At 31.5% G+C, this 101180-nt stretch overlaps 6 protein-coding genes across 10 annotated transcripts; 2 read left to right on the top strand and 4 right to left on the bottom strand.

The window, feature by feature from the left end:
• Positions 1-1161: 1161 nt before the first annotated feature.
• LOC136982724 (transmembrane protein 53-like) lies at positions 1162-5868 on the bottom strand. The gene is made up of 3 exons (XM_067279292.1): positions 5594-5868; positions 1821-2034; positions 1162-1751 (listed from the first exon to the last, which is right to left on the bottom strand). The coding sequence occupies exons 1-3, from the start codon at positions 5791-5793 to the stop codon at positions 1311-1313; spliced, it is 855 nt and encodes a 284-aa protein (XP_067135393.1). The 5' UTR covers positions 5794-5868; the 3' UTR covers positions 1162-1310.
• Positions 5869-8168: 2300 nt separating this feature from the next.
• Positions 8169-17369, bottom strand: LOC136982714 (A disintegrin and metalloproteinase with thrombospondin motifs 16-like). Its single transcript, XM_067279285.1, has 13 exons — positions 17282-17369; positions 16996-17047; positions 13328-13578; positions 12767-12926; positions 12517-12701; positions 12357-12440; positions 12110-12213; positions 10993-11069; positions 10035-10137; positions 9128-9256; positions 8893-9046; positions 8654-8746; positions 8169-8249 (listed from the first exon to the last, which is right to left on the bottom strand). The coding sequence occupies exons 1-13, from the start codon at positions 17318-17320 to the stop codon at positions 8169-8171; spliced, it is 1512 nt and encodes a 503-aa protein (XP_067135386.1). The 5' UTR covers positions 17321-17369.
• A 16084-nt stretch (positions 17370-33453) lies between these two features.
• Positions 33454-35295, bottom strand: LOC136982713 (uncharacterized). The gene has a single exon (XM_067279284.1). It carries the CDS (start codon positions 35293-35295, stop codon positions 33454-33456), a length of 1842 nt encoding a protein of 613 aa, XP_067135385.1.
• Positions 35296-35397: 102 nt separating this feature from the next.
• LOC136982712 (uncharacterized) lies at positions 35398-37248 on the top strand. Its single transcript, XM_067279283.1, has one exon. It carries the CDS (start codon positions 35398-35400, stop codon positions 37246-37248), a length of 1851 nt encoding a protein of 616 aa, XP_067135384.1.
• Positions 37249-40178: 2930 nt separating this feature from the next.
• LOC136982690 (putative phospholipase B-like 2) lies at positions 40179-71163 on the top strand. 5 transcript variants are annotated; one of them, XM_067279262.1, is made up of 13 exons: positions 40179-40227; positions 40590-40641; positions 42263-42528; positions 42627-42786; positions 42878-43038; positions 43110-43193; positions 44978-45090; positions 47051-47088; positions 48952-49054; positions 49134-49262; positions 49328-49481; positions 49564-49653; positions 51050-51254. In XM_067279262.1, exons 1-13 carry the CDS (start codon positions 40189-40191, stop codon positions 51107-51109), a joined length of 1449 nt encoding a protein of 482 aa, XP_067135363.1. In that variant the 5' UTR covers positions 40179-40188; the 3' UTR covers positions 51110-51254. The 5 variants fall into 5 exon arrangements, with proteins under 5 accessions (XP_067135363.1, XP_067135362.1, XP_067135364.1 ...); XM_067279261.1 differs by having other exon boundaries at positions 42872-43038; XM_067279263.1 differs by lacking the exon at positions 43110-43193 and having other exon boundaries at positions 42872-43038; positions 51050-51274.
• Positions 71164-76308: 5145 nt separating this feature from the next.
• Positions 76309-78373, bottom strand: LOC136982710 (transmembrane protein 53-like). The gene is made up of 5 exons (XM_067279282.1): positions 78093-78373; positions 77824-77851; positions 77650-77792; positions 77443-77577; positions 76309-76759 (listed from the first exon to the last, which is right to left on the bottom strand). The coding sequence occupies exons 1-5, from the start codon at positions 78290-78292 to the stop codon at positions 76447-76449; spliced, it is 819 nt and encodes a 272-aa protein (XP_067135383.1). The 5' UTR covers positions 78293-78373; the 3' UTR covers positions 76309-76446.
• Positions 78374-101180: the final 22807 nt, after the last annotated feature.

Raw genomic sequence — 101180 nt, 5'->3', positions numbered from 1 at the left:
CCCCAATTGATTCCGATTTTCGGTTCACTACTGTATATTCATAGATGAGTGCGAATCAATGAGCTTAACCGTCATCCTAGTGAAGCCGCCATGCAAGAATTAAATCTTAGCTCTTTCAGCTTCTTTACCAGATGGTGTTCAGTGTACAACATAGCTGCAACAAGCCGTTGCACTTGTACCTTTATTAGTTTTCTTTCAGAAAAAAATGTAATCAGTTTTTTTTCTTATTGATCGTATTAGCTCCACACTTACGTCTGTAAATCGAAGAACCAAGCTTTTATTTGGGAGGAGTCCTCACTTAGTAATAGTTTATTAAAATAAATTGTTTTCTTAATAAACATTTTTGTCTGTTATTTTTCTAAATAAATTAATTATTGCAATTTGTTATGTTTACCATGAAAGTAATATTATGGTATTGCATGCAGATGATGCTTTAATTAAATATTTTATGTTCTGACATTACTTACACATATTACTCATAAGAAAAAAAATTATGTAATAAATAGTAAAACGTCTACTACATATATGTTTTAGTAACACTTTTGGAAAGACATTATGCAGTTTTAGCTGGACAATTGTATATGTATTAGAAAACTCAAACGTTATTCTGTAGACTGGTAGGGCATTTTATGAATGATACCAAAATAAATTTATTATGGTGACGTGGGTATTAATGCTCTAATACAAAAAATAAAATTACTTACGTTTAGGTATTTGTTCATGTTCTGAGTTTTAGCTCAGTTTCAGTTCTCAGGTTCAAAAATCTCACTTTCATTAGCAATCATCATCCGCCTGTAATAGCAGACTTATTATACTAGTAATGGAATTATCGCCTGATTAAGAATCATCATTTATTCGCGTATAAAATTGAGTCAATAAAAGATGATTTTATAATCAGGCGACAATTCCATAATAAGTCTGTTATTACAGGCGGATGGTGATGACATTTAATAAAATTGAGAATGTCAGTTTATGCGTATTTTAATTTATCGAAACTTTGGTGTATAATTACTACGCAAATAACCCAAATAATGACTTAGTAAATACAGTATTTTGTTTAAGAGTAGCTTTGTACTTTTAACAATACAGCAAATTAACAATATATTCGTAACATAAATAATGATGAAAAATATAATTGTGTTTCGTATTAAAATGAAAATATGGAAATGTAAGAGCTCAAAATAAAATTTTTATTATCATTTATATTAGAGACGAAGATTATACAAGATTTTAAATTCAACCATAATTTTGCTTTCTATTGTTTTTCTTGATTATAAAACGTTAATTTTGAACTGCTGATAAGTTGAAAATCATTCCAGATTTCTGGCAACAAAATCCAACACTATCCTCTCGTATTGATCTGGATAATATCTGTAGTGACATACGTGAGGAGTCTGATCCCATCTGTAAAAATCGACAATGACGTCTCTGTCCTTGCGATGCTCTATAAAGTTTTGTATGCTCTTAAAATCGCACACATCGTCATCTCTGGAAAACAGGAATAGCTGAGGACAGATATTTGGTTCGTGTATTAAACTGTGCCATACGCTTTGCCTTCGTAAAGTTTCCTCATTGTCTATGAAATAACTTAGAATCCAGTTGTAAAGATATATTACATATAAACGTAAAAAGATGGCAATCGCATGAATATATCTCGTATAGGTTTCGGTTGGAATCATTGTCGATAACATACGGCACACGTAAGACAATTTAACTTCTGCCGGACCACTATCAAAAATACATCCTCTGATCTAAAACATTTAAACATTTTGAGTATAAATTAAAATAATTAATAATCTGTTATTAATTTGAATACTCACGTTGTATATCTCGTTTCTTTTTAATAAAACTTCTCTAATGAGATCGTACATTAAAGCTCCTCCATTACTGAAGCAATGAAAAAACAACGGCTTTTCAATCAGTTCCATTTCTTCCAGCAAATTCACGAGTTTCTTGGCGTTAGTTGTTAATATTTTCCGAGAATTTGTAGAAATTAACATATCAGATGGTGCGATATACATTAAAGTGGTGCAGCTATATTAAATAAAAAGAATTATTAGATAATTTCTATTTTCAAGTAAAACTTGATTGAAAAACCAAACTAAGCATCTTAATTGTCGGAACGAAGTGACGACTAAAACTTGACTTCATGCATTCCTTGTGAACATTATAACTCTAGAATGAGTTGTCCGATCTTTATGAAATTTTCTAGGACGACTCATCATCACTCAAGGATAAACTGATTAAAATTTCAACTCTCAAAAATGATCCATTTTTATAGAACTGGAGATAGGGTTCAAAACGAAGATCGCGTTTTTCTTCAGTATGGATCATTTTTGAGAGTTGAAATTTTACTCAGTTTATCCTTGAGTGATGATGAGTCGTCCTAGAAAATTTCATCAAGATCGGACAACTTATCCTAGAGTTATAATGTTGACAAGGAATGCATGAAGTCAAGTGTTAGTCGCTTCCTGCACGCTCGTGTAGAAGCGTCATCTAGTGGTCGGAAAATATGACAAGCATTAAAACGGTAATTTTGAAAGGCAAATGTTATCGCTAACTAGATATACAACAAATATAAAGAATCTTTATAGAATAATAAGTTTAAAAAGTTTTCTTTTTAAAGCGTGGAGCAGCAGCGATCAATATTGATGGCTTTATGATCCATTCTCTCCTTCGTCTTCCTATCTTTAGTACGAAATTTCGATCTCTAAATGGAGAAGCTGCACAGAGATTCCAGATTGAGATGAAGTCGCTCAAATTCATCATCATCGATGAAATGTCAATGATTGGTGCAAGAATGCTTTACATGATCGAGAGAAGATTGAAGGAAATAAACCCGAGAAAGATGAGCCGTTTGGTGGATTCTTTATCTATTTGTTTGGTGATTTTCGTCAGCTTCCTCCTGTTAAAGATACTCCTCTTTACTCAAGTGTTTTTTACAATGTAATGTCCCAACAAGGTAGGGTCCTTGTTGGGACATTACATTACATTCGCATTTGATTCTTTTGAGAAGTTCATTGAATTTAGTAATTCTCATAGACAAAATAGTGCAGATAGTTCCTTCACAGATGTCTTACATCTAGCTTCGGGTGATTTATTTGATACAGATCTGAACATTCTGACAAGAAATCGAGCCTATTTATCCAGAGATGAACTTGATCAGTTCCAAACGGCAGTAGAGCTATATCCAACAAACGAGCAAGTTAAACAAAGCAACGAAGACTACTTGCAGTCAACTCGATGCCCTCTTCCTTATATAGCATCTGAAAACTCTCCAGATATTGCTCCGCCTTCGTCCAAAGATAATTCAGCTCTTGGTCTCTCCAAGTATTTGAATCTCTCATTTAATGTCAGAATCATGCTGAGAGTCAACTTATGGGAGCAAGGAGGTCTCGTCAAAGGTTCTCTAGGAACTATACGCTACATTATATATGCTCTTAATGTTCGCCCTCCAGCTCTTCCGCTGTTTATTTTAGTGGAATTCGATAGCTATCAGGGACCTTTCATCTACGGTAATCTGTTTCCAATAATCCCCATAACACGCTCTTCGAACGATGGCAGTATATTGCCATCTCGTAGACAGTTTCCCCTTACCTTAGCATACTCGATGACTATACATAAATCACAGGGATTAACTCTTCCAAAAATCAAAATAGATATAGGGTAAAAAGAGACAGATATCGGTCTTACCTACTTACCTATGTTATATTGAGTCGAGTGAAAAAAATAACTGACTCAGTATTTTTAAAGAGTTACAATAAAGATCGCTACGAGTCAGTTCTGAGTTCAAGTACGAGTCAATCTGTAAGTTCAAGACCCATAGTGAGAGACAGAATTTCGTGAGACGTTGGCATAGCAACTAATTAATGGCTTATTCTGACCTTATATTTGTACCTTTAAATGGTCCAATAGAAATCAAATATATTGTTGAGAACGAATGATTCTTTGTTTCTTTTTTCCCTCATAATCTAGAAAATAAAGATGCAAGCAGCTTCGTTCCGACTACACGCTGATACAGCGTTACTTAACTAGTTATTTACTGTCTCGGCCCAAAATGCAGTTTTTAATCATATTTTAATTTAAAAATTAATCGGGCCTCCGGCTCCTACGATTTCCAGATCTGATCTCGATTTTCATCTAATTTCATTCTCGAGATTAACTAATACACTGCATGCATGAATTTTAGGGGGATACTATCAGTGGTGATATTCGGCGGGTTCGCATAGGTTCGGCCGAACCCGTTGTTAAAATTTTCAGTTTTCCGAACCTTGTTAAACACACGGAACATTTCTCAGTGGGTTTGTTTTTTTTAAAAAAATATATTAAAATATGCGTATTATACTCTGTAATGCTACTAAACTAGAGCCTTATACCCCGTTCGTACCGAGCATTTCAATCTAGATTGGAGCAAAGTCAGGGAGTATGTCTTGGTGCGATCTCTCTCGATCGTTTCAATCGAGGTTTAATCGCGATCGATTCAAGAGAGTTCTTGAAAGTACATCCAGTCATAAGAGAGATCCCAGAATGCCACGCGCGCGAGATAATACAAGATGGCTGTCGAACGCGTGTCGCGCTATGGACAGCGAAGCAAAAGAAAAAGTATAATGTATCTCGAGAGATGATGACACGTGTGTATTTCGAGAAGCGCCATTTCGCGGTAAAGATTACCCCTGCCTAAAAAACAAAAAAAAAAGGTCGACAGCTCTAAAATACTATTGTTACCTGGCCTTCTCCCATGGCTCGTTACGTTCTAAATACGCCACTGATTGTTAGATATATGGTTGCAAGAAAAGGTATAGTATTTATTTCTAGCCAAAACTTCCATTTCGCTTGTCGGTGATTGTCAGGGGAAAAATTTTCTGCTAGCGAACCCCTTGTTAAATATTTCGAATATCACCACTGGATACTATAGATTACTATCTATGGAATTTCGGGACTTTGAGTATATATCTGAACTGAGGGGACCGAGACGAGTTCAACCCTTCTTTTGGACCGGAGACGAAAAATAAGAAAGTTGTTATACTTTTTTTAATGTTTTCTTGCAGACGGCACCGTAGTTGCTAGTGCTGCCATCTTGCGGTAAAGTCTGCAAACAAATTTTAAAAAAGCACTCTGAAAGGCAAGAAATTGCATGAACAGTCGAACGCCACTTCCATTTTTTCCTTGTTCAAGCATCGCGACTCCCAATCGCGATAGCGCGGTCGGCTCGTAGCACTAGCCGACCGCGAGCAATAGCGAGACTGAGGGGCCGTAGCCCCCGAGAGCGACTAGCGAGGATGTGCGAAAAGGACTTAACTCGAACTGTAGACGATCAGTGTGCTCCTGGATCAACATCTGCCACTGTTGAAGGTATATATGGCCGACATGCCGGCCTGCCTGTTAAACACGCGATAGGCTTAGCGGAGAGAGCGACGCGACTCCCGATCATCGCGCGATCGCCGAAAAAAGTATAACTTTCTTATTTTTTGCCTCCGGCCCAAAAGTAAGGTACCGTTGAACTCGTCTCAGTCCCATGAGTTCAAATATATACTCAAAGTCCCGAAATTCCATAGATTAGTAATCTATAGTACATCCAATTTGAGAATCTTACCCTTGTTTTCCATAGATAGAACTGTATTTGGAGAGATGGCGTTCTTTGCATCCTCCCCAGCCAAGCAAAACGACAACTGGTTCTTCTTGAAGGATTATGTCATATTTAGCTTTAAATTTTTTGTTAGTCGGACTGGAATCTACGTTAGAAAATGAGACACTGCTGGAAAATCGCGCATCGTATTTGGAACTGTCTGCCATCTTGATAAATTGATTCGACAGGTCAAATTATTGATTCATAAACAATGTAATTTATAACAATTTTGTGCATATAATAAACTTTTATACTTGTGTTACATAAATATTCATTGTTACGTTTATTAAATAAAAGTTATATTTACAAAATTTAAAGGCTAGTAAAGTAAAAAGAAATAATGAATGTCTTATGAAAAATTAATAAAGTTGTCCTACATTTTAATTTTATATAAGTATAATTTGAGTTAAGTAATTTAGTATTTTATATTTTTTTGAGAAAAGGCTTCTGTAAAAATATAAACCTTAATAAATATAAGGAATAAAAGTACTTATAAGACATGAAAATATATGTGAATGAAATAATGATGATCTAAATTCAACTGGATTCACATGCAAATATACGAACTATTAAAAGAATCAGAAATTTTAAAGTTGATAAAGTTGAAAGATTATCAGCAATTCTTAGCGATGTTTAGAGAAATAAGTAATTATACGTATTGAAACATTGAGATGACGTTTAGAAAGTTAAAAAAAAATTACGAGTTGCGTAACTTTTCCGGCTGTTATAAGATTTTAGTTAAAAACGGCAAAAATCAGGGCTGTAGAGTCGGTAGATTTTTACACGACTCCGACTCCGACCAGTGGCGGACTTGTTAACAAAGTAGGCCCAAAAATGCTGACGTCGTTACGTGACCTCAGAATATTAGCATCAATAAATATTGTTCTAATAAAGATAGAACGTAGAAATTTTTTTATACCATAGCTAAAACATTCCTCTAAGTAATGAGTGAATAGGATAATTTTTACTTTACTGGCTGTTATATGTAACAGAGTAAAAGTGTAGCGATCGGTCAAAAAATGATCCCACCTCAAATTTTTGCATTTTTGAACTCAGGGCACCTCGAAATGTCGAGATATGCAAAATATTCGGGTTTTTTTCTGTATGTACGAATGTTAGAATGTATGGGAGGCACGATTTTGAATCGGAGTCGGATGGTTTAACACAGGAGTTATTAAGTTTGAAAGCGGTTGGTACACATTCTAACATCCGTTTGCACTTCTCTACGTTTCGAGGCTTCCCGAGTCCAAAAGAGTAAAAATCTGAGAAAGTCATTTTTTCCCTTTGTTATAGGCCTATACTGTATAACAGCCGGGAAAGTAATAATAACGACGATTGTGATTATTTTTTTAAAATACAAAATAAAACGATTTTAAAAAAATTAATTAAACATTAAAATTTGACACATCTACTGAATATATAAGTTCACATTTATTGACTTGTTTGATGATGGCATTGGTATTTGGTACGCATGTATGAATAAAAATAGTAAATTCTTATACAAACAAATTAGTTTAATAAAAATGTTGTACATAATATACGACTATATTGGGTAATACATAAGTATACAGATACATTAAACTAAGTTAAAAATGAGAAATATAACATTTAGACTGGTAAAAAAAAAGTTGCTTATTTTCCATGTTGATTAATTTATTATTTTTCGTCTCTGTTATAAACTGAATTACTCCTTACAAAAAATCACTTCTATTAAGTCAGCATTCACTGAAGCTCTTAAATCATATTTAATAATTATAAGAGCGGAAAATAAACGTCCTACTGAAACTTGGTTGGTGGCAATGCTGTGACAATCAATGTTGTATTTTGGATAATGTTCAAAACCCCGTTCGAGTTAAACAGTTCGACGTATTCGTCACTTTGATTTAACGTGTAAACCCCTATCTGAATGATCGGGGAAAGAAAATGATTTCGAGTAAACGCAACATCGAGTTATCCTAGTTCGAGTTAACCACATTTCACTGTGTTAAATTTTCACTTTCAAATGACCATAATTTAATGTTTTATGTTTTGTTAAGTTTGGCCGTCGAATGATATTCACGTCCATTTCATTTATTAGTTTTATCTGTTTAGACATTATTTTTGTTATTATGAAAGCATTTTTCTTTCAAAAATTAAAAAAAATACTCACTTTGACATTAATAATTCAACATTTTTTAATCATCAACTTCCACTTTTATATTTAAATTATTCAGGATGATTACTAACTATACTAATATACTTTGTAGACAAGGTTATAAAGAAAATACAACTGAAACTTTGATATATTAATAGATAAATGTACTTTTGCTTTTATTACAAAAATTGTTAAATATTATTACAGCAAGCATTAAAAACTGAACATATTCTTAAAACGACTTTCCATGTATTGCATTTATCAGCAAAGCCATCGTTTCTAATTATTTTTTTTTTCTGTAAAGTAAAGCATTATACGTTTGGAGCATCGATGAAATCGGAAAATTAAAATCCTACATTAAGCTTAAAAGTATCAAAATTAATATATATTACTGTTAAATTTAGCTGTTTATTCGACGAAATTTTCTTCGAGAAAATTATATCTTCGAGGAAATTTTCTTTTTAGAATGCAGTTCCCTTCATAACATACCTAAGAAATAATGTACTATTAGAATATCTATTATGTATTAGTTTAAGAAAGCTGATTATAAATATTATAAATTTTCTGATTATTATTATTTATTAAACCAAAATAAACAAATATCGCGTATATAATTAAGCTTTTCCAGCTAAAACATTACAACCATAAAGCCAAAATAGAACTATTTAAATAATTAAAAACAAGATGGAAAAACTGCTGGTAGGATAAGACAAATGAAGAAATGTTTAAAAATCGTATAAAGATCGTTCATGAAAATCGTTAATTTTGTTTTTTCGTGACATTAAATCGTCATTGATAATTTAAAATCATAAAAAATTAATTCTACTAAAAGTTATCGTATCAAGCATTCCTTTTTTGAAAGATCGATATCAGAATGCTTTTTTGGTGATTACCTTATTAGTGTGGCACTGGCTTCCGTCTAATGCAGGATGAGAAGAGTTTATCTTTCCATTTGGGGCCAAACACGGTAACAAATGGCAAATATTCTAAAAGTATACATTGAAAATACTGTATTTTAAAATTATCAAAATTATTTTATAAGTTATTTAGTTTATTTATTTACTTTTAAATGTTTATATAATAAACAGAAGACAAATAAGTTATATTATGTGAAAGTAAAATGAATACGTACTTTTGATTTGCCATAATATGCTCTATATTGTTTCCCATAAAATAGTTTGCATTGTACATCAGGTGGATATTTTTCACCTGGTAATTTATTATCCAACGTTAAGTTATATTGTTTGCTGGAAATATTTTCGTATAAGCAAGAAGCTTGTGGTGTTCTGAAATAATTTTTACTCAAAATAAGCATTATTACACGATAATAATACAGTATTTAGAGATTTCTTTTTAATAAAACGAACTTTAGAAAATCTTCTAGATAAGAATTACTGCAAGTGGACCAAGTTGTTTTTCCTGCTCCAACAGACGGTGACATGATGTTTTTCTCTGAATCACATGAATTTCCAATGCCATCATGAGCCATAGATAAACTTTAAATTAAATAATAATTCAATATTTAATAAAACTCCATTAATCTATAAGCTAATATTAATAAAAATTAAAATAAACGATCATTTTGTAATATTCTAAGCATTGAAAAAAAGACTTCATCTCAATCTCATTCACCAATTAAGATATATCAAATCTTAAATCAAGAAGGTACTTGCTTTGAAATAGTCGAAATATTTTCGAGATTTAATTTTTTATCATCGGCGATCATAAAAAACATTCTAATTAGAACAACTCACTGTCGAATACCTTCACATCTGTAAAAATATTAAATTCGTTCTCTCTTCTCTTGATTTCTTAACTGTAAGGTTCTTCATTCTTTTACTTCTTTTTTTATATTTATCCTTTTTTATCATCAAATTAACTTAAATAACTGTTATGATCTATCTATTTTGTAAAGCTTTATATACCTCTTAGAATTTAATTAAAATATCTCTTACAATTTAAATAAAATTAAATTAGGAGTATTACAATTATAAACATCTTACAATTATAAGTATCTTAAACGTTTTTGCTATTCTAATTAATATTAAAATTTTATTTTGTTTATACAATTCCATAGATTGATATATAATATAATTTGTACTTCTATCTAATATAGAGTTTAATTTTATGTATTTATAATTCTTACTTTCGAAACTTTATTCCGAAATTCACAAATTTTCACTTTTCTTTCAATAGGTTATTAATTTTTTGAATTTCTTACATTTAATTAACAATGTTTATAAATAATTTTACTTTATAAATTTATTAAGTTACCTGTGACCAATTTCATGCGCTAATATTAAACCTGCGTCAAATCTTTTGCCGTCACTAAAAGCACAGCTGTTTTCTTTACACATTGAAGACCCCTTAGCCATTCCTAATGACGTAAAACGATAACAAAAACGTGTTAATTTCAAAGGTTAATCTTGAAAAGTTAATCTTAAAAAATTAAAATATAACATTACAATTAAATAGTTCTTTAGCATATCTTTGTAAATTAATGATGAATTATCTAAGGCTAGTCAATCCATTACCGATATATGATTACGGAGTAGATATTACACCATATAATTCGTATTTAATTCCTCACGTGTCGAAAGATCTGTTACTTTTGGCATAAAATCTCATAATATTCATATCAAAAAGATAAAATTTGCTACTAAAATAGTATAAATAAACATCTTTAAATTTGACATTAAAAAATTAATCTGTTTTCCCATATTTTTGTACTGTATTCTGCAAATTTAGCGTATTTATTCAATAATATTGGCATTAAATTTGCAGATTCTTTATGCCATAATGATTATTAAATGAGATACGCTAACGATAAAAGAAAATAGAAATCATTTGGAGATGTCTTTGCCAGCAGTGGAATTATAGCTGATAATAACCTGAAATTCGGATTACATCGTAATATACTTTTTCACGCATATTATAAAAAAATATTTTTAATCTAATTATCTAATAAATAAATGTACTTGAATACAGTCATATTAGACAATAATAGACTAAGTTTATCTATTAAATACAACTTAAGAAACAGAAATTTATCTGTTAATTTATTTCTGATTGATAAATAAATGAGACAGCATCAAAACTTATGTTCTTTTGTTTGATTTTATATTCATATATTTATTGAATAGATGACACAAAAAATAAAATGATTAAAAATATTACACTCTTAATTTTTGGAGAATATGATCAGTTTTAATGGATAATTGCATTCACTCACCTACTGTTTTGTGTTTTCTACCACTCTTATCAATAATCATTTCCATTCTACCACTCTTATCACTAATCAACTTAGCTCTAAAGTTAAATAGATGGAAAAAAAATATTATTTATAAAAATATAAATTATTTTTAAAGTAAATATATAAAATTTTTAATGTAAAATAGTTAAAGTAAAAAATGCTTTAACGCTCTCTTTTCTAAAGTTAACTGAATATATGGACAGGGACATTTATTCTGAATTACTTTGTCAATAAAACATATCAATAAAAGTAACAAAAATTATTTCTTTCGCAGCGCTCATACCTGTAAAATGTTTGCTGTTAAAATCATATATAAGTAAATAAATAAAAAATATAACATCATTGTATAGCCTATATTATACTAACACATCATTAGTTCAACAAAGATGTCGTTAATATCACAAAATAAACGCCCGTAAAGACGTGAGAAAAAGAGAAAAAACGATCAAATGTACGTTGTGACATCGTAACAATGCGGGCTGCAAATTTTTATTATATTTTTAATTAATTTAATTTAAAATATACGCTGTCCGTAGTTGCTTGCCCCTGTCCATTATACTTTTCCTGTTAGAATAGAGTCATGCCGTCATCTATCTAACTCCTTTCAGAAGAAAATTTTGAATTAAAATAATGTAAGTTCCGGTTTGCATCGGAAGTTTGTATATAATTAAAAGGAGCCTTTTGCCCCATATGCTTTCCATATCTGGTTTCGATTATCATCTATCTAACTGCGTTTTCGATTAGGGAGGATAGACAGACACACAGACGGTCGGACGATAGTGGGAATTTATAGGTGTACAATTGTTTTAAGTTGCAGCCCAATAAATGACCGTTTACAAATCGAAACTTAATAGTAAATAACATAAAACAAATCGAGTAATTAAACTTAACTATCTACTATTAAAATGAATAAGGCCTATTAAATTGAAACTTGAATAGTACCTTAATAAACACAAAAGCTTACATGTTCATTTATTGTGATTGAATATTATACTAATAGTTTTAATTTACATTATAAAACTAATACAATATTTTACTGCTACTTCATTTTCATATACAATAAACATTGCAAAGTAATTTAAAAACATTTACTTACCCAGTTAAAAGAATAGCAATATCCCACTTAATTTCTTTCTTCTTTAATATCCTTTGCCAGTTACAAAATTCGTTGAAATAATCTATATCATTTTTGACAATCTCCTTAAAATATTGAAAGTTAAATATAATTCTAAACGAATAAGTAAATTATGAAACCTTATTTTGTATTAGACTATAGAAAGTATAAAATTCCGCATAAAATAAATTTGGTTTAAATGATATACATTTATTATGAAAATATTTACCGTTTGGTTTTTTATTACCCCATATCTGATAAGCACAAAATTAAGTGGTGTCGACAAACTTCTATATTTGAATATCAGTTGAACCTATTAAATATACTTTCTTTTGTTATTTTTATACATTTAAAATAGCTCTTTAAAACATTAAAAGTTTATATTTTACCTGATTTAAAATACTAAGAACAATATGAAAAGAATTTAACGATAAACTATTATATCGATCTTCTAATACTTGATCTATAAAAACCGCAGCCTCGATTGTAGGGATTTTATTTGATGTTCTTTTAAGATGTTCGTTTGACATTTCATTTTTTGTATCTTTATTTTGTTGTTTGAAAAAGGAAAAATCTGTAATATGGATAAAATATTAGTTCTAGAAAAATGTAATAAAATACTGTATTATAAAATTTTACCTGCGTCATGAGTGCCACAAAATTTCGTGAAATTTTGTGAAGACTTCGATAAAGCATGAGGAAAACTACTCTTGTTATTTAATAAAAATTCAAAATTCATGTCAGTCGAAGAATGTGGATTAATAAAGTAATTCTCTTCTGGTGTCATCAAAATCCCATGCTAGAAAATTATCAACAAATTTAATTCTTTCTTTTAAATTGAAATTTTGAAGGAAATTCGATGCTAAACTAACACTTTCGATAATGGATTGCATTAAAAATCTTCATATTAAAAAACTGATATTCAATTGATGTTACAAATAATATCAACTAATTATCAGTTTTTATTACATTCAATTTGAATTTCAAACAGACCGACGTTACGCCAAAATTTCTAGAAATACAAACTACTGAAAATATCCAAATCTGGAATTCTGGCAAAACACACTCAAAGTCTTCAATCATTATTGATTTCAATTAATATTATTTTTATAACTGTTTTTCTATAAACTAGTTTTGTTAGAAGTGTTTGCTTTCGAATTCATTTAACACTATTAATAAAACGTTAATATCAATTCTTACCAGCCTTCCTTCACCATGGCAAGTAGAGATGGCCGCCATTCCTCCTTTATGGGATAAGATTCTTCCTTGAAATAGGCATGCTAATCCATGCACATCTTTGATATCCTCGGATATCAACTCATAATTTGGTAACAATTCCACGTAAAATGTAGTTTTTAGAGTTTTAATAATGATCAATTTTTCGTGTGCTGCATAAGAAGTATCTCCTTCATTCATTGGCATGTGATGAATGAGTGGATAAACTGTTTCAGCTACAATATTTAATTTTAGTTATTAATTATCTAAATTAGTTATTAATATAAAACAATAAATATCATTTTATAATTTTGAATGAAGAATGCAAATATAGAATAAAAATTTTATCTCTAATCTATTTTTTATCTAAGACAGTGGTTCCTAACCGGTGGTCCGTGGACCACTGGTGGTCCCTGAAAGCACTCGAAGTGGTCCGTGAAGTCATCCTAAAATTATTAAATAAATGACGACGAATTCTGTCAGTTCAAATTTCAAATACATTTTGCTTATTTAGTGGATTTTTTTGCACAACTAAATAAATTGAACCTTCAACTGCAAGATTCAGGAAATATGAAATTGGAAGGCACTAGCAATATATTTGCATTTGAAGATAAAATCAGTGCGTTTATCGCTAAAATCGACCTATTGATCAGCAAAGTTGAAAGAGAGAATTTTTTTGCGTTTGATACATTGAACCCTATTATTGACAGACAGTGTGCTGAGATGCCCACCAGTGGCCGAGCAGTTCTGTTGCTAAACGCTGGGAGTTTGGTCGCGGGTTCCCGCCGCGTTCGGACAGGGTGGCCACGTGGAGTTTTCCGGGTTTTCTCCACGTTTGTAACATCTGAATAGGGGCCAATTTCCTTTAAAAGACCTCCCGGAAGGCATTATTCCCACGCGTAACATCGCGTCCCAGAGACGGCAACGGGAAACCTCTCTGGGTTTAACTTTCTCTAGTAAATACCTTGGCGCGTTATTAACCTTACTAACCTGCGCCAGGTGTTGCCGTAGTCCGGTAACGGATATAGAAGGCACAGAGAAGAAGTGTGTTGAGATTAAAGGACAAATACAAAAGAATATTACATTCCATTTGCAAAACTTGAAAAATGAATTCAATCGCTATTTTCCTGACTGCAAGGACAAAGGTATTCGGAAACTAATCCGCAATCCTTTCATAGTCAATATTTCTGAGGTGCCGGATGAAACACAAGAAGAGTTAATTGAAATGCAACACGATAGTAACTGCAAGGATACTTTTGAGATAGGAATTAATCTTGAAGATTTTTGGAGCCAAAAAGCTATTGCTTCCTCTAAAATTCGAGAAATCGCTTTACGGTACCTAACTTTATTTTCAACCACATATTTATGCGAGCAAGGATTCTCAGTGCTTTTGATAATTAAAAATAAACATCGAAATCAGTTGGATGCCAGTGCCGACATGCATTTGGCTTTGGGTAGCACTGAACAAAGAATCCAGCAGTTGGTAAACACTATGCAGTTACAAAAAATTGCACTAAAATAATATAATTAATGTAACATTTTCGCAAATAATATAATACTCTTGGTTCCGAATAATTTTATACGTGTTTAACTTATAGAACAACGTTATAAGCACTTATACTACTGCCAAACAGCTCGTGGTCCATGGCAAGAGAAAAATTTTGATAAATGGTCCCTTATCACTAAGAGGTTAAGAACCACTGATCTAAGAAGTCGCCAACAAAATTTTCGGACTCCTGTAAAATAGGGTACTTTCTAGGAAAATAAAACAGAGCTCCGCGGCGTACAAAACCAAAGCTGTGCTTAAGAAAGGGTTTAAGATTGATCTAAATCGAAATAAAAAGTTATCGTAGAAATTGATGTTAATTTATTGCAATTGGAAACTCTATTGACATCTTGTGCGCCAGCTTACAACCGGCGATCAGCCCATAGACTTTACATGGAGAAATTTGTCCTCGAATATCTCAGCCCGCAGACGGAATTTCAAAATTCTGGCTTCGTCACGACATCGGCCTTGCGAGTTGTCATGGTTGCAAAAAATCATATTCAACGCTGGTGTAGTTGCTTTAAACTTTGATCACAGACAGTTTGATCACTTCTGATGTGTGCAGCACTCCACTTACGAAATAGAAATATATACAATCGGGTTTTTTTTCAAGCTCCGATGGTCCGTAAAACAAAATTTATTGCCAAAAGTTACGTACAAACATGGTTACTTTTCGACATAACCAACGTGAAGATTGAGGAATTTGTCATATCTATGGACGAGCTTTTCCACCCCGTTGTCATAAAATGTTGCCACCAGTGAATTGAGATGCCTTAATGTGAATTGCCTTAATTAATTAACAACGTTGTTTTGAAGATCGTCATTGGTCTCAAACCTCTGGCCTGCTAGCCACGTTTTCAGTTCAGGAAAGAGGTGGAAGTCTTCACACATTAAAAAGTTTTAAACTGGGTGGAAGTCTGAAAGGTGAAAATCTTCATCACTTTTAAACACCCAGAGTATAGCCCCGATTTTGCGCCGAGCGACATCCACCTCTTTCCTAAACAGGAAAAGAGGCTAGGAGGGCAGAGGTTCGAAACTAATGACGATCTTCAAAACAACGTTAGGGCACATCTCAAGTTATTGGCAACAACATTCTATGACAAGGGGATGGAAAAGCTCGTCCACAGATATGACAAATGCCTCAATCTTCACGATGATTATGTCGAAAAGTAACCATGTTTGTACCTAACTTTTGGTAATAAATTCATTTTGTTATTTACAGTTGTCTTTGTTTTATGGACCATCGGAGCTTGAAAAAAAAACAGCCTACGTACAGTACAATATACAAATAGTTTATATAATAAATAAATAAATAATACATATACAATACAATATACACAATATACACATAAATACGAAATATATACATTTAAATAAAATAGATTTGAAAAAAAATCAAATCTATTATATTTAACTGTATATATTTCGTATTTGTGTAATTTATTTATGTCTAATTGCTTTAACAAGACGAAATTATAATCATATTTTAATAACATTTTGTAAACAATTTGATTTTTTAAATGCGGAAATATAATGCAGTATAATTAGCAAAGAGTATTATTAGAGTATCCCTATTAGAGTATTAGAGTATAAAGAGTATCCCTTCGAAGTTATTTAAATAAATTAAACGTTGCTATTACACCTCCAATAGTTAACTGTTGTAAATTAAAATTTAATAAATAGAAGTAAATTGTTATAATTAATGTACAAGCAAAGTAAGAGAAATGTTTTAAATTAGGAGAGTTTTCGATTTCTTTCATAGATCAATATGTGTGTCTGTCTGCTATAGAAATTAAAGATAAACTGTCAATACGATTTCTTCAGATTATCAAAATAAATTTTTTACGGTCTATTTTATATTTTGAAAAATCGTTATTTCAAACGATCAGCACACACGAGTATGCATTATATTGGCATTTCGATTGAGTAAATTATTAAAGTTCATATTTGCTAACTCAATGACGAGAAATAGCACATAATAGAATCAAAAATGTAAAGATATTAATATTATTTAAAACCTTTAGAAAAGAAATCCGTTCGACTTACTGTAAAATGGATTTACTTCTACATACGGTATATTCATGTGATAATTAAAACTGAAACTTACTTGATATTTCACTTTCATCTTCAATCACAAAAGAATTTCTTCCTTGTAAAACCTTTTCAATAATTCAATGTGCCAGTTTTAATTAAAATATATTTCAAATATTTCTTTATTTCATAAATTTAAAATATAATATATATCTAAATAGACTATTTTCATTAAAAATAGGAGTATTTAGTTAACATATAAACTTCACAATATACAAGTACATGGACTTATTATATATGCAGTCAATAAGTTTGTTCAAGAAATAAATAAAACTTCAACTCTTATTTCATTTACAACTTACCTGGAAAATGAAAACCAATGTGAATATCTGTGATTTCATTTTTATAAAGCTAATGGAATATTTTTTATTCGCTTTTTATATATATTTTATAGGAAATAAGTTTACAATTCATGCCATAAGTACACAATTCTCGCCCTTTTGAACATAAATAAAAATCAATTTCCGTTAATTGGTAACATCTTTCGATGTTTCATTGATTGAGTCAAAATTCAACGAAACGAAACAAAGTCCATTAAAAAAACTAATTAACCGTGATTTCTGGTTGCATTTTTCTCGCTCGTTTGTAAATATGGGCGTGATTATGCATTAATATCTTACATTTCACATATAAAAATTATTTAAGAAAAACAAAAACATAAAACGTAAGCAATTACAATTTTATAATAAAAATTATATTTTTATTATAAATATTAATAAAAACGTGAAATATCTGTATAATACAAAATTTTTAATTCAAAAGTAGTAATTATACATACGATTTAATAATATGAAAATACTGGAATAAAAGTCAAAGACCAAATTATGTGATCATGTTAAATTCTTCAGCGAAATACTTTTAATTAAACCATGTAATTTAACTTATATATATAGTTATATATGACTGTCTTTATATAATGTATATTAATAATAGAGTAAAGAAAGACAGAAATCTTTTATCTATAATAGCATATATCTTTAATTCTATTCACAGTTTAAAAATATGATCTGATGCATTTATAAATCGAATTATAAATAACATGCTTCATTAAAGTTGCGAATTTTCTTTAATAATTTGTTGAAACAAAAATAAAGCGAATGTAATAACTTTTCCAAGTTATTTAAGTAAGTTATGTTTATTTTATAATGATATATATAAGTTCATAATAATATATATAATACAGTAGAGCATCGATTATCCGACTCAAATGGGGACAGGGGTTGGTCGGATAACTGAAAAGTCGGATAACCGAAAAGTATGAAAAAATACATTATTAGTATAGTGTATTAGGCCTGGTTTAAATACTAGCCTCCCTTTCATGGTCGAGCCAGTGCTGCCAGCTAAAACATACAAAAATTTAACAAAAATAATATTAAAGTAGCCAAGACATAACCAAATATAGTAGCGCCACATCCCTAGCGGACATTTGAATTTGCCGAGTAGAACGCGGTCGGTTAACCGATAAGTCGGTTAATCGGGGGTCGGATAATCGATGCTATACTGTAGTTACGCAGCATTATGATAACGATATGATATCTGTTATTGCCGATACAAATAATAAAACATAGTTAGCCTGTTGGTCATTCATTATAAAACAATATTTTTGGTAAATAAATTAATATCGACAGTTCACATTTTTAAACATTAAACTCAATTTTAATTTTTTCCTACTTTACATTTAATTTTATCATTTTAAAAATTTGAAAATTTAATCTTAGAATACGAGCAATTACTTATTGTGACATAGTCACTTTGCAGGACTGCAATTTTTCGTCACAAGGTTCTGAATTTTAGTAGTGTCTTGTTTTGCACTGTACGTCATACTTTTTCTTATTAACAATAGAGTCATGTCTTTCATCTATCTAACTCTATTCAGAAGAAATTAGTTGAATTGAAATAACGTCGGGCTTCCTGCTCCTAAGCTTTACATATTCTGTCTAGACTTTCATCTATTAACTCCGTTCCGATTAAGGAAGGACAGACAACAAATTAACGGATGAACGCCAGAAATTTCTAGGTTTACAATTTTTGAAAATTTCAGCTTGTTTTGCAGAAAATTCCAAATTAATTTTTTCTAGACTGTAACTATTGTACCAGTATCAGTATATTAGATACATTTTAAACGTTTTAATTAAATTATATTTAATATCTTCACAAATAATAACTTTCATTGAAAATTACTACGAATTTGCATAAAGGAGATTAAAATTTATTCTATTTCATATTGATTTTTTGAAATCTTGCATGAAGGTTTGTGTATTAGGGAGATTGATGCTATTAAATTTTGCTGGTTAAAGGTCAAAGGAGTAGAAGATATAGGGGGTCAGACTTAATGACGATTTTACTCGTTATTACCATTTATAACTTTTTTTTTTTTTTTTTTTTTTATAAAACTCATCCCTACCTCAAAATCAAGCTTTTTGCCATTTTATAGTAATTAAAAATATAAGTTCTTTTTAGTAAAATATTGTAACAGATGGCGCCGCCAAATGTTACCGAGAAAGTTACGCAACTCGTTGCTGAATTTTTATGATCATTTTTATGTTGTTACGTTTAATGAAATTGGCATAATTTTAAATAAACGAATAAAAAGTTTTAATCTTGATTCGAAGAAGTGTTTTAAAAATTGCAACATATTTATAGCATTTTTTGAAATAATGCAACAAATCGTATGTAATAACTATAACATTCATTTGTTGTCAAAGAAATGGTATAGAAATAATAGTTTTTCGAACATTTGAATGAATCATTTATTAGGTTTACTGAAATCCTCTTAAAGTGAATCATTACAAAATTATTGATAATTTGTTATTTACTTCGTAGAATATTTTATCTTACAGCAATATAAATACTAACAGCGTGTCAAATAATTTAGGTTGCTATATACTTGTACGTAAATCTTTATCCAATTACAATAAGCACCTGATAATAAGGGTAAAATGTGACCGCAGTAAATGTCAATGTTAAATTCTTCGTAAGCTGAATAAAAGTTGCATTAGATTTTATGAAAAATTGAAATCCAGGAGTAAAATCTAATGAGAAATGATTCGTGAATTAAATGCAAAGTTTGTCTGTGAACGTGCTTTGTATTTAATTTTTAATACTAGTGACAAAAATAAATTTTTATGAATTATTTTAAACTGTAATCTCGTATTATTTAAAATTATTTCTAAAACAAGAATTTAATTATTATGGGCGTATAAACTGTAGTAAAAAGACAATGAAAACAAGCAATAACTTTATATTAAAAGTTTTATTTTCTGATTACTTTTAACTTTATAATAAAAAATCTTTATATTGCATTTTTTACGAGAATTTTTGTTTTATAACTTAAAGGTCAAAATCTCTGTAATGCTACTTTGTCAGAATAGCTATATAGTTTATTAAAACACTCTATGGCACATAATTAACGCACTTTAAAGCCGTGGTGCAATATTAATGAAATTTTTCACGTCAATTGATAGTAAGAACTAATTGTTTTCCTGAACTAATGAAATACTTTGTTATAAACAATTATGCATAACAAAAATAAACAAAGGAAAGAATAACTAAATTACATTTTTACTTTCCCGGCTGTTATATATAACAAAGGGAAAGTATAGCGATCGGTCAAAAATGACCCGCCAAAGATTTTTACATTTTGGGGTTCAGGGGACCTTGAAACGTCAAAAAATGCAAAAAAAAAAAACAGCGGTAATTTCTGTATGTATGAATGTTAGTGTGTGTGCGCGAGTATAAGGCATGATTTTGTTTACCCTATTTTGAAGCTTAATAACTCCTATGCATTTTGGCGAAAATTTCTGAAATCTTGCATGAAGGTTTGTGTGTTAGGGAGATTGATGCAATTAAATTTTGCTGGTTAAAGGTCAAAGGAGTGGAAGATAAAGGGGGTCAGACTTAATGACGATTTTACTCGTTATTACCATTTATAACTTTTTTTTTTTAATATATATATATAAAACTCATCTCTACCTCAAAATCAAGCTTTTTGCCATTTTATAGTAATTAAAAATGTAAGTTCTTTTTAGTAAAATATTGTAGCAGATGGCGCCGCAAAATGTTACCGAGAAAGTTACGCAATTCGTTGCTGGATTTTTATGATCATTTTTATGTTGTTACGTTTAATGCAAGTATATAAACACAGTTATTTGTCGTAATATAAATGTTAAGACATCGGAAAATATGCTAATAAGGATAATATGAAATAATTCCACAGAATTCAATTTAAAGATTTTATTGAAACTGTGTGTACTAAGAAAGTTCCAACTATGTTATATTTAACCTAAATGTTAATACACAAAAAGAAATAAACAATCTAAAAACACAAAAACGTAAATGAGATTTATCTAGAAAACATAAAACCCTCAATCTTTATAGTTCTTTATTAACTTTATGAAAAATTTATTGCAAATAATATATGTGGTATAACTTAAAAGCGAATACAGAAAAAACTACGTAAATGTTTCCGGATTCCTATACTGCATATACTCCTTGTCACAGTATAGGTGTGACCATAGTTAAGCATTCACAGTTCCCTGCAGAAAGAACTATTGAATAAATCTCAACCAAATTTGATATAAAAATTATCCTGAGTATGTGGTTTAGATTTTCGCAAATGCTTTTTAATTTAAAATTCAGTTGCAAGGGCGAAATTTGGCGCTGCTAATACTATAACGAATTAATGAAATAAAGAGTTTGTCGCTCATTATAATATAGGCTGACTGAAAAAAATAAGAAATGTCACGATACTCATGGTATTATATATAAATGATCTTAGTACAATTTCACGAAAATTCACGTCACCGAAGATAATATTTAAAATTTTTTTTAATTAAAAGATTTAAGTAAAACTAATTTATTTTTTTTACGGTTTGATTCAAGTTAATTCGTAATTTAACAAGAATAAAAATATATAAAGATAAATTATGAGAGATAAAAAGCAAAATAAAAGAGTTTATGTACTGAATTTATACTTCTGTTCCTAAGGGGCCGTCCATAAATTACGTAAGGTATTTTGGGGTGGGTGGGAGTCAAGGATTTCTTACGATTTCTTACTCAGGGGTAGGGGGTAATAGATATCGTCTTACGTAATATTCTTATTTTTATTTTTTGATCTCGTTGAGTGGTGGAGTTTTGAATTAGGCTTTAATTTGGCGGTTTCTATTAAGAACGCTCGTTGTACTAACGCCATCAAGTGTGACGTGATAGAATAATAACGCTAGCAGACACATTTTTATCATGGGAGAAAGGCCCTGTAGTTGTTTCTATCTCTGTTTTTTTTTCTGTTTTTTTTTTTTTTTGAATAAGTGCACCACTCTTATGGGTGTATAACACTAAGTATACATGAACCAAAATACATGATACAAAGTAAACATAAAATTAGTATTCGGTTTTTAGTAAAAACTAAAATGTAAAATTAGAAATTAGAAATTATAAATAATCTTATCTTCCATATTTTTTGAACATAATTGTAAAAAGCATCAAACAGTGGCTTCTGAACAAGCTTATCCAGTGGACATGGCCACCTAAAACCGAGCGTAAAGTTTCATAGAATAAGTCTATCTTGATCGTAAATTGGACAATAATAGATCATATGGTGGACGGTGTCTAGGTTTTCTGGAGAGCAAAAGCAAGAGGCAGTTTCTGCCCGGTTGTACATGCTCAATAAATAGTTGAGCAGTAGCAAACGTTAAATCTCCAAATGGTGATGAGAACCTGCATTCAACACTAGGAAAATAAAGTTTTGTTATTCTACCAGTTTTACTGCTCAACTATTATTGATTCCACTTTTGCATAGCGTTGTCATAAATATAATTTTTAAGGCTGCTGCGTGAGAGAGGAATGTGAGTGTAGTCCAAGTCAGTGTCCTTTGCAGCTGACTAGCCTCAAAGTCGGCTTTTTCATTTCCTAGTATGTCAGTATGGCCATGAACAAACACAAAAGTTATCTTATTTACAAGATTTTTAATATGGTGCTGGATATATGTGATTTTATTGCTATTGTAATTGGGATTTAATAGAGTTTTAGAGCTTTTAGAACAGACTAAGAATCACTGTAAATGTTGATAGACAGAGTTTTGTTTGGTAGTGAAATGGCCCACTGAACAACTTGGTAGACAGCATCTTCTTCAGCTTGATATGTGGAGGTATCTGTACCTTCTAACATATTTTGAGCAAAATATGTCAGTTTAGAGGAAGATACAAATTCTTGAGCCAACATGAAGGGTGCTTTTGACCCATCAGTAGTCTGCATGGTTATCCATGGAGGAAGCAGATGACACCAAATGTACAGTACTCTGGGGTAACCTTGTTTACAGGGTGATAATCAGAGATAGGGCATAATTGCAATTTGGTAGCATTTGAACAGCCGTAGATAGGAGTAGAGACTGTTGTTGAGCCTTGATGTTTGTAGTTCTGATGTAGTAGTTTTAGAACCTTTTCTACAATACATAGTGGCAAAGGAAGGAGCTCTGCTAGAATCAGAGAGACATTAGTAGAAACAGTTCTGCAGCACTTTGAAATTCTGATGGTAAACTGTCTTTGAAAAGACAGTAATTTACTTGCTACTGAATTTTTACTAGTTACATGACTCCAGCTATGGGCCGCGAAAAGTAGCATTGGTTGTGTTGCCCCATTATAAGAGTTTTACAAGCTTTATGATTTAGTCCTCAGGTGCACCTAGCACATTTTATCAGCATGTAGTTTATTTTCTTGGCCTTAGCCAAGATGGAACCAATATGGCAACGGAATGTGGTTTCTATTCTCTCTTGTTTTATTTTGTATGAAGTTTCTGTTTACACGTGCACTAGCTGGTCGATTCGTCAATGTTTTTTGCGTCGTTTTGTGAAAATTAATATAAAAATTAATATTATGACGTTGATTAATGATAATAATAATAAAAAGATTGTTAATAATTAAAAAATAATGTTCTTAAAATAAATTGTTCATTCGAATTTATTAAATTTTTATATTTTTAAATTTGTTCACATAGTCTTTTATAAATAATAGTGCGAGTACATATTAATTAACTAATTAACAATTATATATTTTGGACCTAAGGTTTTTAGGGTTTTATTTAAAAAAATTATTTTTGTTAAAATCTTTCTATAAAATTATGCCTAAATATTACGTAAGATAGGGAAGGGAAGGGGGGATCAAAGAAAATATTACGGTTTCTTACACAGGGGTCCAGAATGGCCAAAATCGCCCTTACGTAATTTATGGACGGCTCCTAATAAATGATTTCTTATGATTTTTGTTTTCTAATTAAAAATATATTTAAAATATTATAGGCCTATAAGTCATTTAGTTATATTTATTATGCAAAAATATACAGTATAAATAAAATAATTCTTTTAGATTAATTAATTCATAATTGAAAGGAAATGAATATAATCATGGTCTCTGTGTTGCAGTAATCGTGAGATCAGTACGTTATTATCAGTACAAAATACAGTAACGTTAATATACGTTACTGTATATTGTAGAAATAATGTCATGTATCAAAGATATATTCAAAATATTTTGAAAAATAATATTATATTATATTTTTACAATTATATAAAGGATTAAAAATAACTATTTTTAACATACACTCAAACCTGTTTTTGTGCGGTCTTTTTTTGTGCAATTTTTTATTTGTGCGATTTGTTTTGTGTGATTTTTTGTGTGCGGTATATGAATTTCAATCAAATTGGTATACTGCACAAAAATAATTGCACAAAACATATTGCACGTATAAAAAATCGCACAAAAAAAGACCGCACAAAAACAGGTTAAAGTGTACTGTAACTGAGAAATGCAACTTCAAGTAACTTTTTTGATTTATGCTATTCAGGTAAAAGCTAATGAATATTTCTTATACTTTTTCTTGTATAAGTTAATTTTCAATAATCATATAAACTATTAAACCAATTCATATATAATTCTAATTTAGCTCTAATATATAAACAGAGTCATAATAATTTCACTAATCTGACTCAGTCTATTCTATCTCTACCAGCATTAAGTTTTATTTATATTCAATAAAATGACATAAATTTAATAATTTTTAACAGTTATAATAAATATATTTATCTTAAAAAGTGTTAATTACATTTTCTCATAAAAAATTAATGACAATAGGGCCTAATTCTTTTTGCTGTTAATAAATTTAATATAATTAATTTTTTTTATAGTTGATTGAAATACTAAAATGTTTTCTTCTCGGAAGAGTTTCGGATAATCCAGGTAAAAATATGTAATTAAAATATACAAATAAACAATTGCAATTAAACAAACGGATTAACTTTCAGATCTAATTTCTATAATCGGTGTCAATGATTATTTCAGATATTATCGTGTAATTTTTCCTTCGTCTGGAAATAAATATAAAAATAATTCAGATATTGACTATGATTCAAACATGAAATTGCTTATCATTAAAACACCAAATTCTATTTCTTATGTTGAACTGTTTCCAAATGAAAACATACTTTCTGATGATTTTAAGAGATTCGACTTTCAATGTTATTCTTGTTATCCAAGGACAAATTTTTTTTCCTGACTATGGAATTGCCGTCATATCTATATGTGATGAGAAAACTATGGTAAAAATTTCAGTTAATATTTACAATAAGAATATTAAACGTTCTTATATAAAAATTGGCATTAAATTTCATTACTACATATAAAATATATCTCAATATTTAATATAACAATATTAGAAATTATAAAATAAAGAAAATTTGAAATTATTAATTGTTCTATGAAATTTCTTCCTTAAATTGTTTTCATGTTATTTATTTTTAATGCATATTTTAATTGAGTTATTTTATTTATATGTATAACGAAATCGTTTATTATAATAATCTTAATATCTTTATATTTTTATTATTTTAAATATATTTTTAGTCTGGTATTTTAATTACAACAAAGAAACAATTTATCATCCAACCAGTTATGTCAATGTTAAAATATTATATATTTCCACCGAGAGCAGACTATACTCTTCTTCATACTTTAAGTGAAATATCGTATCAATGTAACAATGAAAATTCTGATATCACGAACAATAAAGGTATCTTTCAACATTTTACAATAAATTTTTTCAGTTATTAATATAATAAACCTTCTTTTTCAATATGTTTGAAAGATTCTTTCTATACAATGTATTGATATTTTATTCCAGTTTTCTTTAGTTTAATATACAAATGACTAACTATAGACATACGAACACTCGTGTTAATTTTGAAAATTCACCGGCTTCTTGTAATTTTCGTTAATATAAGTTAAATTTTCTGCTAAAATATAACTATAATGGTTTAACAACACATTTATATATAAAAGTGATTGTTATATTCTGTGTATGGTATAAATATTATACAAATATTACATTAAGCAGAATACCCTCTTGTATATTAAATTTCGTATACAATAATTTTAAAATTTATTTTACTTATACATAAAATAATTATTTTTCTCTACTTAACTATTAAGGAATTGCGATGCTAACTTTATTTTAAATTCATAATTTATTTTCACAGTATGATTAAATTATAAATTTATATTTTAGTTACGAAATCAAATGACTATCTGAATAAAAATGCATATGTAGTTGGTAAGAAAAATAGATCCGAAAATCATTACACAATGGAAGTATCAGCCTTTTTAGATAAAAGTTTCATTGATCATGTAGAATCAGATACCAAATAAAATACAAAATCAGTTGTTTTAAACATTATAAATCAGGTTAGTTACTTTAATTTAAAAAATATTTTTTACTTAATTATAGTATTAATAGTAAATATTATTTATTTTTAGGCCGAATTTATTTTGAACTACCACAGTGTAAAAATACCTAGCAATATTGTTGTCGTAAATATCGAATATTTGCAATATTTTATATCCAATCATGAATTCTTAAATTAAGAAACTCAATATTTTATATACATTTTATCGTTTAATAAATACAGTCAAACCTGTTTTTATGCGGGGGATAGGGACCGCATTAAAAAAAACGCATTAAAAAAAATCTCACGAAACTTCACGAATGGCTGTAAATAATAGTTTTCGCAACACAATTAAAAAAATAATTTTTTTATGCGGTCAACAGGGACCGCATAAAAAAAGTCTCACATAGAAAATAACTCAAAACCGTACGAAATAGAATTTATTGACAACAGATGTCAGCACTTGACTGCATCGTCTGGTCTATCGTCTGTTTTACATATTTTTGTCCAGGTGGTGTTTTGTTGACTTAAAAAGTAAATTATTTCATTTTTCGCATATTCATGCAATAATATTACTATACTAAGTGCATTTATGCTATAATAAGTTTATTTAGCTATAATAAGTCAACGTAAGACATGACGAATCGCACGAGACTAGTCGCCAACTATACCGCACAAATTAAAAATTCGCATTAAAAAAATCGCACAAATAAAAATCGCACATAAAAAGAGCGCATAAAAACAGGTTTGACTGTATTAAAATATTATACTGTCGACTCATTAATAAATATAAAATATTATTTGCATCTGTTCTTAAAACAAGCAGAAAATTATTCATTTTATAATAAAAACAAACTTCATCTATCGACATTTGATATAATAACATGTTATTGTTAATATCGCTACATTCGTGCGCTAGTCTATCCCATAAATTTCCCGAAAATAACTCAATAGTTTAGTTTAAAAAATAAAAATGGGTATTTCTTAATAATCCGCTTGGATTTTATAAGTTTTTATCAGTGTAATTGTTTAGTCATCCCATGCTTCGTAATGAATAAGATAAGAATGTATTTTTTGCGGGCTTAAATGTTAATTTAAATAGCTGTGTGTTTACCTTATACCGAAATCTTTAATCAATGTCTAAGATCTAAGCATGTGTTATTGCTAGTCTAAGTCACCTATTTAAAATCAAAACATATCCAAGCATTACAATTCACAATATACCCATCTATTGGTTTACTCACATTACTAAAAACAATAAGAGCGAATACGTTGGTCACTTCTAGTAATGAACTTCCGGCTCATCACTAGAAATAACGAATTAAATGAATCTAAGTAGTATATAACTCACTCATATCGTTAAAAATAATTTTTATTTAATGTTATTTATCGGTTTTCTTCCTTATAACTTTTAGTGTGGGCTTGTATATGAAAACCAAGCAATGAACCAAGAAAAAACAAGTAAAATCCGAACGTTCTTAAAACTATAAAATGTAAACTGTATTTTAAAAAATGTATATAAATTATTTAATGTTTTTAATTTTATAATAATTGAACACGTTGTTTTTGTATTGTAAAGAACCGTATCTTCCATTTATTTGAAATAATAACTTCCAAATTTTATATTTTAAATAAAATTTATGGAATTCTAGTTATTTGGTTGAGTTAAGTAGATAATTTTTAAACTCATAAATAGTAATTAATATAGTAGTTATATTGTTCATTTTGTGAAATTGTGAAATATTAGATTATCTTATATAAAAAATAATTTTAAAATAAATTTCGTGTGTACTATATGTTATAGGATCCTGCGAATATAACTGACCAAAATAGTTATATCTACATTGATAACTTTATTAATCACGGCGTATGTTTATTTTACTTTGTAAACAAAATCTTTATTTAAAAAATTATATTTGGATAGTTTTTTATTTGCAAATCGAAAGGAACGCAATTAGTCTACATTATTACAAGTTACTAATTACTTAAAGTAATTATTGCCTCTAATTATTCAATATAAATCGAATTTATAAAAAAATAGTATATTTTCTATGATAAAAAAGTTAATTATAAGAATTATATACAACTTTGCATACAATATACAATTTACAAAACATGCTTCTGTATTTTTTAAAATTTTTATAACTTTATATAGAAAAAAAAATACAGAAAATAATGATGATGCAAAGGAACTGATGATGCAAAGGAACTGAACTGAATCTGAATAATGATGCAAAGGAACTTTATGCAAGCACTGTATCTTCTATTTTTTATAAATATTATGTAGTAAGTGACCAAACCGACAACTGATAGTAAACTTATATTTATAAAATTATCGTTGGTTTAGTAATTAGAAAGACAACAATTCTCTCTTATCACAATTCTTTAATTTATTCCTTTGTAACACTTAACGATGCTTAAAAATTTGATAATTAAAATGAAAGTGTTAATTTAACTTTAATTCGAATTATTCTACTTACAGCTTAGATTTGTATTCTCTGCATGAAGATACAAAAGAATATGACACCGCAAGCGAGTTTATTCAATTATTCCAAATTTATTCTGTTTCAGTTTGTCGGAGATGTTGTTATTATTATTATTTTTTAAAGAAAACTAATTTTTAATACAGCTCGATAAGCAAGCCAGTGACATAGTCCTTTTTAAATAAAACGGTTATAATTGTCTAGCTGTATTAAAGCCGCTTTAATGTGCAACGTGCCCGTTTTTGCGTTCTAGTTAGCCAACGTTGTGCATAAATTTGGTATTTAATTGTTGTATGTATTATGTGTTTACAAAAATTTAACAATTTAAAACTTCACCTTGACTTTACGGATACACTTTTTTATAATAACAAACAATACACACTAATAAACAATAAAAGTTGAACTAAGTCATTTGCAAATATGTGGATTCATATGGATTTCGTTATTAGATTTAAATACCAGTTCATGAACTTAAACTATAGAGCTTGAATTGATGATTCTAGTTATAATTCGAAACTTGAAAAATCAATCTTAATTATTCAAACCAAACTCTCAATGGCTTGACAAAACTGAATTAAAAGTGAGAAAGTGAATGCAAAGACGAGTCATTCATAACTGCTGGATATGTGAAATCCAGAATAATTCATTATGCTATTATTTATAATAAATATAATAATATATTCATATTTCACATTCAAACTATACTTTAATGTTGTTAAACATTTTGTTTTAGTTCTTGTTTTATGTTATTCTTTTATCTGTATTTTTACGAGATATAAATATAATTTTAAAATATTTTTTATACTGTAATATAAATATAAATTAATTATTATATACTTGAACATACTTTTGGTATTTTAGGTATTAGCAACATTGTGTGCCTGGATATAATTGAGTCTTAATTGAAGGGAATGACTTAAACGCTGTATTAGTAGCAGCGCATGAAATTGGACATAGGTAATTTCACTGTTTTAAAATACATTTATGAATATTTTTAAAAATTATTTTAAATATAAAAAAAAATTATTTAAAAAAATAATTATTTTTAATTTTTTTCGTAAATTGTAGTATATTGTTAATTTTTGTAAATTTTATTTTGCATTGGTTTTAATAAACTTTTTTATATAATTTATATAATTTAAGTGTTCATATCTATGAGAAACGAATAGTTTTTTTCAAAAATTAATTTTATAATTACAGTTTAACGATGGATCACGACGGCGATTAAAATGATTGTAATACAAAGTCTCCTATTATTAGTACAAAGCGGAAACTAACTTGGTCAAGTTGCAGTAATGAGTATTTGAGAAAAGGCTTTCGGTGAATATTTTAAAAATAAATATATTTTGATTGATATTCTTATTTTTAAAAATACGAAAATTATACTTTTTTAGAAATTCAAGATTACATTGTTTGTCTACTAATCGAATTTTAAATTCTATTATTAAATTTGAATATATTTTACCTGGAGAAAAGTATCCTCCGGAAGTACAATGTGAATACTGGAAAGGGGAAGGTGCCACAGTTTACAGTTCATCTACATACATTGAAAAAGTAAGCCGTTTTTCAATTAAATTTATAAGTTATGCATCAAAATCATTTCGAAGTTTAATTAATTTCAGGATATCTGCCATGAATTACAATGTGTTTGTGGAAAAGATGCCTTTGGAAAATTCGGTGCTTTAGAAGGCAGTAAATGTGGTAAAGATAAAGTAAGTTTATTTTTAAAATTTTTAAATGAAAATTTAAAAATTTTAAAAATAACATCAATCTTTATAAATGCTGCGAAACGGAACAAACTAGAAATGTTAACTGAGGTGACCTTTCTCGTTAGCCTACTCGGCAGTTTTAATAAATGCCATAATGTTTGGAATTACAAGAGGTGCAGAATATGTCCTATCGCTCGAACGAGGAAATTAAAACAGTTCCGGGAAAATTTGCGATAGGAAATTAACATTATGTCAATAACCACAAAAACGTTGGAATAAAATGGAGTATTGATGATGATGAAAATGATATTAATTAAAAATATTCGCAAAAACGCGAAAGAAGCGTGTGTTTTAAAGGTGGAATTAAAACGTTGTTACTTTGTTTCAGATCGTTTCGGTCACTCGTTACATCGTTGTACACGGTTACGCGCTTGCAATAAAGACAGAGTCCTCTCTTATCGAAGTACATTTCAATTTCTATGAAAAACCGAAATTGAGTCTTAAAAAGAACCGAAAAAAAATTGTTTTTCTTTTACAAGTCTTATCGACACTATTTAATTAATCACATTTCGTGTCAGCTTGAATTAAAACATTCATTCATCTTTCCTCATGAAAAATTTGCTAATTAATAAACTGCATTTAAAACTTTTTCCCGAATTGTTTCGATTGAATAGCTAAATAAAAGTTTTATCATCATTTTATACACATTTTTCATATTTCTTGTATATTTATTACAAAATAAAAAATAACGTTAATTCAATTTCAACATAGGAGAGGGTTAAACAAATGTTACGCTCAGCGTTTAAATTCTATTTGTTCTATGATAATGACGCGTGCTTAAATTAAGGCGTTCTTTTAGTTAAAAAATGTTTACGTTAATTATGTTTAGTTCTGGGAGGCAGATTATATAGTAGGCCAATTTCAATATTTGTATCGTTAATTTGAATCTTCCAAACTACGTAGTAATAGTTATTAATTCGTTCATAAATTCTTCCTTTTTTTTTGGTGTGTGTGTTCTAGCGTGCAATAATTTTCGGGAAAGTTTTGTATGTTCGGGAAAAGTTTTCTTTCTGAAAAGAAAGAAAACTCCCCGAACTGCACCTTTGGAATGTCGCACACAAGAGGCAGATTAATTGATCTGGAGTACCAACATAATCGAAGTTATGGAGTCTTTGTGTAACTTACTCCTCTGCAGATAAAAATGCTATAAATTACAAATATATAAACATAAATATATATATTTATTTATTTATTTTATGTGGCCGGCCGTATTTCCTTTCCTGAATCACTGAATCATTCCTAACTTCTTTTCATTTCTCTTTTCCTTAATTTCGTTTTTATTAGTTTCTTTTTTGTAGAGATCATTGGGCACAGGCTCAACATGTCCACCGCTTATAAACCCGAGCCCCTAATATAACACAACGTGTTTTTTCTGTTATACGGTACGCATTCCACACAATTGGACATACTCGAGACTTTAAACATTCAATTTATATCTTTCGTAATATCATTTCCGATATGAAAATCATACTTTCATCTTTCCTGATTATTGGCATACCAAATATTTTTCAGTGTATTGTGTAGAACTTTCCAAACAGAACATTTATGAAAACGATAGAGTATCATAAAAACACTATATCTTTTAAATATTTATATACGGACTGTCTTTACATTTGAACTTTAAATTATAATTTAAATATTTCAAGACTTTACTCTTGTGTCATTTTAATTTTTACATTAAAATAAAATTTGTCTATTAAAATTATCATTTATGATTATTAAAGATATATGAATAAACTGACAATTTAAAATAAGATTTTAATTTATTTTTATATTTAACTTAAAATTAAATTATGTTTAATTTAATTTTAAATACATTAATTTATCTTTTTACAGTTTTGTCGAGAAGGTTTGTTCCTTGAAAAAGTGGCGAAAAGATAATTATATGTATCTAAAATGTATATTTTGAAATAAAACAGTGCGCTTTATTTAGCTATTTAATGGTATTATCTTTTGTTAGTTAAAATGTCTTTGAGTCTTATTTAATAAATATATAACCTCTATAAAAATAATTCTCAATTTATATACAGTATAACGAGTACCAGTAAAATTAGATTTATCCAAAACATGATTTAATTATCATGCGATTAGAAAAATTACTTAGATAAAGAAAATTATTGAAATAACATCAGAAGACAATTACTTTATTAAACTACAATCTTCAACTGAATTGAATTTTGAATTTTTATTTAATAACAAGAGTATCACAAAGCACTCAGCAAAATATATATATTCATACACTTAACACCTTATTCTTGCCGAGAAAATTTATTCAAAACAAACGTTTTCAGCCTGATTCACAGGCCATCTTCAGGTTTAGAATACATTTGAACTAAAATTCTATCATTGGAACACAAAATTCAAATTCAAAATTAATAAGATACATTTAAACAAAAATTAAATAGACAACATAAATACCAATAAACTAAAACATAAAATATATAAACATGCAAGAAACGAATATATAAGTATTAATAAATGCAATACTAAGACATTCAATAAAACAGTTATAACTATTGGTTAGAGCCCTTATTAAAGTTCCTAACCATGAACTTCCACGCAGAGGGTAGACTTTCTGCGTCCCTCGCATTTAGACAGCCTTCTTGTAATCTACTCCTATAAATCTGTAACTTTTCTGCCGTCAATGCCAAAGATGGAGAAGATAAAGTGTTTATGATGGTCGCCTCATTCCATTTAACTATAGCTCCTGGCGCTTGCGCCATTTGGGACAAAATTGTTGTATTAGACCTCTTTCTGATGTTACAACTATGCTCCTTGATTCTAAGCCCTAAACTTCTAGTGGTTACTCCAATGTAGTCTTTTTTAACGCCCAATTGCATGTTCTCATATGGAATTTTATAAACTCCTGCTTTCTCTTCTGATTTTATACCATCCTTATCATTCCTGAGGATTTTGTATAAATTAGGCGCCCTTTTTAAAAGCATTCTCGAATCTTTTTTGTGTGCAATCTCCTTCATGACTGTATTCATACTCTCATTATACGTAAATTTTACGCTTTTATTGGGAGCATTTTTAAAAAACCTTTTTTCGATGTTGGCTTCATACTTCTTAATTAATCCCAGAATCGTACTTTTTTGGTAACCTAGGGCCTTGGCTACGTCTATTATTCTATTCATTTCTTTCCTCCTGTCTTGTACTCTTTCACAATACAAAAATGCTCTTCTTATTAAAGCTCTGAAAGCCGCTATTTTATATTTATACGGATCCTTGGATTGGGAGGGAATGTACAAAGGGCTGTGTGATGGTTTAATAAAAACGTTAGTGGACAGGTGGCCTTTTCTGAATGTAATATCAATGTCGAGAAAATGCAGATTCAAGGAACTCTTCTGTTCCAATCTTAAAGTAAGGCCATCATTGTTACAGTTGATGTTATCCAAAAAATCCTTGATTCTGCTGTTATTTCTCCATAATATAAATAAGTCATCAACGTATCTGCTAAAATACATGATATCATCCTTAAAAACATGAAAAACTCTTCTTTCCAGTCTTCGAACCACCAATTCACATAGGATCCCTGAAAGCGGGCTTCCCATAGGGACCCCTCTTCTCTGTCTGTAGACTTGCCCATTAAAAATGAAGCAAGACTCACGGCAGACCAAACTAGCCAAACTCTCTACTTCTTCAGTATAATTAAGCAATTCTGAGTTATTACAGTATAAGAAGTCCAATAGCGCCTCCTCACACGATTCTATCCTAACCGACGGATACATGCTCTCATAATCGAAAACAGTTGCAACTTCATCCTCCATTAATGCTATATTCTGCAGATCTTTAACCACTTTTATAGGATCCCGTGCCACTAGAGTATCTGTGCCTAGCTGCGAGGATAAATACTCATGCAACTTCTTCTCCAACACAAACGTGGGACCTCTGCATTTCTCTACCACAGGTCTTATTTCTTTACCGGTTTTATGCACCTTAGCGAAAGCAAATAACCTAGGTGTTCCAGGCCTAGGGTTCCTACACTTCCTGAGAAAAGGCAAAGCCTTGGAAAGCTTAGAGACCTCTAGTTTTCTGACCTTCCTATCCAATCTTCCAATAAAATTGTTGTTGATCTTCTCACATTCCGTCTTTACGATATAATCCATTAGTGCTTCGTTATATGTACTCCTTTTCATGATGACCAGTTGCTTACTTTTATCCGCCCTAGTCAATACCAATTCATTCTGCCTTAACCAATTCTTAGTGAGCCGGATATCACTACTTCCAATATCTTGCTTTCGGTCCTTCTGCCTGTTGTTAAGGACTGCTTTCCATCTGAAGTACTCTTTTTCTAAATCGTCTAGTCCAACAATGCCCCTTTCAATTTCCTGTACTGAGGTTTCCCAATTCATAGCCTCCATTGGAAAAACCTTATTACTTTCCGCACGTGGGACCAAATAGAGGTACCAGGAAGGATCAAGAAGCTCCTAGAAAAAGGCCCAAATTTTGTTCCAATGGAGGCTATGAATTGGGAAACCTCAGTACAGGAAATTGAAAGGGGCATTGTTGGACTAGACGATTTAGAAAAAGAGTACTTCAGATGGAAAGCAGTCCTTAACAACAGGCAGAAGGACCGAAAGCAAGATATTGGAAGTAGTGATATCCGGCTCACTAAGAATTGGTTAAGGCAGAATGAATTGGTATTGACTAGGGCGGATAAAAGTAAGCAACTGGTCATCATGAAAAGGAGTACATATAACGAAGCACTAATGGATTATATCGTAAAGACGGAATGTGAGAAGATCAACAACAATTTTATTGGAAGATTGGATAGGAAGGTCAGAAAACTAGAGGTCTCTAAGCTTTCCAAGGCTTTGCCTTTTCTCAGGAAGTGTAGGAACCCTAGGCCTGGAACACCTAGGTTATTTGCTTTCGCTAAGGTGCATAAAACCGGTAAAGAAATAAGACCTGTGGTAGAGAAATGCAGAGGTCCCACGTTTGTGTTGGAGAAGAAGTTGCATGAGTATTTATCCTCGCAGCTAGGCACAGATACTCTAGTGGCACGGGATCCTATAAAAGTGGTTAAAGATCTGCAGAATATAGCATTAATGGAGGATGAAGTTGCAACTGTTTTCGATTATGAGAGCATGTATCCGTCGGTTAGGATAGAATCGTGTGAGGAGGCGCTATTGGACTTCTTATACTGTAATAACTCAGAATTGCTTAATTATACTGAAGAAGTAGAGAGTTTGGCTAGTTTGGTCTGCCGTGAGTCTTGCTTCATTTTTAATGGGCAAGTCTACAGACAGAGAAGAGGGGTCCCTATGGGAAGCCCGCTTTCAGGGATCCTATGTGAATTGGTGGTTCGAAGACTGGAAAGAAGAGTTTTTCATGTTTTTAAGGATGATATCATGTATTTTAGCAGATACGTTGATGACTTATTTATATTATGGAGAAATAACAGCAGAATCAAGGATTTTTTGGATAACATCAACTGTAACAATGATGGCCTTACTTTAAGATTGGAACAGAAGAGTTCCTTGAATCTGCATTTTCTCGACATTGATATTACATTCAGAAAAGGCCACCTGTCCACTAACGTTTTTATTAAACCATCACACAGCCCTTTGTACATTCCCTCCCAATCCAAGGATCCGTATAAATATAAAATAGCGGCTTTCAGAGCTTTAATAAGAAGAGCATTTTTGTATTGTGAAAGAGTACAAGACAGGAGGAAAGAAATGAATAGAATAATAGACGTAGCCAAGGCCCTAGGTTACCAAAAAAGTACGATTCTGGGATTAATTAAGAAGTATGAAGCCAACATCGAAAAAAGGTTTTTTAAAAATGCTCCCAATAAAAGCGTAAAATTTACGTATAATGAGAGTATGAATACAGTCATGAAGGAGATTGCACACAAAAAAGATTCGAGAATGCTTTTAAAAAGGGCGCCTAATTTATACAAAATCCTCAGGAATGATAAGGATGGTATAAAATCAGAAGAGAAAGCAGGAGTTTATAAAATTCCATATGAGAACATGCAATTGGGCGTTAAAAAAGACTACATTGGAGTAACCACTAGAAGTTTAGGGCTTAGAATCAAGGAGCATAGTTGTAACATCAGAAAGAGGTCTAATACAACAATTTTGTCCCAAATGGCGCAAGCGCCAGGAGCTATAGTTAAATGGAATGAGGCGACCATCATAAACACTTTATCTTCTCCATCTTTGGCATTGACGGCAGAAAAGTTACAGATTTATAGGAGTAGATTACAAGAAGGCTGTCTAAATGCGAGGGACGCAGAAAGTCTACCCTCTGCGTGGAAGTTCATGGTTAGGAACTTTAATAAGGGCTCTAACCAATAGTTATAACTGTTTTATTGAATGTCTTAGTATTGCATTTATTAATACTTATATATTCGTTTCTTGCATGTTTATATATTTTATGTTTTAGTTTATTGGTATTTATGTTGTCTATTTAATTTTTGTTTAAATGTATCTTATTAATTTTGAATTTGAATTTTGTGTTCCAATGATAGAATTTTAGTTCAAATGTATTCTAAACCTGAAGATGGCCTGTGAATCAGGCTGAAAACGTTTGTTTTGAATAAATTTTCTCGGCAAGAATAAGGTGTTAAGTGTATGAATATAACAAGAGTAGTTTTCCTCATGCTTTATCCAAGTCTTCGCAAAATTTCGTGAAATTTTGTGACACAGGTAATATTTTTAATTTTTATCTATATTATAAATTTTACAGTTTCTAAACAGAAATATAAGAATGCAAGAAATGAAATGTCAAATCAATATCTTAAACATAGATCCAAAAACAATTAAAATCGCTACAATTGAGGCTGCGGTTTTTATAGATCAAGTATTACAAGATCGATATAATGTGTTATCGTCCAATTTTTTTTTTGTTGTTCTTGGCATTTTAAATATTTTAATCCATTTTCAATGTAAGAAAATAACAAATGAATGTATCTTTATTAGATTTAATTGATATTCAGATATAGAAGTTTGTCGATCCGCTTAATTTTGTGCTTATTAGATATGAGACAATGCGAAACCGAATGGTAAATTTCTTCATAACAAATACATAAACAAAATTTATGAAATGCAAAATTTATTCATTCCACACTAATATAAATTAAGATTTCATATTTATTCGTTTAAAATTATACCTAACTTTTAATACATTCAGAAGAATGGGCAGCAAAGCAATTCTTATCTGGATAACTTTTGTAAGTGGCAATGGAAATTGAAGAAGAAAAGAATAAAGTGGGATAAGCTAATCTCTTAACTGGGCAAGTAATTTCAATCCAGTAATGTGAAAATTACTAAATTGAAACTTTTGCAATATTTATTGTATGTTAAAATAAAGAACAGTGAAATATCGTATTATTTTTATGTTTTTCATGATATAATTTAATGCTATGCGTATAATATTCAATCACAGTAAATGATCATGGACGCTTTAGTATTTTGCAGTCAAGTGAAGATCACCAACCTCTTCTCGGAAAAATGTTTTTAAATGCATTAAATAGAATTGCAAAAGAAACCAGTTACATAGAAACACATTTAATAAAATAAAAACATATGATATAGTAACATATGTATTTTTTTTAACACAATAATCAACAATTTCACACAATAACACAAAATTTAGATTGATTTGAAAGCTAATTTTTACTCTTCCAAGACAACGGATCCCTGAAAATTTTCTAAGGATTACTGGTCTACAAGCTATTTCAATGGATTTCAATGGATTTCAAGCTACTGGAACATTGAATGACTCCAATGTTCCAGTGACAATTCAGAAAGTATTCTTTGAAATATTATTGCACAAACACGAGAAAATGATGAAGCTGCATCAAGTGATGAATCAGATGATGATATAGAACCAGGAGTAATAGAAGGGAAAGCACTAAACCATCAGTCTGTTCTCGTACAAATTACAGAACTTGAATGTTATGCGTATGCATATTATCTTGTGGAGAAAGTATTTGTGATAGAAATAGAAAAGGAACCGGAAATTCTGTTACGTGGGATTGATGTAGATATCTCAAAGTGAGATATCTACATCAATCCCACGTAACAGAATTTTTTGGAAAAAATAAACACCGCGTGTTTACTTTACAGTCGAATGTCTTTAAGTAAGCAGATTGTTTTTCCAGATATTAATGAGATCTTCTATGAAGATCTAACTATGTTTCTACGAAAGTCATATTGACATAACTAATACTATGTATATGTAGACAAGACCTTACATCTCATAACTTACAAACTGATTTAACGTACAGTACAGTATTGTATTAACATGCATTTTCGGTCATTAAATTTTGTGATAACATTAAAACTGATGCTTTTTTATTATATTTAACAAAAAATATGTGCAGTAAATGTGCTATGCGTGTAGATCTGCAGGAACGCTCATACCCTTAACCTAGACACCTCGCTAACTTTGGAAACTTTGGATTTTCACCACCACAGGTGTCCAACATAGCGAGGTTTTACTGTAATTAACTCATATGTAGTATAAACTTGACAGTTAAAAATATATATTTTTTGTTTTATTTCAGTCTCTCAAATTTCTTAATGGGAAGCCGGTTTTCTAACCCTTTCATTGTAGTTCGTTGTGCTGAAAGGAATAAATAGATATAAAAACTACAAAACAGAACATCTTCGAAACTACATTGAAAATTAAACAATTATATTTAGTTTTTATTCAAAAACATAAACATTTGATGCTTGGTTATTTCGTATGTTTATTTATTAGAACATTGATTTACTCAGAAAATAATTTGAAAAATCCGTTTTGAGTTGTTCAAAGAATTTTTAATGTCATATTAATGAAGCGATGTTACTGAGAAATTAACAATTTGTAAAGGTCACAGTAGATATAACGTTACGCATAACTTATTAAATATTTCAAATATATTTGTTTAAAAAATAATTATTTTAAATATAATACCATGAAAATAGTCTAAAATAAAATAAATTTATATTTATAAAACATTTAAAATTTCACATTCAGTTAAGAATTAAGTTGGTTAGAGTAGATTAACACAGTAGATTAAAAAGCTGCTTTATTTATAAGAAGTTTTTAAGAAAAAAATGAACTCATTCAAATGCATATATAAATCACAAATAACTACTTTATTTAGTTAAAAAAAATAAAAGCGTACTGTTAACCATAACTGGAAGCTTCCTATCATCTTTTCCTACAGGAAATGTAATTTATTTCCTAAAAATTTATCTATAAATATATATATGAAGATAATCAAAGTTATCATATACACTGCTGATATGAAGTTCAAGCTCTTGATATTCATTTATTTTTTACAGGTATGATGTTTAATTTTAGTATCTTTCTCAAATAACATTAAAAATACATTATAAAATAATTTTATCACAGACTTTTCTTACAATATAACGAAAATTTATATTACATTTCATTACTTATTTATATTATTTTAAATTTTATTATATGGTTTCATTTAATAGTTATTTTAAAATTTATTTTGAAGTTTTAATATTGTTTTTTTTTTTTAATATTGGAAATCGTCGATTACAAATTATTAGTATTATGTTTTATTTCTAAAATAATACAATGTTACAAAACTGAATGATTCTTAATTAAAAATTAAAAATTGATATTAATTAATTTTTAAAGTAAATTTATTTTACATAATTTCCCAAATAAAAAGATTCTTTGGGAGGAAAATTTAGTTACATCAAAAGAAAACAATGTAACTTTAGGTGAGTTCTAATTATTTTTTCTTACTGCTTATCATTAAAATATTATGAAATTTTAATTGTGATAGAGTAAATATAAATGCAAAATCAATCTCAGTTTACATGTAATATATGGATAAAAATCAATTAGCTAATGGTTTAAAGTCGTATATAAGTTTATCAAATTTATATATATATATATATATATATATATAAATGCATTTCCGTTCCTAACTAAACAGTCCTGGTAGTGCTCTGCAGAACCAGGTGCCATTAAATAAAATTAAACTAATTAAAAACTGTATAATTCCAGGATCGATCTGACTATAAAATTTTCCATGTGCAGTAGTTACGAATAATTTTAGTGTTAAAATAATTTATTATTTTCTATATTACAAAAGTTTATGAAAATTTTTTTATGATATTATTTTGATTTTCAGTATTTTTAATATATAATCATCATTCTATAGTCCAATACTGAACATAAGTTTTCTCATGTATTTTTTCTTATACATGAGAAAACTTATATAATACAAACAGAACTTAAGTTAGGAAGTAATGAATTTATATAGATATAAATAAATAACGGAAAATTAAATACGAAAAAATTAAATAAGAGAAACATATTTCTAAAAATCAATAACAGAAAAATTAATTTAAAATTATAATAAAAACATAAAAAGTTAAAACTAATATCAATTTCTTATAGTTATAAATAATAATACTAATTATTTGAGAATATCTCTCGCGATAAAAAAAAAAAAAAGCAGAATGTAGTAATTAGATTGATGTAATCAAATGAGAGTTAACAATAAATTTATTGTTATATACAGAGGGGCCAAAAAATCACACTTCAACATGAAAAATATCTGTATTAAAGCTTATTATTAGATTTGTGAAGACATCAAAGTATAGCTGTAAGTCATGTTTGACTACTGCAATCACATTAGGCGCATTATATCCGAAGACGAAGGACGTCTCCCAGATGTCTGCTTGTGCACGTCAAACACGATGCCACAGCTTCAAATTTATTAAGAATGCGTGCGATTGTCAGTCGTGTTGGTGGTTTTGTTCCAAACTCACACCGCTATTGTTGTAATGTGCTTCGCAAACACTTTCAAATTTCTAATACCACTTCAAAGTAAGTGATATTGAAATTGCGTTGCTCCAAAGTCAAGCGTGCCTCTATCATTATGACCCTCTTGATGGCCACATGATGCCTTTAGCACTCGTGAGATAACTGACATCTTTAGAGACAACACGATACTATACCGCAATAATTCAATTCGGATTTTAAAAAGAGCATAGCCAGTATTGAAGTGTGTATATATTTTTGAGCCCTTCTGTACACATAATATAATATATATATTATCGTATTATGTGAAAAAGAGTCTGATATCGTTCTTATTCAACTTCCATAATAATCTAATGACGTTGCATTAATCATTTACTTTTGTAAATAACATTATACACTGCTTATAATTATGATGCATATTTACGTTTTTCGCTTCTTATTCGTAACATAGATTTCAGGAAAGAGCTGTAATAATAATATGAAAAGATTATTAAGATATATAATATATTCTGTTTTTTGATTAAATGTTAACAAATACTCTAAATTTATGTTTAATTGTATTATTTATAGGCGATACATTTTATCCCGTAATCTATTCTATGCCAAAAAACGAAACGGATGTTTCTAGCAATGAACACGGAAAATTAGTTATTATTAAGACGAGAAGGGCTGTATTTTATGTGGAATTATATCCGAACTATAATCTTTTGTCAAATAATTTTGAAGAATCCAAGATTTTTAATCATTCCAACGTTCCTTGCCTATTTCAAGGGCCAATTGTATCTCATAAAGGAGGAATGGCCGCCATTTCTATTTGTCATGGAGATGGAATCTTGGTGAGAATTTAATCGACAGTACTCATGACAATTACTTCAATAATTATCATCTTTTTAAGTTATTAGCTTAAAAATATTTAAACCATTGAATTTTCTAGCATGGAACATTGTTGTTAACTGAAGAAACTTATTTCATCAAGCCTCTTTCTGTAGTAAGAACAGATATGAAATTATCAGCAAACCAAAAGAGTCCTGTTCTTCATATATTGTCAAAAGTTTTACGAACTGAAACAGATATATGTGGAACTAATGAATCTGGTAATTATTTTCGAATTAAAACACTTATATTTTCTATATTCACACATTTTAAAATTTATAAACAAATAACTTATTTTTGAATTAGCTACAGGAAGAGAAATAATAACAAAAAATAAAATTTTAAATAGAAATAAAAGATCAGCGAATAAATATACAATAGAAACAGCTGTTTTCATTGATGAAAGGTTAAAACATCATTATACAGAGAAATCATTCAAAACTAATGCTGTTGTATTAAATATATTAAATCAGGTAAAATTAATAATTATCAATTAGTTTTCTCAAATTTATAATAAACATTATTTAATATTTTACGCTCATAGATGCAATTAGTCTTCAAATATGGAAGTTTAAATGTTCCAATACGTATCACGATAGTTGAATTAAATAAACTGAACTATCGCAAGGTAAGTAAATTAATATTACAAAATAAAATACACAGTATTTGAATTATATTTAATAATAGATATGTTTATAGGGAACAAATTGGTATTTATATCAAACGAAAATATATAATTATAAATAGTTTTATGAATGTTTATATTATTTAAAATATGGGATATTGCATTATAGGTTTATATCTTTGATTTCTCACAAATGTTTACAAGTGAAATGTATCAAACATTTCGGTTAAAAAATACAATGTTAAGACATTACTTTATGAAACAAAATTGTTTTGTATTGTTATCTTTAATGAATTATTTATTTTGTATCTATTTTTAGTTTTATCTTATTAAAAGATTTAATTATTCTACCTATTTAACTGTATTTCATTAAAAAATAATGTTCAATTTTAAAATGTTTACGTTAAAAGTGAAATTAAGTACCATTTATTTTTTATTATTTAAATAAAACAATAAAATGATTAGATATTTTAAATAATTATTATGTAATTAAAATAAATTTATAATTATTGAAAATATTCAAGTGTATTTTAGTTAAAGTGAAATATCATGTGATTGTTGTATTAGTTCGTTTATAGAACAAATATATCCAAAAGATTAACTTTTTTATACTTAATAAGTAAATAAATATCTCTATATTACAAATTGTAAATATACAGTAATATTTATAAATATAAATTATAATTATAAACGTAGAGCTGTGCCGTCAATGTCCCTCGCACTACTACTAGAGATGACTTTCATACGAAACGGCTCCCCAGACTAGCATGCCAGAAATGGGTAGTGTGCCACTTAATAGTAAAAACGAGATTAAAGCGCTCACCAATATGGTCTTCCACACTAAAGTGATGGTCGTTCGTTCCCAAACAGAACCAGGGTTGGTCATTAAAGACGATACCGCTGACAGTCCTTAGCAGTTCAAGCTTCCCTGTCAAGGCACCACTGCAAAAGAAGCCGACGATATTCGGTGTTAATAATAGGATGCGTGGCAGTCACCCTACTACAAATTTTCCTCTTCTAGTCGTCTGCTAATGGTGGGGGAAGAGACTGGAACCTGTAGCGAAATTTCTGTTTGAATCTGGATGGCGGATAAATACGCCGTTGCAGCTGTTCGTGCTCTTCTCACATTCAGTTGATCATCTTTCCTTGTGATCTGTCTGGCGCTTCAAGCGCGTGGCCATGTATGTGTGCCTTCACTTATCCACTTTCTCAACACCTCTTCACACTCAGGTAAAAAATAAATAAACAGCCCAGATAGCAAGCAATTTGACGAAATGGCCGTCCTGCTTCCCCCAACCCGACTGCATAGGACAGACATGCCCGTCATTCAAAGACCTTCAGATATCAGATACACTGAAAGTTCTGAACAAAGAGATTCTGTGAACCATTTTATAGGATACTGGGTAGCAATTTTAAAGCACTCTGGTGGCATTATCTGACTGAAACTGGACCAATAAAACTATTTCGATTTTTTCACACGATATGATTCGCATCAACTCAAGCAGTTTAAATAACTAAAAATTCAAAAATATTTTATATAAGTCAGTGAATTGTCAAAAATTTGACGATTTGCCGAATTTTAAATTTTTACAATATCAAAAGTAAGATTAATTTATCCTACCACTAACAATAAAATATTAGTTTTTAGATTTAATTTTTATTGATGATTTTATTTCTAATTTGGCATGTATCGTTGGTATTAAGAAATATCTGCGATACGTACTAAATTTTATGTTTATAATTTGATTAGAAATTTTAAATCTCTAAGTATAAATAATACTTTTTAGAAAACTTCAAAAAAAGTTGATGCAGTAAAATATTTAAAAGAGTTTTGTAAATGGCAAAGTGACAAAAAGAAGGAAAGTAATACGAAATGGGATCTTGCAATTCTATTAACTGGGTAAATAAGTATTTTAATAATATAAATTAATCATTCCGAATTTTGATTAATTTAAAATTAAAAAGTTTTTATATAGATGTTTTCATTATCAATAAAAATGACGAAGAATGAAGGAATCTGTATTTTAACGAATTAAAAATTTAAAATTTTCAAAATAACTTCTTAGATTTAAATGATTATATTTATACTGAATTTAGACTGAGAGCTTTTATATTATTATGACAGATTCAAGCTATTAAAAATGTCATAAACCACTAAATCGTTAGGAAAAATCTAGTTAATTTAATTCATAATAGTTAATAATATAATTAAATTGTTTATTTATAATCCTTTCTTAAATAGACCTTACTTAAATTATTTTACTGTTATTTTGTTTATAAGATTATTTCCAACCAAATAAGTAAAGTAAGAAATTAACATTTAAAATAGAACTGGTGTTCGTATAAACAAATTAAGAAAACTTTGATTTGAAAGTTTGTGTTTTCTATCCATATCCACGTTAACTGTTACTGCTAATGAAGCTGCCATTTGGTTAAGATTTATACTTATATACCTGTGTACGACATCTATTCTTGAGACAAATTTAAATGTTCTTTTATTGTGTATTCTAATAATCTAAAATAGATGGCCGAGCGATTAAGGTATGAGTCTACCTCTGTGGGGGACTGAAAAAGAGTCAAAACCTGGAATTTTCAAAATGGTTTGTCCTGGATATGTCGAACATCACCTGTCATCTAATAAAAAGTAAAAATATATTACAGATGGATACTAGTCCAATCTTCACTGCTTGCCAATTATACATGATGGTGATTGGACATGGCAAGCAGTGAAGATTGGACTAGTATCCATCTGTAATATATTTTTACTTTTTATTAAATTGTAATTCTGCCAGCCCTTTTTACAAAGAGATCATCTGTCATCACTCGGTCATCTCATCGTGGAACTGACCGAACCCGTGCTAAGCATGATTAAAAGCCCTTATTAGTGCCTCCAGGGCGAAAAAGTAAAGAAAAACATACTATAAAATAAATTTGAAAATTACTTTACTTTGTCGTTTTATTTTATGCATATTTTATTAAAAATAAAAGTGAAAAACTCAGCAGAAGCAAAATGATCATTTGTAATTTATAGTCAATGTCAATATAGTTTAATAAAAGAACTAGAACTAAACAATAATTTAAAAGTCTTCTTACAGAGGCAAGTTCGACAAATGGTTGTTATTATTATTATTATTATTATTATTATTATAATTTTTTATCCATTCTTCAATCATAGTTATATAGAAGGTATGTGATAAAATAATCGTTCTTTATAATTTTTAAATACATAAAAATTTTATCACCCTATAGCCTACTGAATACTTATTATACCCTGACAATATTATATATTCTAGCACAAAACTAGATTTTACAATCTAATCTTTTATTTTTTAATTTATAAAATATTCATTCGTCTCTAATGCAAGTAAATAGTAATTTTGAAAATTAAAAATGATATTTATTATATATGAATTATTGGTATAAAAAAAATTAGTATTTATTTTACACCCGCATCGAATTGGCCAAAGGCCTCACAAATGTGTGCTTTGACTCTTTCGGGTGGTCAATGTTATTTATAGTCTTTTGTATCACCTTGAAGTTACGGTGCATGGAAAGCGCTAGAAATTGTTTATCTAATCCGCTTTATTACTATTGATACAGTTATGTCAAAATAATTTTGTAATATCTGTTACCAATTATAAAATCAAATAAAGATCTAAATAAAAAAAGAAGACATAAACATAAAACTTTTTTATCTACTTGATTTCTGTTTTTATTTAAAAAAATATAATAATAAAAAACAAATACTTTATTAATATAAGTCTTACATCAAATTTTTATCCGTATATTTCAATTTTATATAAAATACAAAAACATATTTTTTAAAATGCTAAATGTTTTCATTTCGATTACTATTTTAGGTTTGATATATACAGAGGTTTCAAAAAAGATATTGTAGGTAAGTAAACAACTTAAAAATGTATAATATAATATACTGCATTTAGAAAATGAAACCTTATTAATTTTTGTTTTCTATTTGCATATTTTTATAGTATGAAATATTTAAGAGTTTAATTATAATACAATATGCAAAGTATATGATGACTCAATAGGAGTAAAATCTTTAACAGAACACAGAAACAAAAATCGCCAGCTATTTTACATTCTAACTAGTTTCAGTTTTCTGTGGTAGAATCTTGTCTTGTGTCAGCTAGTTGGGCATGAGCTTCTAGGCTATATTGTCCCATGGTGAAGTGTGACGTAAGTGTAATAGTAATTGTATGCGTTTATGATGGTCGTTACGCTGGGAATAATGCCAGAGGACTTTTAAGGGTAACTGGTCCCTATTCAAGCGTTACAGACGTGGAGAAAACTCGGAAAACTCCACGTAGCCAGCCCGTCTTGGAGAGGCGCGAACTCTCAGTGTTCGGGGAACGGAACCGCTTGGACGCAGATGGGCCCTGTGGTAGAATTCCACATACAAAAAATCAACGCACTCTAGTGGGAAGAAAAGTAATTGAAATCCAATATGGACGATATTTATGCGATTGCTTATCGTTATTTACAGTACATCAAGATTGTGAAAAACAGGGATATAGATGGACATTGGCTTTGTTTGTCAAAAATAAATAAACATATCATAAAAAAATCTTTTTTCTAATATTTTAGCTTTTATCTAATATTCTAATATTAATATGTTGTCCGAACTAACTTACTACTATCACTAGCTACCCTTTTACATATTTCCCCCTCTCGTCCCTCTGTGCTTTTCATTTTTTTGGCTTCACTGTCTATACTATTAATAAATATAATAACAATCCTTTTAATATTTAAAATAATAACTGGTTTGAATGATAAGATCATAATAAGGTTATTATTCAAACCAGTCGAATCGAAAATAATTTACTACGTGCTATTTTTCAATGAAAAATTTGCTTTCGTACCTAATCAGTTTTAAAAACAGTATTTTTTAATATAACATCCTTATAACTTGGATCCGGTTTAGTGTATGAGAAATATTTCCTTACTTCTATAAAGGTCTCTAAATTGGTGTCACGCTTCTCCATGTTAAATTTTCCACTGCACGTTAGAACTGACGTAACTACATGCGGCCTAGTGACATACTATTTTGTTGTCTACTCATTGGTTGCTGCAAAACAGATACGTTACGCGGCGTTGTTAACTTTTCACGTATCTGTGCAATTTCCTGGCCAGATTCTGAGAGACTAAGCTGATATATCTGCATCAATCCACCTATACAGATTTCTAAGCCGATCCGGATTCCGCCTATTCTCTCTGCTCGGTAGTTTAATGCATTTATCACTTAAGGTCATCTTAATAAAGTAAATTATTTTGAACTTTAATAATAAAATTGTTTTCTCAGTTTATCTGTTGTACAATATTGTAATCTGTAGTTAATCACATTTAAATGTTTTAAAATAATTCAATTAACGTAAAATCTGCATTAAATTATAATAGTAATTTAATCTAAACAATTTTAAGATATATAGGGAAAATACTGGTAATATGTATTATATTTTTATAACATTTAGTTTTGTTGGAATATAAAATATTAATGACAAAACATCAATTAATAATTTTTGTCAGTATTATTTCTGTATAATTTTAATGTTTCTCTTTCATAAATACCAAGTTCTTAAAGAAATACATAAGTTGCTCGTCATAATAGGTCTAAATAGTCTTTGAAATTGCTATATATATTTTTTTAAACCAAAAGTTTTTAATATCTGGATAAAAGCATATATAATCTTTATCAATGGGGTATAATTATAAAATATAACTGTTGGTTTCTTCTTCCTAGGTTTAGCATATAGAAATCAAATGTGTACAGAGAGTGCTTGCGTTATAGCAGAAGGCTTTCAGTTTGATGCTAGCTTAATATTAGCGCACGAAATTGGACATAGGTATAGAAATATCATACCGTTAAATTTCATTAGATATATTTTAATAGAATTTATTTATGATTTTGGTTTTTACTTAAAGTTTATCTATGAAACATGACGGCGCAGGAAACTCATGCGATCCAGGAAAGTACATTATGTCACCATCAATTGGAGGCGGAAAAACGAAATGGTCCAAGTGTAGTAATGAATATTTAAGAGATTTTCTGAGGTTAGTTTCATTAGTAATGGTTTCCTTACCTTTCTATAAAAATATACGTGAATACATTTTTTCAGAACAGAAACTTCAAACTGTTTACGGAAAACATCCATTCGCCGAAATTTTTTGAAAAAAGTAAATCAATTTCCTGGAGAAAAATATCCTCCTAAAGCTCAATGCCATTTGTCTACAGGAAAAGATTCTTTTCCATTTCTTGAGAATTCGTCAGATGTAAGTTGTTATATATTTTTAATTCATATGAATGTAAATCAGAGTAGTACTTCCATAAAAAGTAACTAATAAAAAATTATAGAATATTTGTAGTTTGTTATGGTGTATGAACAAAAAATGGAGGATATCATCACATCCTGCTTTAGACGGAAGCAAATGCGGTCCCAATAAGGTAATTTAACACATTATACTCATATTTGTTTTTATGTATTTAGAATATCTTTATAAAATATAAGCTACAGTATATTATTCTAGACATTACAAAGTTTACAACCGTCGAAAAAAAATATACTTGTTATTAAATTTTAAGTAATTTATAAAGATAAAGGTTTGCTATTAATGCATCCGTAGCGCGATATAGACGTAAGAGTATATCGCGTCGTAATAGACGTAATAGAAAAGTTAATTAGTATTAAACAACAGCATTAATATTTAATAAAACTTAAGTCTATTTATTTATTTCACGATTTTAAGAATGTTATACAAAGGGATAGATTGTTTACAAAGGGAATGTTTTACAATAAGGCAGCATTTCTCAACCTGGTTGTGGTTCGCGTGTTTGTACAGGTGGTCCACAGGCAGACTTAAATTAAATGTTAGTAGTAACGTAATTATATCATATTTATTTGTTTATTAAGATTAAAACTTTGTTTGGTGATGATTCACTTTTAACAGTTTGGTTCCAATTTAATTAATTATGTTTCCACATGTATTAAAAACTTTAGATTTATTACGTTAAAAATGGCACAGTATGTACCAAATGTTGGTAATATCCATATGTTTTAAAAAGTTAGGCCTGCATAACTTAGTGGTCCGTAGAAATTTTTCAGACATTTTACTGGTTTTTTGGCTTAAAGAGGTTGAGACACGCTGGAATAGGGCATAAATTATTTTGCAAAATGAAACTATTAATAGTATACTGACACACTGCATTATTATACTTTGGTACAGTAATTATATAAGCTTGACGACCGTTATTGATATAAGTAATATATTAAAATAATTTCTCCCCTAGATTAATTACCGTATATCTCGGCGGATAAGACGACCTTCAGATAAGACGATGTATAAATTTTCGTCGAAGTTTTATAGTTTTAGCATATATCTGTCCTATAAGACGACCCCCAAACTATCAACGGTCTTTGAATTTAGTTTAGATCAGCGATCATCATCTGAATAATAATACTGTATAGCGTATACGGAATTGTGTCCTATTTGTAATTTTTCGAATGAACAAATTTTATTTTCTTGCATCTGGCGATTTTTGCAAACATTCGCACTAATTCGGGTATTCGGGTAATGACCTTGACTATTTACAAAAACACCCTATGGGCTATTCTATTTTGTGCACATACCCTACTCTCTTCTAGTAAATAATTACGGTTTGTCTGTCCTTTTATAATGGTTTTAATTTATATAAATTTCAATCTAATTTTTTGTATCTGTCCTATAAGACGACCCCGGATTTTCGGGGCCATTTTTTATGGTTCAACTATCGTCTTATCCGCCGAGATATACGGTATATATATTTTTTCATTCTCATCATACGTACATTTTAAATATTACAGATTTGTTTCGAAGGCGATTGTATTCCGAAAAATAATATAAAATCGTATAATTACTATTAAAATATCACATCTGTCAACTTTACATTACGATTATTAAATGGAATAATATTAAATTATTAATTAAAAGTTATATCAAATTGAAAAATGCCTCAATAACTAATAATATATTTTCTAATTTAAAAAAAATAATAATAAAAATTTAAATTCAGAAATTGTTTATCGTTCACCATAAATTCTGTATGTATTGAATTTTAATTTGAAATAAAGTATTTATTTATATGCTGAAGAATGATTATTTTATTAACAAAAATAAAAAAAAATTGTATAAAAAATGTAAAATGTCATTTGTTTCACTTTTCCTTCCCCTTGTAAGAAAAGCATAATAAATAACTTCTTTACAAATTATGTGTTATACTTTAGCATTTTCTTTGTTTATTAACCATATTCTTGGTTAATTTTTTTAAATAGCCAGTCCAGAAATGTATACGGTTGCATTTATCGGTCAAACACGTCGTAGAAATAAGAAGGATCTCATAACATTCATGAAAGTTTAAAAAACTATTCAATGGGGTCGGAAATTTTAATATAAAACTTTATAAAAAATACGAGGATAAACCTCAGGTTGTTCCGAGTTTACAGATGATTAACACATTCAAACAACCCTTATAACAAAGAAAGAATTATTTTATTCTTACTTTCATCATATAATTATAAGTTACCTGAAAAGCTCATAATTGATATAATTGATAGTTAACTTATAATTGTATGATGAAAATAAGAATGAAATAATTCTTTCCTTGTTATAAGTGTTGTTTGAATCTGAATAATCTTTAAAATCGGAACAGGCTGAGGGTTTTTCTTAGTATTTTTATTTTTCCGACTGTTATATGTAACACAGGGGAAGTGTGGCGATCGGTCAAAAAATGACTCCCAAGAATTTTATATTTTTGAACTCGGGACCTTGAAACGTCGAGAAATGCAAAAAATTCGACTTTTTTACTGTATGTATGAATGTTAGTGTGTCTCTACCTTAAAAATTGAGCTTTCTACTATTTTATAATAGTAAAAAATATAAAATATTTTTAATAATAAAATATGATAACAGATGGCGTTACCAAAGTTGTCGGGAAAGTTAAGCAACTTGTTGCTGGGTTTTTTTATAAACTTTTAAAAAGGTAATGTAAGCTATTGTTCTCAGTCTGTATTGGTTGCCGAACTGCCTGATAAATATAACTGTCGCAGGTTGGCCATTTAATAAAATTTTATTCCAATACAAAATATGTTGTAAGAAGTTAACGAATGTTTTGTCTATTTTTAAACCGTGGTGAAGACAAAACACGGTTGAAAAGACAATCTGTGAGAGTGTATATTAAAAGAGGTAGAAATTCTTGAATACAGTAGAATCCCATTTGTCCGAGTTCCGATTAACTGAGGTTCCGCATTATCCTAGGCAAATCTGAAAATTAATACACTACTATTCTTACGTTAGAATTCAAAAATGAATCATTCATATTAAAACCCAGCTACAATAGTTTTAACAATAAAATATTGTTTAAACTATTGTACGTGTGTTAGCTATATAATAAAGGATGTAAAAATTATGTTCTTCTATATGATTAAAGTTACTAAAGCATAAAAAGAGGCTTCAAATCTTTTATATACGTAATTTTTAAACCGAAATAGCCGTGGCAATTCGTTTTCGGTGATCCGAGGTAGCATCGGTCTACATTATCCTAGATAATCGGAATTCTACTGTAAAACAAAGGGAAAAGTGAGAAATGAGAAAATTAACAAAAATATTCAAAATTGAAAAAGCAAAAGCTGAGGAAATTATCAAGGAACAAGAACTTGTAAAGTTCTTAATATTTGAGAGCAACAATAGGTTCAACATGGTAAATTTTCAAAACGTAAAGAAAAATCTATAAATTGATATGAGGAGTGATTTATCAGGTCATCAAGAATGAAATTTGTGGAAAGAAAACAAAGTTGGTTGATAACTTACAAATATAAGGAATTATTTTATTCATCAAAGTATGCACCCACATTATCTATACACTTTTGCCCTTTAAGCGGTAGGTTGTTGAGGCCGGTGGTATAAAACCCTGGCGGACGAAAGTCAATGAATTCCTGGAAGGCCAGTTTTACAGCATTGTCGGAAGTAAATTATTTTCGTATTAAAAAGTTGTCCAAATTACGGAAGAAGTGGTAGTCAGTGCAGGCTAGGTCTGGTGAGTATGGAGGATAATGAAGAAGTTCCAACTCCAATTCCTGTAGTTTTGCCACAGTTGTGCAGTGTGTGATCTAGCGTTGTCATGCAATAAGATAGGAGTCGATCTGTTGACCAATCTAGGCTGTTTTTCTTTAAGTTTTTGCTCCATTTCGTCCAGTTGGTTGCAGTATATTTCTGCTGTGATCGAGAGCCAGGTTTCATGAAGTCATAATGGATCACACCTGCGCTAGACACCAAACACCCACCATCAGCTTCTTTTGATGAATATTACGTTTTGGAGTGTGCTTTGGTGATTTATCCCTGTCTAATCACTGTGCTGAACGTTTGCAATTGTCATATTGGATCCATTTCTCATTATAAGTGACAATTTAATTCAAAAATGTATCAGATTTGTGACGAGAAAGCGACATCAAGCACGTATCCAAACGCTATTGTTTCTGTGTTCCGTTCCATTTTCAACAATGATTTCTTTAAACAGGCGAGATATGCAAGTTTCCAAAAAAAAAAAAAAAACGGTAAAATATTAAGCCAATGTCAAATAATAAGCTGTTACAGTTGGGAATATTATTACCTACAAATTTCATCCTTGGGAATAAATACGCGTAGGCCTATATATAAAAAAAATAATAATCAATTCTAGTTGACACATCAACAAAGTAATTGAAATCGGAAAATTTAAATACAGGGTTTTTCTAAATTATGTGTCAGAAATGTAAAGGCGGGTAGAGGCGACTGAAATAAGCAGATTTCGTATAGGAATGTGGGTGCGGAAATGCATCGTTGAGGTGCTAGCACGTAAGGCAGTATTAACAACGGATAAGTAGAACGACAAGTAAAGACAAAGGAAAACAACAATTCATTTATCAAGCAGTTTACAATAGCTGCTCGAAAGAGCGACCACCAAAAGTGATACAAGATTTACAGCGGCGGCGCATGGATTGGCGTACTGTACTGTACATTAGTAAAAACGTCAGGCATATCAATCGGGCAACCAGATTATCTTCAGATGTTATGGGACTATCGCACACTATGCTCTTTAATGTGACCCCAAAAGAAGAAATCCAAGCACGTCAAATCGCCTGAAAGTATAAAACGATCCACTCGTACACAACTCCCAATGAAGACGCTCGAATGTTCGGAGATCCGAGAGGTTCCTACCCGGAAATCGTTCCATGTACATCCTTTGAGCAGCCGCTCCATTACCTTGCGCGACCCCATACGTGAAATGCATGTCGGTAAGCTCCGCATTGGTGTAACGATGTATGTTGCTCAAAATTCGTGCGGGGAATGACGATTCAAGCCAGCGAAGCACTTTCATCCGCCGAACTCAACAACGCCCTTTCGCTGCATTTCCGCACCCACATTCCTATACGAAATCTGCTTATTCAGGTCCCCTCTACCTGCCTTTACATTTCTGACATATAATTTTGAAACACCCTGTGTAGTAATGATTGAATTAAAGTAAAAAATAAATTTTAAACTGGATTGAAATATTTTTAATTAATATAATTCAAATGTTAACAACAGATCAACTATAAAATATGTAAAAAGAACGGAAAACATATACAGGAAATCTTCGTTAATTTGAATTTGGATAATTCGAAGTTGCGATTATTTCGTCCCTTGAATTTCGAACTAACGAGGATTTCCAGTACATAAAATTATAAAACGAAGCCTGATGCTAAAACGTTTGGTATCAATAAGTAAATGAGGCCAATATAGTTTTATGCATGTAGAGACAGAGTTTAAACTGGGACGGGGCGCTACGCGGTTCATTTAAAATGCCTCCGTTTATTCCGAAGATATTTTTTGTCGATTTTAAGCGCATTTTCTTAAAATTAATGTTATTTAGCTGCAAATTTGAAAAAATTGCAGCCCTGTACATTCCCGCTGTCATCCGTCCGTCCGACTTTCTTTCCTTAATCTCGAGAACGAAGTTAAATAGATGAAATACGAGACCAGATATGTAAAGCTTAGGGACAAGTATATATGAATTACCGGTTTGGACTGGAAGTTACTTTATTTCAATTTAAATAATTTTTCTTGAATAGAGTTAGCTAGATAAACGGCATGGCTCTATTGTTAAAGAAAAATTATAATGTACGGTACAGGGGCAAGTCACTAGTAATTTGAGGTGGAGAGCATATATATTAAATTAAATTAGTTAAAGATATGATCAAAAATTGCATCCCGGCATTGTGACACGCTCAATTCTTTCCAGCGAGTCACCAGCTTAAAAGAATTGAAAATCATAGCCTAAAAAGATTCATTTGCATCCTTGAAATTCCTGTTGCATCCCTAAATTTTAACACTGAGGATATCATCGCATCCCGCTTTAAGCTTAGTTCTCACAAACATTCTTTAGGAAAAGAAAAAATGAACACTGAAACTATTTATAAACATGAAACTATTTATTTTAGTTTAGAGAATTCGATTATCGTGCCGTTTCACGGAACGAGATCAAAGAATAAGTAGCCAATCCTATTCAAACAAAAGCAAACATCATTAGAACAAAATGGCTGTCAATAACAGGGAATTGTTTTCTAAGTGTACTTGTGTATTTATTGATTAAAAAACAAGAAAAAATAAAACAAACTGTAATGATTATAAAAGTACAAAATACAGCCCATTCTTCGAAGTTACTGTTACCGAGTAGAACTCTCGCATTTTAAGTCGAGAATTTCGAACCCAAAAAAGTTGAACACGCTAGAATTCTAACAAGATCCAAAAACAAAAATCATCGTAAACGACGTCATTACTGACGCAATATTCGCTTTGGCTTTCCGCTTTTCGCCGGTGATTTAATCTCTACATTAAGTTTTAGACTGGAGCTAATACAGCTTATATAAGGTAATGCCATAGATGCAATCATATTTCTTTTATGCATTTATAATATTTTTGAAGAAATATCTGTTAAATTTATTATAAATAGTTCCAATTTATTATTTTTAAAAATAATTTTTATTAAAATGTTATACATATATATAGGATAAAAGTTTACTGTTAATGCGTTTCGTGACTTGACATGGAAATATAGTAATATATCCGATTTTCAAAAGCAAAATGCCAATAATAATTACGATTATTTGCTTTTAATTCGTGTTTAGTAGCTTTAAGCTATTAATTTCAAATCAATTAGTAATTGTTTATATCAAATACAATGTAGTAATTTTACTCAGTTTGTATACTAGGCTATTTGTTTAAAATTAGTCTTAGAGAAGCTTATATGCTATCCAGTATTATAAGTAACTGTTGCCCACTCTATTCTTATTAAGCTTTCGCTACAACATATAGTAATTTTATATAATTAAAAACTCCTAAAAAGATTACATGTCACTTTACTCTATAAAATATTTTTTATTCTATTTTATTTTATATGAATGAAAAGTAATTAAAAATGATTAAGTAATTAACATTGAAAAACATTCTGGGAATAAATATTTCAAGTATTGAATTTTTATTATCAAAATACTGTAGTTAATTCTTAGATTTAGATATTATTTAATTACGGAAATATTAGATATTACGTAATAAACTTTCTTCAAATAAGCGTTAATGACAATGCTGTTTGTCTGAAAAAGAAAGTACAATTACAAAGGAATATCCTGTGTATATTTGTATCAGCCGTACTTAATATAAAGCCTATAATAATATGATTGTCTGTTTCAATATATTTAAGTCGCAATCAATTTAATGTTTACACAAACCACATGCATAATGTATAAAATTCTTGAAATTCATTCACGTTGTTTTATTTTTTTCGCATAAAACCGCTTAAAAACAATATTAATAAAATATACATGAGTGTAGTTAAAATAAATCTGTCAATCGCTTAAAAAATAAAATAGAATAAAGTAAGAAATAAAACATTTTCTACATGTATGCATATGTACAGTACACAGGTACGAGTATATATATATATAATGTATTTTTGTTTATGTCATCATACTTACGTTAATTTTAAATATTGCAGATTTGTTACGAAAGTCTTTCAAAAACTCGTTTTGGAATAAAACCCAATTACTGTATTAACTGTTCCAAAATTATAATCAGTGTATGATAGTATTTTCTTTGAGATAATTATAGCTAACGAACTTATTGTTATCACAATAAATAAATCCTCACAATGGCGGGCAGCAACTTTTAATCATATTTTTAATTAATTTTAATTTAATTTATATGCTTTCCATTTCAAATTAATAGTGGCTTGCTTCTATACATCATACCTTTCCTTTAACAATAGAGTAGTGCAGGACATCTGTCTAACACTTTCCAGGGGAAAATATTTGAATTGAAATAACATGACTTCCATTTTTAAAAAAGGGCTGGTGGAAATTACAATTTAATAAAATAAAAATTACATTACAGATACTTGACATATCTTCATTGCTTGCCATGTCCAATTACCAGGAACAACTATTCTCCACTGCAGAGATGACCTTTGTAGGCTACTACTCTGCATAAATATGTAAAACAGTCTAAAATGTCCACAGGCCTAAAAAGAAAGGTTATCTCTGCAGCGGAGAATGGTGATTGGACATGGCGTGCAATGAAGACATGTCTAGTATCTGTAATGTAATTTTTATTTTATTAAATTGTAATTTCCGCCAGCCCTTTTTAACAAAGAAATGTTATATTTTACATTGTGTTGGGATTATCATCTGTGGAAATTTCAGACTGTTTTATAATATATTTCTCTCTGAATTTTTATTTTAGCATGATAATTAAAATTCTTCAGTTTATACATTTCTGAAAATGGAACATATCTTAAAATAGCCTCAATATGAAGTACAGTACATGTACAGCACATTTCATTCGATATTTGTCGAGGTGAAATTAAAAATGAGAAACGTAAGATGACATTCAATATGGTGAAATTGAAACAACTGTCTGACTGCTTCTAGACAGGAAATATTTTAAATGTTTCTAGAAAGGAATACAGAAAAAAAATCTAGCAACGAGTTGCGTAACTTTCCCGACTTTTATGAAATTCTATTTTAAAAATAACATATGTATTATTAATCAAACTAAATAACTAAACTTGTATGTGGCGCTATCTGTTATGAGATTTTGTATAAAAATTTTGTTTTTAACTATTACAAAATAGCAAAAGACATAATTTTGTGGGAAGAGATAAGTTTTATAAAACACTGTAAATGCTGATCACTAGTAAAATCTTCATTAAATCTGACTCCTCGCGAGATATGACTCACGACCACCCTCTATATCACCATCCCCTTGACATTTCACCACCAAAATTTATTAGTACCAATGCTTCTTACATACAAGCTGCCGTACCAAATTTCATTTCTCTATCTTCACCCCGTTCCGAGATATTAAGCGAAATAGACGCCAACACACATACATACCTATCAACGGAATTATTTTTGCCGTTTTTTCCACTTTTTGGAATTCAGGGGTTTCAAAACGTGGAGATTTGCAAAAACTCGGAGGGTCGAATTTGACACGATTCAAATATTTTTCCTTGTTATGTATACATAGCAGCCGGGAAAGTAAAAGGGTATTTATTCAAAATTCTTTCAACCGGATTTCATTCCTTATTTCAGAATCCCATGTCTCCGATTTAAAATGTGAAAGGAACGAAATGCATGAAAAAGTATTATTATGTCATTACTCACCAGATAGTATATAACGATCTGACAAATTTTTCGTAATTTGATCTCGTACTACTGCTTATCTATAGATAAAGCAAAATGTCATTAACAGAATCACGCTCAATGCTGTATTGCTCGTGTTATATATTTAAATCACATCTTTAACCAATGCATAATGTTATTAAAGACTGATTAAAGATACGAGTGTTTTTAAGATTAATCCTGACTCTACCGTGCCATCAAATTCCAAATGACTTTCTTACGTATTCATAATATTTTAATATCTTAATAAGACTTCCATTGAGTATCATTAATCATTACAATCTGAAATTTGCACATTTGTAATAAAACATTCAAAAAATTTGGGCATAAAGAAGACTTTAGGCTACTTTCTTTACAATCCATTGATAATTTTAACTTCTTTTGTTTCCAAAAAGTACCAGAAATTACTTATATAGATTAATATTTACTTACGTGTTAGATAATTTTTAATGTAGATCGCGATAAGTTTTAAAATATATTTATATACTGTTTAATTTGAAGATAAAATGAAAGAGGTGATATTCGTTGTGTTGCTACCTGTATTCGTGTCATGTTTAAATGAAAAAACTGCATCAGTTATTTGGGATGAAGGAGCAAAAAAATTTTTTATTAAAGATTTTATCATCAATAATTCAGTAGCTTGGGCTAATTTTGAAGATGGAATATTTACAACAGGGTAAGTAAAATTTTAGAATTGATTCATGTTTTTTAATTAATATTGATACTTATTTATCTAAAATTATAATCACTGATTTTAAACTAATGTAATGAAGCCTTGATATATAGTCCTCCTAAATAATGCCAACTTGAACGAATACTTTAAGCCTATCTTTTCCATAAATATGAAATATTCCTCTTCAGTATTTGTGAATTACTAATTGTTGGTTACATTAGCTTTCCTTAAATAGCAGTTAATGTACAGGTTCCAACGACTCCTATACCATATAGAACTCATTTATTAATGTTTCCAATAGAAAACACAATTTCACTAACATTTTTTAAATTGAATTTAACTTCTTAACTCTTTCTAACGTTGTATAGGAAGATGTGATTGCTCCTTAATAATCTGATCTGATCAATCATTAAATTCTAATGATAGAATGGACAGCAAGCCCTCCTGCTGGTGGACAGGCAAGATAGCCGCCCAATTAGGATGGTCCTAACAGCAATATATAAGGCTCTTTCTTGCTGCTGGAGGACGACCGGAGAGAGATCGACAGTGACTGTGAATCGAGGACACTATTGGAAAAATATGAATCTTGGTATATTATAAATTTATAAGAACTTACAGGTACACCTTTGAAAAAGTATTATAAGAAAACCCTCTAGTCCTCATCAGTCGACAAGGCAAACCGTATTTTGCTCCCATGAGTACGTATAATGAATGGTGCAAATATTTAAAAAAATGAACGTTTGTTGTGTACTTTGCCGTAGCTTCCACGATTGAACTACTGAACTACAAGATGAGACAACTACAAAGTATGTCTAATCCTATACCTTGTATATTGCAGGCTATGTAAAGTATAAACTGCAAAAGTTAATTGTCAGAAACGCATAGAAAAGTCATTTTTTGATAAAAAATAATTTAAATGAAAAGTTTACCAAATAATATAATATACAATTTAGTCATATATTGTATATATATGTGGTGTCTATAGATGGCTGGACTGGACGTTAAGAAGCATATGCAGAACGCAGTTTAAGAAAGAATACGAAGAACTTCTTATGACATATAATGACGTATATTTTAATACGATACAGAAACATTACAAAACGAACAACACTAAACAAATCATCTTGATACTAATTATTAAACGGATGTTAATCATCTTGAAGCGGACACGTCGTTCGTGCTACGTCGTTGCTTCTTCTGTTTCTTACTCTAACCGTCCGTCGTTTTTTCCCGCCTGAGCACGACATCGGACTCGACCAAGTCATATCAGCGTAGGGGATGGGCACCACGTATATAATATAATAAATGCAATATATATATATACTGTATATGACAGAAAAAGATTTAAAAAATCCAAAATGCTTAAGTGTGAATGTTACCATTCTATGTATTTGAAGCACTTGTTTCAGACAAATATGAAAATACACATCTTCATTCTAATCATTATGCTCTAGGTTTAATTTCTCTTTGAAAATCATTTAATAAAATAAATATTTAATGGATTTTACTTGTAATCGTTTTCCATAAGAACTGCTTAAATTTGTAATTTGCATTGTTAACAAAATATTTTTAAATGGTATGTGAAGCGTATAAAAAGTATAATCAAAAACAAGTATGATATAAAAATCTCAAAATATTTCAACTGAGTAAATTTAATGCCAGAATAGACAGATTAACAGGAAAGATAGATCATCCGCACGATAAGATGATTTTAATCGCTTTACAAAGCATATAAATTTATATTTATATACCGTATCAGCCCTAATAGCTAGCTTAGCGACTAAGCAGACTTTTACTTGTCAGCTTACTTGCTTTTCTCGGTTGGAAACATTGGCATGAGCACAGTTAAGTAATTTTTTAACAGAAGAAAACAAAGTAATTTGAGTATAAAGTTTCATATAGACGTAAGTTACCAGATAAGTGTTCGAATTGGCTGCCAACAGTGAATAAGTCATACAATCTAAATATAAATCTAAATAAATGTCAACCGATCGTCCAAGTAATCATTTGGGAGAGAGTAAGTGTTGGTCGCCGCGTTGAAAGCAGTGATTGACAATGAAGTATTGTAGTTCAATGTGCGACTACCTCAGTTATTGTTGAACTTGCCGTGTCTGTAGGGACCTGGGTTGGCTACTTTAACTGCAATCGCGGCTTATTTCTTGGGGTTGTGGATTGCACATTTTTGAGCTGATTTTCATCTAGTATACAATTTTGAACTTAATTCTAAATTATAACAGAAATACTTTGCAGCCCAATTTAGCAACGCTCTCTGTCGACACGAGACATCACTGTCTATTTGTTGATTTTTCTTGTAAAACTTCGGGGGTACTGAAATATTAGATTATATATATCATTTTTAATAAAATATAATTAATCATTTCTTATAATTATAAATGATAGTTTAAAAATTATGTTGAACTTTACTGCCGACTGCACCAATAAAGTTCAAAATGTATCCTGTCCGGAGAAGTCTCGACTAGATGATCTACTCCTGCTTACGAATGAAGGCCTAGTTTGCCAGAAAAGCACCTTATGATCCGAACTTAAGGGGTAGTTCTTTTCGCTTCTTTTCAATCCGACGGAAGCTCTTCTTTTTGAAATCCAGACGAGGTTCTTGCTGTAGTTTTTTGTCTTGATCCTCTGTTGCCGATCCAGACGAAACAACCCCCTTTTTGGGTCGTCGTCTCTTCTTTCAAGAGATTCCCAAGATCTAATGATTGTTCAATCTGAAGTTGGGCCAATAGCGTACCTTCAGGTCTGCTCCTGTGTCAAATCTGCTAATATGCCTCGGCTGAATTGACCCCCTCCGGAATCCTTCCAGGCGGAATACCAAATCGCATTGTCTTTTGGACAACTTCGTTACTTGACAATGTCATATTTTTTATTTAAATTGTGAAATTGTTAATTATTAATTGAAAGAATTTATGTTGCATTATGATGCGAAATGTGCACTTTTAATTTTTATATTAAAACCCGGTTGGTATTTACGAATGAATTTACGTGTGAATTTAATGAGCTTCTTACGTGAAAGGTTTATATAAAACACAATGGATAGATTTTAACGCATAATTTGTAAATTATAGATGCATAATTATTAAGCATCTATAATTTACAAAAAGAAAAGATAATTGTTAAACTAATTAAGAACAGTTTATTAACTTTTATAACTTTTGCAGATGGTCGTATTTGGAAGTTCACACCAATCCATCGTATTCGGATTCTTTCCAAGCTTATGCTGCAGGTTTGGTCGAAGGATATTTAACAGCTGATCTCATTTCTAAACACTGGAACAATCTGTATCAAAACTATTGCAGAAATGAGAACGAATACTGCGACAAACTTAAGACTTTCTTACAAATAAACATGGATTTCATGAATAAAAATATTCAGGCAAACAAAAATTCCTACTGGAATCACGTGAGTAAATTTCAATATTAAAATATTAAAACATATATATAGAATCTTTAATTCAAGTATGTCAAAATTCTTATTTTAGGTTGCATTAATATTGAAGCAAGTGAAAGGCTTAGAAGATGGATATAAAGGAACTCCATCTCTACCTGATACTAGACCAGATTTTATGGGAGTTATGTAAGTTTATTTTTAAACTTCTTATCAATGAAAATGCGTATCAATATTAATTGCACGAATCAAGTAATGTTTACAAGTTGTTAAAACACATTATAATTCAATACTTTTTATACCCTTTGATAACAATATTAGATTAAACATTTCATTAATATGTTAAATTCAAAATTAAGGTCATACTTGTTAATGTGAGATATTTTCGGAGACAGTTTTACGAATTTTAATATTTAAGTAACAGAGATGAAGATCGTTATATCACATTTTTATGAAAACATAAGAAGCAGCATTCTTTCTTTCTTTGATACAGTGAATTGATAGGAATAGAAGTGTTAATGCATAAATATAGTAAATCTATATTTCAAAGAGTGAATTATACTATAAAACTTTAACAATATATAAAGCAGATGTTTCTTACAAATTACAAAAGATTAAAGAAACATAATCCATGCTGTAGAATGAAGAATTCAGAATGAAGTTAAACAATCATGGATTCGAAGATAGAACAAAGGAATCAAAACCTTTGTGATGGCATTGATATAGGCTTTAATATTCTTTATAGGCCTGTACGCAACAAATACTACTATACTATATTATTATATTTCATATTCTAACTAATTTTATTTTTCTATGTAATTCAGTAATTAATAATATCTTTACATCTTCATTAGTATACGTTTATTATTATCCAGTGGCGTGCCGTCATTGGAAGCGATGGAAGCGCCGATTCCACCTTCCAATGACCTTCCCTTGTATTTTATAAAATATAAATTTTCATATTTTAACGTACTTTGAATTAATTAAAATGAATATTTTATTATAACTGCATTATGTATCTTTTACAAATTTCTATACTACATGTGAAAAAAAAACGATAAGATTGCTATTGTATATTCGAATAATTCGGTGGCGGAAGGAATGTCGAAACCGGGTCAGTTTCTAATCAGCCAGATTATATAGGCATTAGCACATGCGGTTTACAGAGCACCAACCTCACCCGGTTTAGCTGGTAGAAGCGACACACGCGTACGGAGTCCAACTTTATAACCCGGACCGGTTCTGAGCTGTTAGCCGCCTGCCTGTCAACTTCCAAGCAGCCAGATTACAGGCATTGGCGCATGCGCTTTACAGAGCACCAACGTCACGGTTTAGCTGGTAGAAGCGACACACGCGTAAAGAGTACGCGACTTTATATCCCGGAGCGGTTGTGGGCTGTTAGCCGCCTGCTAGATATTCGGCCATCCTCGCCCGATTATGTGAATCATAAGCAGACTAGATCAACGGCGGGCAACCCGCGGGCCAGCTACGGCTGGCGAAAAGTTTCTATCCGGCCCGCGAGATCTTTGATAGATTATTAAATTGGAAAAATAACTATTAATTAGTTATTTTTCCAATTCTTTGTAATTTTCGAAAACGATAAAAAAAATAAATGTAGTAATTAACTTTTTATTTATTTATTTCATATTTGCAGACTAAAAAAATTACGAGTCACAAGAAGGCGTCAATTAACTACTACGGCGCGGAAAAAAACGTAAAATTTATTCTGGCCCATGTTATAAAAAGGGTTGCCCACCCTAGACTAGATTTATAACAACCCAACCGATAGGAGTTTACTGGCACGTTTTTATGATAGTTCTGTATAGTTGACAGGAGTTTAAAAAAACTCCATTAAAATATTTGATATATTTATTCTGCGTTTATTCCGCTCTCCCATCTTATATTACTTACGGATTTCAATGTTAAACCGGTGATATTACGATTTAGTATGTCCCATCTGTAAGGGGATGCAGAAAAAACGTGTACAATTCTAGTACAGTGTTAAAAATTAACTGTTACTTTGGCAGCATCATTTACAACCAAATTTAATGAATGAGACGTACAGTACATACAACGGTACAAAAAAAAAGCTCTAGAATTTATTTTCCTTAAATTTACGATTTATATATCCGTTGTCATAAAAATTTGTCTTTCCACTGTTTTCCCAAGACTACAGATATTCAGGTACAAAGTAACTGGTTTCGACTTATTTCTACTTAAGAAGTGACTAAATAATTAAGAGATTAGGGAATGGGGACATAAATAAAATCCTGTTGAAAGAGCCAGAATTTTACTTCAACAAAAGCTTAACAGAACCAATCACTCGCTCAGTACAGTGGGAAACTGATTTCCGTGTACACCTGGTATTAAAACGAATTAGTTAGAAAACGAATGACTATTAAGTTTAACATAGTTAGATTTTTACAGCTACGGTGAGAAACGTTTAAAATTTACAACAGCCCTGTGGCGTCCTTTGAGATATACTTGTGATGCGACAAAAGAGGCATTTGACATTGACCGGTATCGGCACCCTCGGGATTTGGCACGCACACACTCACTACACACCTACCTGGACCGTCACTAGTTCCATCCATTAGCTACTCGTATCAAGATATTTGACTAAGTAGATTGTTTTAAGATTTAAAAAGTAAAGAATATTTTATGTTATTTTTATGTACGTTTCTTTACAAAGCTATATTTTAATTATAATTTTCTTTAAAAGTATATTAATAACAATCGAACAATACATTGTACCAGGTATGTATATCCACCGCACATTTTATTTCACCGAGTAAGTTTTTATAATTTATTTTTAATTTTAGCCCTTATATCGTGGCTAGCGATTCAGAATGTAATTGTGATATTAAAAATACATTTAGAGAAGTCTACAGTTTTTACTGGCTTATCGAACAAATGAATACGAATGGACCCTAGACCAGTGATTCTTAACAGGGGGCCGCGGCCCCTGGGGGTCCATAAGAAGTTTGCCGGGGGCCGCCAAATTATGCAAAATTTCCTTCAGAATATAATAAAAAGAAAATTGATGTATAATCCGAATATCGTATTGAAAAGTGAAATAAGAAAGATAAAGTTTTCCTATTTAGTTTTTATTTATTTATTTTGTATTTCTTCCTACATACAACTTTGTTAGTACAGAAGAAATAAATGTAAATATGCTACTTACACCGCAGTATTTACTTCTTTTATTCCAAAGCAATTTTAAGAAACTATTAATGCTTGGAATTTTAAAAATAATTAGGAAAAATAGTAGGCTTTGAAAATTTAAATATTTTTGCAAAAGTTATGCAAAATCCTTACGACAAGTGGGCGTTTTAGTTTTAGTTTAGTTTTAGCATCGACATTGGATCGATTTATCGACATGTTTCTTATTTTATTTTCTGTTAAAAATTAATGAGTTTTCATGTTTAATTGTGAAGTTTGAATGTTATTTAAATAGATAATGAAATAATAAAGTTATGATTTACATTTATTATATAAAAAATAAAGCAATAATAAAAAAATCAATTTATTATAGATAAATTATCAAATTATCAAATATAAATTATTATTAAAAAATGGGAGTCACAAAAAAATTATGAAATATTTGGTGGGCGGCGAGTATAAAAAGGTTAAGAACCACTGCCCTAGACCATCACTGACGCGCAATTAACTGATTGCCCCTGGAAGTCGGCTTCTTACAGAAACACAGCTTCCCTGTCATCAAATGTCACGGCACGCCACTGGTTCCTTATGTTTGAAATATAATACTGTTTAAATAATAATTCCAAAAAATTGTATATTTGTTTATTTAATAATTATTGAAGATATCAAAATAGAGTTACTTGTTTAATTTATCGAATGCTATAAAATAACACAAATTTTCTAATTTAAAACTTATTTAATGCACATATTAATTTTATAGGTTGTTCAATCTTTTCGGAGATCTAATAGATTTGGAAGTTGTTTTTAATAAAGGTCTTCAGAATATTTCCGAAAATACCCATTGTTCTGCTTTAATTAAATTCTTGCCTGGATACAAGGATTTATATGTAGCTCATGATGCATGGAATGATTATTCGACAATGTTGCGTATTCTTAAGAAATATGTGATGCATCTTAAAGTTTTTGCTACTAAAGGTTTGTTGCTATCGATAATTTATTACTTCGTTAGTTTATAACTACTTGAGTTCAAAATAATTTACAGACAACAGAATAATACCTGGTTATATATCAAGTTTTTCCTCTTATCCTGGATGTATTTTTTCTGGAGACGACTTTTATATCTTAGCTTCTGGATTAGTAAGTGTTATTACATAACCCTTATTTTGTTTATTTTATATAATATTTTATATTTTGCCCTTCAGGTAGCATTGGAAACGTCAATCACAAATACAAATATCAGTTCATTTCAATATATAAAACCAGATCGTGTTGTGTTAGAATGGATTCGTAATCTTGTGGCTAACAGATTGGCTACTGGAGGAAGAAATTGGGCTGACATTTTCAGTTTATTTAACAGTGGAACGTAAGCATTAATATATATATATACTATAATTTTAAAATATTAATTCTAATGGTATTTAATTATATAGATATAATAATCAATGGATGATTGTAGACTATAAAAAATTTGTTCCCAATAAAGAACCTCAAAAGGAATTATTATGGATTTTGGAGCAGTTACCGTAAGTAAAGAAATTTTTGAAAATTGCATTAATATTTTTAATATATAATGTAAATATTAAATAATAATATTAAGATATACAACCAAGAAAATAAAATGTCTTTGAAAAAAGGAGTAGTTTGTTATAGGAGAACATTGTACATAGGGACTCGCATTAATTAAGCATTCCGCTAAAAGTTTAATTAAAAGAAAAAATGTCTTGAAAAAATTTAAGGTGACAAATTTTAAAAATCAACCAAGGTTAACGTATTCTCTTCATTAAAAGCTTCTTGACTTAATAAACGGTGATACGAATTTCCGTATTATGTCATTATTTAAGAGAAAGAATGGTTTCACAAGAATAGTAGTTTCCTGGCGATTTTTCTTTTTATTTTTTCAATGAATTTTACAGATGTGTGATTACAGATTGAAGGCACAATGGTCAAGATAGTTAAGGGGTTAAGAGGGTCGTATGTGAGTGCCATCGGCACTGATACACTCTCTACGGTTACTCGAAACATTTATTTGATACGAAAGGAGCTTACAAGATTTTCTCGATGTTTGGAAGATCAAAGTCTTTGAGTCTTCTTCCCCTTTCCAAGATATTCCCGACTGAATGAGTGTCCATGGTCCGCGAGTGACAGATTTTTCGACGGCTGCGGGACGATGCAGTCTACTTCCGGTTATAGGAAGCTGTTTTCCGTTTTCACCTATTGTAGCACCATCTTATGGCTTGAAATCTAACATTTTGGTTTAATGAATTTTTCCCAGGATGAGTTATTCCAGTAGATTGATTAAAATGAATTCCCCCTGTATATATGAGAAACTTATGAAAAATTATTTAATTTTTCCAATTTGTAATCTTAAATCTTTAATTATTGAAATGTCAATTTAATTCTGTAGAAATCACATTGAGAGCAAAGATCAAACAAATGTTCTTATTCAACAAGGGTTTTGGTCATCTTATAATATTCCGTGAGTATTCTTTTATTTATAAAAATTATTTAATTCGTTACGTTAAATTTTTTATTTCTTGCAGTTATTATTCAAATATTTTTAATATGAGCGGACACTTAGAAAAAGTAAAAATGTATGGTGATTATTTTATATACGACAAAACTCCGAGGGCGTTAATTTTCAAAAGAGATCAAGGAAAAGTTACTGATTTAAATAGTATGATGAAAATGATGAGGTCAGTTGTAGTAAGTTAAATAAGAAATTAAATAATATTAAATTACTTGAATTTTAATTACAATAATTTCATGTGAATTCATTTTATTGTATTTAAGATATAATGATTTCAAAAATGACCCGCTTTCTCGTTGCAATTGTACCCCTCCGTACAGTGCATACAATGCGATTGCTTCACGTATGGATTTGAACCCTAAAAATGGCACATATCCTTTTTATTTTTTAGACAATGCAGCTTTTGGAGCAATAGATATGAAGGTACTGTATATCTTTATTTACAATAACTACAACAACAATAACTAATATGTAAATGCTTGAAAATTATTGATACTTTGAGAATAAACATATTGTTCACAAAAAGATAAAACAATGGGTTAAAATTTGCTATAATTCATAGGCTTTAAGTTTTCTTTTACGTAACTTGTTCTTGTAACTTGTAACTTGTTTAAAATTGTTCTAATGGTTTTAAATACAGTAGAGCATCGGTTAACCGACCGCGTTCTAGTCGGCAAATTCAAATGTTCGCCAGTGATGTGGCGCTACAATATTTGATTATGTCTTGGCTACTTTAATATTATTTTTGTTAAACTTTTGCATGTTTTAGCTGGCAGCACTGGCTCGACCATGAAAGGGAGGATAGTATTTAAACCAGACCTAATACACTATACTAATAATGTATTTTTTCATACTTTTCGGTTATCCGACTTTTCAGTTATCCGACCAACCCCAGTCCCAATTAAGTCGGATAATCGATGCTCTACTGTACTTCTATGGCTAATTTATTTCTGACTAAATGCTTGTAACATTGATTCTTGCATATTTAAGTAGCAAATTATAAAGCTATTTTCTTATAATAATAAAATTATATAACTTACAAGTTAGTTATATTTCTGTAAGTGCAATAGGTGAATATTCTTTTATCTTAAGGCTGATTGTAACTTCTTTGGTTATGCACGTGATCTCCATCAAATGACATTTTTTCGATAGAAAAGGTTTTATATGGAAAAAACTTTTTCCAAAGCTTCTGGGACTCAGGGCAAGGGTTTTTCCTTGGAGTAGGTTCTTGCCCTCCGATTACAGCGGATAAAAGGATTAAAAACGAATTGAATATTTTCAGTTTTTAAAGTTTAAGTTTGGTTTTAAGCTATAGAATATCGTTATATCCGCATCATTATATTTTATGAAAAATAATTTTCCGGTTTGAGACGACATAAATATCAAAATATATATTCAGTACAGGTATATTCACTGAATGGTCACACAATAATGGTTATTTATTCGTACGTTTTCGATTTTCAAAGCTTTCTTAATAAAACATTTTTGTAAATAAATAAAACATTATTTATTTACAAAAATATCAGAACGGGTGTAAACATTATACGTACAAAATATATTACTGCAATTATTGAAAAAAGAATCCTTGTTTGACCTCTCAGAAATATTTGAAATAAAATAATATTGCCAATTTAGCGTTACATATTAAATATAAAGAGCATCTCTTCAGCCATAGACTTAGTTTCTTCTACATTTTTAGAAGAAACTAAGTCTTCTAATAGTTCTGTCTTGTTCAATCACCAGGAACGAAACACTCTTTCTTCTCAGAGACGACCTGTTATTAGAGACTACGTCTCTGCAATATTATGTAAAATAGTTAAAACGTTTACTGATGATAAACCAATATTTAAAAAAATACACAATTACAGTTAAAATGGCAAAGGGTATTTTTAACAGTTTTAAAATATAGGAGAAAATAATCCTGGTGATTGGACAAGACGGAACTGAAGAAGCCTGAGATTTTCTGTATCTTTAAATTGTGTAAAAATACCTTCTGATATTTTAACTGTAAGGGAATAAATACTCTTATTTAATTTTATACGCTGTGGTTGTCAAATTTACTTTTGTTCTTGGAATTTCGTATTTCCGACAGATCTTTTATATTTTTATTTTCTCTAATATATAGTTTTCTAAAATAGCTAGTTATTTAATATCGGCTTATTTATAGCATTAGATTACAAGTACAGTAACTTAAATGAACATTCAGTTTAATTATTTTCAGTTGACGAACTATTCGATGCAAAAGAATTATCAATTTATCGCTTATTCTGGGCCAACATACGATCAACAACCGATTTTCAAGTGGAGCACCAGTATATATTCAGACATCCCTCATTCTGGTCATCCCGACGAATGGAACTTTAATCCTGTTCTTCATCACTGGTTAAATGTGTAATATTTTCTTAAACAAGCAGTCTTCGACTTTCGTATATTCGTGTTTAGGATAATTCGCTCTTTCGCACTAAAGCATGAGTCTCACGCGATGCTAGACGTCGATGTTTGAAGGTCGAATCAGGTACAGTATGTTCGCCATCTTGTTCACACAAAACTACAGGAAAGGCCGAACGTTAGCATGAAATCTATCTCATAAGCTTTTCCACTTTCGCTTATTCTTTCGTTTATTACCTCAGTAAAGCCTGGTACTCACATGTGAAATCGGACGACGGAAACCGTCGAAGGAAACGGTTGCCGTTCCGTCGTCTTTCCGTGTCGCGTCTACTCACATGCGGAAATTACCCTACAATTGAAACGCGCCATCTGCCAGCCGTAAATATAAACAAGCTACATCAATAGGTAGGCCACGTGCCAGTAATCGAAAATGGCTTCTAACGGGATTGCTTTGTTATATCAATTAAACTTTTTAAGTTTGCCTTTGATCTTATTGCAAATAAAAAAAACCTCAAAAACGAATAATTTGGATAGAAAAAATATTCTAAATCGTCGAAAGTTAGCTTTCGTCACCGAATTTCGATTACGTCATTCCCAAAACTTTACACAGTAAGTATGTCTATTTGACATTAATATTTAAATCGGATAGCAATATAGCATATAAATGAAATGTATTAGTGTATTAGTGTACAGTACAAATAAAGCTTTTTAGCTTGTCGACCGCCATAGTTCAAATGCTATCGTCCCACGTGATCTTTATGACGACATTGCTAAATGGCCTTCCTATTGGTCTAATTTTTGCCGTTCCGCTTTCCGCGACGGGAAAAGTTGAAAATTTTCAACTTCGTATTCCGTCGACTTTGACGGCAAAAGTGACGTCATTTTGCCGTTCCGTCGTCCGTTGCCGCATGTGAGTACCAGGCTTTAGAAAAGTTTTAATGTTTAATTTTATTGACAGTAGCATCTACAAATCTGTTCACACTAGCTTTTACATCAGAAACTAATATATCTCGATAAACAATTTCTCTAAAGTTTATTTTAGTTCTATTGAAGTTTGCTCTTTGGCAACATGTACGAATAAGTTCGATATTTATATTTTACGTTATGAAGTTCAGAGTGTTTATTATTTGTCGAAATTATCTTTTTTCATTCCTTAAAAAATATTATTTAAAAACAAAATAATCACCCTTTTGGTTGCTTTTGGCCCATAAAATATTAGCTTTCTTATCAATTAAAATTACAATTAAAATCATAATTACAACCTTAATAATTTTATAATTTTTGGGCCTTTTAATTACTATTTTATATTATATTGGCCAGGATGCTAGATTTTTTTGAAGGTTTAATACCTTCAAAAAAAATCTAGCAGTTTGTTTACAGAGAAAATCAATCTTCTTATTTCTGATTTAGCCCCGTCGTCAAATATAAGTCCCAAATTGTGTGTTATATAAAATAAAAATTAAAGACAATATCTTTAATTTTTATTTTATTATTATCGATGTGAATGTAGATAACGACGCCTAAGTAAATGAGAAAACTTTGACCAATCATTTTCTCATTCGAAGTAAAAAATAATAATAATAATATATATTAAGAACCAGTTAAAACAAATGCAGTTCCCAATTGCGAAGCCCACACTAGTGGGCGCGTGGATAAAACCACTGAACACTATAGTTGGTTGCGGTTAGAACCTCGCCAACTTCTGGCCACGTGGTTTTCCGGGTTTTCTTCACATTAGTAACACCTAAATAGAGGCCAGTTTGCCATAAAAGACCTCCCGGAACACATCCCCCCGACAGATCGTCCATGAGTCGCGTTTCTATATACGAATGAAACAAACCAATTCAATTGTGAACCATAGATTCTGTTTTAACATCGTGTCCTAATTTTCTATGGATTCTTTTTAATCAAACAGAACACATTGCTTTTAATCTCTTATAAAACAATTTGTTATACTCGCCGCATATATTAGATATATTGTATTGTCGAATATAAAAAGCTTTTGTTTGATTTGGCATTGTCGATGCACAGTGTACACTATGTAAAATATAGAGCAAATTTCAGCGCCACTTCCTAAGGTAAGGTAAGGAGGGAGGAGTAGAGAAAACCATCCGCCTGCATTATAAATTACGGACTTTTACATACTAGGCGAAGAGGAAATCCTCGCATTCTCGAGGAGGCTATATTTCAGGCTATATATATGTCCGTTTGCCTCGAACCGACAAGATCAGTAACCCAAGTACCCGAGTGGTCCAGGTAGTTTGCCACTCTGGAGAATCGGGGTAGAATCCATACGGGTCGAAAAATCCCAGCAATTTTCGATCCATCCGATTTTTCCTGGGATGATCCGTCCGGATATAAGGCTATCTGGTTCCGTTCTTCACAGTTTGGCCGCCCTGTCGTGCACATAGCAAAACCCATAATGGGCTTGCTAAAAAAGATCTTCTTAGTGCCCATAGAGCGGAGAGTTAAAAAACACGTTTCCCAGCAGCCGAAACTTTTTATTGGGTTTTTCTTTCGGGGAAACCTGTGATTTGTACATATTCCTCTTACTATGGCACACTTGACTGCAATTTCTCTAATGCAAAACTACGAATAATTACATGGTTTACAACATTCTCATATACGCAAGTCGCTAATTCTTTATGGACTTTATTCACACCGAAAAAAGTCTCGTTTAAAAATTTGTTATTTTCTCGTCCGATGGTTATTTTTAAGTTTAAATATTTACAGACAAATTCGCCCAAGTAGAGATCACCATCCGTTAGTTTGTGTTCCAGACGATACATTCTCGGCGACCGACCTTTCTTTTTAGGCTACGAGCCGTCGAAAAAAGCTAAAAAGTCCTTGTTAAAACACAAAAAAGTTTCCAATTAAAAATAAAATATTTTCTAAAATCGGAGCTGGTGATGTACGACTGTTCTTGTTTCTCCATCTTGCCTTTTCGGGGTGTTTTGTCCTTTTATCCACAGAGAGGAGAGCGCTGGAAAATGCAGATTAAAAATGGTCCCCGTGGTGACGATATAAACAAGCTACATCAGTAGGTAGGCCATGTGCCAGTAATCGAAAATGGCTTCTAACGGGATTGCTTTGTTATATCAATTAAACTTTTTAAGTTTGCCTTTGATCTTATCGCAAATAAAAAAACCTCAAAAACGAATAATTTGGATAGGAAAAATATTCTAAATCGTCGAAAGTTAGCTTTCGTCACCGAATTTCGATTACGTCATTTCCAAAACTTTACACAGTAAGTATGTCTACTTGACATTAATATTTAAATCGGATAGCAATATAGCATATAAATGAAATATTTTATTTTTAATTGGAAACTTTTTTGTGTTTTAAAAAGGACTTTTTAGCTTTTTTCGACGGCTCGTAGCCTAAAAAGAAAGGTCGGTCGCCGAGAATGTATCGTCTGGAACACAAACTAACGGATGGTGATCCCTACTTGGGCGAATTTGTCTGTAAATATTTAAACCTCGTTTAAAAACTTTAATTCTTTCTTTTGCTCTAAATTTTCTTCGATACATCACTGCAATTCGACTAAGTAGACGCACATAGATGCTATTCTGTCCGCCCAAGTATGAACTTATCTTTAGTAATAGTAACTATGTTAAATTTTCAATTCCTACAGCTTTTCAAACGACAAACAAAAATTTCGATCCATTGTGCTGTGGCCGCTTTCTGCCAGTTTTGGTAAGACAAAAATCTTTGTTAGAAAAAATTTTAATCATCGTTTCTGTTTAATTTTAAAGTTCTATACGATATTTTTATGAACTTTTACATATTAATTCTAAAAAAATAAAACTTTTCAATCTTAATAAGATATTTTATATTTTTCATCTCCCTAGGAACAGAATCCCCTTTATATTATGCAATTGTATTTTTCGGCCTTCGAACATTTGACTTGCAATTCATTTCTAAAAGTGTAAATGAATGTATATCCGAAAGTTGGGGACTGCTTATATACTGTCATATATCAGGATATATTAGACATTTAATATGAAAAATATACCTATTTTTGATTTCGGATTTATGTAATTGATTATATTATATATATATATAATAATATTTACATGACTGCATTTATAAATATAGATATGTATGAAAAATTTATTGTATTATTTACATTATACCAAGATGTTCAAGAATAAATTTATTATACAGAAGTTTATCAATTAAGTTGTATTGTATAATATAGTAGTTCCTGTGAATGACCTGATGGCCAAGATGGTTTTCGCTCTAGTTGGTTCAGTCTACCGCTCTAGTGGATTGGAATCGAATCCTTACAGACAAAAAATCTCAGGAATATTTCATGGCCGGTCTGTCCGAGATATGTCGACTCCCATCCCTCACCACTCGTTTCCATTATGAGTCTAGCCAAACCCACGATGAGCATAGAATAATGACCCTCTTAGTGTCTATACAGTAGAAAGTGTCAAAAATGAATATAGCCTATAATGAGTATATTATTTTCGTGTATTTTATAGCGTGAATTACGATCAAATCAACTTTTCGTATGGAATAATATGAAGAATATATAAAGAAGTTGTGTAAATAATATGTATTTTTGTGGAATAACAATATGCAAGAGAATATGCAAAGAAAATGAATGTGTATATGGCAATATACAAATATACACCAATCGAAACCCGATATTAAGCAAATATACACCCACAATTGCCGTAAAGGATCGGGCTAAATTTGGATATAATGATTATAAATTAGAAATAAATTTGGCCCTAGAGTGTGGCGTTAGGCGCCATCTCGTATTAGAATTAATAATTATAATATTTAATTAATTAATTTAGGTTAAATTGGAAGAATCGGCCCGAAGCGGAACTCGAACCGATCATTTACGGCAGTTGTGGGTGTATATATACGGCAATATCAAATTGACCGTATAAAATTGAGTCATTAAAAGATGAATTTCTAATCAGGCGATAATTCCATTACTGATATAATAAGTCTGATATTACAAGTGGATGGTGATAACCGTTAAAGAAATTGAGAATGTAATTTTATGTGTATTTTAATTTATCGAAGCATTGGTGTATAATTACTACGCAAATAACCCAAATAATGACTTAGTAAATACAGTATTTTGTTTAAGAGTAGCTTTGTACTTTTAACAATACAGCAAATTAACAATATATTCGTAACATAAATAATGATGAAAAATATAATTGTGTTTCGTATTAAAATGAAAATATGGAAATGTAAGAGCTCAAAATAAAATTTTTATTATCATTTATATTAGAGACGAAGATTATACAAGATTTTAAATTCAACCATAATTTTGCTTTCTATTTTTCTTGATTATAAAACGTTAAGTTTGAACTGCTGATAAGTTGAAAATCATTCCAGATTTCTGGCAACAAAATCCAACACTATCCTCTCGTATTGATCTGGATAATATCTGTAGTGACATACGTGAGGAGTCTGATTCCATCTGTAAAAATCGACAATGACGTCTCTGTCCTTGTGATGCTCTATAAAGTTTTGTATACTCCTAAAATCGCACACATCGTCATCTCTCAAAAACAGGAATAGCTGAGGACAGATATTTGGTCCGTGTATTAAACTGTGCCAAACGCTTTGCCTTCGTAAAGTTTCCTCATTGTCTATGAAATAACTTAGAATCCAGTTGTAAAGATATACAGTAGACCCCCTATAACACGGTAGATACGTTCCGTGTTATATGAATCCGTGTTATACGAGTACCTTAAATATATGAGCCAATCACAGCCCGGCACGTGTGCAATTTAGGGGCTACGGCTGTTTGAAAGGTTTTCTTCCATAAAATTAATCGATTCTTGAATAATTTGACTCAACATTTTCAAATCACGTATAATTTTTTGAGAATAATCCATTTAAATTATGCTATAAACAAAAAATTGTTGGATTACTTACCGAGTGTGCACCGTTCGAAGACGCCATTGCCTAAGCTTGTTTTCGTCGCGCAGCGACTCGTCGAAAGACGGATGCGTTTCCTGATAAGTTATTCTTTCTGGGAAGAATTCGCTGAACTTTGGAGACATCATTCATAGAAATATAATTTTTATGGCCGTTGAATAATACTGTAAATGTTGTTTTCACAAGAACCGTATAAAAATTTATCAATGCTTTCCTTCCTAAACTCTCCACATATAGGCGTGACGCTGAACGGCGGAAAGTAGTTCGGCTGCTAGTCCACTATTGGTGCAGATTCGACCAATCTTGTCGCGACACGAGTCGGCGATGACGTTTTACCGTGTTATACGAGTCTCTTTTTAGCGTGTTATACGAAACCGATCGCAATTTTTTCGCCATGTTATAGGAAACCGTGTTTAGGGGGGTCTACTGTATTATTACATATAAATGTAAAAAGATGGCGATCGCATGAATATATCTCGTATAGGTTTCAGTTGGAATCTTTGTCGATAACATACGGCACACGTACGACAATTTAACTTCTGCCGGGCCACTATCAAAAATACATCCTCTGATCTAAGACATTTGAACATTTCGAGTATAAATTAAGATAATTAATAATATAATGTTATTAGTTTGAATACTTACGTTGTATATTTCGTTTCTTTTAAATAAAACTTCTTTAATGAGTCGTACATTAAAGCTCCTCCATTACTGAAGCAATGAAAAAACAACGGCTTTTCAATCAGTTCCATTTCTTCCAGCAAATTTACGAGTTTCTTGGCGTTAGTTGTTAATTTCTACAAATTCTCGGATATCAGATGGTGCGATATACATTAAAGTGGTGCAGCTAAATTAAATAAAAAGAATTATTAGATAATTTCTATTTTCAAGTAAAACTTGAATGAAAAACCAAACTAAACATCTTATTTATTTTCTCGACCCAAAATGCAATTTTTAATCATATTTTAATTTAAAAATTAATTCGGGCCTCCGGCTCCTAAGATTTGCAGACTCTGATCTCGATTTTCAATCTAATTCCATTCTCGAGATCAACTAATATACTGCGTGCGTGAATTTTAGAATCTTACCCTTGTTTTCCATAGATAGAACTGTATTTGGAGAGATGACGTTCTTTGCATCTTCCCCAGCCAAGCAAAACGACAACTGGTTCTTCTTGAAGGATTATATCATATTTAGCTTTAAATTTTTTGTTAGTCGGACTGGAATCTACGTTAGAAAATGAGACACTGCTGGAAAATCGCGCATCGTATTTGGAACTGTCTGCCATCTTGATAAATTGATTCAACAGGTCAAATTATTGATTCATAAACAATGTAATTTATAACAATTTTGTGCAAATAATAAACTTTTATACTTGTGTTACATAAATATTCATTGTTACGTTTATTAAATAAAAGTTATATTTACAAAATTTAAAGGCTAGTAAAGTAAAAAGAAATAATGAATGTCTTATGAAAAATTAAAGTTGTCCTACATTTTAATTTTATATAAGTATAATTTGAGTTACGTAATTTAGTATTTTATAGTGTGTACAGGCACAATGAAGTGACGTTTATTTTTTCAACACTAGGCTAGTTGAATCTTTATTTAGTTAGACTATTTAGTTATTTAGTTAATGTTACTAACTAAATAAAGATTCAACTAGCCTAGTGTTGAAAAAATAAACGTCACTTCATTGTGCCTGTACACACTAATCAAACACAACACGGTTTCGACAAAATCAACAAATTACTGACATTGAAACGGCAGTTGACATCGATATATAGGAAGATATGGAGGAGGAAACACACAGAGAAACGAGCTACGCTACAAGGATACAAGGTGAGATTAGAAGACTTAAAGTTGATATAGACTACTTAAAAGCACATATTGCAGAGAATAAACAGTTAAAAACACTTACCCTTCCTATTATAAACTAACTAACTAAATAAAGATTCAACTAGCCTAGTGTTGAAAAAATAAACGTCACTTCATTGTGCCTGTACACACTAATCAAACACAACACGGTTTCGACAAAATCAATCAAATAGTATTTTATATTTTTTTTTTTGAGAAAAGGCTTCTGTAAAAATATAAACCTTAATAAATATAAGGAATAAATGTACTTATAAGACATGAAAATATATGTGAATGAAATAATGATGATCTAAATTCAACTGGATTCACATGCAAATGTACGATCTATTAAAAGAATCAGAAATTTTAAAGTTGATAAAGTTGAAAGATTATCAGCAATTCCTAGCGATGTTTACAAAAGTAAGTAATTACACGTATTGAAACCTTTTGAGATTCCTTTTACAAAGTCAAAAAGAAATCTACGAGTTGCGTAACTTTTCCGGCTGATATAAAATTTTATTTAAAAACTTTCTAAATTATTATAAAATGGCAAAAGACTTATTGGGTTGTTCGGAAAGTAATTTCGTTTTTGGGTGTACTATAGATTACACCTATGGAATTTCGTGACTTTGAGTATATATCTGATCTGAGGGGACCGAGACGAGTTCAACGGTACCTTACTTTTGGGCCGGAGGCAAAAAATAAGAAAGTTATACTTTTTTCGACTATCGCACGATGATCGGGAGTCGCGTCGGTCTCTCCGCTAAGCCTATCGCGTGTTTAACAGGCAGGTCGGCCATATATACCTTCAACAGTGGCAGATATTGATCCATGAGCACACTGATCGTCTACAGTTCGAGTTAAGTTCTTTTCGCACATCTTCGCTAGTCGCTCTCGGGGCTACGGCCCTCAGTCTCACTACCGCTCCCGATCAACTAGTACTACGAGCCGACCGCGCTATCGCAATCGGGAGTCGCGATGCTTGAACAAGAGTTTTTCCCTCTTGTTCAAGGAACTGGTGTTCGACTGTTCGTGCTGTCGATGGACTCCCCCGGGAGGGGAGCCGCCAATTGTTTAACGTCACTAGTTATTGATTCACGGTAGTTCTTGAACAAAAGAGAAAAAAAGGAAGTGGCATTCGACTGTTCGTGCAATTTCTTGCCTTTCAGAATGCTTTTTTTAAATTTGTTTGCAGACTTTACCGCGAAATGGCAGCACTACGATGCCGTCTGCACGAAAACATTAAAAAAGTATGACAACTTAAAAACGATAACTTTCTTATTTTTCGTCTCCGGTACAGAAGTAGGGTATCGTTGAACTCGTCTCGGTCCCCTCAGTTCAGATATTTACTCAAAATCCCGAAATTCCATACGTGATAATCTATAGTATCCCCTTGTTTTTTTATTACTAGAGGAATTAAATGTATTTTTTTTACCAGCCAATTTTAAATCACATTATTATTATATACTTCGACAGCTGACATTTTAAGGCTTATTTGTAAAAAATTTTGTTTGATTCTGTACAATTGTTTTTTTTTCGGTGTCCTGTCAAATTTGGAAAATCGAAAGTATCATTTTTCGGCATATTTTGCTTTTTTATAACTAAAAAACTAGAATGCTGTTGAAACAAGAAAAAAATTGTGGTACATGTTTGGAGAAGGTGTGTTGAGAGAAAGACAGTGCCAAAACTGGTTTACAAAATTGCGTTGTGGCAATTTTAATGTCGAAGATACACCACATTCTGGATGGCCATTTGAAGCCAATGAAAACAAAATAATGGTACTAATTGAAGCAATCTGCCGTATAACAACACGTGAAATCACTAAGAGATTAAATCTGTTAAATTGAACCGTTTATTATTACTTAAAACGAATTGGTTTCGTTTCAAAGCTCGATATATGGGTTCCACATGTTATTAAAGAGAGATGCTCTCTATGGTGGGATTTTAAAGAAATTTGTTTTTGAGCTTTTACCAGACAATTTAACAATTGATTCGAAAGTGTACTGCCATCGAGTAAAACAAATTGAGTAATATCATCAAACAGAAAAGGCCAGAATTGATCAATAAACAAAGTGTAGTGTTTTACCACTGATAATGCCAAATTTCACACAAGTTTGGTAACTCGTCAGAAACTGTTATAGTGTTACAGATGGAATGTGTTATCACACCAACCGTAATCGTCAGATCGGGCTCACTCAGATTATTACTTGTTCCGGTCTATACAATATTTTTTTTTTTTTTTTTTTTTTTAACTGTAAGACATTTACTTGAAATGACAATGCCAAAAATCACTTGAATCAGTTTTTTGTAAATAACGATCAAAATTTTTATGAATGTAAAATCATGCTACTACCAGAAACAATGACAACAGGTATTTGACCAAAATGATCAATAGATAATTCAATAAAATATTTATTTATTATAAGAACGTTGCGTTTATTTTTCTATGGAAAAAACGAAATTACTTTCCGAACAACCCAATAATTTTGAGAGTAGATATGAGTTTTTTTAAAAAAATTGTAAAGACTAATAACAAGTGAAATCTTCATTAAGTCCGACTCTACGCGAGACCACTCATAACCACCGTTTGTCTTTTCATCCCTCCTCCTTTCACAACCAAAATGTAATAGCAACAATGCTTTTTATATACATGCTACCGTGTCAAATTTCGTGTTTTAATCTTTATCCCATTCTAAGATATTTTAAACGAAATAGACGCCAACGCAAACACATATACACACTTATCCATGAAAATATTTTTACCTATTTTTTGGTTTGGGTTGTCTCAAAACGCGGACGTGCAAAAATTTGGAGGCGAAATTTGACACGATATTAATACTTTTGCTTGTTATGTATACATAACACCATGGAAAGTTAACGTCTAAGAACTTATCTCTTCGTTGCTAGATCCTTTTTATACCTATATTGATATTTTAAATTTCCATTTTTTGGAATTAATATGTTGAAGACAGTGTAAAAGAACATGAATTTGTTTAAATTTATGTACAAAATGTGCATAACGAAGAGACAAGAGAAAAATGTGTACCAAAAAATGAAAACTTTCTAGAAAGAACACTCAGCATTTTACAGGAATATCTGCCTTTTATATTACATTTTATTACTTAAATTTTTCATTTAAACTTTGTGTTTATTTCGAAGGAAGTTTCAAGCGGAAACGTCCTGATAACGGAAGTACACAGAACTTTTGTTTGTCACTTTTAAAAGTGTTATGTTTTAGCCTTTCTCTTGCTTTAAAATAAGAGATTAGACATCTTTATGAATTAAAATATTATTTCTTAAAGTTTGTACTAAATTAATTGAGAAAAGAACCAAAAACCTCCCATTTTTCGGTTGAGAGAAAAAGGAAGATGTTTCGACATACTTCCGATGCAAAGGATGTTGGCTTTCCTTTCTGCCGAACCCTTATCACCACCTTTATCATAAAATCTTAGCGTCATACGAAGATTCACCCCTTATGATAGCCCCCATACATCCCGTTGATGGATAGAAAATCCTTTATTTTGATTAGACAAAATCTTTAAAATATACCGAATTTCGCGCTCTGAGCGAGGAATTCGCTCCGATCCTTGAGAAGATCCGTTCCAAACGAGGACGACGTCTCTCTAGTCCGCCGTTGAAGATATCCACCGATTCTTAAAAGAACTCTAAACTGAAAATTCCTCGTTACAGATCTCAAGATTTTACCTCATATCATATGAACTTGATAAGGTAGTATACAATGTATAATAAATTAAATAATAACTACCTTATCAAGTTTCAAAGAAAAACTTCACCAGTTGTGCTACCAGGTAGCACAACTGGTGAAGTTTTCCTATGGAATTTGAAGGTATCAATTAAAATTCCACTTCTATAATTGAATTCTAAATTATTCCTAGACTTATTCATGGTCCTAACAGCATTTCGGATTAAGATCAGTTCGGTTCAAATTAATTTATAAGGAATAAATAGGTACAAAAGCAGCTTTGAATGAGGCCCCCAAATTTCAGTTCCTCAAAGTCCTCAACCACCTCATTGGTATCTTTGTCTTATACCTTTATTATAAAAATGATAAGATGTGAACTCTGAATGAGGGATTTGCCACCCCAGAATTGTACACCTACCTGTACAAGTAAAAAAAGTCAATGGAACTACAACTGTACGTGTGACCCTTCTCCTACTCTCCATGCTCCACATGTTGTGTGCTTCGGTGTGAGTGACAGCAAGCACCAACACACACATGTGAGGCAATCCCCACATCTCTCTAAAACTGTATATCAAATACTCCATGAACATCCTAGAAGACTACTGAAAGCATGAGCCAAATAGCAAAACACAATACTTTTAGTGGAGCAATGTGACTCCTGATTGCATACAACCTGGAAGTAAGCTGTGTCTTGCAAAGGGTCATGTGTACAGGTTACGGTTTATTTGACTTTCTTGCTCCTATGAGTATAGTCTACAGCTCAGATAAAGTGCCAATTGTCTCATTCAGAGGTGTAATTGTATCATAAAATTTTTGAAAATAAATTAAATTGCATCCTAATGTATAAAAATCTTACATCTGTTACAAATTACCATGTTTTATCTGTTGTTTTAAATTGTAATTCAGTTTTAAAATTTAAAATGTTGAATCTAGAATTGTTTGGGCACTGTTAACCATCAAAACTGTGATCCTCTGTACTGTTTGGGAATTATGGTGGCATGTTAGGTACAAATGCTATATTTCTACATTTGTTCAAGTGCTATGGGAGGGAATGTACACCTCCTAGTACACCTCTTGTACACCTCCTAGAACTCCGGATCACGTGCGGAATTGCTTTCGGACCACATTGATTATCTTGTCATCCAATGAAGATCCTTTCAGAGATGTTTCGTCAGATATCCAAATAGATGAGGGTCACTAGTTTTGAGGTCTGGACTGTATGGTGGCTAGTTGATATCTTCCAGTGGTGATGGGTAACATAAGGGTTGGTTGAGATCTCTGAAGGAAACCATCTGTGAAAAGATATTTTATCAGACGTCAAAGCAATCAGCCTGATCTGTAATGGATCCAGAAACAGGAGGTAAACAGTAACTCTCAAAAACTGTTGATCACACAACAGTTTCAAAACGTTTGAAGGGATTACGAATGATTCAAAAGCAAGGACATTGGGTGCCGTACGAGTTGGAGCAGAGAGACGTCGAACGGCGTCTATTCACGTGTGAACAGCTGCTTTAACGGCAGAAAAGGAAAGGTTTTTTGCACCGTATCGTGACTGGAGATGAAAAGTGAATACACTACGATAACCCTAAGCGTAGAAAAACGTGGGGTAAGCCCGGCTATGCATCAACATCATCGGCAAAGCCGAATATCCATGGTCCGAAGCTTCTGCTCTGCATTTGGTGGGATCAGCTAGGTGTAGTTTGTTATGAGCTGCTCAAACCGAATGAAACCATCACAGGAGATCGCTATCGACTACAATTGATGCGTTTGAGTCAAGCATTGAAGGAAAAACGGCCATTATACGAGCAGAGACACGACAAAGTGATTTTGCAACATGACAACGCTCGGCCACATGTTGCACAACCGGTGAAAAACCTGCTTGGAAACGCTTAAATGGGAAGTCCTACCCCACCCGCCGTATTCATCAGACATTGCCCCTTCTAATTATCACTTGTTCCGATCGATGGCACATGACCTGGCTGAGCAGCACTTCCATTCTTATAAAGATGTCAAAAAACGGATCGATTCTTGGATAGCCTCAAAAGACCTGTCATTTTTCCGACATGCAATTCAGAACGATGGGAAAAAGTAGTGGCTAGCGATGGACAATACTTTCAGTGACATGTTTTTTACGACTTTTTAAAATAAAGCATTAATTTTTACAAAAAAACAGCAAGAACTTATTTAAGCACCCAATATGCTAAATTACATCAACCCAAGATCATTAAAAACACGACTTTTTAAAAAAATTAAATATCTATGGAACTCAGTACGTATCTTTGCTTTTGCACATAGAAGAAATACGGTTCTTCAGGGAAAACATAATATGCTCATTTTTAGAATTTAAGAATTTTTTTCTAAAATGAAGATACAAATTTATCCTAAAAATAATATTTGGTTTCTAAAATGGCACATTTATCTGATATTTTTAATTACTCAAATTACATTAATACAAATGTGCCAGAAAAAAATGAAAATATTTTGACTCCTGATGACAAATGTCAGAATTTCAGAAAAAGCATTTCTTTGGAAATATCACATATTAGAAAAAATATAACAAAAATAAATAAGAAAAAAGTATTATAACAAAATATTTAACACTATTGAAAGTTATTTTCCTTCCTTAAATATAGAAAATTATGACTGGTTAGGAAAGCCGTTTGGCAGGGTTAATACATCAAGTTGGGAATTTTCGATACAAGAAGAACAATTGATTACCTCATCAACAGATTGTACAATAAAAACGAAATCTTCCAAAATAACTCGGAAATTTTGGATTTTTGTCAAATAACATTTTGCTGCAGTTTTTAATACTTGTGTATTTGTTTTAGCTCAGATCTTACATTCACCAATATAAAACTAAGAAATAAGAAAGATTTACTAATATAAACGAAGAAACGAAAATAGCCGCATCACACGTTAGACTCGGTATCGATATAATCCTCAAAATCCACGAGAGTTCACGTATCATGTTATAATTAATTTAAAGAAGTCCCATTTTCATAAAATGTTATTCTCGTTACAGTTTTTACAAATGTAATATTTTAAATTAATGTCTTTTTACTTTTACTTATTCCAAAATCTAAAACTTTTAATAAATTCATACGTTCGTGCATATTTTTGTTGTTATTTTACGATCTTAACGTCATTTTGCCATTCTGCAAATTTTTCTTATGTTCGAAAATGTTCCGTGACTCACAAGCCACAGTTTAGGGCCTTACAAGTCTATAGCTTAGGGCCTCGTATTGCAAATCCAGCCCAGTCGACGTTAGGTCCACAATGGTATCTATCGGTCGTCAAGACCGGTAAACCCCATCGCTGGTAAACGGATAAGTTTGGCCAGGTACTGCCAGAATCAACCGCTCTTATTCCAGACCAAGAGTATCCGAGAGGAACCACCCAAAAAAATTTGTGGGATTGGCAAGCCGACGCCTTAATCACCTCGGCCATCCGATATAAACGGACAAACAGTTAAGGTGGCAGTTACTACTCTGGCGACCCGGAATCAAATCCGGATGGGTAAGGGGGTTTTTCAGGGGGGCATGGCCAAACCTGTAATGAGCTTACTAAAAAAGCCCTCTTAATGCCATAAGACAAAAAGGGTGTTTATCATCATCCATTTCAGAACTTTTTTAAAGAGGTGTGAGCTCTTTCTTGATAAATTACAATCTGTAAATATAAAATTTGTTAAACAATTCATTAATTTAATAATTAAATAAAGTATTTATCAAGCTTTATTACTTTACATTGAACAAATTATTCTGATCAAATGAACTTTGTGTTAATGTTACCCTAGGTATGTATAAAATGGCGGCTCGTCTCTGATTCCAGCAAAGAAACAGTGGGGACGCACGTTCTAACCTAACCTAACCTCACAATCTTACGTATTGTACTTTCAAAAAAAGTGCACGAAAATTTCAAATTTTCTATTTTTTAATTTTTTAGTCCTCTTAAAAGTCGGAAAAGAATAGAAAATTTGAAATTTTCGTATACTTGTTTTGAAAGTACTGTACAATACGTAAGATTGTGAAAAGTTCTGACTCCATTGGTTCTTCTTATATTCCTTACAAAACTAACCTATCCTATTCTAATAAATTACCATAATTATTAGCAAACAAATTATTACAATAGGGGTAATTTATTAGAATAAGTTAAGTTAGGTTAGAACGTGCGTCCCCACTGTTTCCTTGTTGGAATCAGAGACGAGCCGCCATTTTGTATACCTAGGGTAACATTAACCGAACTTGATTCATTTGAAATACTTATCAACCTCAATTATTTAAATATCTATTTTTAGTTTATTTACAAAGCAATTAATGATGTTTAAACGTAACTTTTTGTAGTTTATAATAATTTAATTAATAATTATAGAAAGAAACTCTTACCTTTCTTATGCCGTGTCACTTCTCTCGAAATCAACAGTAAGTGCAACGATTACACCACTAATTGAAACCAACCAAAACATCGCTTTGCGCCATCTTCCGTTAAAAAATACTACAATTTAAAGAATTTTTTTTTTAATTTAAAAATTACATAGAATAATTTATCAATTCTATCCATTTTAAGCAAGTTTAAATCGTTCTTGAAATAATTTATTAAATCGAGCATATAACTGTCGAAAATGTCTTAATTTTTGAGTGTATTGGTCGGTTTATTTGTATACGTCAACGTGACACGTGGGCGATCTGTCAAAGTTGGTACTACCTCTCGAGAGGCTTTTCTATGGCATACCGAACCCTACATAGGTGTTACAAACGTGAATAAAACCTGGAAAACTCCAAGCGGTTAGCCAAGTGGCGAGGCACGAACCCCACGACCGGTGTTCGATGGTTTAATCCACTCGGCCACTGTTGGGCACTCCACACAGATGTTTTCTTCCTCTTTTTATTCGTTAATAATCACTGAAAATGGATGAAAAACATATCTGTAGAAATTAATTTTGTTTCTATATAGTGATTTGACCAGAAATTAAGTTTGGTAGGGCCAACAAAAATTACAGAAATACTATGCTATTCTTTTAGAAGTAATAAGCCCCATAAGATGAATCTAAAATAATGTTTCCAACTTTTCTAACATTTAATAATTTGCTCTAGTAGATTATTTAATATATTAAAATTCATGCCTATAATGTACTATATGAAATATTAATCATATCACCATGATCTTTCTCAAATTTGAACAATACATTTTGTGTTTCTGTTTTTACCTAAATAAAGCAATAGATTCAACACATTTATTGCTTTGTGTTTCAGTGTGATTGACAAAAAACTGCTTGAAAAAAATAGTAATTAAAAACATTTGAAATTTCTGTCGGGAGTTCTTAGTCTGTGGAAAACATTATCTTTAAAACTTCAATAAAATTTTCACACATTAAGCCACAAAGCCACGTCAAGGCGACACCCATTTTGTGGTAGTTTTTTGATTTCCAGAAACTGACCACGATTGCTCGACAGAATAACAATCGGGGAATAAAACTGGATATTCGTTGCTATTCGATTCATTCGGTAAACTAAAATAAACTACGAAAATTTAATATATATGTCATTTTTCTTCAAACTTTTCTATTGAAGGATGTAAATTTTCAATACAGATTTTTCATTTAAAAATAAACATAGCAACGAATAAAAGATTATCATTAAAATATAAATAACTACAAATTATAAATATTTTATATGAAAATATATACTGTACTACAAAATTTTTATATTGTAACAGAGACGCTATTGCTTAACCCTTTTGCTATCATTTTTTGTGTAGTAAAGCTGTTTTTATACAGAAAAATGATAATAGGTGTAAATAGAAAAAAATCCGTTCAAAGTTTTGCGAAATTCTACTCCCTGGCCCTTTGTCCTACTGGTGTTTTCCTGTAAAACGCATGTACCCCAGTAGTTCTGAAAACACGAGTTATACAGTATAGAGGAACGAATGGTGAGACACAAATGGGCTTCGGTCGCTTCGTGACCTCTCTCCTATTTTCCTCGCGTTGGCCGTTTTCTATAAGGCCGGCTCTTCGGTCGCTGAGCGATCACCCTCCTGTTCTTCTGGAGTACAAGCGAATAGCAATACACTCCTCTATCGAGAACGAGAACGAGGACACAAATGAATCAAATTCAAATTTATTTAAGATAAAAAAAAAGACTTATGAATAATATGGTGCAGAACATATTTTATACAAAAGGTTATTACACATTGTACACAATTTAGCTGTTCTTTTTCAATTTTTTGTTTCTAAACGTCTTGCACACTTTCTTCTGATGTTCCCTTCAACTGAATGTGATCTTATATCTTTCCCATTGTTTTCCTTAGTTAAGAAGGCTGCACAGAACATTTTATACGTTCAACTTTTGCTACAGCTATTAGATTTTATTCCAAAAAAACGAAATGTCTCAACAAAGGCACATCTTAGTTACGACTGGTCTGTTTGAAAAGGATCCATGAGTTTAATACTGCTATCATAAGAAGTTCATAAAATATCTTTTTTCCACAAATTTTGACCTTACAATCGAAGTTATAGACACTGACACATTGGTCAGACAAATCCACTCCCTTCATTAATTGATTATAAAATGCAATTGCCTTTGGACAGGCTATGTAAACGTTTTTAGTAAGTTTTTGACTCCTACTTACAGATGTACTTTCTGGATTGTGGCAATTGCTGAATAATACGACTTTCTTACTATTCATCCATCGAGATGCTAATATTCTTGCATCATTATACAAAATTTAAATTCTTTCTTCTAAGTTTGCTTACAAGTTTCGGCTATTCGTAAAAGTGCTAGCAGCAGGAAATCTTATTGTATACATCAACATTGCTGTTGTAGAAAACGGTCGAACTCTGAGAATACATCAAGACTGTTTATAATAGAAAACAGTTTCGGGAGTACTTTCTGGGAGCAAAATGGTTTCAGATAATATTTTATTTCTTTGATCTTGAAAAAATTTTTAGTCTAAAAATAAGTTCGAATTGAATGAAAAATTACATTATAAATAAAGTATTATCAGAACATTGTGATAAATATGTCCCGCTTTGAAATGTTAATGCGACACATTTATCACAGATGTGAAATAAAACGTATTATTTTCTTACCATGGATTTCAGATTATGAAGAATTCTCGTCACAAGCGAACTCAGAATTATCAATGCAAAATTCTAACGGCACGAAAAACACTTTTAATTATCGCAGAAAAAACGAAAAATGCATATTCAGACAAAAACAATAAGTAATCCAACTATGACAGTCGCATTAGTGGTGAAACCTCTATAGACTTAATAGATAAATATAAATCTAAAATTCTCAACCTTTGTGCATCCTAGTAAGATTTACCAGTGTCTGAGACATGTGAGTCGTTGGTAGCAAACAGAAGAAGATATTTTTAAATGAGTTATTAAAAAGTGTATCTAGTAAATGTTTTATGAAATTAGAAAAATATTACTAAAATATTACTAAAATACAAGCTTTTATACTAATTGGAATTGGAAAATACCCGATTATTACTTATTAAAATCCTTAAATTAAATACTACGATATTAAATGAAAAGAAGGCGTAGAAATTATGCTACTCATCCTGATTCTACTGTCTGGCGTCGGGAAGAAAAATGTCTAAGTAAAATTCCAACTTAAACGTCGTGAACTTGAAAGTAATATTCTTGTAAAATTTTGAAAAAAGTTCTATAAGAAAAGATGATAACTTACAAAATTGATTCTGCTTAAATTATAAATCAATTGATGACACTGATCCTGGCCATAGTGTTCCTTTACTGCATTGGTTCTCAAACTTTTCCGATCCACCGCCCTTTTTGTTCCATAAAGTTATATCCAACGCCCCCTAACCCATCAGTGACCCCAACTTTTGCCTTTGGTCACCGTTCAGTACCCTGCCTCCAGCGCCCCCCTAGATTTACTCACCGCCCACAGGGGAGCGGTATCGCCCACTTTGAGAACCCCTGCTTTACTGTTTTATTCCACTTCGATACTGAAATTAGACTTAACTGATTAGAACGTTGCTTATTTTATTTATATTTGACAGAATTTTGCTTCATGTATCGATTATATAATCAAGACGTTGCTACAGAAGACGCTTTCTTTTATTTTCTGTTTCGTGTTTGATTAACAATAGGAATGATTTAATCAACAATACGAACAATATGTTAATCAATACTTCGTATCGTTTAACAATACTTTGTATTGTTAATCAAACCTGAAATATAGCTTAGAGATCTCGGAATTAAACTACTTTGCATAGAAAATTATAACGTACATAAAATATGTTAAGAAAACTAAGATTATTTTTTCAACTGATTTCTGTCTAAACTGTTGCACATTTACCGCACCTTCATTTTAATAATTTGAGGGTAATTATCTCAATTAGGACGAAAAGAAGCTCGAATCTAACAAAAATATGTTTATAAATCAATCTCGCTAATTTAATTCAACAATAATTTGTATAAATATCTCAACTTAAAGGCATAAATATGTTTCGGGTCGATGCTCTATTAGAATTTATACTCAATATTAATTACATAAACAAAAACAAAGGATTACTTACTTCCGTGAGACTTACCGAAACAGAATTTTGTTGAAAACTTATAAAGGGGAAACAACAATAAAAATCATGTTTATTTCTTCCACAAACAATATGATAAAGAACAATTGTAAAGTATTGTTAGTTGAGTATTACGTAGCATCAAGCGCGTCACTTATTACGTCGAAATTTCTGCGATAAACCATTTAAGTCATTACTACAGATATTCAATAAGCTTTCAATTTCGTATAATTCAGATACGAGGGATTATCTGTGCACGACATTTCAATTACGTTTACAGTTCGTAACATCGTAAGGAATAGCGTAACGATAATTTTACGTCTTTTCTGTTAAAAACTTGTAGGGAATGCACCGGTCAAAGGAATAAAAGCGTAATTTTGTTTCAGAAAGTTACGAATATCACCGAAAAAAAAAAAAAAAAAAAAAAAATTGGCGTCGGTCTTTTCGGAGTTCGAAAGTTTTTGGATCGGGAAATACGTTACACAGTGACTAAGGTTTCGAAATAGCAGTTTGACCAAATGTCGTCCTGCCACACACGTCGTGGTACACATATTGTCCGATAGAAAGCATAAAGAAATTGTACTTGAGATTGTAATTGGAAGATAGTACTAAATTTGCGAAAAAATGTCAGTGTGAGTGGTGAATTCGTGGAAAATCGTATGCATTATAGAAAATTACAAAAATATCTATGAAATTTTGTTTCAGAATATAAGTTACGTAGTTATATTATTGGTCAAAATTGTAAAAACAGTACCGTAACAATTTCTCCCCCCGCAATCCTGGGGCCAAGCAATTTTTGAGACCCACAATCGGAAGACATTTTTATGTTCGTTGCACTTAATAACTCATGTTTATTAGACGAACTTGCGTTGGTTAGATAAAAATTAACGAACCGAATTCACTACATTGATTCAGAGCAGCAGTTCCCATACTTTTTGTATGCATACCCCGTGGCAGCCATTTTCTTAAGTATTTTTCCATTTCGCATTTTTGGTAGTTGTATTTCGCATTATCGACAAACAGGAGTGCCTTGGTCAATTATATAGCAGTGTACAATTAAATGTAAAACGACATTTTTGTTAAAGCGAAAATTTTTGCAGGAAAAACATAGATAAATGTTGTAAAATTATAATTACATTTTATTTAAGACTAAGCACCCAATGACGTGGGGTGGTCAAAAACCTTAATGTAGCACCGGAATACAATACTAGCTATTTTAATTTTTTTTTCGCATACTCTTAACTCTTTCCTCTCTGTCGGCACTAAGAGGGCCTCGTTTTAGCCGGCCCATTATGGGTTCGGCCAGGTGCACAATCGGTTGGTGAAGAACGGAATGGTGGAGAACGGAGCCCGGTATAGTTTATAACAGTATCGGTTGATGTTAAATATGCTTACACTAAAGAAATATTTTAGATATTGCGTGATGACCATATTGCTATTGACCATGGTGGCAGAAACAGTATAGAAAAGAATTAAGTACGAAATATAAAAATGTTACAAGGGATACGAGATATGATCACTGAAATTTGTCAGAAAAAACAGAACTTTCCTTTAAAAGGCTTGGGAGTTAAACCAATGTTAAGTAATGAAATTAATTCGAAATGTCAGGACGACCTTAAACATATGCAGTCGCAAGCCGATGAGTAATATAAATTTATACTCGTATACCAAGACCACCTGACTAAATTCGTTCAATTACGACCGTTAAAAACCAAAAGGGCTGATGATACAGCTTATGTTCTTTCAGACATTTTTACAATTTTCGGTGCACCGTGTATTCTATAAAGCTATAAGGCAATAATGTCATCAAAGAATTGATTAGTATGTGGCCGAGTTAAAATTAGTGCATGGAAAGCCCAAGCACTCACAAAGTCAGGGTTCAGTAGAAAGATTTAATCAAGACGTAGAAAACATGATTAGTTCTTGGTTGGACACTAACAATAGTAACAAATGGTCGGAAGGATTACGTTTTGTACAGTACAACTGATGAAAAATCCAGCGCATCATACTGGTGTAAACTGCAGCTCCAATAAGATTATGTTTGGAGCAAAGTTAAATTGTTGGACTAAAGAATTTTATGCTTAATGTTGATCAACGATTCGTTGATCAACATTAATAAAGAAAAAGATTTAGAAACTCTCTTTAAAACTAACAATGAATTTTTTATATAACAAAAATGACATTCCAAAAGTTTATTTTCTTTAAGTTGATTTTTTTCATTGAAACATAAATTTCTTAATAATACTTTTTGTTAAGATTAGTTAATTAATACAGTTGATAACAGGATTTTATATTATTTTCAAATTGATTCAGATAGTAATTTGTGAAGCCCGAGCGAGACTCGAGCTCATGTGTTTTTGATATCATAAAAAATGTCAAATCAGGGGAACAAGCTTTTGATTCTGATGCTCGTAGAAATTGGAAGGATACTTTAAATCGGGAAATATTAAAGCTATTAATCGAGAGAAAAATGTTCTTTTTTTAACCTTAAAAGGAGATGCAGCGCTGATATTATGTATCAGACTTATAAGAATTCGAAACAATTGAATACGAGCAGAGGTTTCAAGTTGCGATTAAATTCCCCTGATCGGAATAAAACACAGTGTCGAATTTAAACCTTTGATAGCTCGAAATGGTCGGTCGTCTGCCTAGAGACAGGAAACCGACCAATCAGAAGCTGGAGATCCAGGGGAGAAAGATCTTATAAAAACCTGGATCTCAAGGGCAAAGCAGACTTTTCTCTGCCTTCCCTTGTGAAGACTTCTCCCAGCTTCTGTCCGTGTCAACCACTGTTCAGACTTTCCCCAGCTAACAACTATAATCAACTGTCCAGACTTTTCCCTGCCTCTACAAGTGGACACCATCCGATTGAACTTCGGGCTTTCACCATTCGTCACAACCTCCCATGGTCGAGCATCAACTGTCTGCCCCGGGGCCAACAACCGAGCCATCAAGAGCCACCAGAAGACAAGACACGCAAGACACACTAGATTGTAAGACTTAGTGTAAATAAACGCGTTTGTTTGTCACTGCAGCTATTTGCCTCACTTTCCTTCACCCCACATACGATAAGTCCTGACATTTGGAAATCACGAATTCGGCAACCTCACACTGGTGTCAGAAGTGGGATTGTTATGCAATTTGGCAGTCCTACCAAATCGTAGAGGTGGCCGACATCCAAATTTTGCTTCTCGATTGGTTTAGTAGAAGGAAAAGTGGGACTGAACGATGGATACTGAGGCAAGTACTGCAGCGCGATCTCGCGATGCAGGTGGCAGCTCACTCGGTGCTTTTTCGGCTTTTGGGGGAATGATACCGACTTTCTCAGGAGAAAGTGGACGCGTCTCAGATTTCTTCGATACTTTGGAAGAAATTTCGAGTTTGGCAGGTTGGACCTCACGACAATGTTTAAGTATTGCAAAATGCAAGCTCTCAGGAATAGCTAGAGAATTTGCTTGGCAAGATCTTAGGATGAAAGCAGTCTTAGATTATGCAAATTTTAAACGCGCCATGATTGAAAGGTTCGATCGAGAACCGTATTCTATCCGAGTACAGAAGTTCCATGCATGCACTCAAAAACGCGATGAGTCAGTGCAGGAATTTGCGGTTCGCCTTCAGACGCTGGCAGACGCGACTAAGATTGAACAGACGGGTGCTACAGAACAGGAAAGTGCGATTATAAGGAGGTATCAACAAAAAGAATTGGACGAGAAACTTAGAGTTCAGTTCTTGCATGGCCTAAATGAACGCATAAAACGAAATGTAATGTCTCATGACCCTGCTACATTTTCGGAAGCACTACAGATTGCCATTAGGGAAGAGACAATAGAGCAGTTAACAGGAAAGACACGCAACGTTATTGCAAGCATAGGAGAAACAGAGGAGTCTCATTCAACTAGGTTCAATAAGGAAAAGTCTTACCAAAACCACACACTAGATGCGAAAATAAATAAAATTACCCAGCAGTTAGAGATGCTACACAAAAATTTAGGAAGTAAAACCACCCCTGGATTAGCAAATAGTCCTAGAAAAAGTGAAAGGTCTCAATTTAAGCATACACCTCAGAGGGTAGAAAGAGCAAGTCTCAGCATAGGGAATTACCGTCCCTATCAGAATTCACAGCACTCCTTACCCCCTCCAAATCACCCGCAAATACCACCAGCTGTTAGGCAAAGACAACCCCTCTCAAGATATTCCTGTGATAGATATGTTCAGTTTCCCTCTTGGTTGGGAAATGGAGGTGAGCTGACAAGGTATTCCCCAACAGATCCAGCTTGGATAGGAAGTAGCTATTACGCTGGACCATTAACGGAGTGGCAGGGGAGAAATGTTCCTCCACAATTTAGAGAGGAAGGAGGCTTAAGAACGAATGCCCCTGAATGGCAGGTCCCAATTGTAGGTTCGACAGTTTCACCACGATATAATTGTATAGAACAGATACCATTTTATCAAGCACGTTATGGTCCTTGTGGACGAGGAGTTGATCAGAATAGCGAACAGTTGACATTTTCTCAAGCGCGTTATGGTCAATTCGGTCCAGAAAGTAGTTTTAATAGTGAACGAACCCCAGTTAACATGTCCTCTCCTAGACATTTAGCGTTACCAGCTCCTGAAGATTTTAGGCAAACAGAAAGCCAATCGCAGAGAAAGAATGGTAATGATGTTGATGTTAAGAGAAATAGAAATAAGATAACATCAGTAAAAACAAATGAACGACCTGACCTAAGATGTGATGAAAATAGTATGCGCAAAGAAATGCGCTTAAATAGTATAAGTAAATCGAAAGGTGGAGAATTACCTCCATGTACCATAATTTGCGAAGTAGAAAATAAAACAGCAAGATTGACGATCGACACAGGTGCTGCTGTGTCCTTGTTATCAAGGTCCTTTTTCCAAAACTTAGATGAGTTAACTAAAGTGGAAATTGGGACTTTGGATTTAGTCGGTGTCACTGGACACACAATTGAGACAATAGGAAAGTATAGGGTCAAGTTTAGACTAGGTCGATTGACATTTTATCATGACTGTTATCTTGTAGACTCCAAGATTACGGAGCCAAATGATGGAATTATGGGTATCGATATCATTGCAAAATATGATCTAACTATCTCTATTAAAAACGCAAAAATGATTTTCCCCACGGGTGACGAAATAACTTTCAGGGAACTAGCAGAGATATGCCATAACACCAATCTTCCTGCTGAGAGAGAAGCAGCACAAGCAAACAATACCCAAAATAGTGACAATAGTAAAAATAATGAGCAGAAGAAAAGAAAAGATAATCGAGCACGAACGAGGAAACAAAGTAAATCTCGGAAATGTGTAAAACGAAACGTAACGAAATTCGAACAGCTAGAAAACACTATCCCTAAAGGAAGTGACACTTCAGATGATGTCACACTTGTTGATGACTGCGTCATACCCCCTCGATCAGAGGTAATTCTAGAAGGGCGAGTAAGAGGAAGTAGATATAGAAAAGTAGGTGTTGTTGAACCTTTACCTCTGAAGACCAAGGGTTTATATAGTGCAAGTGTGTTAGTAACAACTCAAAAACGTGGGAATATACCCGTTAGAATAGTGAATACAAATACGCAACCAATTAAATTAAATAAGGGAACAAAGATAGGAGCATTTTTCAAGGCAGAAGAAGAAACTAAAGAAGAAGCAAATCAATACAAAATACCACACTTTGATAACAATGATCTGACTAGAGCCCAATTAGCGAATTTGTTTGATCTGAGCGAAGTGGAAAAGGATAAACTGATCCCTTTGTTAGACCTATTATACAAATATAGAAGTGTGTTTGCAAAAAACGACTTTGACTTGGGATATTGCGATTTGATACAACATAGGATAGATACAGGAAACAGTTCCCCGATCCGTCGTGCTCCTTATCGCATCCCTTATGCCCAACGCGAAAAAATGGATAAGTTAGTAGATGACTTGGTACAACACGGTATAGTTGAGCCTTCAAGCAGTCCATGGGCTTCGCCTGCACTCTTGGTAAAGAAGAAAGATGAAAATTATCGATTTGTTGTGGATTATAGGCAATTAAATAGGGTTACAAAATTTGACCCTTATCCTTTGCCATTGGTTCAGGAGTCGTTGAGCCTGTTGGGAAAGGCAAAGTATTTCTCTACGATGGATACGTTGAGTGGATTTTGGCAACTGGGTTTAGAGCCAGATTCAAAGGAAAAAACTGGATTTAGCACTCCATCAGGACATTATCATTTCAATCGCATGGCAATGGGTTTAGTAAATGCACCTGCAACATTTTCTCGCTGCGCAGATTTAATTTTGAGCGGATTAAAGACCAAAATCTGCCTAGTCTATATGGATGACATTTTAGTTTTCAGTTCCGACTTTGAAACGCACCTGGAACGTTTGGAGCTTGTCTTCCAGAGACTAGCTGCAGCCGGACTAAAGTTAAAGCCAAAAAAATGTCACTTCTTAAGACAAGAAATAAAATTTTTAGGGCATGAAATATCAGATGAAGGCATTAAACCAGATTCGGAAAAGGTCAAAGCTGTCCGAGATTTCCCAAGACCTCAAAATGAACGTGATGTCAGAGCATTTCTGGGTTTAACGGGATATTATCGCAGACATATTCCCCAATATGCAAAAATTTCAAGACCTCTTTCAGATTTATTAAAGCAAGATGTAAAGTTTCAATGGACTGAGGAACATGAAGCCGTCTTTACTAGGCTGAAGGAGATATTAATAACTGCTCCTCTATTGCGATCCCCAGATTTTAGCAAGCCCTTTATTTTGGCAACCGATGCATCAAATTTTGCAATTGGTGCAGTGTTGTCTCAGGAGGACGAACATGGAGAAAGGCCAATAGCCTATGCTAGCCGCTTATTAAAAAAAGCAGAACAGAATTATAGCACCACAGAAAAAGAATGCCTAGCCCTAATTTGGGGGACAAAGCATTTTAGGCCTTATCTGTATGGAAGACCCTTTAAAATTATCACGGATCACAGGCCACTTAGATGGCTTATAAATGTTAAAGATGAAAGTTCAAGATTGAGTCGTTGGAACTTAGCACTGCAGGAGTATCAGTTTGAAATAGTGCACAAACCAGGAAAGATCCATTCTAATGCAGATGCATTAAGTCGTGCACCAGTAGCACCCATCCGTGAGATTCATCCAATATTTAGTAAAACGCAGATTAGAGAGCAACAACAAAAAGACCACTTTTGCAATCAGATTAGAAAACAGTTGTTAGATGACACACCCTTGCAGGAATTAAATACAAACTCTAACACAAATTATTATTTAGATGCAGATCAGACACTTTATCACAGGAAATTAATCCCTGAACGAAATGAGATTTGGGATAGATTAGTAATCCCTAAAATAATGGTAGATTATATCCTTAAATTATTTCATGACATTCCAAGTTCGGGACATTTGGGCGCAAAGAAAATGAAGAAAAAATTACGCATGCAATTTTATTGGCCTGACATGAACAAAGACATAGCCCATTACTGCGACAGTTGTCAGGAATGTGCTGTTAGACGACGTCCACTTCCTGGACATCAAGCGCCATTACAGATATTTCCTAAGGTATCAAAATTATTCGAACGAACAGCCATGGATATACAGGGCCCATTACCAACAACGCAAAATGGAAATAAATATTTATTAGTCTTCATAGACCACTTTTCTAGATGGGCTGAAGCCATCCCAATACCTGATGTAACTACTAAAACAGTTGCAAAGGCTTTTGTTACACAAATTATCTTACGGCACTCGGTTCCTAAACAACTACTTACGGACCGAGGTACAAACTTTACTTCAAAAATGATGACCGAAGTATGTAAATTATTGCGCATAGAAAGACTTCTCACTACGGCTTATCACCCTGAATGTAACGGAGTTGTTGAAAGGCTCAATAAAACACTAACTGATATCTTGACATGTTATGTCGATAGGGATCAAAGAAATTGGGACATTATGGTCCCTTACGCACTTTTTGCCTACAACACAACGGTACACGTCAGTACTAACGAAACTCCGTTTTTTCTATTATATGGGAGAGATCCTGTTTATCCTTTTGATATAGCTACCGAACCGAATACAATCAGATACGATGCCGATGAAAATTACGTAAGTGAATTACGGTTACGACTCTCATCAGCTCACAGATTAGCCCAAGAATACTCGGAAAAAGCTGCTAATGACAGAAAAACGTATCATCAACGCAAAAATAAACCATATGCTTTTTCCATAGGCGATAGGGTATTTGTTAACGCGACCACTGTTACGCCAGGCCTAAAACGAAAATTAGCGCCAAGATGGTCTGGTCCATATCGCATTATAGCCGAAACCAGCCCAGTAGATTTTAAGGTGCAACATATACATTCAGGAAAACAATTACATGTACACTCTAATAGATTAAAACACGCAATCGCACGGATGGAATTTGGAACCTCTACTTTGGGAAGTGACGTTCCCGAAGGAAGAGATCTAAATAACCAAGCAACTCACGTAGAACAATTGACAGAACTTTTAGACCCCTGGGATGAAATTATACTGACTTCTATTCCTTCTGGTCAAGTAGATGATCCGGAAGAGGAAATTGGAATTCCACAAGTAACCAATCAATCGCAAACCTCGTCTAGGTATGCTCTTAGGAGTCAGGGTCCCGTGGAAGAATACCCTTGGGTCCTTCCAACGCCTACGTGGTCCAGGTCACTGGACACGGAAACAAATTCAAGGGCGGAAGTAGATCAAGGTTCTTCAGTTCAGGGCCAAGACCCCGAGCAAGAGCAACCACCTGTGCCCATCGGTCTCTTTGGAGCTTGTAAATGGTGACCTTTCCCTCTTTTACAACAGAAAGGACACCATCACAAAAAAAAAGAGAGAGAGAGAGAGACGAATGGTATAGAATTCGCGTATTAGTTAAATATTAGATTATCGGAAATCGAAAATTATATTAATGTGAACTCTTTTGTAGATCACAATGGGAAACCTCGTACTACTTTACTTTTATATGATAATTATGACCTTTAATTACAAGGCATATACGATTGCACCGGCACTGACAAAAGGGATTATCTTCCTACCGCAAGGAAATTTCTTGATGACTACAAGTCAATGGACAATAGCAATAGAAATTTCATTTAACGACTATGATAGATATCTCAACGATCTACGCTATCACCTAAGTTCATTAGTTCCTGTTATTAAAAGAGCTAAGCAAAACAAGGACGATCCTATGGGATCTTTATGGTCACTGGCAGATACCGAACTGGCTACGATAAAACAAGAATTAGCTGACTATGAATTAGAGTATAAAGAATTAAAGTCCACGGTTACGACTGGTAAAACTACAAGAACCAAACGAGGCCTTATAAATGTGGGAGGAAAAATATTAAAATTTTTGTTCGGGACAGCAACCTCAGATGAGATCGAAGCCACTAATAACGAGATTGACAAACTGAACAAAAACAATCAACGAATAATACACATCTTAGAAGCCCAAACGACGGTATTAAACCAAACACTTCGAGCCGTCAAGGACAACCGGAAGTACATCGACATGTTATTACGTAGACAAGAATATTTGGATAAAGTCCTACAAACTTTTAGCTACACATTTTTCATAAGTACTGTCTTACGATACGCCGAGAGCGCTATCGCCGAATTCCGATCAAGTATCACCGACCTACGACAAGCAATTGAAATGTTGGAGCGCAACCGACTTAGCTCTTATTTCTTATCAAAATCCCAGTTATTGAAGATGCTAGCAGAAATAAACGGATACTTACCTAGTGGAGTGTCCTTAATAGAACCAGTATCAGAAGATAACGTATTTAAGTACTACCAATGGATCACGACGACGGCAGTCGCGCTTCCCGGTATACTTCGGATTTTCGCTAAGTTTCCGTTAATCACTCCGGAAGGGTATTTCGACCTCTTTGAAATAATAAAATTCCCCGCTTATTTTTCGCACACGAAAGTATTCGCTTTTTATCAAGTTGAATATCCATACATTGCTCTGTCGCGAGATCGGCAGTTATATATGTTATTGGAGGCCCACGACCTTCAGAAGTGCAGAGCGAGT

The sequence above is a fragment of the Centruroides vittatus genome, unplaced genomic scaffold (assembly GCF_030686945.1).
Source record: "Centruroides vittatus isolate TY-2023 unplaced genomic scaffold, ASM3068694v2 contig_862, whole genome shotgun sequence".
In the NCBI taxonomy this organism is placed as follows: domain Eukaryota; kingdom Metazoa; phylum Arthropoda; class Arachnida; order Scorpiones; family Buthidae; genus Centruroides; species Centruroides vittatus.
This window is presented reverse-complemented; position numbering and strand designations above follow the sequence as displayed.

Coding starts and splice junctions, on each gene's coding strand:
- LOC136982710 (XM_067279282.1), bottom strand. CDS start 78,292: ATGGCAGACAGTTCCAAATACGATGCGCGATTTTCCAGCAGTGTCTCA. Junction 77,852..78,092: donor TCTATCTATGGAAAACAAGG/GTAAGATTCTAA, acceptor TATTTAATTTAG/CTGCACCACTTTAATGTATA. Junction 77,793..77,823: donor CTTTAATGTATATCGCACCA/TCTGATATCCGA, acceptor TAGAAATTAACA/ACTAACGCCAAGAAACTCGT.
- LOC136982713 (XM_067279284.1), bottom strand. CDS start 35,295: ATGAATTGGGAAACCTCAGTACAGGAAATTGAAAGGGGCATTGTTGGA.
- LOC136982724 (XM_067279292.1), bottom strand. CDS start 5,793: ATGGCAGACAGTTCCAAATACGATGCGCGATTTTCCAGCAGTGTCTCA. Junction 2,035..5,593: donor TCTATCTATGGAAAACAAGG/GTAAGATTCTCA, acceptor TATTTAATATAG/CTGCACCACTTTAATGTATA. Junction 1,752..1,820: donor AAAGAAACGAGATATACAAC/GTGAGTATTCAA, acceptor TAAATGTTTTAG/ATCAGAGGATGTATTTTTGA.
- LOC136982714 (XM_067279285.1), bottom strand. CDS start 17,320: ATGAAATCACAGATATTCACATTGGTTTTCATTTTCCAG. Junction 17,048..17,281: donor CATTGGTTTTCATTTTCCAG/GTAAGTTGTAAA, acceptor ATTATTGAAAAG/GTTTTACAAGGAAGAAATTC. Junction 9,047..9,127: donor TATCTAGAAGATTTTCTAAA/GTTCGTTTTATT, acceptor AAATTATTTCAG/AACACCACAAGCTTCTTGCT.
- LOC136982690 (XM_067279259.1), top strand. CDS start 59,443: ATGAAAGAGGTGATATTCGTTGTGTTGCTACCTGTATTCGTGTCATGT. Junction 59,613..62,785: donor GATGGAATATTTACAACAGG/GTAAGTAAAATT, acceptor TAACTTTTGCAG/ATGGTCGTATTTGGAAGTTC. Junction 67,537..67,603: donor AGTTTATTTAACAGTGGAAC/GTAAGCATTAAT, acceptor TTAATTATATAG/ATATAATAATCAATGGATGA.
- LOC136982712 (XM_067279283.1), top strand. CDS start 35,398: ATGGAGGCTATGAATTGGGAAACCTCAGTACAGGAAATTGAAAGGGGC.